This window comes from Dermacentor albipictus, chromosome 7, assembly GCF_038994185.2.
Source record: "Dermacentor albipictus isolate Rhodes 1998 colony chromosome 7, USDA_Dalb.pri_finalv2, whole genome shotgun sequence".
In the NCBI taxonomy this organism is placed as follows: Eukaryota; Metazoa; Arthropoda; class Arachnida; order Ixodida; family Ixodidae; genus Dermacentor; species Dermacentor albipictus.
This window is the reverse complement of record NC_091827.1, coordinates 93,401,598-93,545,776: the sequence shown is the minus strand read 5'-3', so window position 1 is coordinate 93,545,776 and position 144,179 is coordinate 93,401,598. Positions and strand designations below refer to the sequence as shown.

Here is a 144,179-nt window from a genome sequence, read left to right as displayed (position 1 = left end):
GTCCCTTGGCAATAAAATGCAGACACTAACACCGCTTCTCTGTCATCTGTCTGGAGACGAAGCCAGCTTTGTCGTCTGGATTCCCAGCCGGCAAGCAGTGCGCACATCCGAGAAAAGTCGGTGCTGACAAAATTTCAAAAAAGAATTTCTCGCATTTAAAAATAATGCCTTTTTTAACTTCACACATGCATAGCAGACATGTAGAGCTATCCAATCATGTATCACATACTTTCTGGCCAACCATGAAAGCTGTTTTTTCCTTCAACATGAAGCTTCTTGCAAAAGATTAAAATTTGTTTTTTTTTTACAGGCGATTAGCTGAACCTTCAAAGCTTCACATTTTTTTTGCTATACTATGTCACCTGGGCTACCATTCTGTATTTAATTTCTGTCCTGTGAATTTTCGTTACGAAAAAAAAACTAACGGATTGCAATTTGACTCATTTTTGCCGGTGCCGAAAGCAATTGAAGTATTCAAATATTTAAAAAATTGGCTATTTTGGCAGTTGCATCACTTCACCGTATTTCCACGCACACCATTTGAAGGCCTCGATCAATACAATGTGCATTTGAAGAAGAATGTTGATTGATGTCCTCTAGCTCAGCTGAGCAGGAAAACTAAACTGTCACCAAAGTGCTACAAAATATCTGGCAAAAATAAATAAAAGTGGGTAACGAGTTTTGAACTCTAGTAAACATATAGTAATGTTTCAGCTATATGTGTGCTGTCAAAAAAACACTGGTCGATTCGGCATGGAATCGCACACCTGCAAGTGCATCTGTGCCATTGTCAGAGTTCAATAAAAACTGCATTTGACATAACTTTGTAAAAATAACTTATTGCTTTCTAAAAGACATGAGTAAAATTAATAGGTATAAGTCGGCTTAAATTTAAAATGCAACGAAAGATCTCGAAATGGCATGATGTGCCTTTCATGTTTGCATGAAACCATATCTTTTTCTGAATTCTTTCGTTATTTTTTGTGGCAGTGAATAAAATTGTAATGGAACTCTCACAAGGAGTAACTTTGATTCCAGCACATCACTAATAGCTGTTTTTTTTTCCATATAAAAATCTGAAGTAGTTAATATGAATAAGTCGCTTGATATGGAATTACCTGTGCAGGAACGTTATCATGGCGGAAAACACAACTGGATCATGCAACAGCAATGCAGCATAATAAATTGCTCCCATCAGCATCACTTATTGTGATTGCCATGTTTCAGAAGTATGTAACGTTTACCGAAATTGGCACATACCATTCAAGCAACAAATAAGGATTGCACAGTGATCCTTTTTCAGTTTTACAGATCTTTAAGTTGTCTGTGCCAGGTAGCATAATTTTTTTTCTTGAGCTGGATTATTCAGAGGTGGACATTACTAGCACAAGAAATGGAAACATTAAACTGAATCTCATAAATTTATTAATTCACTTATCACATCACGGCACATATTTCAGTTTGCAAATTGTAGCCAGTGATTTTGAAAGACATATTCACTTGAAATTAATTTCCAGGATGACACCAGTTGCGAAATTTTTCCATAAATGTGAGAAATACATGGGCATTCCGGTTACTTTTGTGCTTCAATGCATAACAGTGCGTTCTGTTAAAAAAAAGTAAGTGCTACAGCAGTGCATTTCTACAGCCAGTTTGATGGCATGTGTCTCGTTACTGGTGTCATTCTGGAAGTTCGTTCTAAGTGCATACACCTTGTAAAATTACCGTCTACAATTTGAAAAGCTTTATTAGGAACTGAGTTTTTCTTAATCAGCTGACTATGCTGTCTTGATTTCTCATGCAAATAATGTTTGGCACTCTGTATCTAGAATTATGTTAGCTGCAACAGTCCGTGTTTAATAAATTCCATGAAACTTAAAGATAACCACCCTGCATATCAGGTCTCAGTTGAGTGCTGTGGGCTCAAGCAAATCGGGCCATGGTAATAGTACCACTGGCTCCCAAATAGAGAAAGCAAGTGCCTTTTTTGAGTGCTCTTATTAACAGTCATGTCAGTCTGCTTCTACATTTAATTTATGTATTTATTTTTAAAAATTGATTTCTTTTGAGAAATGTGTTTTACTTGAGGGCCACACAGACTACATCTTCAGTATTCTGTTTTGTTATGGTGTCAAGCTGCAGGAAGTTTGTACTGTGCACTAGTTTTTAAGAAGTTTCTGATGTGCTCAAACTACAAATGGTTGTACATTTACACAGATGTTTGTTTACAAATAAACAGTTCACCTAGAAAAATGGTTTTTGTCTGCATCAGTTCAGCACTCTTAATATTGTGGAGGTCCATCCACTCTGACAATTGAAAAAAGTGGCATAACAGTACTGCTAGCAGTTTTACAATATGGTTTATTACAGGCGATCTGGGAGCATGCTTTTGAGCCCAGGGTGGCAGAGGCCTGCGATACAAAACCCCTGTATTTAAATTTTATCCCTGCCCTCTCACAGCAAACATACCAACGTGACATCAAAGGTAATTATATGCAACATAGCTCAGCAGTATTTTAAGGAAAGTGCAGGTTTAAACTGCTAAATACCCAGTGGGGCATAAAGGGCTTTCAACATAATTTGTGTTGATGTTCAACAGATCTGCAACAATTCTTCCATGGGCTTTCAATATTAATGAACAACACATTTCAACAACACATCAATGGGCTTTCAATTTTGAGACAACACATCTTCAACAATGCTTCAATGGGCTTTCAACATTGACAAACAACACATTTCAACAATACGTCAATGGGCTTTCAAGTTTGAGCTTCAACAATGCTTCAATGGGCTTTCAACATTGACAAACGACACATTTCAACAATACGTCAATTAGCTTTCAATATCGACAGGCAACACATCTTCAACAATGCTTCAATGGGCTTTCAACATTGAAATACACCATAGTTTCAACGATATGCCTACGATCTTTCAAATTGAGACGCCACAATGATGTTTCGACAGAATGTCGCGGGCCAATTATCAACACTTGTCAACAATTTCCTCAATGCTGTTTCAACAATTCCCCAATGATCTTTCAAGGTCTTTTGTTGACGTTGAACAATGATATCTCAATAACCTTTCAACAATTTTTTTTGTAAGGGATACGCATTGTACAGAGAAGTGAATAACGATCTTTAAGCATGGGGTTTTATGTTGAGTGAACGCCATTATCTATTTTGACACACTTGAAAATGAGTGGATATAACAGCGTTTTGTACCTTTTTTCTTGATGTGTTTCATCCATTCAAATAAATTTATTCAGTGCCCTTCGGGTTGGTGGGGTCGGCCTGGACCCCACCTACGTTTCGGCCAAGGGTTGTTGGCCCTTGGTCTAGGTCTCCACAGTACACTGGATGAGCTAATCGAGGCACAACGACTAGCACAATAGGAACGCCTGTCCAAAAATAAAACAGGTAGGCAAATATTGGATCGCCTATGTATAAGATATCATACCCAACATGGCGTCAAAGTAGATATATTCAGACACATCAGAGACGTGATAACCCTCCCTCCAGTACCCAAAAATATGCATCACAAGCATAAACACATCGCAACCACAAGCACGCATAATCATCAGTGATTCCCAGACGGCGATACGCCTTCGCCAATGGTCGAATCTCTTCAGAGGCACTACGACTCCTAACGTTGCCTAACAACCACAATGAAATTGTCGATCTCGTCAGACGACACCCGCTCACACTACGGCACGGTAGCAATGAGGCAGCGCATGGTATGGCTCGAGAGTTTACGGACCGACCCTCGGTTAGCCCCGCCTCACCGACTACCTATGAGTGGGAGTGGGAATATCGAATGACTAGATTTCACGAAATTACACAACACCATAGACTGCAGAGGCGTACATTCCCGACGCCGCACCCAAAATAAGCAAAAATCAGTCTGTCAAATGGCGGCATTTACAGACGAGATCCCGTCCGAGTCCAGCTATTATGCACCTAATACATCCAGATTTATGCACGACTGTCAAAATCCCAATAAAGAAAGGCGTCAGGCAGGGCGATTCGATCTCTCCAATGCTATTCACAGCGTTTTTACAGGAGGTATTCAGAGACCTGGATTGGGAAGAATTGGGGATAAGAGTTAATGTAGAATGCCTTAGTAACTTGCGATTTGCTGATGATATTGCCTTGCTTAGTAACTCAGGGGACCAGTTGCAATGCATACTCACTGACCTGGAGAGGCAAAGCGGAAGGATGGATATAAAAATTAATCTGCAGAAAACTAAAGTAATGTTTAATAGTCTTGGAACAAAACAGCAGTTTACTATAGGTAGTGAGGCACAGGAAGTGGTAAGGGAATACATCTACTTAGGACAGGTAGTGACCGCGGATCCGGATCATAAGACTGAAATAATAAGAAAAATAAGAATGGGCTGGGGTGCGTTTGGCAGGCATTCTCTGATTATGAACAGCAGGTGGCCGTTATCCCTCAAGAGAAAAGTGTATAACAGCTGTGTCTTACCAGTACTCACGTACGGGGCAGAAACCTGGAGGCTTACGCTAAAGGATTCTACTTAAGTTGAGGACGACGCAACGAGCTATGGAAACAAGAATGATGAGCGTAACATTGAGGGATAAGAAAAGAGCAGATTGGGTGAGGGAACAAACGCGAGTTAATGATATCTTAGTGGAAATCAAGAAAAAGAAGTGGGCATGGGCCGGACATGTAATGAGGAGTAAGGATAACCGATGGTCATTAAGAGTTACGGAATTGATTCCAAAGGAAGGGAAGCGTAGCAGGGGGCGGCAGAAAGTTAGGTGGGCGGATGAGATTAAGTTTGCAGGGACTACATGGCCACTATTAGTAGATGACCGTGGTAGTTGAAGTATGGGAAAGGCCTTTGCCCTGCAGTAGGCGTAACCAGGCTAATGATGATGATGATGATGACAAGTGCAGACATTGCGTCCCTGGAGACACCCTGGAGCATATCTTATGAGAATGTGCGGCTATAATACAGGATAACGGTGATGCAGCCTTCTTGACGCCTTTGACAGCCGGCAATACTGTATGCACCTCAGCCGTGAACATACTGATTTCTGGATGCCAAATGTGTGATTTGGAGAAGGATGGGCCAACTGCTACGTAAGACGCGCGGGAATGACACCTAAATGCGTCAGAGCAGAATTCTTGACACGAATATTTTCACAGAAGTTCAAGGAAACTTATTGCTTAGTAGCAATTTATTGCTACTCAGCAATAAATTTCCTTGAAATTCTGCATATATATCATCCAGATATCTCAAACTGAGTAGCAATTTATTGCTACTCCGTTTGAGATATTTTCATTGTTCTGTTTATACGTGATGTTTTCTACAGTTTATTATTTATTTTTCTGTTGCCTTTGTTTGTATGTTTTTGAGCTGATGCATGGCACTTTCACATCGCTGTTCCCCCCCCGCCCCTCTTATGTAATGTTCCCGAAGGAACCCTTAAGGGAATAATAAATGATGATGATGATGATGAAATGCATTCAAATGTTTCCCTCCCCCGCAGGGGCGTCTGCGTAAGCAGGCGTTTGGTGTGTTGCGACACCACGTACTCGAGCACACGAGGGTTGGACCGCCCCGCGTCTAACCGTGCGCGGCTTAGCCGTGTCCGGGGAAAGGGGGATCCTGGAAGTTGAGCCGATGCTGCGTGTTCGGACCTTTAAGGTCCCCCGGTGGAGGCAACACACCTCTTTGGCCTCTGCTTCACGTAGACGGCACCCCCGGACTGACCCACCCGGGGGAAATCGGTAGTTGCCTTTTCCTGTTTCTCTCTCCCTACTACCTTCGTCTTTCCCTTATTTTCCACCTTTCCTGTCTTCTTCTGGCTTCCCCTTCCAATTTTTCCAGGTAGCAAGGGTAACCCTTGTGTGAATAGCCTACCTAGGTTATTCATGTTTGGTTATAGTGGTAATGTACAGCTGGCGTTTGCAGGCCGTGTTTCACAGGTCCTGCAGCGTCCCCTTGTAGGACTCCACGGTGGGTGGCTGGCGTTACTGCCGACATATCACATATCTTTATGGATAGCTCCTTTCCTCAACTCCCTGATCGCCCTCAGAAAAGAGGCCGCACCGATGAAGTTTTTCCGTTTTTCGGACGGCAAGTCCACAACTTTCCACGTTTCCATGTAGTTCACTCGGAAAAACCCGGTAAACCAGTGCGCACAATTTCACTTTTCCTTGTATCGAATACTTTGACTGATGTTTTTGGAGCCGGTTATAAGGTGAGGAGAATGGCAAGCGGTGATCTCCCCCTGGAGCTCCGCGATAAGAAGCAATTCGAGAAACTGCCGAAACTAGTGTCGTTTCGGGAGACTCAACTAACAGTAACCCCGCACTGTACTATGAACACCACCCGCGGCATTGTGTCGGACGATGACTTGCTGGAGCTCACTGAGGCTGAACTCTTGGAGGGCTTGAGCGAGCAAAATGCTATCAATGTCAGAAAAATAAATATGAGGCGAGATGGTAAAGAAATCCAGACCAAGCTCCTAATAATCACCTTCGGTTCAAGTGCCCTGCCCGAGTCAATCGAGGCCGGGTAAATCAAGCTCCGCGTGAGGCCATACGTGTCCAATCCAATCCGATGTTTCGAATGCCAGCGCTTCGGCCACAGTTCGCAGAGCTGCCGAGGCCGCGAAACATGTGCGAAATGCAGTGCCCACGAACACACATCTGAAGCTTGCAAGAATGCTCTCCACTGTGTAAACTGTGATGGGGAGCACGCCGCGTACACGCCGTCGTGCCCACCGTGGAAAAAAGAAAAAGAAATTGTAACAGTTAGTTAGTTAGTTAAATGGGGTTTCATGGCGCAAAAGCAGCTAAGGCTATGCAGCGCCAAACACGAGGTGTTTTGATGTAGCAGTTAAAGTAAAGGAAAATACAGGTTTCAAAGAGGCATGCAGGCGGGTGTCTTAACTGCCCAATAAAACTTTTGCCGACCTGGCGTGTCAGGGAGCAGCGTCACAACGGCCTCCGGCGTCTGTCCGACCCATAAGCAGTGAGTCGGCAGTTACGCCATCTGCCCCCGCGGCGGTTGCGGCTAGCGCTGCTCCGTCAACAGAGGAGAAGGGACCATCGACCCCGAATGTGGGCGCAGCCGAGGTTGCCTCAACCTTCCAGGTCCCTTCCAGTGCTGGCAACGGCCGGCGCAGCCAAATCCCCCAGGGAGCCCCATCGACCTCCGGGCTGGTGGGCGCAAGGGTCTTGCCCTCCGAGGCAGCATCCTCCCTGGTAACTTCTCGCTCGCAAGAGCACGTGTCCGGCGCCTCATCAGATGCAATGGACACTACACTTATCCCCACGGCGCGCCAAGCGCTTAAGGAGCGGCGAGGCTCCCTCGAACGCTCGAGAAGGGGCAAAACTCCGATTACAGAGCCTCGAAAGAGCTCTGGAATCTAACTAATCTCTGAAACCTCTAATTAACACTTCTGTTTCTGTACACACAGCACCTATTGACTTACAATATGGACACACAAATAATTCGATGGAACGTCAGAGGTCTTCTTAGAAACCTTGAAGGTGTGCAGGAACTCATCCCAAAAACACAATACAAAAGTACTGTGTTTACAAGAAATACACTTAAAATCCAAACACACAAACTTTCTCCGACAGTATATAACTTTTCGCAAAGGTCGCGATGATGCTGTCGCATCATCGGGCGGTGTCGCCATTGCTATCCATAAGGGCATCGCGTGTCAATCTTTACAGCTACAAACGCCTCTTGAAGCAGTGGTGGTTCGAGCTGTTCTCCTAAACAAACTCAACACCATTAGCTCTCTTTACATACCCCCACATTACAAATTACCTAAACAGGAATTGCAATCCTTTATAGATAAATTGCCAGAACCTTATGTTCTTGGCGATTTCAATGCGCACAGCTCCCTGTGGGGCGACTCTCGTATAGATGCGCGAGGCCGTCTTGTTGAACAGCTCCTTTTTTCTTCTGGTGCGTGCCTTCTGAATAAGAAGAAACCCACATATTGCTGTCTTGCAAACAATACCTTTTCTTCAATTGATCTGAGAATAGTTTCCCCGTCCATACTGCCTGAACTCTAATGGGAAGTTACGAACAATCCTTACGGAAGCGACCACTTCCCCATACTATTTAGAACACCTAAAGAAAACGAATATACACCACAGGCTCCTAGGTGGATGCTTGACACAGCAGACTGGGAGAAATTCCGAACCTTAAGTAGTATATCATGGGATGACATGTCCTCGTTAGAAATTGATGCCGCTATTGAGTATTTTACAGCCTTCATAATAGATGCCGCATCTAAATGCATACGTGAAGTAAGTGGCGTAGCATGCAAACGGCATGTCCCGTGGTGGAACGATGAATGTAGAATTGCACGTAGGAATCAGAACAAAACGTGGGGCTTGCTACGCGCTTCGCCCACTGCAGAGTATCTTGTCAATATTAAAAAAGTAAAGTCCCAAGGTAGGAGAACCCGCCGACAGGCCAGAAGAGAAAGTTGGTATAAGTTATTATCGAGTATTAACTTGTTTACAGATGAGGCCAAAGTCTAGAACAGGGTAAATAGAATTAGAGGGCGACAAACATAATCACTCCCTCTAGTAAACACACAGGGCGATACACTGCAACATCAGGCAGACTCACTTGGATTAGATTAGAATATGGGGTTTTACGTGCCGAAACCACTTCCTGAGTATGAGGCACGCCGTAGTGGGGGACTCCGGAAATTTGGACCACCTGGGGTTCTTTAACGTGCACCTAAATCTAAATACACGGGCGTTTCCGCATTTCGCCCCCATCGATATGCTGCCGCCGTGGCCGGGATTCGATCCCGCGACCTCTTGCTCAGCAGCCCAACACCATAGCCACTGAGCAACTTCGTCGGGTAAACTCACTTGGGGAGCACTTTGAGAGCGTATCAAGTTCAAACCATTATTCGCAATCGTTCCTGAAATATAAAGAAATAGAAGACTGCAAGCCACTCATAAGGAAATGTCGACAGAATGAACCGTACAACTGTTCTTGTAGTGCTGCCGAGTTGAGAGCTGCCTGGAGCGCATGCAAGAGCTCTGCACCGGGATCTCATAGAATCATGTATGAAATGCTCAAACATTTGCACAATGACACGCAAGTTACACTACTTACACTTTTCAACACCATCTGGGATGCAGGGTACCTTCCAACGGCATGGAATGAAGCAATTGTGGTCCTTGTTTTGAAACAAGGCAAAGACCCTTCCTCAATGGCAAGTTACCGCCCGATTGCCGTACAACTGTTCTTGTAGTGCTGCCGAGTTGAGAGCTGCCTGGAGCGCATGCAAGAGCTCTGCACCGGGATCTCATAGAATCATGTATGAAATGCTCAAACATTTGCACAATGACACGCAAGTTACACTACTTACACTTTTCAACACCATCTGGGATGCAGGGTACCTTCCAGCCGCATGGAATGAAGCAATTGTGGTCCTTGTTTTGAAACAAGGCAAAGACCCTTCCTCAATGGCAAGTTACCGCCCGATTGCCCTTACAAATTGCATTTGTAAGGTTTTTGAAAAAATGATAAAACGGCGACTCATTCATTTCCTTGAACAGAGCGAAATACTTGATCCTTATCAGTGCGGCTTCCGAGAAGGGCGCTCCACAACCGATCATCTCGTACGTGTTGAAGGAAGCATCCGGGACGCATTTTTACATAAACAGTTCTTCCTATCGAAATTTCTCGATATGGAAAAGGCCTATGACACAACGTAGCGTTACGGAATCTTAAGAGACTTGTTAGAAATGGGCATTCATGGTAATATCCTTAACCTAATAGAAAGCTATTTGTCCAATCGTACTTTCTGGGTAAAAGGCGGCAATATACTTTCACGTCCTTTTACGCATGTAACCGGTGTACCCCAAGGAGGCGTGCTCATCTGCACGCTCTTTATTGTGAAGGGGAACACGCTTCGTGCTTCATTACCGCCAGCAATCTTTTATTCTGTCTACGTGGACGACAGAAAATAGCTTCAAATCCTGTAACCTCGCAGTGTGCGAGAGACAGGTACAGCATGGCCTGAACAAAGTGCCGGTGTGGGCAGACAAGAATGGATTTAAGATCAATCCTAACAAAAGCTGTTGTGTTCTCTTTACAAGAAAGAGAGGACTTATCCCAGATCCTTGCATAGAACTGCGTGGACAACAGATACCTGTAAAGAAAGAACAAAAATTTCTAGGTGCTATACTTGACTGCAGACTCACTTTCGTCCCCCACATTAGACATATTAAAGAAAATGTCTAAAAACAATGAACATAATGAAACTTCTATCCCAGACTACATGGGGTAGTGACAGGAAGTGTTTAATGAATCTCTATAAAAGCCTCATTCGATCACGACTAGACTATGGTGCCGTGATTTATCACTCTGCCACCCCAAGCGCACTAAAGATGCTAGACCCAGACCACTAACTAGGAATCCGACTGGCCATTGGCGCTTTCAGAATGAGTCCCATACAAAGTTTATATGAGGAATCTAATGAGTGGTGACTTCATCTGCATAGAACATACATCAGCCAAACATATTTTCTGAAAGTCCACTCTAATCCTCAAAACAGGTGTTTTAATACCGTTAACGAGATGACATATGCTACACTTTTGCGTAATCGTCCCTCAGTAAGACAGCCTTTCACGCTGCGTTTGAGGGAGCTGAGTCATGAAATACATCTCCCACTCTACCAGTTTCGCCTAATACATCCAGTAGAGCTGCTCACTCCTTGGGAGTGGCAGCTGATACAATGCGATATATCTTTCATGCAAGTTACAAAACACGCTCGAGAGATTTAAATCCAAATGCGTTTCCGGGAACTGCAGCACAAACACTCCTGACAGGAGTTCTACACAAACGCATCGAATTCACACGACGGGGTGTCCTATGCAGCCGTAGGTCCATCCTTCTCGGAAACCGATGTACTGCATCCGGAAAATATTATCTTTACAGCTGAGGCCTACGCACTATTGTCGGCTGTGAAGCATATCAGGAAATCAAAACTCCAGAAATCAGTCATATATACGGACTTCCTTAGTCTTGTGAAGGCCTTGATGTCATTCTCTAACCACAAAAAATCCGGTAATTAATGAACTCAATTCCGTTCTGTCTAAAGCGTATATAGGTAACCAGCATGTCATCATATGCTGAGTGCCTGGACATAGGGGCATTGAGGGAAACGTTCTAGCGGACCAGATGCCCACATCAATTTCATTGCATGCAGTTAATCCTACTGCTTCCGTCCCTGTCACAGACCTGAAGCCTTTCCTAATAAGGAAACTGCGAAACCACTGGCAACGTATGTGGGTCGCAGGAGTAGATAACAAACTGCACGTGATAAAGCCACAGTTAGGTTCTTGGCCCTCCGTAACAAAATCACGGCGAACAGATGTCCTACTCTGTCGCCTAAGAATAGGAGACACATTTGGCATGCATAACTTTTTACTCACTGAAAATGATCCTCCAACCTGCGGTAGATGCGGGGAGAGGCTGACCGTCCCCGACGTCCTCCTGGAGTGTCGGGCAGTGGAATCTGAGAGAAGGAAACAATTTTACCTAGCATACCGGCAGAACATCCCCCTACATCCCGTAATGCTACTTGGCCCAGAACCTTTATTTGACACCAACGCAGTCCTAAATTTTCTGAAAGATGTTGTCTCGCATGTTGTTAGCCCCACATGTTCGTAGCGGGTCCTCTCTTCAGAGGATGTTGCTGTGATAACTCTTTCGTATGGCACATGCCTCTAGGCCCTTGTGTTTCAAGGGCTCTGGCGAGGCAGCAGTGCTCCAAGTAATTTTACCATCTTATGTATTTTATATTTTGCATCATTCTTCTACGATGGATTTTAATGTTCATAGTATTCGTCATTAGTTATCGCCATAATTTTAAGGCACGTAGATTTTACGCACTTTACAGCGACTATTTTTAGGCCCCTTCACAGCCAAGCCACATCTTCACAGAACTCATCATTCCACTGCGAAACCACTAACACTGTGTTGGCGCTCTTTGGCCATATCTGGCCCTTGCGCCACTAAACCACACACATTTATTCACTCTAATAATCAACATCCGTGTTTTAACGCTGTTAACGATATGACCTGTACTAGACTTTTACATAATTGTCCCTCCGTAAGAAAGCCTTTCTCGCTTCTTGTGAGGGAGCTTAGTGATGAAATATATGTCCCCCTCCTCGAGCTTCGCCTAATGCAACCAACTAAGTTGTTACCGCCTTGGGAGTGGCAGGTCATAGAATGTGACTTATCCTTTTTAGAAGTAACAAAATGCGCACCAGTGATCGATATACGAACTCATTTCCTAGAACTCCAGCACTAGCACTCCTGCGCAGAGTTCTACACAGACGCTTCGAAGTCTAATGCCCGGGTGTCCTATGCTGCCGTCAGCCCATCCTTCACAGATTCCGATGTACTACATCCGGAAAGAAGTATATTTACGGCCGAGGCCTACGCATTACTGTCTGCTGTGAAGCATATAAGAAAATCAAAACTTCAAAAGTCAGCGATATATACAGACTCCCTAAGTGTCGTGAAGGCCCTGATGTCACTCTATACACACAAACATCCAGTACTCAATGAACTGCATTCCGTCTTGTGTAAAGCATACATATCTAACCAGCATATCATTATATGCTGGGTGCCTGGCCATAGGAGCATCGAGTGTAACGTTCTGGGGGACAAGATGGCTACGTCAATCGCATATCAAACTGTTAACCCTACCGCTGAGGTGCCTGTCACAGATCTGAGGCCTCTCTTGCGAAGGAGGCTGCGAGACCACTGGCAACGCATGTGGGATGCGGAAATGGATAATAAGCTCCACCTGATAAAACCACAGCTAGGATTCTGGCTCTCTGTAACAATATCACGCCATACAGATGTCCTATTTTGTCGTCTCAGAATAGAACACACATTTGGCACCCATAATTTTCTACTCACCGGAAGTGAGCCTCCAACCTGTGGTAAATGCGGGGAGAGGCTGACCGTGCTCCACGTCTTCCTGGAGTGTCGGAAAGCCGAATCTGAGCGAATGAGAAATTTTTCCTTAGCAGACCGGCAACACATTCCTCTTCATCCTGTGATTTTTCTCGGTGCAGAACCGCTTTTTAATACAAACACAGTCCTAGGTTTCCTCAGAGATGTTGTCCTACACGTTATTAGTCCCATACATTCGTAACGCTTCTTCTCTTGAGAGGATGCCGCTGTGTTAGTCATACTGTATAGCACATGCCTCCAGGCCCTTGTGTTTCAAGGTCCTTCAGGTAATTTTACCATCTCACATATCGTTTATAATGTATCATTCTCTCACGATGGATTTTATTGTTCATAGAACATGTTAGACCACCCTGTACACGCAATGCCTCTTAACGTCGAGCGTACCGGAATCTTGGAAAAGCGCTAACATAATCCTAATCCATAAGAAAGGGGACGCCAAAGACTTGAAAAATTATAGACCGATCAGCTTACTGTCCGTTGCCTACAAACTATTTACTAAGGTAATCGCAAATAGAATCAGGAACACCTTAGACTTCTGTCAAGCAAAGGACCAGGCAGGATTCCGTAAATGCTACTCAACAATAGATCATATTCACACTATCAATCAGGTCATAGAGAAATGTGGGGAATATAACCAACCCTTATATATAGCTTTCATTGATTACGAGAAAGCATTTGATTCTGTCGAAACCTCAGCAGTCATGGAGGCATTACGGAATGAGGGTGTAGACGAGCCTTATGTAAAAATACTGAAAAATATCTATAGAGGCTCCACAGCCACTGTAGTCCTCCATAAAGAAAGCAACAAAATCCCAATAAAGAAAGGCGTCAGGCAGGGAGATATGATCTCTCCAATGCTATTCACAGCGTGTTTACAGGTGGTATTCAGAGCCCGGGATTGGGAAGAAATGGGGATAAAAGTTAATGGAGAATACCTTAGTAACTTGCGATTCGCTGATCATATTGCGTTGCTTAGTAACTCAGGGGACCAACTGCAATGCATGCTCACTGACCTGGAGAGGCAAAGCAGAAGAGTGGGTCTAAAAATTAATCTGCAGAATTAACAGTCTCGGAAGAGAACAGCAGTTTACAATAGGCAGCGAGGCACTGGAAGTCGTTAGGGAATACATCTACTTAGGGCAGGTAGTGTCTGCGGATTCGGATCATGAGACAGAAATAATCAGAAGAATAAGAATGGGCTGGGGTGCGTTTGGCAGGGATTCTCAGATCATGAACAGCAGGTTGCCATTATCCCTCAAGAGAAAAGTGTATAATAGCTGTGTCTTACCAGTACTCACCTACGGGGCAGAAATCTGGAGGCTTACGAAAAGGGTTCTACTCAAATTGAGGACGACGCAACGAGCTATGGAAAGAAGAATGATAGGTGTAACGTTAAGGGATAAGAAAAGAGCAGATTGGGTGAGGGAACAAACGCGAGTTAATGACATCTTAGTTGAAATCAAGAAAAAGAAATGGGCATGGACAGGACATGTAATGAGGAGGGAAGATAACCGATGGTCATTAAGGGTTACGGACTGGATTCCAAGAGAAGGGAAGCGTAGCAGGGGACGGCAGAAAGTTAGGTGGGCAGATGAGATTAAGAAATTTGCAGGGACGGCATGGCCACAATTAGTACATGACCGGGGTTGTTGGAGAAATATGGGAGAGGCCTTTGCCCTGCAGTGGGCGTAACCAGGCTGATGATGATGATGAGAACATGGTATTATCATCGACATAATTATATAACAGATATATTTTATGCACTCTCGAGCGACTATTTTTAAGGCTCCTTTACAGCCACGTCACATCAACCTCATTGAACTCATAACTACCCTGCGAATTCATCAACCCTGGCTTGGCGCTCTTTGGCCATACCTGGCACTTGCGCAAATAAAAACCACACATTCATTCATTCAAATGTTTGCTTCTGGGGCGCATTTTGTAAAGTCTTCAAATGATGTGCCACAATCTATGTCTTGCCAGTGCCACGATGGCAATGATGGCGCTGGGGCAATCAGGCTATTGTGAAAGAGTTCGACATTAATTTGCTCGCTGAAGATCCTCACACGCAATGAGAAAGGCGGTCTCATTGCAAGTCGCTTATAAAAGACTGTGGCACTGCTCATACTGTTTACGCTAGAATAAGAGGGATGTTCAAAGTTGGCATTTACTTTCAAAAAGTACACACACGAAGCTCGAATACGACAGTTGCAGGCGAACTGACCACTCGTTAGCCTCTAGGTAGAGGCGTGGCGCAGTGGTTGTCTTGAAGGTGCCTGTGGCCAGTCGGAAATCTAGAGGGTGGGTGACATCCCGTACCTTTAGGGCACTAGGCACAGCAGTCTGGTACACTATGGCGGCGTAATGCAATCATTTTCGTATGAGGCTCTCCTGCAAGTTCTTGAGGCACTTCCTATCACTATCCCACCTGAGACAGTATTTTATTGTGCGACAGTATTTTATTAATGTTCATTGTGTTTAGGCGCTTGTTTTTATAACACTTCTGTGCGGGATGAAAGTTAGCTTTAAGTCCAGTATGATGCCCAGATATTTGTGTTCTATGGTCACCGGCGCGTGCTTTTTGTGTAGTTCTACATTGCAAATAAGCCTCTTTCGTGTGAAAAGGACACAGGCTCTGCAAATAAGCCTCTTTCGTGTGAAAAGGACACAGGAACTTTCAAGAGCATTTAGCTTAAAGACATTTTCTTCTGCCCATTTGTAAACCCATAGGTGTATCTGCCGTGAAGAGGGGGGGGGGGCAACGCGGACACTAGCCTCCCACTGTAAAACGTTGGATGGGCCAAGTATGTCATTTGCCCCTCCCCCCTCACTTTTGAAAGCGGCCACTTTAGAGGGACCATGTAATATAGAGGAACCATATAAGTAGTGCTTTTCTTGACTACAAATCCACTGCTTGGACAGCGAGGATTGCCTCTTGTGCCTTCTCTGGATGCGCAACAGCGGACGACGCGCGGGATTTGCCATGCAGGTTAGCGTTGAGCAGAACGCCTAGCGCCGGGCAGTTGCCGCCCTAACAAACTGTCAGCTTGCGCAACCAGGATCATGGTCAGTTTTTGGGATCACTCTATCCGTATTCGAAAACACAGTCAGGTCGGTACATTTAAGCTACAGGTGAGGGTGAAGTCCGGATGAACGATCATAATCAGCTGCGCCCAACGAATGGTGTGCCGTACGGCATGAAATAGTTCGTTTATGAAAGAGTGAAACTATTTAATGTCTGTCCAGGGATACTGTGCATAGCGTTGCAGTCTAAAAACCTTATCACCATCAAAAATCGAATAATAAATAAATACAAATAAATAAATACATAAATAAATAAATAAGCAAATTAAAATCTAAGCAGTCCTTTTACAGGTATTACTGTCGAATTGCTTTGTGTAATGAGGACTTATCGTACATACGCCCGTAAAAATGACCTTGGTCAAACGTGCAGAGCCATTTTCATGCCAATAGAACACTGACTTGATTTTTTCTCTGAACGAATGTGCCCCTTCTCACTTTGACAATACCATTTTCAGGCTGTTCGTAAACAAGAGCTACACTATTGCTCATTTCCCGGCAGGAGTAAGAACAGCAGGTATTTCGTATTTTTGAAAAATAAGGGCTATATTTTTGGCGACGTGTACTGATAATTGTCACTGTGTAAGTTGCCTATGTTATCTGAAAACAATTACTTAATAGCCGCTTTCTCCCATTTTTTATGCATAATAGACAGGATTTAGTTCTTTTCCCCCGGTATCCTCGGTAAAATATGCGAGGCATGGTGCTTACATCTATTCGAAGTACTAAAGAATATTCCGAGTGATGAGCTATATCATTCTGTGTACGTTCATTACAGTCTTTCTAGAATGTTACTCATCGAAGCGTAATAGGGCGTCATACTGTCGCAAACTTCAATGCTTCCCAGACCCCTAAAGCAATAGCACGGGATACCTGTGTGAAATTTCTTGAAAATAGGAAAATTTTTAAGCACAATACGTTGTGAAACTTTTACTCACGTACTTTAAAGGCAAGCGTCGCAGATAATTACGAAGCCCTAGGTTTTTTTTTTCATCATGTATATTACGAGATTCGTAGTTAGTTTCTCCGGGGTCTCCGGTGAGCTAAAGAAGGCATGTTGTTTCCATCTGCGGAAAATGAGGGGCATGGTATGGCCAATCTGTAGACAATGTTCCAAATGGTTGGGTTAAATGCGCATTTTCTACCAGAATATGCATGTAAGCGGTCCATAGCGGTATTAGTCTCTTTTACGAAAGGTGTGAAACATAGTGACACGTGTACTTATCTTTATCGGGTGAGCACGTTTGGCCGCCTAACAAATATTATCGTGCAGCGCAGGACACGCCTGCATGTAAAAGAAGTTTCTGGAATGTTATCGATGGTGACGTCTACTGTCTTTCACCGCAACTTGTGTAATCTGTTTGCATGTATGCGCGACGCGAATAGTGTAGAACTTTGTGGAAGACACGCGAGTCCCATCGGTTAATCTTCCATGGAACATTCGACGACTGATCTATAAAAGCCGACGCGCTTGACCCGCTGATCAGATTTTCAACGGTCGCCGACCGTGTTCGCCGCTATCGTTGTGCTATAAGTGTAGCCTGTTTTTGCGGGCACAGGTTCGCCCAATAAAGTTAGTTTTGTCTTTCACAGTATTGCTACTGGGTTCTTCAACGTCGCCACCACGTGACAATAGACTGCTGCGCTGTCATGAGAACTACTACAACAGAGGTCAAATTTTGCGAACATGAGGGAAACAATACGTCAAGTTTATGTGCGGTGGTAAGTGCGTGTTGATCAAATACAGCGTTAAAATATTGCAAAGGAATGTTCGAAAGTACGATGCTGTGGCTATTAGCTAGGTTTCCAATGTCCCAAGAGAACTAGCCATTTCAGATATTTTATACTTTGAAGGAATAGGCGGCATAGCAAGTGCAATGTGTACCGTAGTTTTAACGTTTCTGGGTTATTACAAAGCATTACCGAATAATCATTGAACCCTAATCTATTTCTTTACTTTTCAAGCATGATATATTTGTTGCGCCTGGTATCCTCACTGAAGTAAAGGAGGCAGCTTCCTTATATTTGTTTACTGTAAGGACCCTTTAATGGGAAGTTCAATATAGATGGGTGAATAGGGTTTTCGGAATAGATTATGTATGCAAGCAGTCTAGAGTGTTTAAGCGTGTCTAACGAACGGGGAGGACTTGATCCCGCTGCCCTGGCTAAAGAAGCCGCCACGACCAAATTTAGCGACAATTGGTGGGATACTATGGAGATTCTATGCGAAGCTAACTGTGACTGGATCAAACACAGCTATCAAGTTCTAAATTGTGTGAAATGGCCGCTATCATCTATGCTTCTCAGTGTCTCGACATAACTGTATACAATTTAGAACAGGTTTATATTTTGTGTGTTAAGCTGATGGGCTAGTTGGTTTGACATGATTTTTGCAAAGAGGAGCGCAGAAGCGTTGCGGGAAAAAGGAGACGTGGACAGGAAAGACTTCCGCGCTCCCGTTTGAAAAAAATCAAATTTTATTTTGCGGAAATGGGAGGGGGACATGGTAACGGCAATGCGGGACAAGATTTTTGCCTTCCTGGTCCGGTTATAAGTGTTTCTAATAATTACTTAGCCGCCTTATTTATTTCCCTGTTTTCAGGTGTCATTACACGTTTCAACTTGGTTTCGGCGATGTCCTCGGTGAACTAAACAAGAAATTTTTGTTTATGCTTAGCCAAAATAAAGAGCGCGTTATGGCCAATATGTAGCTGAACTCCAAAAACAGGGGAGTAATTGTGATATTTGCTGAAATTATACATGCAAGCGATACGGAGCTTTACGAATGTATTTTGCGAGCAAAGAATTTATCGCGTCGCCCTCAAAAAACTGTGAACTCAACAGTTATCAAATCTAGCGGCAAATGAGTGGGGGGGGGGGGGGGGCAGGGAGCGAGGATGCCGTCGTTAACGTTATGGTGAAGTAACATGTGTGTTAATAAATTACTGCTTTTTTAATTTGCATCAAGAAGCGCTTCAAATCATTACAGGCGAGCAAGTTTTCAAATGGAACAGTAATTTATATATACAGGCAACTTTGAATGTATGTGACATACTTAAGATAAACTGAAATGGATTGCAACTGTTTCAAAGAAACAGCTTCGCTGAAAATCGGTTTGTAATTCTGTAAGGTCGCACACATCTGCGGTCTCTCTTCCAGTGAAGCTGTTAGCCTCTGGTTGGTCCGTATTTTTCCTGTCGTCAGCCATGAGCAAAATTGTGGGCCGATCCCGGAGGTGGCGCAATACCGGGCCGACCCACGGCGGGAGTGAAGCAGGCTGTAAGCACTCGGCAAAGTGAAGCGAAAAGCGTATACATTCTTTGGGATCACGCATACAACATACAGAGCGGCATTCCTTTCAAATAAAGAAGAAGCACAAAACAAGCATCCGAACCACATAACTGATGCTAAGGCGCTCCTGATAACAATGCGAAGTACGTAGCGCTCCCCACATACATTTCACAGCAAAGATTACTGTTGTGCAAGCGGCCGCGGCGACGTGCAGAAACGTCGGGCAGTGACGGGCAGTGACGTCACTAGCGTTTTCTATATAAAACAGCCAGCCTAGCAACTGGTTTCATTTTTGTTGCAGCACTGTTACGGGTAGGCAAGGCATAGTTAGAACTCCCGAGGAGCCGCGTCAATACGAGGAGCGGCAGAGTAAAAAACGGCAATATGACGTATGGTGGGGTCCTGTCAAAATTACCATTACTACCATTACACTAATTTACCATCATTCTAAATTACCATGACTACCATTAATATAGAGAGATTCTATAGAGATCTACAGACATACAGATATTCCACAGCCACTTTAATTCTACACAAGCAAAGTAGGAAGATACCTACAAAGAAAGGGATCAGACAAGGAGACACACTCTCTCCTATACTACTCACTGAGTGCTTGGAAGAAGTATTCAAGCTATTAAACTGGGAATATTTAGGAGTAAGGATCGACGGCAAATACTTTAGCAACATTCGGGTTGCCGATGACACTGTTCTATTCAGCAACACTGCTGACGAGTTCCCACAAACGATTGAGGACCTTAAGAGGATGAGTGTAAGAGTGGGGTTGACGATTAATATGCAGAAGACAAAATTATGTTGAACAGCCGGGCAAGGGAACAAGAATTCAGGATCGCAAGTCAGCCTCTAGAGTCTGTGAAGGAGTACGTTTACCTAGGTCAACTAATCACAGGGAACCCTGACCATGAGAAGAAAAATCACAGAAGAATAAAAATGTGTTGGGTCGCATACGGCAGACATCGTGAGCTCATGTCTGGAAGCATACCGCTATTATTGAAAAGGAAGGTGTGCAATTAGTAGGAAGGTATCAGGTATTCCAACTAATCTTCACAACGGAATCCATATATGTGAAAGCAACGCTAAAGCTGACTGTTTTAACAACTACTTTAAATCAGTATTTCTAAAAGTGAAACATAGAAATACTTTACCCAACACTACACACAGTGCGCCAAATGTAATGACTCCAATTACTCTCACATAGGAGGGTGCAGGAACTGCCTCAAAATCCATTAATGAAGCCAAAGCAATTGGACCAGACGGAATCACTCTGAGGATACTCAAAGCCTGTTCTTTCATTATATCTCAATACTTAAAAATAATATTCTGCAAAGCTCTCGAAAGAGACGTGTTCCCTAAAGATTGGAAAAAAGCCCATATAGTTCCAGTGTTTAAAAACGGTTCCAAGTCCTCCGTATCTAACCATAGGCCAATTTCACTTTGTTTCATATGTTGTAAAATCTTTGGGCACATTCTTTATAGCAATATAACAAGGCACTTAGAAGGAAACAATTTTTTCTTTCCAAATCAGCCAGGTTTTCGCAAAGGCGTGAGCTGTGGACGCGGCGGAGTATCGAGGGAGCAGCGATGCATACGCGGCGGTGGTTGTCGGCGCACCGTGGGTGCAACGAAGACCGCGGCGTGCGTCCGTGCTCGAGAAGGGCACCGGGCGGAGGAGGTGACCATCGCCTTGGCCGTCTCCGACCCCTGATGCACTACAGTGTTCTATGACTCTAGAACGGCAGTGAAGAACTACGCCAAGGGTAGGGTATGTAGTGAGGCCGCGCGCATACTGCGCAAGGCCGAAGACATCGGACGAAAAAGTGCTGTGCTGAACAAGTGTTTTCCAGCCCACATCGGCAGCGACGTGTCGCAACACGGGAACGTGAACCACAACGAGACGGCCAACTCGGCCGCGCGAGGACTAACCAACCGCGCAGCTGCAAGCACGGCCGACTGGGAGTGTTGGTCGCGGTGGATGGCCAAGGACAAGATGACCACCTTCAACGAAATAGTGAAGTGGTACAGAGTGAACAGACAGACTATGCCGCCACCTCACCCGGGGCTTACCCGGAACGAGGCAGTGTTATACAGACAGTTACAGACGGGGTTCCTGCTCACCCCTGTGCTAGCTAAGCACGTGTGTCCGAGTGTGTACGTGAGTGACGTTTGTAGACTGTGCGCGAAGGAGAGAGCCACCGCGGCTCACATCTTTTGGGACTGTAGCGTAAATCCGCGAGAAGCCAGCGAGAAGATGACGATCCCGCTGCTGCTAGAGGCTGCAACGAGGAGCTATGATCAAGAGAGACAACTCAAGGCCGTCCAGCAGGTCTCGGCAGCTCTAGAGAGGCAGTGACTGCGCGAAACCGAGGAAAAGGGGGGCAGCACCTCCAGGAAGGGGGGCGGTGGCCCTCTCGGACCCGCGGGAGTAGTGAAGGACCAAGATCTCGAGGAGCACAACGCACGAGACTGACGTAGTGGCCGCGTGGCGGTAAAAGCTTGTGCTCCCTGCGTGGAGGGAGCCTAACCGATTCTGCAGGCATTTTCAATAAAATTGTTCTCTCTCTCTCCCTCTCTCTGAGCTTTACCACTCACCTGATAGAACTATTCCATGAGCTTGCAGATACTGCTGAAAAAAGAATGCGTACAGATGCAGTCTTTCTCGATTATCGGAAAGCCTTTGACTCCGTATCACATCACCTGCTAATACATAAAATGAGCACTCTTAATTTGGATGCGAAAGTCATGAAGATTATTGAAGATTACCTGAACGAGAAAAGGCAATGCGTAGTTATAGGAGGCAAGAATTCTAGTTTTGTCCAAGTCACTTCTGGAGTGCCGCAAGGCTCGGTGCTGGGGCCGCTGCTGTTCTTAATTTACATCAATGTCATCACTTCAAACATTTCCTCACAAATTAGAGTTTTCGCAGATGACTGCGTTTACCGATGCATTCGCAATCAACGTGATAAAGACGTACTCCAGCAGGACCTCAACAGCATAGCCTCCTGGTGTCAAAACTGGGAACTTAGCCTGAATACTGATAAATGTTGCCAGGTGACATTCACTAAATCTAAAATCACTGATGAACCTATTTGCAAACTGGGAGATTCCATACTCAGGAAGGTTAACGAAATTAAATACTTAGGTGTTCGTTTAACTGCTGATCTGTCCTTTTCCAGCCATATTGATATGACCGTCAGGAAAGCCGGGAAAATGCTCAGCCTACTTATAAGAACCCGTGGAACTGCCCCTCAGATTCTTAAAACCACAGCATATAAGTCGCTGGTAAAGCCGCAATTAGGATATGCCATCGCATTGTGGGATCCCCACCAGCGGTACCTGATTGATAAGTTAGAAGGCATACAAAACCGCGCTGCCAGGTTTATATAAAGGCAGTACTCCAGACACGCAAGCATAAGAGCAAAAAAGAAACATATCGGACTAGTGCCGCTACAGGTAAGACGCCAGAAGCACTGACTTAAAATTCTGCACGCAATATACACTGACGCTAGAGGCATTGACAAGCTAAAATACCTTACAGCACCCCACTATATCTCAAAGAGAAGAGACCACAGTTTCAAAATACGTGAAACTTCCTGCAAAACGAACTACATGAAGTTTTCTTTTTTCCCCGCAGTATTTCTGAATGAAATAAGTTGCCAGTTGAAGTCGTGAGTGGTCCTCGAGATGCATTTTTAAGACTAATCAATGATTTGTAATTGCAAGCTTCTTCCAAACCAATGACTGCAGGCTGAATGAACTTTTTTTCTTGTACTGGTATTCTTGTACTGTTATTCATGTACTTTTTATGTACTTTTTCATGTACTTTTTTTTTATCTTGGTGCATTGCTCCTTTGCCATCTCTCCCCTTTGTGTGATTATATTCTCGTGCTAGTCACCTCATGTTGTACCCACTCCCCTGCTATACTGCTTCGGCGCTGCAGGGTGTACTGTAAATAAATAAATACATTTTAACTGTGCTGAAATATGGGGCAGATACCTGGAGACTGACAAAGAAGCCTGAGTACAAGTTAAGGATCGCGCAAAGAGCGATGGAACGAAGAATGCTCGGCATAACTTTAAGAGACAGAAAGAGAGTGGTTCGGATGAGAGAGCAAACGGGTATAGACTATATTCTAGTTGACATTAGCAGAAAGAAATGGCGTTGGGCAGTACGGATAATGCGCAGATTAGACAACCGTTGGGCCATTAGAGTGACAGAATGGGTACCAAGAGAAGGGAAGTGCAGTAGAGGGCGGCAGAAGACTAGGTGGTACGATTGAATTAATAAATTTGCGGGTGCGAGTTGGAATCGGTTGGCGCAGGACAAGGGTAATTGGAGATCGCAGGGAGAGGCCTTCGTCCTGTAGTGGACATAAAGATAGGCCGATGATGATGTTGATGATGAACAGAGCATCTACAAAGATTTTTGTAATTCATTCAATGCCTAAATAAAACCCCTTCTGACTGTGACTCTGACTCTGATTGCATTTCCCTCTCAGCAATTGTAGGGGTGGTTTCCAACAGCTTCACTGGACATCCACTCTGTTAGTGCCGGGATGGCGAGTCAATCATTGCCTTGTGAATTTGCATCCGTGGCGGACTAAACGTCGCCAAAACCGGACACGTGGCAATTGTGCAGGCCATTCAAGAAGCAGCCAGACTCGAACCGACTCAGTACGACGGGGACACGATTTGCCCAACCTCAAACAGAGCATCATGGTCGTGAGTTCCCCACTACCCGAGAACGTCAACGGATATTTGAAAACGCAGAGCGTCACCATCGCTGGGCATACGTACGAGGCCTTCTCCTACCAGACTGCATTGGACGACACGTGCAAGGGAGTTATTCGCATCATTCCGCTCCACCACACGCAAGAAACGATAACCAGGTGCGTCGTCAGCCAGACAATCCCCCTTGCACTGGCGGCGAAGCGCATTAAGGAAACCGGGACGGTGATCGTGGTCTTCGAAGGATACAAAGTTCCCAATCACGTGATGTACGGATGTGCATGGGTAGAGTGCTCGCTCTACAGGAAGCAGATCGCCATATATAAGGCTTGCGGCAAACTAGGACAACGAGCAGACGTATGCCCCACACCCGAGAAGCAGACTTGCAGGGACTGCGGTATTCAAGACCCCGGAGCAGATCACGCTTGTGAAGAGGTCTCTTGCGCGCTGTGCGGAGAGAAACACCCCACAGCCAGCAAGAACAGGTACCAGGTCCCGTACGTGGTACGCAAGCGAAGAATCGAGAACAAGCAGGCAGCCATTGCGTCTAAGAAACTTCGAGAAAAAGCGACGAGTTTCTTAAGACAGAACGGCGCAGGTGCAGCGCAGCAGCTAGACGGACAGCATGAGCCCAGAGGACGCTCCAGATCCAGAGGCAGCTCGGGATCCCGATCAGCCAGCAGAGGTCGCAGGAGCCGCTCCCGCACACCCGGGAGCCGGGGCCGCTACACCTCGGGGGTGCGGCCAGAACCAACAGCTGGGCCCAGCGAGACAAGGTGACAACGGGATGCCAGGCCTCCGCCACGGCAGGGACGCTGGTCACTAACTGCGGGGCACTGAGGTACCAATCTCAGGTAAGCTTGCAAGCGCGGCCAGAGAATAATGTACAGAAAGACATCTTAGAGAGAATCAAAGCGCTCGAGCACGAGAACGCTCAACTCAGGCGCACAATGACAGAACTGGCTAACGAAAATAGATTGCTTAAAACGCAAATCAGCACTCCAAATGCACAGACACAGGACACGCCCATGTACACTTTACCCGGTCCGAATCCCTCCAGGGTAGTGGAATCAGAAACCGCTAGTCAAACCCCACCCGCGGGCACACCAGCCACCAAGAAACGCAAGGCCAAGGCCACGAAATGCGACACGCCTGCCAAGAACATAGACGGCAAATTGGACAAGATCCTTAGTACCCTAGGTCAACTCCAATTCTATGTCGGGTCATTAAAAAAGAGGCACGACAGACTAGTAGAGGTGGTCGACGGCCTAACGAGCAGGGTAGAAGTGATGGAAAAGGGCTTCGGCGCCAGGAATGAGGGTATCGAGAGAACCGTCTTTACTCACTCCACGGCACCGGTCTACTCCCCCGCCGCCCCCATGTTCAGAATGAACACTGCAACAAGCCATATCATCACACTCAAAAGGGCAGTAAAGTCCGCAACCAAAGTAGAAAGGAAAAATGGAGAAGGCAAATAAGCGAGAACCAACCGAAAGGCACCAAGCGCAAACGAGCACTCAAGGCAAGCATATATAATCTGGCAATAGAATGGTCGCGGGTTCCGCAACAAGAAATCGGTCCTGCAACAACACATCAGACACACTGCAGACAAGCCGGACATCATACTCATTCAAGAGACCAACACCGACACTCCCCCACTTCCGGGATATGAAACAGTTGCCGTTCCACCCACAAACGCCTGCAGCGGCGTAGCGACGTTGATCGGTAACAGGCTCGCCTGCGCTGAAATTGACAGAAGTAATCCGGACAGCAAATGCGAGCACCTGTTCATTGAAGTCTTTCCCAAAAGCAAAAAGGCCAAGAGCATACTAGCACTCAACACGTACAGCAGCCCGAACAAGAGAACGCAAAGTTTAAGAAGTCTGGTGAAGAAGGCCAGGGGCAAAGCCGGGTACAACCTGCTGATAATTGCCGGAGATTTCAACGCCCCAAACGTAGAATGGGGCTACGGCGTCACCAGCGCCAAAGGCAGAAATCTTGCCACCGATGCGGAAGAGATGGGCCTGAACCTGATCACGTCCGCGCTCTACCCCACCATGATGGGCAACTTGGTCGCGAGTTGGGGGGTCACCTGGCATAAATCGGGCAACGACCTCGGCAGTCACCATTACATTGGGAAACGTCAATAGCAATCGCCTTGAAACCACTACGAAAATGGAGATACACGGGTTGGGATGTGTTTAGACAGGTAAGGAAGGAACGTACCGACAAGCCCGCTACACTAGAACAATGGACGCAAGAACTCAAGGAGGACACCCGCAACGCGACCAACGAAATAGAAGCAGATGTTCAGACAACCGGCATGGACGCTAAGCTCGCTCACATGCTGGAGGCGAAAACATCCATATTCCAGAGATGGCGTACCCAGAGATTCAACAGAAGACTTAGGAAAAAGATCGCACTACTGAAGAAGGACATTGAGCACCACTGTGTGGTACTCTCCAACCATCAATGGGACGAAGTATGCGCAAGGGCCGATGGCAACATGACATCGGGAAAAACCTGCAACCTGCTCAAACACCTTCTTAACAAAGGTCAAACCAGGAGCTCCCAGACCAAGGCGGCTGACAAAATAGCGAAACGCGAAGTGAAAAACTCCAACGAGCAAGAAATTATGGCAAGACTTGCCGAGAGATACATGCCACTCTCGAGCAGCCATGAAGACGAGGCCGAGGCACCCGGTTCCCCGTACACGGGCGCGGACAACCCCGACCTCGACCTTCAAAACCTGAATGGCAGATCGGCCCCAGGTCCGGAGGGTAATAGTAACAAGGCCCTTCGTTACTTGGACGAAGGCTCCGTCCGGTTCCTAGCGGAACGAATCAATCAAGTCTGGGCTTCCGGTAGGGTCCTGCCGGAATGAAAGAACGCCACCACGGTTCTCATCCCCAAGCCCAACCAGCCCTCGGGCGTCGAGAACCTCAGACCCATTCACTCACGTCGTGCGTGGGTAAGGCTGCGGAACACGCCGCTCTGAACAGTCTCCTGAATCCTTGAAAACAAGGGACTTTTACCACACACCCTCATCAGATTTAGACCCAGTCTATCAATTCAAGACACCATGATTTTAATCAAACACCAAATCATTGATGACCCCATTAGAAACGCCAAGGCCATTCTCGGGTTGGATCTCGAGTAAGCGTTCGATAACTTCGCTTGCCGATACATTGTGGACACCATTTTCCACCTCAAAATCGGAGTTAGATTCCACGCGTACGTCAAGTAATTCTTGAACAGGACGGCTACGCTCCGATTTGCCGACCTCTCTACGGAGACACTCTCGCTGGGGAGCAGGGGCACTCCCCAAGGCACGGTCATCTCCCCTATGCTTTTTAACTTTACCATGGTGAGACTTGCCGAGAAACACGGACAGATCCACGGGCTCGAGCACACCTTATACGCGGATGAGATCACCATGTGCGTCTCCAAAGGAACCCCGGGCATGGTGCAGGACACCTTGGAAGAAGCAGTGAATACCGTAGAAGAATTTCGTATTCTCACAGGACTCAGATGCTCGCCTTCCAAGTCGAACCTGCTCGTACGCAAACCCGCGTGGAACGGCCGCAGGTCATACTCGTAAGACTTCGATTATAATCAAGAACTTACCGTACGAACCAATTCGGCACACGCCATACCGTGAGTCGACAAAATCAGAGTCCTGGGTATGATCGTAGAGACTAAAGACGTCAAGGCCTCTATGGTTCAGAAGCTCATCACCAAGACCAACAACGCTATAGGGCTCATCACAAGAATTCCAGGTAGACACAGTGGCCCGAAGGAACATAATCTCATCAAACTCATACACGCATTCGTCACCTGTCACTTCGCATACGTTGGGGCGATGCACAATTGGTCACGATCCGAAAGAGACAGCCTTAATGCCCAAATCAGAAAGGTCACCAAGCAAGCCCTCGGCATTCCCACGAGCACAAGCAACGAGAAGCGGGGGCGCGTGGGCATGCACAACACCTTGGAAGGAATTGCCGAAGCTCAGCAGCGAGCCCAGCTTGCTAAGCTTTCGACGACGCCTCCGGGGCGCACGATCCTAGGGAAGCTAGGCTTTGCTCAAAGAAGCATAGAAAAAGACTTTGCGGACCTCCCACGGGACATCCATGCCAAGATCACGGTCCGACCTATACCCAGAAACGTACACCCCGAAAACAACAAGGGCAGACGACAAGCGAGAGGACAATTCCTCCTTAACCAAGCCTTGGTGAACCGCAAACACTCAGCTTTTGTGGACGCGGCTGTATACGCGGGAAACAAAGCTTTCGCAGTGGCGGTTGTGGACGGGCGCGGATCCACAAGACGTACAACCACGGTAATTGCAAGTAAGCCTGAACGGGCCGAACAGGTTGCGATTGCTATTGCGCTCACCAACGACAATCTTTCCCATATCTACAGCGACTCCATAGCCGCTATCAGAGCTTTCCGAAAGGGCACGGTCTGCGCACAGGTTCTCAGAATTTTTACAAAGAAAGAGATTACGAAACACGTCATATACTGGTTCCCGGCACACTTAGGACCAAAGATCGGCGACGTCGGCAATCTTAACGAGGAGGTGCACAAGGCTGCGCGCGCGCTTACAGACCGCGCGGCTTCACCCGACCACTTGGAGAACAAGGACGCCCCCACTACATACAATGAAATCACGAAACACTACTACCTACAACGTAGAGAGTATAGCACGCAACATCGCACGCTCACTCGAGCACAAGCGGTTATACTTAGAATGCTACAGACACATACCCCACGCAAAACAGACTGCACCATTACATGCCTGAGCTCTACGACAAGTCTTATTGCACCAATTGCAATACATCGCTTAACATCCATCCTTTACCCTGACCGCGCTCGCAAGCTCACATAAACTGCGAACAGGACAAGCGCAAGTTCGAGGAAGCAATCCGGAGCGAAGAACCAGTTCCCCAACTCTGGGCCGTCCAACAGGTCCACGCCGCCGCCAAGAAACTCAACTTCCCGGTTCCGTCATGGGAGACGCCCACTCCATGAGAGCCCAAAGCTCTCCTGACATGCAGGACCTCGAATAAAATAGATTTCCTTCCTTCCTACTTTCCCCGCAGGGGCGTCTGCGTCAGCAGGCGTTTGGTGCGTCGCGACACCACGGACCTGAGCACACGAGGGCTGGACCCTCCCGCGTGTAGCCGTGCGCGGCTTAGCCGTGTCTGGGGAAAAGGGTATCCTGGGGGTTGAGCCAATGCTGGGTGTCTGGACCTTTAGAGCCCCCCGGCGGATGCAACACACCTCTTTGGCGTGTACTTCACATAGACGGCACCTCCAGACTGACCCACCTGGAGGAAGTTGGCAGTCGCCTTTTCCTGTCTCTCCCTCCTCGAATCTCCATCTTTATCTCTCACTTTTTGACCTTTCCTGTCTCCTACTCTCTTCTTTTTACTTCCTTTCTCCTGGCGGCAAGGGTTAACCCTGTGTGGCTATCCAACCTTGGGTACACCATATTCGTTTATAGTGACGGCGTACGACTGGCGTCGTGCAGACTTGCATGCAAGCTCTGCCGCCTCCCCTCGTTGGGCTCCGTGGTGCGCGGTCGGCACTGTTGCCGAATATATATATATTTTCATGGAAACTTCTTTCCCCAAACTTTCTGATCGCCCTCAAAAACGAGGCCGCACCGAAGATGTCTTCATGTTTTTTGGACACCAAATCCAGAATTTCGCGCGCTTCCACGCTATTCATTCTGAAAAGCCAAACAAAGCAGTCCGAACCATTTCACCATTCCTTGTTTCCAAGTCAGTGACGGAAGTCTTTGGTCCTGGTTATAAGGCGTCGAGGATGGAAAGCGGTGATCTCCTCTTCGAGCTCCGCGTTCAAAAACAAAATGAAAAATTGTCAAAACTAGTGTCATTTGGAGAAACCCACATAATTATAACCCCGCACCGCACGATGAACACCACCCGCGGTGTTGTCTCTGACGATGACTTGATGGTGCTCGCTGAGGCTGAACTCATGGGGGGCTTCAGTGATCAGAATGTTACGAATGTTAAACGAATTAAGATAAGGCAAGATGGAAAGGAGATCAAGACGAAACACTTGATACTCACCCGCGGCTCAAGTGTCCTTCCCGAGTCAATCGAGGCCGGTTATATCAAACTTCGTGTTCGGCCATACGTTCGCAATCCTCTCAGATGGTTTAGGTGCCAACGTTTCGGCCACAGTTCACAGAACTGTCGAGGCCGGCTGACTTGTGCCAAGTGAAGTGACAACGAACATTCCTCCGAAACATGCCAGAACACTCCACATTGTGTTAAGTGTGATGGCGAGCATGCCGCATACTCGCGGTCGTGCCCGTCTTGAAAAAAAGATAATGAAATTGTAACAGTTAAAGTAAAGGAAAATATAAGTTTCAAGGAGGCATGGAGGCGGGTATCCTACCTGCCAAAGAAAACCTTTGCCGATGTGGCGCGTCAGGGGGCAGCGTCACAACGGCCTCCGGCGGCTGTCCGACCCACAAACAGTGAGTCGGCAGTTGCGCCATCTGCCCCCGCGGCGGTTTCAGCTAGCGCTGCTCCGTCAACCGAGGAGAAGGGACCATCGACCCCGAAGTTGGGCGTAGCCGAGGCTGCCTCAACTGCCAAGGTCCCTTCCAGTGCTGGCAACGGCCGGCGCAGCCAAATCCCCCAGGGAGCCCCATCGACCTCCGGGCTGGTGGGCGCAAGGGTCTTGCCCTCGAAGGCGGGACCCTCCCTACTAACTTCCCGCTCGCAAGAGCACGTGTCCGGCGCCTCACAAGAGGCAATGGACAGTACACCCATTCTCAAGGTGCACCAAGCGGCTAAGGAGCGGCGAGGCTGTCTCGAACGCTCCAGAAAGGGCAAGACCCCGATTACAGGGCTTCGAAAGGGCTCTGTAGTCTAAGGCACAACTTCCGTTTCTGTACACGCAGCACTAATTTACTTTAAATATGGATACACAAATTATTCAATGTAACATCAGATGTCTCCTTAGAAACCTTGATTTGCAAGAACTCATCAACCAAGACAATCCAAAAGTACTGTGTTTACAGGAAACACACTTAAAACCAAAACACACAAATTTTCTTCGACAGCACGTTACTTTTCGCAAAGATCGCGATGATGCTATCCCATCATCGGGGGATGTTGCCATTGTAATTCAGAAAAGCATAGGATGTCAACGTTTACAGCTACGAACGGCCCTTGAAGCAGTGGCGGTTCGAGTTGTCCTGCTAAAAAAGCTCATCACTATTTGTTCGCTTTACATACCTCCACATTACAAGTTAAACAAACCTCAATTTCAGTCCTTCATAGATGAATTGCCAGAACCTTATGTTGTTCTTGGCGATTTCAATGCACACAGCACCTTGTGGGGAGACTCTCGCATCGATGCGCGAAGTCGTCTCGCTGAACAGTTCCTTTTTTCTTCTGGAGCGTGCCTTCTAATAAGAATGAACCCACATATTACTCTCTTGCAAACAGATGCTTTTCGTCAATAGATCTTAGAATAGTTTCCGCGTCTATACTGCCCGAACTCAAATGGGAAGTTACGAGCAATCCTTACGGGAGCGATCACTTCCCCGTACTGCTAAGAACATCTAAAGAAAATGAATTTCTCCCACAAGCTCCTAGGTGGAAGATAAGAGACAGCTGACTGGGAGAAATTTTGACCTCTATCTAGCATCTCATGGGCTGATATGTCTTCTCTAGAAATTGATGCCGCTGTGGAGTATTTTACAGCGTTCATAATAGATGCCGCATCTAACTGCATATCTGAAGGAAGTGGCTTGGCATGCAGATGGCGTGTCCCGTGCTGGAATGACGAATGTAGGATTGCTCGTAAGAAACAGAACAAAGCGTGGGGGTTGCTACGCGCTTCCCCCACTGCAGAGTATCTTATCAACTTTAAGAAAGTAAAATCTCAAGGCAGGAGAACCCGCAGGCAGGCCAGAAGAGAATGTTGGCAGAAGTTTTTATCGAGTATTAACTCGTTTACAGATGAGGCCAAAGTATGGAACAGGGTAAACAGAATTAGAGGTCGACCAACGTACTCACTCCCTCTGGTAAATACACAGGGCGATACACTTCAAGATCAGGCAGACTCACTTGGGGAGCACTTTGAGAGCGTGTCAAATCCAACAAATTATTCAGAATCCTTTTTCAAATACAAACAAATAGAAGAATGTAAGCCACTCATAAGAAAATGTCGAAAGAATGAACCATACAACTGTCCTTTTAGTATTGCCGAGTTCAGAGCTGCCTTGAGATCATGCAAGAGCTCCCCACCGAGTTGTGACAGAATCATGTATTAAATGATCAAAAACCTACACAATGGCACCCAAGTTACACAATTTGCAAGACTATTTGGGCAGCAGGATACTTTCCAACTGCATAGAAAGAAGCAATTGTGGTCCCTGTTTTGAAGCAGGGGAACGACCCATCCATGGCGGCAAGCTATCACCCGATAGCTCTTACAAGCTGCCTGTGTAAGGTTTTTGAAAAAATGATTAATCGCAGACTCATACATTTCCTTGAACTCAACAATATACTTGACCCCTATCAGTGTGGCTTCAGAGAAGGCCGGTCGACAACAGATCACCTTGTACGCATTGAAGGATATATTCGGTACGCATTTGTACATAAGCAGTTTTTCATGTCAATATTCCTTGACATGGAGAAGGCATGAGACACCACATGGCGCTACGGCATCTTGCGAGACTTGTCGGAAATGGGCATCTGCGGCAATATGCTGAAAATAATTGAAAGCTATTTGTTGAATCGCGTCTTCCAAGTGAAAATCGGCAACGTATTGTCGCGACCTTTCACAAAAGAAACAGGTGTACCACAGGGAGGCGTGCTCAGTTGTACGCTCTTCATCGTGAAGATAAACACGCTTCGTGCTTCGCTATCACCTGCCATTCTTTATTCTGTCGACGTTGACGACATTCAAATAGGCTTCAAATCCTGTAGCCTCTCAGTATGCGAGAGACAGGTGCAGCAGGGCTTGAACAAGATTTCCAAGTGGGCAGACAAAAACGGATTTAAAATCAACCTCCACAAAAGTTCTTGTGTTCTTTTTACAAAAAAGAGAGGCCTGTTTCCGGATCCTTCCTTAGAACTGTGTGGACACCAAATACCTGTCAACAAAGAGCACAAATTTCTGGGTATTATACTTGACTACAGATTCACTTTCATTGTTGTGTCGGCGATAGCGCGCCTGATAAGCAGACTGCTGTTGGTGCGCATGTGCGCACAAGTACTTTTAATGTCTTGCTATGTGCGTGAACCGTTGATTCTAGATGTAACCAGGAGCCCGTAAGCTTCGGGCAATAAACACCGTTTTCCTGTTGATCCCTTGCCTGGTCACCCACTGACAGGAGACACAACACTGGCGACGAGGATGGGATCCGAAGGCCGCTGTCAGTTTGGTGAAGAAGGCAAGTCTTTTCAAAGTCAGCCTCTGTTCCAAGTTGGACTTTGAAGAATGCTGATTCTGCGGCTGTGTGCATGGATAACAAAGAAGCGACAATGCAGTCGACTGGACAGCTTGGCCAGATGGAGTCATTTGATGTTACCGCAAGTGACTGGACGGCATACAAGGAGAGGTTGACATCTTTTCTGATTGTCAACAAGGTTCCTGACAGCGACAAGGTGCACGCATTCCTCAGCATCATCGGCCCGCGAATGTATGGGCTGCTAAAGTCATTGACGGCGCCTGACCTGCCGTCGGCTAAAAGTTTCGAACAGCTGAAGAGCATCTTGGACGCCCACCTGGCCCCAGTGCCGTCCATAATCGGCGAACGAGCCAAGTTTTACCGCAGAACACAGCATGAAGGTGAGCCCCTGCCGGAATATGTTGCCGAACCTTTCCAAGTTGTCTCAGACCTGCCAGTTTGGAGCCAGTTTAGACGAAGCGCTGCGGGATCGTTTCGTGTGCTGACTGCTCCGTGAGGACGTGCAGCGAGTACTTTTTACCGAGGCCGACACATTGACGTTCTCGAGAGCAGTGGACCGCGCTCTGGCCATGGAAGCAGCCCGGAAGAATGTCGCCGAGACTCGAGTCGTGGAATCATTGGCCACACAGCTGCACAAAGTTGAAGACGATAGTAGAGAGGCACATGCTGATCTGTACGAGGTGCAAGCGAGAGCTGGTAAGCCGCTACTAGTTTGTTACCGCTGCGGTTCCCCGAGCCACACTCATGCAGTATGCCCTCACATTAACGATGCCTGTTTTAAGTGTTCGAAGAAAGGACACATTCAAAGAGCCTGTCGGAGCAGCAACAGGCAATCTCATGACGGGTATAAGAAAAAACGGAGCCTGAAAACGCTAAAAGTTGTGACACAGGAGCCGACTATCAGCATTTCCAAACAAGGGGCTGCCAGCCGCGCTCCCATTTTCGTTACACTAAATATAAATGATGCACCGGTAGAAATGGAACTCGACACGAGAGCTGCAGTGTCAATCATGCCTTTCAAGCAGTTCAAGAAGCGGCTTCCTTCTACCAGCTGCCGATCAACTGACGTCACCCTACGTACCTATACCGGAGCACTCGTCCGACCTTGTGGCGTCGCGGTTGTCAATGTGCAGCATAGTGGACGGATGGCGCACCAGACCAAGCACCAGACCTCGTCGACCAAGCAGGACCACCACTGCTACGACGAGAATGGCTACACACACTACGTCTGGACTGGGACAGTATTTGGGGTCTGAACTACATCTCAAGGTCAGTGTTTGACTCGTCTTCTCGAACGAAGGAAAGGCTCGATTCCTTGCTAGCCAAGTACGAAACTCTGTTCAAGGATGAGTTAGGTGCTATCACAGACGAACTGGCCGAGCTGTTTTTCAAACCAGACCACCGCCCGAAGTTCCTAAAAGCAAGGAACGTGCCGTTCGCATTGCAGTCAGCTGTAGAAGCCGAGATAGCAAAATTGGTTGAACTAGGAATTCTCACGCCAGTGAATACAGCAGAGTATGCCACGCCCGCAGTGCCCGTGATAAAGAAAGATGGCAGCATACGCCTATGTGGGGATTATAAGACGACGATAAACCCCTCACTTGACATCACACACTACCCGCTGCCTAAGATAGATGATCTACTGGCAGCGCTGGCCGGGGGGCTACATTTTACGAAGATCGATCTGAACAGGGCATACCAGCAGGTATTCATGGCGGAAGAGTCAAAGAAGTACTTGACATTAAACACGCAGAAAGGTCTGTTTACAGTTAACAGGCTACCTTTCGGAATTGCGTCAGCGCCAGGCATTTTCCGAAAATAATGGACACGATGCTGAAGGGCCTGAGCGGAGTGTGTTGTTATCTCGATGACATTCTAGTCACGGGAAAAACCGCTGAAGAACATTTGATAAACCTAGAAGCTCTCCTAAAACGTCTGTCAGAGCGAGGTGTCAGGGTGAAGAAAGAGAAATGCGCGTTTTTTCAAAACGAGGTCTGCTACCTGGGGCACAAAATAAGTGCGGAAGGAATCGCTGCATCACCGGACAAATTTGAGGCAGTTATTAAGGCTGCTGCACCGACAACAAAGCAGCAACTGCAGTCCTTCCTAGGTGTCTTCAACTATTACGGGAAGTTCGTACCTAATTTGTCAACTGTTGCTAACCCCTTGTACCGGCTTTTGCAGAAGGACACTTCGTGGTACTGGGACGACCGCTGCCGCACAGCGTTCGAGCAAATCAAAACAATGTTATCATCAGCACAGGTGCTGGCCCATTACGACCCGGATAGACCGTTGAAGCTGGCCTGTGACGCATCGCAGTACGGAGTAGGTGCCGTACTTTCCAACGTTTTCGAGGACGGTAGGTCTCGACCGGTTGGTTTCGCATCGCGCACGTTGTCCGAGTCGGAGAAGAAATACAGCCAGCTTGAAAAAGAGGCATTGGCCATAATTTTTGGCATAAAGAAGTTTCACTACTACATTTATGGTCGATCATTCACTCTAATCACGGACCATAAGCCGTTACAGCAAATTTTGGGACCAACAACTGGGATCCCGCCTATTGCAGCTGCGCGATTACAGCGTTGGGCAGTGACGTTATCGGCGTACAGCTACAACCTTCTCTTTAAGAAGTCAGTCGATAACGCCGAAGCTGATTTTTGCTCCCGGTTGCCGCTGCCCTATGTCAAGGACGAGACGCAAGAAAGCGAAGAAACTTTTTATACATTGCGACTGGCCTCCCTGCCAGTGTCGAGTAAAGAAATCGCGCGTGCCACGCAACGCGACAACGAGCTGGTACAAGTAAAAGAATTCATAAGTACAGGTTGGCCAAGATCCGTCGGTGAAGACAGGCTGAAACATTACGTCACCAGGCGCAATGAATTAACCTTGCATCAAGGATGCATATTGCTCGGAACACGAGTAGTCATCCCCGCAAAACTACAGAGTGCAGTTTTGGAAGAGTTACACGAGGGTCACCCAGGTATAGTTCGCAGCAAGGCGCTCGCGCGAAGTTATGTCTGGTGGCCGTGTATCGAAGCGGATCTTGAGCGTATGGTTCAAAGCACCACTGCACCCGTGGTCCTGGCCCACAGCGCCGTGGCAACGCATACACATTGATTTTGCAGGACCATTTCAACAATCTATGTTTCTCTTAGTGTTCGATGCCCACTCCAAGTGGCCGGAAGTTTTTGTGATGCCGTCGACTACTACAGAGGCCACAATTCAGTGTTTAAGAGATGTTTTTGCACGTTTCGGTTTCCCGGAGACAATTGTGTCGGATAACGGGCCACAATTCACGTCACAGGACTTCAAACAGTTCGTCCGAGAGATGGGCTGCCGACACGTGCAAACAGCATCCTACAATCCTAGCGCAAATGGGCTCGCGGAACGTTTCGTGCAAACTCTGAAGAATGCGCTGCGAAAGGATGACACGCGCCAACCACTGAAGGTAAAGTTAAACAAGTTTCTGCTCGCCTATCGGAACACTCCTCACGCTACAACGCACGAGGCGCCGGCCAACTTGTTGTTGGGTCGACGTTTGCGTACGCGCCTTGACGTGCTCAAACCTGTGGTGGGGGAGAGGGTGGCTTACGAACAGTTCAAACAGACGGTGAACCGACCATGTCGAGTGCGCGAAGTCACTCTTGGCGATCATGTTCTCGCACGCAATTACAGGGGACAGCCAAAATGGATGCCAGCAGTAGTGATGGCCCAGACTGGACCAGTGTCTTTCAAGGTTCGTGTATCAACCCCTTCAGGATGCTTGGGTGGCGGCGTCACAAGAACCAGTTGCTTCAAAGCACGACTGTGCCTGTGGAAAACGTCGTTCAACACGACGAGTTCTCCGTGGGGCAACACAGCGACCTCGGATCGGGATCAGCGGCGGAAAACTCCGTTGAAGGCAATGGGTTCGCCGTGGGGCCACAATGCGACCCCGGATCGGGACAAGCCTTTTCAGTACCACCAGATAATGTTTCTCTCTCACCACCGACGTCGCAGGCTGACACTGCAGGGGGTGACGATGATCGACGCTACCCAATTCCAAATCGTCAACCACCTGATAGGTTCCAAGCAGGAACGTGAACTTTGATAGTTTCATAATAAAAGCGGAGGAAGTGGTGTGTCGGCGATAGCGCGCCTGATAAGCAGACTGCTGTTGGTGCGCATGTGCGCACAAGTACTTGTAATGTCTTGCTATGTGCGTGAACTGTTGATTCTAGATGTAACCAGGAGCCCGTAAGCTTCGGGCAATAAACACCGTTTTCCTGTTGATCCCTTGCCTGGTCACCCACTGACAGGAGATACAACATTCATTCCACGCATTAAATATTTGAAACAAGAATGTCTAAAAACGATGAACTTAATGAAACTTCTATCCCAGACTACATGGGGTAGTGACAGGAAGTGTGTAATGAACCTATACAAGAGCCTAATTCGGTCTCCATTGGATTATGGTACTGTAGTATATAACTCTGCCGCCCCGAGCGCGCTAAAGATGCTAGATCCTGTTCACCATCTAGGTATCCAGTTAGCCATTGGCGCTTTCAGAACGAGCCCGATTGAAAGCTTATACGCGGAATCAAATGTATGGTCCCTCCATCTACAGAGAACTTACATCAGCTTTACATATTTCTTAAAGATACAATCCAATCATCGACATCCATGGTTTAACACTGTTAACGATATGACCTGCACTACACTTTTCCATAATCGCCCCTCTGTAAGGAAGCCTTTCTCGCTTCGAGTGAGGGAGCTTAGTGATGAAATGCGTGTCCCACTCCTTGAGCTTCGCCTAATGCATCCAACTAAGTTGTTACCGTCTTGGGAGTGGCAGGTCATAGAATGTGACATATACTTTTTAAAAGTAACAAAACACGCGCCAGGGATCGAAATACGAACTCATTTCCTAGAACTCCACCACAAGCACTCCTGCGCAGAGTTCTACACAGACGCTTCGAAGTCTAATGCCGGGGTGTCGTATGCAGCCGTCGGCCCATCCTTCTGAGAATCCGATGTACTACATCCGGAAACAAGTATATTTACTGCCGAGGCCTACGCATTACTGTCTGCTGTGAAGCGTATAAGGAAATCAAAACTCCAAAAGTCAGCGATATCACAGAACTCATCATAACACCGCGAAATCACTAACACTGTCTTGGCGCTCTTTGGCCATGTCTGGCCCTTGCGCCACTAAACCACACACATTCATTCATTCATTCCTTCCTTCTTCGTTGAGTATAACCTCAGCGACGTTATTACCTTACCTAGTGATACATTTACGCTGTAGGCTAAACCACTAAGTACAAATATTTGTTTAATTACTAAAATTAGTTACAGTAAATGTGCATTATATGCGCACTGTACTGCTGCTACGTCGCGGGATACCAGAACGCTTTAGGGCGCTCAGTGCCAGTTTGTCCCTGTATCATCTTGAGATTTCATATAGTTGCAAGAAATAAAAGCACATTCAAATAATGTTTCTGGAGCCTTGGTCCACCACATGTGATCGATTTATAGGCCTATGTTTCTGATATATATATATATATATATATATATATATATATATATATATATATATATATCGACAGAGAGAATATATCGACAGAGAGAGAGAGAGAGAGAGCAGATCGTTTGCGGTTTGCCCCACCATTTGGGAAAATTTGGAGGACGTTTCGCCTTTAGAGTGGATCCTGATAGCATTCGATCCCTGCGCGCTTCTCACGCTTCCCGGCAACTGGAGCGTATGCAATAGTAATTTTTACCGGGAAATACTAGCCGCGAGCGCTATTCACGCAGGCGGGATTTCTTGTAGAAACAGTGCCTCTTGCGTGGGCCACGATGCGACGGAGCGCGAGCGCCAGCTGGAGGTACTGCAAGGAACCTGGTGGCGCCGCGCTTCGTGCGCGCCACAAACATCCGGGTTCCGGAGCGCGCTAATGGCGGATGCCGCGGCTGGTTTGTGAATGGTAGAGATGCTGTAAGAGGGCTTTGTTTGAATTTTCGCGTAACAGAATTATCTTTTCTCATATAGTCAAATTACAATCCGAGAGCTATTATGTCTCTAGGTTGTGTGTAAGTCGTAGTTTACGATTTTTCCATGCAATTTAGCTTGAGAATATAATTTAGTTCGGTGAATTCTTTGGGTCACAGAACGGTCAGGGTATATGTGGTCCAGAAATATTTTCGCCGAAACGCCAAAACTGGTCGCCGGTCGCTGGGCGCCGGCTCGGGACGCCAACGCTGCCGCGGACGCCGGATTTCCTGCGACATGGGCTCATTACCGCTGTCGCGTTAACCGTCGGTGCGCCACTGTACACTTTGTTCAAGCCATGCTGAACATGTCGTTCACAGATTACGAGGTTACACGACTTGAATCCTAAATGCATATCATCCACGTACACGGAATAAAACATACTCTGCGGTATAGATCACCGTAAGGACATCGTTTTACGATAAATGGGGTACAGCTTAGTACTTTACCATGCGACACCCCAGTTACTTGAATAAATGTCCTGGATATAGCATTTACAGCTCTGACACGAAATGCACGGTGTGATAAGTAACTTTGAATTACCTTTAGTATTTTTCTGCCAATATCAGTTTCTGAGAGGTCTCGTAAAATCCCATTTCGCCAAGTTGTGTCGTATGCCTTTTTCATGTGTAGGAACACGGAAAGAACTGCTTATGGACGATGGCATCGTGAATGTTTGCCTCAATCCGTACGAGATGGCTAGTAGTCAACCGATACTCTTCAAAACCACACAGGTAAGGGTTAAGCATTCTGTTCAATTCAAGAAAATGTAAAAGACGACAATTTACAATTTCCTGGGGAGTGTTTGTTTGCATATACAGCTAGTGAGTGCTATTCCATGGCAACATTGACGCGTCGGATGGGTCTGTACCCTGGGGTCCTATAACGTAAAACTATTCCAATGTGTATTTATTCCAATTTCGTGATGTCAAATTAATGTAACCTCCGACGCAAGCATCGGGCGGTGTCTCACAGCTTTGCCTGAACAGCCCAATGCAGTGCTCTCCTCGTTTGTGGGAGGCCACTTCTGTTTGCTTTCAAAACGAATAAGATTGCCTGCGTTGAGCGGTTTTTCTTATCTAATTGGCTGGCAGGAGGCCAGAAACACGCTCAAGTGGAGAGGGTTCCCATGAGGCCGAGCCAGCGCACTGAAAATAGATAACTGAATGAAGAGGGAGGTGCCGGCTTCTGCAATTTGTCCGCTCTCCCATTCTTAGTTGCGATGGCTTGTTTAAATCGCGGTGGCGTGCAACGGAAGGTTAAGAATGCTGCTAAAATTGATCCTGAGGAAAGAATAGTTGGCAAAACGATGTCGTTTACGTGTGGAGAGGGCTCCATAACGTTATACTGCTGCACCTAAAGGTTTAACATACGAAAATAAAGCCGTGCTCTCCGGCAGCTGCGAGTAGGCAGTGCGAGAGCGATCGGCGGCAGCAATATTCTATTCCTTTCGGAGAGAGGCAGTCTCCGGCTATTCAGGAAAAACAGACAGACAGACAATGAACTTTTATTGAGGTCCTGAGGGACTAGCCGGCGGAGACCCGTTGGGGCCCCCGGCTCGCCGCTGGCTGCTCCCATGTCAGAATGGGGAGGCCAAGCCTCTCCGCTCTTTCACGGGCCCTCTGGACGGCCATGGACTGGAGCTTGAGTTGCGTACTAGATATGGCCTCGTCCCTGTCCCGTTCGCTGGTGAGGGACGTATCCCGTAACGCAGGACACTGCCAGAGCATATGAGGTAGAGTGCTAACCTCCCCACAATCCGGGCACTGTGGGTCAATTTCTGGATAAATCCTGCTTAAGAAACCTCACGAGGGATATGACCTCGTCTGAAGCATCCTAAGCGTGATCGATTGAGATCTGCATAGATTTGGATGTGGAGGCGGGAAGCGGCTGCGATCCTCTTTATAATCGGAGACGATCTCATGAAAGGTGAATAAGGGGTCGCTGTGGCCGAGCTCCTCCGGATGCAATGTAGCCCCATCGCCGTCGCGGCGCGTTAATTCTCGCGCACGTCAGTGAGCAATTTCTTTGGGGTTCGGGCGGTCCGGCAGCACGTTGTGGCCCATGTGAGCTGGGAACCATATAATATAATGCACGGGGTCACAATTAGTTCTGGACTTGTTTTTCAGAATCGCCTCCACCTGTCTCGCAACCATTCCCGAAGCGAAAGCGCTGACGGCCACGCGTGAATCAGTGTAGATATACTGCCTTTTTGAATCCTGCATCGCCAGCGCCACCGCCACCTGTTCTGCCACGTCGGCCGTCACAGCGCCTACCGAGGCCGCAGATAGAAGCTCGCCCTTTTCGCTGACCGCCGTGACCGTGAATTTACCGGAGCACCCATACTGAGCTGCGTCCACGAAGGCTCCCATGCCGACCGTTTTCTTCCATATCGCCCTGGCACGAGCTGCTCGCCTGCCCGCATTATGTTGCGGGTGAACGTTTCTAGGGAAGGGACTGACCGCTTAGGTCCCTCTGGAGTTCTCGTCCAGCTGAACCGCCTCGCTGTGACTGTAACGCGGCTGCGAGCCCGCAGCCTCCAAGAGGCGCCTACCGGCGCTGGAGCCCGAAAGCCTCGTGATCTGCGCCGCGCGTTGCGCCTCTATGAGTTCGAGGGTCGTGTTATGAACGCCGAGCTGCATTAGCCTGTCCGTGCTCGCCGTGATCGGAATACCCAGTACCTTCTTGACGCTTTTCCGCATCAACGTGTCAAGCTTGTTCCTTTTAGTCTTTGTCCACTGCAGGGCCGAGACCACATAGTTGATGTGGCTCATAAGAAAAGTGTGATGCACCCTAAGTAGGTTGTCCTCACCTAGGCCCCCCTTCTTATGGGAGACTCTCATGAATAATTTGAGAATATTCTCGGTTTTGGCGGTCAGATGCGCAATGGTTTTGGCATTACAGCCCCTGGCATCGAGCAACAATCCTAGAACTCTAATCGAATTCACCCTGGGGATCGTCTGGCCGTCCCGCGTGTATACATCTATGGGGATCTGCTTGAGCGGCACGAGCCCCCGAACCCCCTGCCTTGCCGGTCTATATAACATGAGCTCTGACTTGGTCGGGGAGAGTTGGAGACCTGTGCCCTCCAGGTAGGACTGGGTCACGTCCAAGGCCTCCTGGAGCGCCTGTTCCACGGCCGCCTCCGAGCCTCCTGGACACTAGATCGTAATGTCGTCGGCGTACAGCGCGTGTTCCACGTTCGGCACGGCGGCCAGCCGCTTCGAGAGTCCGTGCATTGCAATGCTAAATAGGAGGGGGGAGATCACTGCCCCTTTTGGCGTGCCTCGATTTCCTAGCGGGAATGGTTCTGATTTCGTCTGCCCCACCTTGACGACCGCCGTCCTGCCCCTCCGGAAGGACTTCACAAACGCGAAAAATTTACCTCCCAATTTCAAGGCCGAAATCTCATTTAAGATGAAGTCGTGCGACGCGATGTCGAAGGCTTCGGACAAGTCTAGTGTAAGAATGCCCCTGACGTCTCTAGTCGTGTTGTCAATAACCTGTCTTTTTGGCAGTAGCATGACGTCCTGCGTGGAAAGAGATGGTCTAAACCATACCATATTGTACGAGAACAACCCCTCGCTCTCTGTGTGTTTTGAGATCCTGTTATGTATAACGTGCTCGGCAACCTTACCTAAACATGACGTTAGCGAAATGGGCCGGAGGTTGTCCAGGCTTGGGAGCTTTCCAGGCTTAGGAATCTACCACCGTCGCCTGCTTCCACGAGTCCGGAACACTACCTTCCTCCCATACCTTGTTGATTTCCTTTGCAATGGTGCTAATGGACCGGTCGTCCAGGTTCCTCAAAACCCAGTTGGTTATGCAATCCGGCCTAGGGGCCGACCTACCATTGAGATTGTAGAGCACCTCCCTGATATCTTCCTCAGAAAACGGATCATTGAGCTTTGGGGCGTCGTCCCCCACGTATTGAGGGCATTCCCGTAGTTCATCCTTTCCTACCGGAAGTTACTTCCTTGCCAGGTCTCGCAGAAGGGACTTAATGGAATGACCTTCCTGTTTTTGCTTATGCACAAGTCTATCTACGGAGAGTCTCTGATTACGCTTGGTCTGTTTATCATCGAGCAGGTGCTTAAGAAGGTTCAATTTTCCCCCCGTGCGCAATCGCCCGTCTGCTGCCGAGCAGGCTTCGTTCCATTGTTGTCTGTTGAGCTCCAGACAGTGTGCCTCTATGCTGCGATTAAGCTCCGCGATCTTCTTTCTCAGCCTGCGGTTTAGCCTTTGCGTTTTCCACCTCTCCAGCACAGATCTCTTGGCCTCCAGGAGATGCGCCAGGCGCGCGTCCATCTTGGTGGTCTTAAGGTCCGTGGATATTTCCTTGATGGCCGTTCATCTACAGTTTTTTTCTGCATATAATTGTATCTTTACCGAGCACGGGGCATGCCATGATACCCCCGCAGGGACGTCTGCGTCAGCAGGCGTTTGGTGTGTTGCGACACCACGTACCCGAGCATTCGAGGGTTCGACCCTCCCGCGTATAGCCGTGCGCGGCTTAGCCGTGTCTGGGGAAAAGGGGATCCTGGGGGTTGAGTCGATGCTGGGTGTTTGGACCTTTAAGGCCCCCCGGCGGAGGCAACACACCTCTTCGGCCTCTGCTTCACATAGACGGCACCTCCAGACTGACCCACCTGGAGGAAATCGGCAGTCGCCTTTTCCTGTCCCCCTCTTCAATCTTTTGCTTTCTCTCTTGCTGTTTCTTCTTTCCTGTCTACTTATCACTTCTTCTCACTTCCGTATTCTCGGCGGCAAGGGTTACCCTGGTGTAATTATCCAAACTTGGGTATTTTATATTAGGTTATAGCGGCGATGCATGGCTGGCGTCTGCAGGTACTTTCCCGACCTTGTAGCGTCCCCTTGTTGGGCTCGGTGGTGGGTGGCCACCATCGCCGCCGAATTTCCAAATTTTGTATGGCAAACGCTTTTCCCCCACTGCCTGATCGCTCCCTGAAGAGGGGGGCGCACCGATGAACCTTTCAGCTTCTTTATGCAACCAAAACAGTCATTTCCGAAATACCATGTTGTTCACAGCCAACACGAAACTAAGACAGTCCGAATGATATCACCTTTCCTTGTAGCCAAATCCCTCACAGAAGCAATAGGCCCAGGTTATAAAGTAACAAAGATGGGAAGCGGTGATCTTCTTGTCGAAGTTCGCGACAAGCCACAGTACGACAGACTCTCGAAACTTGTAGCGTTCGGGGACATTCCCGTCTCAGTAGGCCCACACAGGACGATGAATACAGTGCGCGGGGTCATCTCGGAAGATGACCTTCTCGAACTTAGTGAAAGTGAATTACTAGAAGGATGGCAGGAACAGAACGTTGTCAAGGTGCAAAGGAGTAAAATAAGACGAGATGACAAAGTAATACCAACTAGGCACATTATCATAACTTTTGGAACCAGCATTCTTCCTGAATCAGTCGAGACCAGTTACTGCAAGCTACGTGTCAGATCATACATACCAAACCCGCCCCCGCAGGGGTGTCTGCGCAAGCAGGCGTTTGGTGTGTTGCGACACCACGTACCCGAGCACACGAGGGTTGGACCCTCCCGCGCGTAGCCGTGCGCGGCTTAGCCGTGTCCGGGGAAAGGGGGATCCTGGAGGTTGAGCCGATGCCGGGTGTTCGGACCTTTATGGCCCCCCGTCGGAGGCAACACACCTCTTTGGCCTCTGCTTCACGTAGACGGCACCCCCGGACTGACCCACCCGGGGGAAATCGGTAGTTGCCTTTTCCTGTCTCTCTCTCCCTATTAGCTTCGTCTTTCTCTTACTTTCCACCTTTCCTGTCTCCTGCTCTCTTCTTTTTACTTCTTTTTTCCTGGCGGCAAGGGTTAACCCTGTGTGGATAGCCAACCTTGGTTATTTCATATTTGGTTATAGTAGTAATGTACAGCTGGCGTTTGCAGGCCGTGTTTCACAGGTCCTGCAGCGTCCCCTTGTAGGACTCCACGGTGGGTGGCTGGCGTTACTGCCGAAATCTCACATATGTTTATGGCTACCTCCTTCCCTCCACTCCCTGATCGCCCTCAGAAAAGAGGGCGCACCGATGAAGTATTCAAATTTTTTGGTCGGCAAAAAGAATCTTTCCCTCGTTTCCACGTTATCCATTCTGAAACACCAGCTAAACCAGTGCGAACAATTTCTCCATTTCTTGTATCGAAGTCCCTTACCGAAGTTTTTGGTCCAGGATATAAGGCGTCGAGGATGGCTAGCGGTGACCTCCTCCTGGAGCTCCGCGATCACAAACAATTTGAGAAACTGCCTAAACTTGTATCATTTGGGGAGACCCAAATAGTAGTAACCCCGCCCCGCACGATGAATACCTCCCGCGGCGTTGTCTCAGACGATGATTTGCTGCAGCTCTCTGAGGCTGAACTCTTGGAGGGCTTCAGTGAACAAAATGTTATAAATGTCAAAAGAATCAAGATGAGGCGAGATGGTAAGGAACTTGCGACCAAACACCTAATACTCACCTTTAACTCAAGTGTCCTGCCCGAGTCCATCGAGGCCGGGTATATCAAGCTCCGTGTTCGTCCATACATCCCTAATCACCTGCGTTGCTTCAAATGCCAGCGTTTCGGTCACAGCTCGCAGAGCTGCCGAGGCCGCCAAACCTGCGCTAAATGCAGTGCTAATGAGCACACTTCTGAATCGTGTGAAAACTCTCTCCACTGCGTAAACTGTGAAGGCGAGCACGCTGCATACTCGCGGTCGTGCCCGTCTTGGAAGAAAGAAAAGGAAATAGTTACGATTAAAGTAAAAGAAAACATAAGTTTCAAAGAAGCACGCAGGCGAGTATCTTTCCTGCCAAAGCACACCTTTGCCGAAGTGGCGCGTCAGGGGGCAGCGCCACAACGGCCTCTGGCGGCTGTCCGTCCCACACCCAGTGAGGCGGCAGTGACGCCATCCGCCCCCTCGGCGACTGCAGCTAACGCTGCTACGCCACCACAGCAGGCGGGGCCAACGACCACGAAGGTGGGCGCAGCCGAGGCTACCCCAACCTCCCCGGCCCCTTCCAGCGCTGGCAACAACCGGCGCAGCCAGATCCCTCAGGGAGCCCCACCTACCTCCGGGCTGGTGGGCGCAGGGGTCTTGCCTTCCGAGGCAGGACCCTCACAGAAAACTTCTCGCTCGCAAGAGCATGTGTCCGGCGCCTCGCAAGAGGCAATGGACACCTCACATGTCCTCACGGCGCGCCACGCGCCTAAGGAGCGGCGAGGCTCCCTCGAACGCTCCAGAAAGGGCAAAACCCCAATTACAGGGCCTCGAAAGAGCTCTGTAATTTAAGGCATAATTTTCATTTCCGTACACACAGCACCTATTCACCTCCAATATGGATACACAAATAATTCAATGGAACATTAGAGGTCTTCTTAGAAACCTAGATGATGTACAAGAACTCATCCACAAACACAATCCAAAAGTGCTGTGTTTACAGGAAACACATTTAAAATCTATACACACACACTTTCTTCAAAAGTATGTTACATTTCGCAATGACCGCGAGGATGCTGTCGCATCATCTGGCGGTGTAGCCATTATTGCTGACAGAAGTGTAGCGTGTCAGCTTTTAAAGCTCCAAACGGCCCTTGAGGCCGTGGCCGTTCGAACCATACTTTTAAATAAACTCGTTACCATCTGCTCTTTGTACATACCACCACATTATCAGCTTCACAGACGCGATTTAGAATCATTAATAGATGAGCTCCCAGAACCCTATATGATTCTCGGTGATTTTAATGCACACAGTAGTTTGTGGGGCGATCCACGCTGTGATGCGCGAGGTCGCGTCATTGAACAGATGCTTTTCTCCTCTGGAGCATGCCTCTTGAATACAAAGGAGCCTACGTATTTTAACCTGGCTAACAAGTCATTTTCTGCCATCGATCTTAGCATTTTATCGCCGACACTTTTACGCTATTTTAAATGGCATGTGCTTAACAACCCGTATGGGAGTGACCACTTCCCAATAATCCTAACTACGCCGAAACAAGCCCAACTTCTTCCGCACGTACCGCGGTGGAAGGTTGACTCAGCCGATTGGGAGCAGTACCGCACTCTTACACATATGACCTGGTCTGAGATGTCCGGTATAACCTTAGATGACGCTGTTGCATATTTTACAGCTTTTATACTTGATGCCGCATGTAAATGTATTACTCAAGCGAGCGGCATGGGTTCCAAACGGCGTGTTCCCTGGTGGAACGATGCATGTAGGCAAGCACGGAGGGACCAGAACAAAGCGTGGGCGATGCTTCGCGATTCTCCAACAGCAGAAAACCTGGAAAACTTTAAACATATCAAATCCCAGGCAAGGAGAACGCGCCGACAAGCAAGACGAGAGAGTTGGGCGAAGTATATAGCAAGCATCAACTCGTACACAGATGAGAGCAAAGTATGGAATAGAGTGAAAAAAGTCAATGGGCAACAAACATATTCCCTGCCTTTAGTAAATAGCCACGGAGAAAGCCTGGAAGATCAAGCCAACTTTCTTGGTGCACATTTTGAATACATATCAAGCTCCTCGCACTACTCCGAAACCTTCCTAAAGTACAAAACGCGAATAGAACAGCAAAAGTTACAAAGAAAATGTGATAAAAGTGTGGCGTATAACGAACCATTCTCCACAGCAGAACTGCAGGCAGCACTGAATGATTGTAATACATCCGCCCCAGGCTCAGACCGCGTAATATATGAGATGTTGAAACAACTACCCTCCGAAACACAAAAAACCCTCCTTTACCTTTACAATGTTATATGGTTTTCGGGCGAGATCCCCTCTGTTTGGAAGGAGGCTACTGTAATTCCAATTCTAAAACACGGAAAGGATCCTTCCTCTGTATCAAGTTACAGACCAATAGCATTAACAAGTTGCCTCTGCAAAGTTTTCGAAAAAATGATTAACTGTCGCCTACTACACTTCCTCGAATCAAACAAATTACTCGACCCATACCAGTGTGGGTTTCGGGAGGGTCGATCCACGAATGACCATCTCATACGTATCGAGGCACGTATCCGTGAAGCTTTTGTTCATAAGCAGTTTTTCGTATCAGTATTCCTAGATATGGAGAAAGCATATGACACTACGTGGCGCTTTGGGATACTGAGAGACCTCTCACAGTTAGGTATACACGGTAATATGTTCAATATTATAGAAAGTTATCTGTCTAATCGCACATTCCGTGTTCGAGTGGGCAACGTTCTGTCACGGAAATTTGTACAGGAAACTGGAGTGCCGCAGGGCGGGGTGCTCAGCTGCACGCTCTTTATAGTAAAAATGAATTCTCTTTGTCTACACATACCACGTAACATCTTCTATTCAACATATGTTGATGATGTGCAGATAGGTTTTCAATCAAGTTCTCTCGCAATCTGTGAGCGACAGGTCCAGCTTTGTCTTAACAATGTCTCCAAATGGGCTGATGAGAACGGGTTCAGACTGAACCCACAAAAAAGCACATGTGTCGTTTTTTCTAGAAAAAGAGGCCTGCACCCTGATCCTGAAATTGTGTTGCATGGTGAGCGTCTGCCCGTAAACAGGGAACATAAATTCTTAGGCATAATCTTAGACGCGAAATTAACCTTTATACAGCACATAAAGTATCTTAAAAACAAATGTATGAAAACAATGAATATCTTAAAGGTGCTGTCACGCACAACCTGGGGCAGTGATAGAAAATGTCTCATGAACCTATATAAAAGCCTCATACGCACACGACTAGACTATGGAGCCATAGTTTACCAGTCGGCTACTCCAACTGCTCTGAAGATGCTAGACCCTGTACACCACTTAGGAATTCGCTTATCAACAGGGGCCTTTAGAACAAGAGCAGTGGAAAGCCTTTACGTTGAATCGGATGAGTGGTCACTTCATCTGCAGAGAACATATTCGTCGTTCATGTATTTTCTGAGAGTGAACGCAAACAGTGACCACCCCGCGTATTCCACTATAAATGATTTGTTCAGTTCTCAACTTTTCCGCAACCGGCCCACAGTGGCAAAGCCTTTCTCACTGCGTGTTAGAGACATAGCTGAAGAAACAAGGGTTCCACTGCTTGAATACCACCTTATACCCCCTGTTATACGGCCGCCGCCCTGGCAGTGGCAACCTATACACTGTGATACATCTTTCGTAGCTGTTACAAAGCGCGCGCCTGTCGCGCATATCCGTATGCACTTCCTAGAATTACAGCACAAATATTCCTCTCCTGAATTTTTTACTGACGCATCGAAGTGTTATTCTAGCGTGTCCTACGCAGCCGTAGGCCCATCCTTTTCGGTTTACGGTGTTCTGCATCCTAGCACAAGTATTTTCACTGCAGAGGCCTATGCGATATTGGCCGCCGTCGAACACATTAAAGAAAATAATATCCCAAAGGCAGTTATATACACAGATTCATTGAGCGTCGTAAACTCTTTGAAAACTGTCAAAAAATATCAAAACCCTATCATTGTATCTCTGTACTCAGCATTAGTAACCACCTATGCATCCAAGCAGCAAATCGTGGTTTGCTTGGTTCCGTGGCACCGAGAGATAGAGGGAAACGTGTTGGCTGATCAGCTAGCCAAATCCGTCCACGCGAACGCTTCCAACACTTCCACGACTCCCCGCAGGGGCGTCTGCGCAAGCAGGCGTTTGGTGTGTTGCGACACCACGGACCCGAGCACACGAGGGTTGGACCCTCCCGCGTGTAGCCGTGCGCGGCTTAGCCGTGTCCGGGGAAAAGGGGATCCTGGGGGTTGAGCCAATGCCGGGTGTTTGGACCTTTACGGCCCCTCGGCGGCGGCAACACACCCCTTTGGCCTCGGCTTCACGTAGACGGCACCCCCGGACTGACCCACCCGGGGGAAATCGGCAGTCGCCTTTTCCTGTCCTCCTCTCCAATCTTCGTCTTTCTCTCTCGTCTTTTTCGTCTTTCCTGTCTTCTCATTACTTCTCCTCACTTCCTAGTTTCCCGGCGGCAAGGGTTAACCTTGTGTAGCTAGCCAGCCTTGGTTATGCTGTATTTGGTTATAGCAGCGATGTACGGCTGGCGTTGGCAGGGTTTCTCTAGCAGGAACTCCTGTCACGTCCCCCTGTTGGGCTCCATGGTGGGTGGTCGGCATCGCGGCCGAAAACCCTACTGTACTCATGGAAAACGCTTTTCCTAAACTCCCTGATCGCCCTCACAAACGAGGGCGCACCGAAGATCTCTTTCAGTTTTTCGGACGACAAGTCCAGAACTTTCCTAGATATCATGTGATCCACTCAGAAAACCCAGACAAACTAGTGCGTAACATCTCACCGTTCCTTGTTTCGAAGTCTTTAACTGAAGTTTTTGGAACAGGATATAAGGCGTCGAGAATGACAAGTGGTGATCTTCTCTTGGAGCTCCACGATAAGAAGCAGTACGAGAAACTGCCGAAACTCGTCTCATTTGGCGAAACCCAAATAACAGTAACTCCGCACCGTACCATGAACACCACCCGCGGCGTTGTCTCAGACGATGACATGCTAGAGCTCACGGAAGCTGAACTCTTGGAGGGCTTCAGTGAACAGAATGTAATAAATGTTAAGCGAATTAAGATCAGGCGAGACGGCAAAGAGATCAACCCGAAACACCTGATACTCACGTTCGGTTCAAGTGTCCTCCCCGAGTCCATCGAGGCCGGTTATATCAAACTTCGTGTTAGGCCATACGTGCCAAATCCTCTCAGATGCTTTAAGTGCCAAAGGTTCGGCCACAGTTCACAGAACTGTCGGGGCCGGCTGACATGTGCCAAGTGTAGTGACACTGAACATTCCACCGAAACATGCCAGAAGACTCCACATTGTGTCAACTGTGATGGCGAGCACGCCGCATACTCGCGCGCCTGCCCGTCCTGGAAAAGAGAAAAAGAGATTGTGACAATCAAAGTCAAAGAAAATATATCTTTCAAGGAGGCACGTAGGCGGGTGTCATACCTGTCTAAGAGCAGCTTTGCCGATGTGGCGCGTAAGGGGGCAGCGTCGCAACGGCCTCCGGCGGCTGTCAGACCCACAGGCAGTGAGTCGGCAGTTACGCCATCTGCCCCCGCGGCGGTTGCAGCTAGCGCTGGTCCGTCAACCGAGGAGAAGGGACCATCCACCCCAAAGGTGGGTGCAGCCGAGGCTGCCCCAACCTCCGAGGCCCCTTCCAGCGCTGGCAACGTCCAGCGCAGCCAAGTCCCTCAGGGAACCCCATCGACCTCCGGGCTGGTGGGTGCAGGGGTCTTGCCCTCCAAGGCGGGACTCCCTCTGAAAACCTCTCGCTCGCAAGAGCGCTTGTCCGGCGCCTCACACGAGGCAATGGACACTACACCTGACCCCAAGGCGCACCAAACGCCTAAGGAGCGTCGAGAATCACTCGAACGCTTCAGAAAGAACAAAACACCTATTACAGGGCCTCGAAAGGGCTCTGTAATATAAGGCATCCACTCCGTCTCCGTAAACACAGCACCAATTCACCTTAAACATGGATACACAAATCATCCAATGGAACATCAGAGGTCTCCTTAGAAACCTTGATGATTTGCAAGAACTCATCCACAAACATAATCCAAAAGTGCTGTGTTTACAGGAAACTCACTTAAAATCTAAACACACAAACTTTCTCCGTACGTATCTTACGTTTCGCAAAGATCGCGATGATGCCGTCGCATCATCGGGTGGTGTTGCGATTCTTACTCATAGAAGTATTGGATGTCAACCTTTACAGCTACAAACGCCCCTTGAAGCAGTGGCGGTTCGAGTTGTCCTACTAAACAAACTCATCACCATTTGCTCCCTTTACATACCCCCGCATTACCAACTGAACAAACATGAATTTCACTCCTTGATCGATCAATTGCCAGAACCTTATGCTGTTCTTGGCGATTTCAATGCGCACAGCTCCCTGTGGGGCGACTCTCATTTAGATGCGCGAGGTCGCCTTGTTGAACAGTTCCTTTTCTCTTCTGGAGCGTGCCTTCTCAATAAAAAAGAGCCCACATATTACTCTCTTCCAAACCGATCCTTTTCGTCAATAGATCTCAGTATAGTCTCCCCGTCTGTACTGCCTGAACTTGAATGGGAAGTTACCGACAACCCTTACGGTAGCGACCATTTCCCTATACTGCTAAGATCATATAAAGAAAACGAATATCCACCATACGCTCCTAGGTGGAAGATTGAGACAGCTGATTGGGAGAAATTTCGATCTTTAACTAGTATCTCATGGGCTGACCTGTCTTCATTAGAAATTGACGCTGCAGTCGAGTTTTTTACAGCATTCATAATAGATGTCGCATATAAATGCATATCAGAAGTAAAAGGCTTGGCCTGCAAACGTCGTGTCCCATGGTGGAACGACGATTGTAGGATCGCTCGTAAAAAACAGAACAGGGCGTGGGGGTTGCTACGCGCTTCTCCCACTGCAGAAAATCTAGTCAACTTTAAAAAAGTAAAATCCGAAGGCAGGCGAACCCGCCGACAAGCCAGACGAGAAAGTTGGCAGAAGTTTCTATCAAGTATTAACTCGTTCAGAGATGAGGCGAAAGCCTGGAACAGGGTCAATAGGATAAGAGGGCGACAAGCACATGCACTCCCTTTGGTAAACACAGAAGGCGATACCCTACAAGATCAGGCGGACTCACTTGGGGAATATTTTGAGAGCGTGTCAAGTCAAACAAATTACTCGCAATCCTTTCTGAAATATAAACAAATAGAAGAATGTAAGCCACTCATGAGAAAATGTCAACAGAATGAACCATACAATTGTCCTTTTAGCATTGCCGAGTTGAGAGCTGCCTTGAGCGCATGCAAGAGCTCTGCCCCGGGATCTGACAGAATCATGTATGAAATGGTCAAAAACTTACATAAAGACACCCAACTTACACTACTCACACTTTTCAACACCATCTGGGATGCAGGGTACCTTCCAACCGCGTGGAAGGAAGCCATTGTAGTCCCTGTTTTGAAACAAGGCAAAGACCCTTCCTCAGTGGCAAGTTACCGCCCGATAGCCCTCACAAGTTGCCTTTGTAAGGTGTTCGAAAAAATGATAAATCGGCGACTCATCTTTTTCCTTGAACAGAGCAAAATTCTTGATCCTTATCAGTGCGGCTTCCGAGAAGGACGCTCTACAACTGACCACCTTGTACGTGTAGAAGCAAATATCCGGGACGCATTTGTACACAAACAATTCTTCTTATCCATATTCCTCGATATGGAGAAGGCGTACGATACGACGTGGCGTTACGGAATCTTCAGAGACTTGTCAGAAATGAGCATCCACGGTAATATGTTTAATATAATAAAAAGCTATCTGTCAAATCGTACCTTCCGGGTAAAAGTCGGCAATGCACTTTCACGTCCTTTTACGCAAGAAACGGGTGTACCCCAAGGAGGCGTGCTCAGCTGCACGCTATTTATCGTGAAGATGAATACGCTTCGTGCTTCACTACCACCCGCCATCTTTTACTCTGTCTACGTGGACGACATTCAAATAGCTTTTCAATCTTGTAACCTCGCAGTCTGCGAGAGACAGGTACAGCATGGCCTGAACAAAGTGTCAATGTGGGCAGACAAGAATGGGTTTAAGGTAAATCCTAACAAAAGCTCTTGTGTTCTTTTTACAAGAAAGAGAGGACTTATCCCAGATCCTTGCATAGAACTGCGTGGACAACAGATACCTGTAAACAAAGAACACAAATTTCTAGGTGTCATACTTGACTACAGACTCACCTTCGTCCCCCACATTAAACATCTCAAAGAAAAGTGTCTAAAAACAATGAACATAATCAAACTTCTATCCCAGACTACGTGGGGTAGTGACAGGAAGTGCTTAATGAATCTCTATAAAAGCCTCATTCGATCACGACTAGACTATGGCGCCGTGATTTACCACTCTGCCACCCCTAGCGCACTAAGGATGCTAGACCCAGTCCACCATCTAGGAATCCGACTGGCCACTGGCGCTTTCAGAACGAGTCCCATACAAAGTTTATACGTAGAATCAAATGAGTGGTCACTTCATCTGCAGAGAACATACATCAGCCATGCATATTTTCTGAAAGTCCACTCAAACCCCCAACATTCCTGTTATAATACCATTAATGACATGACATGTGCTACACTCTTTCGCAATCGTCCGTCCGTAAGACAGCCTTTCTCGCTGCGTGTGAGGGAGCTTAGCGAAGAAATGCACGTTCCACTCCTCGAGCTTCGCCTAATGCATCCAGCCAAGCTGCTACCTCCTTGGGAGTGGCAGCTCATACAATGTGATATATCGTTCGTGGAAGTCACAAAGCATGCTCCAGAGATTGAAATCAAGATGCATTTCCGGGAACTCCAGCACAAATACTCCTGCACGGAGTTCTAGACAGACGCATCAAAGTCACGCGACGGGGTATCCTATGCAGCCGTCGGTCCATGCTTCTCGGAATCCGACGTACTGCACCCGGAAACTAGTATCTTTACGGCTGAGGCCTACGGACTGCTGTCGGCCGTAAAGCATATAAATAAATCACAACTCCAGAAATCAATTATATATACGGACTCCCTCAGTGTTGTGAAGGCCTTGATGTCTTTCTGTAATCACAAAAATCCAGTATTTAATGAGCTCTACTCCGCACTGTGCAAAGCATATGTATCTAACCAACATGTGATCATATGCTGGGTGCCTGGACATAGGGGCATCGAGGGAAACGTTCTAGCCGACCAGATGGCCACATCAATCTCATTGCATGCAGTTAATCCTACTGCTTCGGTCCCTGTCACAGACCTGAAGCCTTTCTTAAGAAGGAAACTACGAAGCCACTGGCAACGCATGTGGGACGAAAAAATCAATAATAAACTGCATGTAATAAAGCCACAATTAGGTTTCTGGCCTCTTGTAACAAAATGCCGCCGGACAGATGTGCTATTCTGCCGCCTAAGAATAGGACACACTTTTGGCACACATAACTTTTTACTCACGGGAAACGAGCCTCCAACCTGTGGTAGATGCGGGGAGAGGCTGACCGTCCTCCACGTCCTACTGGAGTGTCAGGAAGCCGAACCCGAAAGAAAAAAACATTTTCTCTTAGCATACAGGCACCACATCCCCCTTCATCCTGTTATGTTACTTGGTCCAGAACCACTCTTTGACACCAACGCCGTCTTAGGTTTTTTGAAAGATGTTGTGTTGCATGTTATTAGCCCCACACGTTCGTAGCGCTTCCTCTCTTCTGAGGATGTCGCTGCGATAATTATTTTGAACAAGCACATGCCTCTAGGCCCTTGTGGTTCAAGGGCTCTGGCGAGGCTGTAGTGCTGTAAGCAATTTAACGTCTCGCATATTTTAAACAATGCACCATTCTTTTACGATGGATTTTAATCTTCACAGTCTTCGTCATTAATCATCGCCATAATTTTATAGCACGTACATTTTACGCACTTTACAGCGACTATTTTTTAGGCCACTTTACAGCCAAGTCACATCTTCCATAATACCTCGTTAACACTACCATTTGTCATGGCGCTCTTTGGCAAAACCTGGCCCTTGCGCCATAAAACACTACACATCATCATCATCAACACTTCCACGACTGTCCCTGTAATGGACCTCAAGCCCTCAATAAGAAAAAAGTTAAGGGCCTTCTGGCAGCGCTGGTGGGACACACAAACAGAAAATAAGCTACATGTTATCAAGCCGTATCTTGGGAACTGGCCGCCGGTATCAAAGAATCGCCATACAGAAGTGACACTTTGCAGCCTCAGGATAGGACACACATACAGCACACACACATACCTCTTGTCCGGTGCCGATCCACCCATGTGTGATAAATGTGGTGAGCCACTTACCGTGCTTCACATCCTGCTGCAATGTACTGAATTAGACGCAAATAGAAAAAAGCATTTTCCATTACCACACCGGCAACAAATTCCACTTCATCCTCTTATGATTATAGGCATAGAACCGCTCTTTAAATATCAATCCTTGTTAGAATTTTTAAAAGATGTGCAAAATTTTCATGTTATATCACCAGGAAGTCCGTAGCACGGCCTCTTACGTGAGGTCTCGGCTGCGGTAACTGCATTAAGAGAAAGCACCTGCCTCCCAGCTTTTGGGCTCAAAGGCCTCCCGGAGGCACAGGTGCTATTTCCATGTTCTTGCATTTTAGCACCATGTTCATTTATCATGCATACTATCTCCATAGACAACTACATGTATCACTATAATAATTTTATTCCATATATCATTTTACGCTTCTATGATACGGATTGATTTTAGGCCACTTTACAGCCATGCTACATCCCACCATCGCCATTCACAAATCAGCGCTTAACCCAACATTATAAGTCATGGCGCTCTTTGGCCACACCTGGCCCTTGCGCCACTAAACAACACACATTCATTCATACCAAACCCGCGTCGATGTTTCAAGTGTCAGCGTATTGGGCACGGGTCACAAACCTGCAGAGGGCGTGCGACTTGTGCCAAGTGTAGCTCCATCGAACACTCTTCTGACGTTTGCAGTTCAGGAACCCACTGTGCCAACTGTGAAGGAGACCACCCTGCTTACTCAAGATCCTGCCCTTTGTGGAAAAAGGAAAAACAAATAATAGAACTCAAAGTAAAACTAAATCTGACTTTCCCAAAGGTACGCAAGCGTTTCTTTTCCAAAAATCAGAACAGTCCTTCTTACGCCGATGTGGCGCGCCGGGGGGCAGTGCCACATAATTCGGCGCCCGCCCAAGTCACTCGGAGAGTGACTGCGGTCACGCCATCCGCCCCCCTGACGGGGACAGCCAGCGCTGTTCCGTCGCCCGCAAATGAGGGCCAGCAGACCTCCGGGCCTGTTGTACCCAGGGCCAATGCTCGTGCAGATCGGCCCACCACTCCCGCGAAAGTGCCCGGTCCGCGGGCAGTATCCGCCGCCTCAGACGAGGTGATGGATAGAAGCACAAATCCGGCGTCTCAGACGCCCAAGGAACGGCGCAGCTCCCTCGAGCGCGCCGGGAAGAAAGAGAGAGATCGTAACAAGGGGCCTGAAAAGGTCTCGTGAGCTTATATAATCTATATTTCTTAGACACACAGCACAATACACATACATTATGGATACGCAGATAATACGATGGAACGTCAGGGGTTTACTCCACAACCTAGACGACATCAAGGAACTCTTAAATAAGTACAATCCAAGGGTGCTATGTGTCCAAGAAACGAATCTTAATGCTTCACACATGAACTTTCTCCGACAGTATGCCATTTACTGCAAAGACCGCAACGACGCCCTTACCTCGTCTGGCGGTGTGGCAATAATTGTAGATAAGGGTGTTGCCTGCCGGCAATTACCGCTTAAAACACACCTAGAGGCAGTTGCAATCCGTGCGATACTGTTTGATAAACTGGTAACAATTTCCTCACTATACATCCCCCCGAACTACCGTCTTTTAAAAACAGAATTCCAAAGCCTTATCAATGAACTACACGAACCTTATATTCTCGTCGGAGATTTTAATGCACACAATACTCTTTGGGAATGTTGTCGTTGTGATGCTAGGGGACGCTTAGTAGAAAGCTTCTTCTTCACTACAGGTGCATGCTTACTAAATAATAAAGAGCCTACCTTCTATAGCGTGGCAAACAAGACATTTTCATCGATCGATTTAAGTATTGCATCTGGTACACTCGTATCGTATCTAGAGTGGAACGTGCTTAAAAATCCATGTGGCAGCGACCATTTTCCAATTGTCATAAAATCAACAAAACATTATGAATGCTCTCCATACGTCCCCCACTGGAAAACCGAGTCAGCCGACTGGAAACGTTATAAAGAACTTACCCGCATGACTTGGGAAGACATCTCTGCACTTTCTATTGATGACGCCGTGGCATATCTGACAGCATTTATTGTTGATGCGGCGTCACTATGTATCCCTGAATTAAATAGATCGCCCTTCAAACGACGTGTTCCCTGGTGGAATGCGGAGTGCAAGGAAGCTCGTAAGAATCAAAATAAGGCGTGGAGTCTCCTTCACGAATCTCCAACTGCCGAGAATCTCATAAATTTCAAGAAAATAATGTCACTAGGCAGAAGAACACGCCGCCGGGCCAAACGGGAAAGTTGGCAAAAGTACATTAGTAGCATCAACTCATATACAGACGAGCGGAAAGCCTGGAATAGGGTCAAAAGAATAAAAGGCCGCGAAACTCATCCTCTACCTTTGGTAAACACTCAAGGAGACACTATTGAGGACCAGGCTGATTCGCTAGGAGCACATGTTCAGTACATCTCGAGTTAATCTCATTACTCAGATACATTTCTAAGATGTCAGCGACAAGCGGAACGGCAGCCTCTGAATCAGAGAGGAAATAAAAACGAACCTTGCAACCGGCCATTTAACATGGTGGAATTTCAGGCTGCACTGAACTGCTGCAATAAATCAGCTCCTGGGGGCGATCGAATAGTTTATGAGATGATCAAATACCTACACGCCGAAACACACAAAACCCTACTATCACTTTTTAATTCCATATTCTCCGCCAGTTATATTCCACCTGCCTGGAAGCAAGCAGTCGTAATTCCTATTCTCAAAGAGGGCAAGGATCCAACTTCGGTCAGCACCTACAGGCCTATAGCCCTGACAAGCTGCCTATGCAAACTCTTTGAGAAAATGGTAAATAGACGCTTAATTCATTATCTTGAAAGCAACAGAATACTATACCCCTTGCAGTGTGCTTTTAGGGAGGGTAGATCTCTGATAGATCACCTTGTCCGCATGGAGGCGAATATCCGAGATGCGTTCGTGCAGAAGCAGTTTTTATTAGCGGTATTTTTAGACATGGAAAAGGCATACGACACAGCCTGGCGTTTGGGAATTCTTCGTGATCTGGCTAGCATGGGTGTCAGAGGCAATCTGTTGAGCCTGATCCAAAGCTATCTCTCTTATCGTACGTTCCGTGTGAGGATTGGTCAAGTGCTGTCTCGTCAATTTACGAAGGAAACAGGTGTGCCACAAGGTGGTGTACTGAGCTGCACGCTCTTCATCGTAAAAATGAATTCCCTCTATAGCGTCATACCACGAACAATGTTTTATTCAGTGTATGTGGATGACGTACAGATACGATTTAAATCATGCAACATTTCTATCTGTGAGCGACATATACAGCTTGGCCTAAACAAAATATCTAAGTGGGCTGACGAGAACGGATTTTGTACATCCTATACTTATAGCATACCCTACTTCAGCCATTCTCATACTTTTATTCCTTGACTATTTTATGCAACTTATAGCTCTTAGTTTTAGGCCTCTCTACAGCCACATCACATCAGTCATTAGTTCATTCAGTACTCGTCACCACTGCCTTGGCGCTCTTTGGCCACACTTGGCCCTTGCGCCAATAAACACTACATATCATCATCACGAGAACGGATTCTAGTTAAACCCCCCAAAAAGCACATGCCTTCTATTTTCGAAAAAGAGAGGTATATTACCTGACCCTGCTATCTATCTTAATGGACAACGGCTATCTGTCAGCCACGAACATAAATTTTTAGGAATCATCTTAGACTCTAAACTAACATTTGTCCCTCACCTTAAATATCTGAGAGCGAGATGTCTGAAGACAATGAATTTGCTAAAGCTCTTGTCCCGCACATCTTGGGGAAGTGACAGGAGATGCCTTTTGAGCCTCTACAAAAGCCTTATACGGTCCCGTCTCGACTATGGAGCAATTGTATATAGCTTTGCTGCACCTAGTGCTTTAAAGATGCTAGATCCCATTCACCACTTGGGTATACGCCTGGCTACAGGCGCTTTTAGGACAAGTCCGAATGGTTCGAAGTCGCTCAAGCTCCATGTCAAAATCCGTACGTTTTTTAGCGGATGTAAATGTGTACTTAGACGATTCCAGTACACTTGTAATAAGATTCTCAATGGTGCCGGTAAATCCTTCTTTGCATGCCTCTTCCACCTTTGTCTTATACGTTGACCACCTTATATATACTTGTCGGGAAGTACAAGAGGAGAAGCTTCCGAATCCAGTGATACTTAAGTAGGTGGGAATATGGTCACTACCATGAGTCTCGATGTCAGAGAACCATCGAACAGTTTGATCAAGTTGCCGTGACACCAAGGTCAAGTCTAAGCAACTGCTGTAGTTCGAACCACGCAAGTACGTCGGACTGCCATCGTTCATAATGCTAAGTTCATGGTCGGAAGCAAATTCCACAAGTTTCCGGCCCCTCGAATCTATTCTGGAGCTTCCCCAAGCCAAGTGATGAGCATTAAAGTCTCCCGTGATAATCCAGGGTCCAGTAGTCGCCGTCAGGATGTCTCGCAATCGGTCGCCGTCGAACCGACTATATGGGGATATGTAGGCGCCGATAAGGGTGAAGGCCACTTTATTCTTTGTAATGCGGAGACACACGTATTGGTTGCCATCATGAGGCTGCACGGAGTGGGGAATGTAAGTCAGTTCTGTACGGATGTAAACAATTACTTTGCTGGATTGCCCGCACGTCGACGCCATAAAGGCTTCGTATCCAGAGAGTCTTAGCGCTTTGGACACGTTCGGTTCACATATTACCACTACAGGAAATTGGTGCGTGAAAACGTATTGGCGGAAACATGAAATCCGTGATTTAAGTCCTCTGGCATTCCACTGGAAAATCGTCGCGCTACGCACTTCATCACGGAATGAAGGCAGTGGAAGAGCCATTGTGCTTATGCAAGATTTGCAAGCACTGGGCTCAGGGCATCCAACACTTGCACTGCGCTTCGAGCTGTTGGCGTATTCGAGTTGCCCACAAGCGTGCGAATCGCATCTATCAAAGACTTGAGCATTGTAACAATTCGGCGGTCATGCTCTGTCAGCTCATCTGGGTGAGGCGTGGAGCATTGTGGTGCCTTTCCTTGTTGGGGTTTTTCCACAGGGCTTATCCTTGGCAGTGGTGGCCATTCCTCGTCCACGGCATTCTTTTGAGATGATCCGTTATCTATACATGGTTTGGAAACATTCTGCACTGAGGTTGGAGCAGATTTAACAGCAAGAGGCTGTGCGGCACGCGTATTCTGTGTGCGGAGAGCAGAATTCCTTGATGAGCGTCTGCGACGAGAACGACGTCGCCTGACGTCAGCAGCTGCTTCACGATGAGTCGACCGGTCCCTCACCATTTTCTTCAAGATGGAGAGTTCTCGCTTAACTCTAGGACATTCCTTTGATGAGGCATCGTGGGGCCCTTGACAGTTCGGACACTTAAAAGTTTTTGCCTGGCAGTTGCCTGCAGAGTGTTGCGCTGCACAGCGGGAACATACAGCAGACTTTCCACATACGGCGCTCACGTGACCGAATTTCTGACAGTTTCTACACTGAAGCGGCTTCGGAACAAAGGGCCGGACAGCATGTCGAAAATGACCTACCTTCACATGCGATGGAAGGCAGTCACCTTTAAAGACAATTTTCACGCATCTGGAAGTTCCGAGACGGGCCACCTGTAGTATCTGGATCCCATGATTGGCAGGCTTTATCAAAAGGGGTAAATCCTCGCCTGAGATGGCCCCATCAATGTCATATATGACGCCTGTAGTACTCTCTTTTCCCATCGGGATGATGGTACGGACGTTCATGCCACCGAGAACAGTGACGGCTCGCAGAGAATCTAACGCCGACGCTTGGGCGACGTCTACCGCGACAATATTCTTCCGAGGGTTGACTCGTACGTCCTCAATGCTATTCGGCAACAGTCTCTCGAGTTCAACCGATGCAACTTGCCTGTTGAGGAACCTCATGTTGTCGGAGGGTAGCACAGGTAAGAAAAGGATGGTGTACTTCGGCGAACTCTGCGGAGTCCTCATAGTAGATGTGTCCACAGAGGCCCTAAGCATCCGCCGCTTTGCTTTCTGGCTCAGGACAGTCACGTAGTCGTCGTCGGAGCTGTCGTCGCTCTCGGTCGAGTCTATCAGGGTAGCCTCGCTGTCGCTCGAGAGGCTGTTCCGCTTCCTTGAGGCTGCCGACGCGGGCGCCGCTACATCAGGTGGGAGTGCGGGTGGCTCCACTTCCATTCCCGTCGGGCAGGGAACAGTGATGCCCGGAAGAAAGCGAGAATTACCACAAAGTACTGGTGACGGAGAACAAGCACTCAGCAATAGAATATTCGCAGAACCATTCGCAGAAGAGCCGAGAGGCGATACAGGCGCACGAAGTCAATTCATGACCTTAGAGTCGCTCGACGTATACAGAAGAAAATCCAACGTCGTATGGACAGGCTGGTGGAACAACGGTGGAAGACGTTCTGCGAATCACTTGACCCCCGCAAGCCACTGTCTATCATATGGAGGACGGTGCGCGGCCTTGGCTCATCTCCACAGCAACGACACCCATTCTCATCCCTAGCCCTCTATCAAGGCCGCTCACAGGTCGATATAGCCGAAGACTTCTGTGTGAAGACTGCGGGCAGTGTGGTCACCATCAGTGGCGAAATTCTGGGTGAGGTTCCTGCGACACGCTTCCCGGAATTGAATGTGTCCTTCTCACTTGAGGAATTGGACGCTGCTCTGGCCTCATGCAGGCGCTCATCGTCGCCAGGACCAGACGGCATCACCTACGCTGCTTTATGCCACCTAGGTGAAGATGGCCGAAGCAGACTTCTGGAATGTTATAACCAGTCATGGACTGATGGCGTCGTTCCTGAGCGGTGGAAGTCCAGCCGCTTGATACCACTCCTGAAGCCTGGAAAGTCGCCACTTGACCTAGCGTCCTACCGACCCATTGCGCTGTCCAGCTGTGTTGGGAAGGTCATGGAAAGAATGATTCTCACCCGCCTAGAATGGTATCTTGAGCGCCACAACGTATACCCCGATGCCATGGCTGGTTTTAGAAGAGGCCGTTCGTCTATTGACAACGTCATCGATCTAGTCACGTCTGTACAACAAGAAAAACACCACAAGCGTATACCGGTTGCACTATTCCTCGACGTGAAAAGCGCCTACGACAATGTAACGCATGAAGCCATCCTTGATGCCCTGGAAAATAATGGAATTGGTGGACGCATGTTTCGGTGGATTCGGAGCTATCTATTCAAAAGATCCTTCTTTGTGCACAGTGCAGATGGCCGAACTACTGACCATTACACTTATCGTGGCGTCCCTCAGGGTGGGGTTCTTAGCCCCACTTTGTTCAACCTTGCAATCCTTGGCCTTGCCGACGTTCTACCGCATACAGTGAACCTCTCAATATATGCTGACGACGTATGCATATGGGCCTCGGCAGTTACACGTCTCCAGGTGCGTGCACGGCTCCAAAAAGCAGTGACTCTAACATCATCGTACCTGCGTGCGCAAGGCCTAAGCATTTCGACCGAGAAGTGCGCCTTAGTCGCATTTACCCACAAGCCCATGACCTGGTACCCCATTTCTATTGACCACCAACCAATTTCGTACGCAAAAACTCACCGATTCCTAGGCGTTATTATAGACAGAGACCTTTCATGGAGCCTCCACATCTCATACTTGAAGAAGAGGCTTACTTCTATCTCCCATATACTAAGGTTTCTTGCCGGTAAAACGTGGGGCACATCCGTGGCATCTATGCTTCAACTATACAGGACGCTCTTCCTAGGATACTTGCGATACAGCACACCAGTGCTGTCCAATGCTAACAAAACTAGCATCCATGTGCTACAGAGCATTCAAGGCCAAGCCCTTCGAACATGTCTGGGGCTACCTCGAAATGCTTCAACCGTGGCAACAATTGCCCTCGCGAGAGACAACCTAATAAGGACCTATATAGATATCGACACACTCCGGGCGCATGTTCGCCATGTATCAAGAGTCCCTGACCACCATCTCGCTCACTTGCCTGAGAAAAGACCCAAGGCAGCGTTCTCCAGATCGATTGCGGCTAACCGGCACTCTTTGTCTTTGAAGCACTCACCCGCAACAACAACGCCATCCCCTATGTGGTGCTTGAAGAAGCCTCCTGTGTACCTTACTGTTCCAGGAATAGTGAAGAAAGCTAGCCTGCCCACCGCGGCTCTCAAGCAGACCACAATGGAACTTCTACATTTTTCATATGCTAACCGAATTCATGTTTACACGGATGGTTCCGTGTCCGAAAATTCTACGGGTGCCGTTGTTCTACCATCTCAATCGGTCGTCATCAAGTTCAAAACTTCTCACGTAACGACATCTACCGGTTCTGAACTGGCCGCTCTTCGCGCTGCTGTCGAATACATTGAAAAAGAACCGCCCAACAAATGGGCAATATTTTGTGACTCGAAAGCAGCCCTCCAGAGCTTGCGAAGCTTACGACGTGACAATTATGAACAGCTGGTGTCACAAATCAACGAAACCTGCCATTGCGCATCTGAACGAGGACATGACATCATATTTCAGTGGCTGCCGGGACACTGTGGCATCGTTGGTAATCACCTCGCCGATGACGCTGCCCGACGTGCCCAGGCTGGCTCACCGACAGTCCTTATACCTTTATCCAGAGTCGACGCTGCAAGAGAGCTTCGCAGTCTTGCTCGTGCAATCACGTTAGGTTGCTGGCATACACCACAGAACTCTAAGTGTCGTTTACACAGTCTCGACCCATCACTAAAACTTACATTACCAGCGAACCTTCCACGACGTGACGCAACACTGCTGTGTCGGCTGTGGGTAGGAGTAGCATTCACCAACTCCTACAGCTACCGCATTGGAATGGCGGATTCACCAATGTGCGCTAAGTGCAAGTGTGAAGAGACCATTAGTCACCTTCTGTGCCACTGTTCTCGCTTCGATAATCAACGTGAGACTCTCCAGTGTGCATTAAATAGACTGGATGACAGGCCATTCACGGAAGCGAAGATCTTGGGAGCCTGGCCTCACAGCTCATTGGCCCAAAAAGCAGTTAGAGCGCTTTTTCGCTACCTGAAGGCAACGGACTTGAGTGCCCGCCTATAGACAACCTACACTTAAGCTCTCTCTCTTTCTCTTTCATTCCCCATTCCCCTCCCCACGCGTAGGGTAGCAAACTGGACTCAGTCTAGTTAACCTCCCTGCCTTTCCGTCTTCCCTTCTCTCTCTCTCTCTCTAGGACAAGTCCCGTAGAAAGCCTGTATGTGGAGTGTAATGAATGGTCATTACATCTCCAAAGGACATATTTAACTTTTTCCTATGCTCTCAAGGTCAAATCAGATGTTCAGCATCCATGTCACTCACTTATTCATGAAGAGTCTACAGCCAGATTATTTCGTAACCGCCCAGCTATTAGACCTCCGTTGAGCCTTCGTTTGACAACACTGGCAGAAAAAACAGGTGTCTTAGCCCCAGAGAATGCCCAAATGGCACCCACTCGCCTGCTCCCACGATGAGAATGGCAGACCATTGAATGCGACGTCTCTTTCGTAGAAATATCTAAGAGGGCACTAGAAGCACATATACAATTCCATTTTCGTGAACTTCAGGAGAAGTACTCCTGTACAGAATATTATACAGACGCTTCCAAGTCCTCTAAAGGAGTTTCCTACGCAGCTCTGGGACCTTCATTTTCAGTATTTGGAGCGCTAAATCTACACACAAGTATATTTACAGCTGAAGCCTACGCTATACTATCGGCTGTTCATAACATAAAGCTCACAAAACGTGCTAGGGCTATTGTATTTACAGATTCATTAGGTGTAGTCAGAGCCCTACTTAGACCAAGAAAATATAAAAACTCAGTTTTTAGTGAGCTGTACAGTCTGTTGTGCTCCCTATATATGTGCAATCAGGTGATTCTCATATGCTGGGTACCTGGTCACAAAGGTATAAAAGGCAACGAAGCTGCTGACGAAAGCGCTGGGTCAGTAACTTTTAGCGATGCAGATTCAAATATCCCCATCCCTGCCGCAGACCTAAAGCCTTTTCTACGCAGTAAATTGCGGAATCATTGGCAAGGCGAATGGGATAAACAAGCAATGAATAAGCTTCACATAATAAAACCAAAACTGGGGAACTGGATAAATGGGAAAATAGCAAGGTACAAAGAAGTACTCTTTTGCCGATTAAGGATAGGCCACACATACGGCACCCACTCTCATCTCTTGACTGGGGCCGATCCTCCAACCTGTGTTAAGTGCGGCAATAATCTCACTGTCCTCCATGCTCTTATTCAGTGCCCTGCAATAGAAACAGAGAGGAAAAGTATTTCCCTGCTGCATATCGCGAGAAATTACCCTTCCACCCTGCACATTTTCTTAGCGATGAACCGCATTTTAATCTGCAAACAGTCTTAGAGTTTTTAGCCGAAACAGACACCCTGAAAATCATCTGGCCAGGCAACTTTTAAGCACATGAATAACAGCCCTGCCTTCAAGGGCTCTCTTGAAACTCTGGTGTCAGTGTTATGGTTTTATTGCATCATCTTTTAACGAAAGCCCATTGCCATAGCCCACATCACATCCTAGTCACCGTCATTATTTTAGCACCTCTATATTCCACTCCACTTACAGCGTAAGTTTTTTAGGCCCTTTTACAGCCATATCACATCTACCACAATGAGTTCATTGTGTGTGTCATTCACAATACATCGTCAACATTACCACCTGTCATGGCGCTCTTTGGTCAAACCTGGCCCTTGCGCCATTAAACACCACACATCATCATCATCATGCCATGACGCAATGAGTTTTCGTGGTTTTGTGACGTCTAGTAAGAGACAGGTGAAGTGGGTGCAGCCTGAACTTTTGACCGATAGCAGAGGGTTAATGGTGAAACGGGGCTAAATATCAATATTTTTTTCTTTTGTTCGGTCGAATAATACATAATCAGTGTGTCATGTGATGTCAGATTAGGAGCTAGCGCGGTTTTCGTGCCGTTGCATGACAGACAGACCGACGGAGGGGGAGTGGTCCAAAAAGGTTTTTGACCAATCACGTAGGGCTGATTGCAGAACTGGAATAAAAAATGTTTGGAATAGCGTTTCGAAATTGGAATAACAATAGCTTCCTTCCATGAGGATGGAAGATATCCAGGAGCCCAAGCAGAGTTGAAAAATACTAGCAGGGTAATCTGTGTGTCTGTGTGCAGGTCTTTAACCATTTCATACATGATTCTGTCAGCTCCCGGAGCAAAGCTTTACACATACTCAAGGCAGTTTTCAGATCGGCGTTTATGCTCAGTTGTATGGTTCAGCTCGGTTGTACGGTTCACTCGGTCGGCATTTACACTCCAGTGACTTATGTTCTATGGCTTGCTTTTATTTCAGAAATGGTTCCGAGTGATGTGTGGAGCTTGATACATGCTCGAAATGTATGCCAAAGGCGTCGGCCTGGTCTTTCAAAGTATCTATTGCTTTGGTTATCGACCAAGGGCAACGGATGGATCAGTTGCCCCTTTAGCCTACCGAGACCATTCCAAGCTTTCGCCTCTTGCCCCTAACGATTTATGTTTGACAGTAACCTCTCCCCAACTTGTTCTCCTAGCCTCTGTCCGCGTCCTCCTGCCCTGTGACTCGCCGTGTTTAATTTCAACGAGATTTTCTGCAGTCGGTGATCGCCGCCGTCTGCCCCATGCTTTACTTTGTTTATTTCACGCCTAATTGCAGTCGTCATTCCACCAAGGCATTCACTATTTGCATGAGCTACCACTCGTTCGTGGAATGCATTTGTCTGGTACGTCAATGATAAAATCGGTAAAATACGCTACCACGTCGTGTATAGCAAATTTGCTGATAAAATATCATTATAAAACAGTCGATTCTCTAAAATTTTCCCAAATGGCGGATGCTAGTTTCGACTTAGGGGCACACGGAGGAGAGCCATGCTGTCTAAGTTTGCAGTTGCTGGAAATTGGTCACTTCTAAATGGTTTTCTTGTGTTTTGCACATCATAGCCTTCACGCTGTTGCGCCACTAAACCGCATTTAACTGACTTCTAGCTATATTTCAAAGTTCATTCTATTTTAGGTCAGAGAAGAGGAAAACAGAGCTAATCGACAGATTTATTGATGAATATGACATCATAAAGACTGAAATAAGTTGGCTCCTTCTTATTGAAGAGGCATGCACCGATGTTTACTCGGAAGTTGTCTATTCACTGGCTCTCGTCTCGTGCAGGAAGTCTCCTGGCACAGTATACTAGTATACTGCCTGGATTGCTTGAAGGTACATTTGTTCTATTACGAGATTGGCCTCCCAGATGACAGAACAACTCTGGATGTGCATCTTCAACTCTCTGCTCAGTCAAACAAGAAAAAACAAGACGAAAGTTGGGAGTGGTTTAGTGATTGTGGAGGAGATCCATCTGCCAGACAAGATGACGTGTGTTTTTCAGAAAGGACCCAAGTTTGGTTTACAACCAAACGTGCCCCCGCATGAATTGATCACAGCCAATCGTTGAATTTCTAGGAAGGCTATTGTAGAAGAGCAAAAAATGTGCCTACTTGATTTGAGCCTTCTCAAATCTGGTTACCCGAAGCCTATATGGCGTATGAAAATTTTCACCGGAGGCATTGTCTCATTCTTTATAAATAATTGCCTAATGCATCTTCAAGCCGAAAGGGAGGGCGGACTTGTTGTTATAAAGCATGATAATTATCAGAAAGTGCAGCTCAGGTGATTGAAAATAATTTTTCACCATCCGAGTAAAGTCCACAACAGTAAAAAAAGAATAGAGCTTCAGTGCTATGTGAGTGTCTTGGTTTGACTAACCTTCCTAAAGGGTTAACAAAAGCAAAAATAAGGCACTGAAGTGTTCTTTTCGGTGAAAACGCTGAACAAATGCTGGCTTTCAGAACGATAGTTACTGCAAAAGGGTAATGAAAGAAGCAGCGTAGCCTTTACTTGTTGAAACACATGAGTAAACTTGATGTGGAAGATGCGTTTTTTAATGGAAACATCCGACGAAGTGTGAGAATTTTCGCAAAGTGACGGTGACTATGGTCGTGCCTTTTCTATGAATGTTGTTGATTTATTTTATTCCCTTCCCCATGAGCCCTCATTTACTGCATTCAGGGAGTGTATGGAAGGAAGTGACACTGTTTGTTATCAGAACTCCACCAGTATTTTATTTGATGACTTTTTAGCCCTTCTAAATTTATTGGACCCGTGTTTTTTTTATGCAGAAAGCTGGCATACGCATTACTGCATACTGCATACTGCACACCAGTGTGATGTAATATATTTCTTTCACAAATAGACCGAGGTTTGCACCAAGTTTACCAGCTAATAGGCTTTTTTTATTTCCGTATATATGTGAGCGATTTTTTGACCATTTTAACCAAGGACAGAAGCTTGAACTTCACAGAAACATTGGGCAATGTTTTATCCACTTTATAGACAATATAAAGAAGGCTTGTATTGGAGGAGTGCACTACCTGAGCGTAATTTTTTACTTTTTTTATTGACTCTCATCCAACTGGTGATCGTCACCTCTGGTGCTAGTCCGGAAAAAGGACGGTTCTATACGATTTTGCGGCGGTGACAGACCTCTCAGTAAGATCACGCGCAGTGAATTGTACCGGATGCCACGAATAGACGATGCCCTTCACTACCTCCAGGCTGCTGAATATTTCTCGTCTCGATCTCCGATCGGACCATTGGCAAATACCTATGCACAAAGCTGACAAAGACAAAACAGCCTTTGCAGCGCCAGACGGGCTGTACAAGTTCAACGCAATGCCTTTAGGATTGTGTAACGCTCTTGCGACCTTTGAACGTATCATAGACAGAGGTATATGTGGCCTGAAGAGGAAAACCTGTTTGTCCTATCTTGACGATATCGTAATTTCTTCAACTCTTCGCCGACAGCTTCAGCGTTTGGATGAGGCTCTTATTTTCATTTTTAACTCTGGCTTTCAGCTTAACACTTAAAAGTGCCGATGTGCCGGCAAGAAAACCAAACTGCTGAGCTACCTTGTCAGGAAGGACGGTGTCCGACCAGACCCTCACAAGATTGCTGCTGCGCTTGGGTTTCCTCGCCCAGAACATCAGAAACACTTACGGGGTTTCTTTGAATTAACGCAGCAAAATGGGCGAGTTGGTAACTCAACCTAACCTGAGGGCTCGGCAACGCAACCTTATTTTAATAACTACTTTAAAAAAATAAACCAATTGTCAGTCGGCTCTTGCATCGTCCCCTTCCTTTTGTCCTTCGTCCGAGTGGCGCTGCTCACCCCTTAGGAGTTTCCTTCGCCTCCCGTTCCATTTCCTGCGCTTTATCCACCATAGTGTGAGCATAGTGTCGCCACTGCACAAGCTGTTGGCCTCGGGCACTTCTTCCACTTGGAATGACGACTGTGAGTCTGCTTTCCAAGCCCTGAAGCGTGCCTTACGATCCTACTCCGTTCTGGGCCATTTCAATGAAAGTGCGCTTACCCCTTTTGAACAGCGATGGCAGTGGTCACGGGATTGGTGCCATCCTCCTCCACCGTGACAACACTTCACGAAGAGAGTTGTTGCAAATGCCAGTGGCACACTAACCACTGCGGAACATACTTACTCGATAACAGAGCAGGAATGTGTCGCTATAGTTTGGGCGTGAAAAAATTCTGGCCATGTATTTATGGACGCCACTTTACTGACCATCACGCTATACTGGTTGCCATCGTTGAAAAACTACCCTGGTAACCTTAGCGCTTGATTCTGTGGTTGCAGGGATTTGATCGTTGAGAGTTGACCGCTCGACGGTTTCCTTGTGGCTACATTACACATCAAGCTTATGCAACGGAGCCGACTGCGTTAATGACATGGAGAACAGGACAATAGCTTCCTGTGGGAGCATCAGCCCAGGAATACTGCGCACATTTATCGAGTCAACGCGAGAGCAGTTTACTTCGTGTTGCTGTGGAAGGGATGCAGTTCGAACATTTTTGAAGAATTGACATCTTGATGGGTGTCGTGTTTCCATGAGAAGTGAGATTTGTGCATAAACGCACTGAATTCAAAATAGCACAAAAAAATATTTGTTACCACGGCTAAAGCCTTTTTTGTTGTTTCTGCTGATTTCAATAAAAACTACAATATCTAAACATTAGCAGTCACTCTATTTGCGTCAACCAGGGAAGGAAAATGCCCGCTCGTGTAGTCGCCGCTGCGCAAAGGCCTTACCCTCCAACTTCTCGATGGCTCCCTTATCTCGGCATGGCAGCTGCCGCCATTGTTACAGGCCGAGCGGTTGCGTGTTTCGACAGCGGTTCGTGGTGCTCCGATTTTCGATTTCACCAGCCGACAGTGAAAGGGGAACTGTTATCATCTTTGCGTAAGCCTTCGTCCAGTTTTCAGGCTAAGTAGAGCACGCAACAGGCGCGTCACATCATGGAGAAGCTTTGCGCCGGTCCTCACTGTCTTGCATACGTAATCAAGCGAACGGAAATAAAAATTTGCAGCCAGATGTCACGGAACACGGGCGTGCTAGAAGAATTCTGGAAGTTGAAATGTGAAGAATCGCGACTGTCTCCAACTTTTCAGTACAAACGTGCCCGCTCACTGCAGAAACTGGAGACGCTCAAAAGTAAAATATTCAGTTTTACTTAATTGTCCGGCGAACAGCGACGAGTATCATCTCACTCTGTGTCCCTCTGGCCATATTACTTATTTGCATTTGTGAACTTCACCTATCTCCCAGCGCCTAACCTTAAGAAATCAGTAAAATTTGGATCACCCTCTAGATCAGGCTCAAAGAAAATGGCGTTATAATACTATGGGCACCAAAATTGAAAACTCATTTATGTTCCGGCAAGCAGAATTCACATTTAGCTGGACCCGTCATAAGCGCCAGAGAAACGCTCCCGACTTGCTCGCGGATAATGACGAGCAGTTTGGTAAACACTGTTCTAGCAGTAGCTTCGCTTGAGCCATACTTGAGAAAGTTATTGGCGCATAAACAGACAGGGTCGAGAACGTTAGCAATCTCATTTGCAGATTGGAGCTCGTTCATTCTTAAGTGTCCACGTCCGCGTCATTGTGACGCCGTTATTTTTCTTAGGTATGATTTCCACTTTTATTTTCAACCCCGCAGTATTCGTAAACACAATTTCATTCGCACATCGCGCGAGCTCTACTGTTCTGCAGGTACTTCCGTGATCGTGGTCGGCACTGTGACAGTCTCAATTTTAGCTTTGCGAAACTGATTCATGTTGCTACAAATTGGAGGTGTTCCTGACATAGAAACTAAGGAAATGAACGAGATGGCATGACAGGCGCTTCCGCGATAGAACAATACACAGCAGAGACAACGCACCGGTGAGCTGCACGGAAGCAGATTCGATGTGTCCGCATATGTCGGTATGAATTATGGTTTAAAAATGCGCAGTCAAGTTGTTTTTATTCTTTAGGACGTTCAAAAGAGATTGGCAGAAGATAGATTACATGAGAGCGGCAGAAGCTTGAGTGTAGTGATCTATGAAGGAATTATTAGGTAGCATGAGGCCGCGGATTACTCAATCCGGAGGATGGACAAGTGAACGACGTTTCTGGGTGGTCGTTCCCTAAATTGAAACGCCTGGCTGACTACACTTCTGCGCAGCCTAATATGCTGCAGCTGGAGCTTACTCAGTAGGACTTCTCTATTGCTACTGTATCTCTCGTGACCCAGCTATGACATCCGGACACTAGAACGCGCGAGTAATTTACAACAGCTTAATTAAAATAGTCCGGTTAATAGAAAAACAATTTCGGGTCCATGTGTGCAGTATAGGACACGCACTCGGAAAGAAATGGGCCGATATCGCCACAGTATAAGAAGAGTTTAGGAGCTTCTCGTTACCGCATCTTCTGGGACTTCTGAAGGAAGGCGAGTACCCAGGTAGGGAGGACTGTTTCTTGGCCACCGTGAACGCCTTCTCACAATTAGTCCAATTTCTCACCGCTTATCCGAGAACAAGCTTAACGTGACTTTCCCACGAGCCAATCATAACCAGGTCGTAGTTCATTGACCTCGTTCCCTCTAAAATCACCCCTTCTAAAAGAAAATGGCGCGAAAAATGAAAAATGACATTTATAAAGAGTAGGTGCAACACTGTATCTTGAAACTTAAAAAAACAGGTGAGAATTAGTGCGGCAATCTTAGAGGAATATGTCTCCGAAGGAATTTCATGAAGACCTAACAAAACATAGGTATCCAGAATCCAATTTTTACCTGCTAAATGCGTAATCACCTCTATGTCTACCAAATGAGCATGACAGTCCGCCTGTCCGCCACGTTAGACGATCACTTTCAACACAGTGCCTGCGCGGCGCGGCGGCGCCGTACGCAGTCGCCGCCGAAGTATGGTTCATACGGGTTGATAATGCTTGTACTATGAATAAGGCACTAAAGAGCGATAACGGCTTATAATGATCGGAACGTCATCAGTGCGCCTGCCGCCGCAACCGGCAGTAGTATTCCTGCATGATGATTTACCTTGCGTCGCCATCCGCAGCACATCGTGTCGCCGCAGCGCTGCGGTTGGCGCTGGTCGGGTGAAACTTCCATAACATTGAAACGCCGGGCTGCATGGAGACATAACACCGGATTGCGTGCAGATGAGCAAGTGGCACAATGCTTACGCATACTGCTAGATGAGTTACTGCGCGAATATTTTTTTAGTCGTCGTTATCTGAGGGGGGTGGCGCCGAACGCATGCGATGTACTATTTACGGCTGCTTTCCTCTATTGTGATTAGCATTCATCGGGAATGTCACCGACTTTGCGGTGTTCATTTTTGTCGGTATCCAACCTTGTTGACGCCATCATAGGTCACCAAGTAAGTGTCACTAGGTTGCGCAGCTTTTCATTAAAAAAAACGAGATTGCGGAAAATTTCTGCGGTACTAGGCACGAATCAAATCCGCGTCACGTGCATTCGTCAAGATACATAGCGCAACCCGTCTCACACGACTCACACGTGACTCATTTTGGCGCGGTGCAATACGGCATGTGGCTACATTACTGCTAATCGCATTACCGTCAACAGTCATCGTCAGACGGGTTCTCCGGATTTTTTTTTAAGTCTCCGTGGATCCCTTTTGCTAGCTCTTCATGATACCCTCTGATGAAGGTGCCTGAAAGTTTACAAGCGGTTGACAGGAACGATAGGAGGCCCTAGCAGCAGCAGCTTCCGAGTTTTTATTGGCACGGCTCGCCGAATAGCTTACTGTCACTTACCACCGCGCCCACTGTAACACCATGTAAGCATTTCTATGCACCAATGCATTTAAAACTTAGCTATGCAGTTTTCAGACTATGGAGCCATCGTACTTGCCCAGTGTATGTAAATAATACTTTATAGTTCTAAAAAGCGTTCAGTACCCAGAACTCTGCGTCAACGCACCGATCGTACAAATATTGTCGGTTTATGCTGAATGTTTTTCTTGGTTGTCTGTGGAACGGGATATATATATCACTGTACTGTAGTGATGTCAAAATATATCCAACCTATATATTTTGTTTACTATTTATGTACTTCAATATGTATGTCGGTCTATTTTGTGCAACGCTGTGCTATAAGCAAAACAAGTGGAAGAAAAATATCACGAAAAGCGCACTTCACTTGCATAAGTTGCACATGCCTTCTGTATATAGTCCTTTAAATTTACACGAGTGCGTATTTTTGTAACAACAAGAGTGGGATTTTCACAGGCGATTCACCTTGACACTCCACAATTACAGAAAACCACAGTGTAAAACCATTCTGATACATTGTGTTTATGAAACCGAATAGCCTAGTGTAGCTGTGACTAGAGCTTGGAAAGTTAGAAAGGACGCGACCTACAATTGTCGGCACCGATCCTAGTTTCGTGAAATTTTCTAAGCGCAATGTACCTTCTGCGTGGTCTAAAAGCGTATATTGCCTCGTAAGTAAGCAAAGTTTGAAAATCGAGAGCACTGAGGAAATTTTTACTGCTATAAAAAAAGTAATGAGTAAAGATAACGCGTAATAGCTGACATCGGACCAATGTCGTCGTCATTATGGTTTAAAAGCTACATCAAAGGAGAACGGAAAGTTCCACTTTCCTATTCCTAAGCTGGTTACCAAGGTTTTGTTCACCAAAGTAATACCAAAATTGATTTAAGGCTAAGCGACAAATTGAAGCCAACCTACAATTTGTCTCCGGGCGTAAGTATTAGTGGTTGCAAGAATGAGGACTATGAAACAGACATCGACAAGACAGGTGCCAACTACCAAATAATTTCTGTCCGCCTCGGCTATGGGAGCAAGTGTTTGAAAACCGCAATCTCGCTGGCTCCCCATCGGCGGCCCATATGAGCACAAGGGTACTCTGGCCCGATGCTCGGCTTCCTATAGAGACGTACGGTTCGCGAAAGAAGCACACGCCATGCAAATCAGGTCGCTCAATATCCTTCACACACACACACGCACTCATGCACGCACGCACGCACACTACACACACACGCACAAAAAAAAACATTTCAAAATGTAAAAAGCCCCATGACGGCAGTTTCCCATGTGGCATCCCAAGCGCTGTAATGACCGGCCCGTAATGGCCGAGCGCTTGGCCGAGTGCGCACTTGTAGTAATCTCACCGGTAGGTGGCAGCTCTAGTGTGCCTCCCACAGCCATGGGGAATGTTCTACAACGGCGATTTTTAAGATGTGCGCTTTCTTAACGTTAATTCAAAGAATAATATATGAACGTTTTTGCATACCGGTGGCATTATGTTCGCTGGGAATTGATCCCGCGGTTCAAACAAGAACATCTACCAAATATAAAAGTAAGCACAATAAGCATAAACCGACTCGAGCATATTCCTTTCTCGGAATGCTTTAGTAGTGCTGCGTGCCAGGTTTCATTCACGAAAATCTCAGTACATGTTCTATGTTCACGTTCTACCCGCTGCGATGGCTTAGTGGCTATGGTGGGGCGCTGCTAAGCACGACGTCGCGAGATCAAATCCGGGCTGCGGCGGCCGCATTTAGACGGGGGCGAAATTCAAAAACGTCCTTGTCCAGTGCATTTGGGGCACGTTCAAGATCCCTTGGTGGTCGAAATTAGTCCCGAGTACACCACTAGGGCGTGCCTCATAACCAAATAGTGGGTTCGGCCCGCAAAGCCCCAGTATACAATTCACTCCGAAGTCTCCCACTACGGCGTGCTTCATAATCAAATGGTTGTTTTGGCACGTGAAACTCCAGAATTCATGCCCTTCTTGAAGAGCCGGCATGCAGTGCGCCCTTTCCTATGGCCAGCCTACTCCGTTCTTTGTTTTTTTTCTCCACTTTATTTCTCAACTCCAGGCGGATTTAATTGAATAGCAATTATATGGGTACTCCAGGCGCATTTCTGCCCTCGCCGTCGCTGTGAGGCTACGTATAAAGTCCAAGGGCGATAAAATCGTTACCGCGCGCAGTATGTTGTACGTGGGAGTGAAGAGGTTTATTCACTGGAAAAGGGAGCGAGGTCGGCTAGAAAGTGAAGTATCTTACCTGGCCTGCTACTCTGCCCAAGGAAGGGGAAGAGAAGAACAAATAGCGTAGCGGGGGATGATGATGGGAGAAACTAAATGAAAGAACACATCGCAAGAGTGCTAAAAGCGTGCGAGGGTTAGCCGGCGATGGCGGCTCTATCTCGCGCACGCAAGCGAGGAAAGCGGGAAGGAATCGTGCCCTCTTCCGTCAGCGCAAGGCACCATAGGGGGAGGGTAGAGAGGAGGAGCGCCTTCTAGCCCGGGCGTCCGCGCGCCTCCGACTGGGTCGCTGTATCTTAAACGCCATCTGCGACGAGGACAGACTTCACCCGTGCGCTGTGTTTTCACGGCTTAGTTCGTAGTGATGCGAGGCTCAGCACGTACGGGAATTCACTCGCTGCTGCTGCCGCGCTTCCTCATTCCAGCGTTTTGGCAGCGAATTTCCGCAGTGCTCAAGTGCGATGTGTTCATGTTTGCCTGCGGCCGCGTGCCACCATGCTTGTTAATGTAATCAGCAAGTGGACGTTTAAAGTTTATACGGCCGATAAAACTATTATCGTTACTTCGTATGGCTATCTACTCATTTGCTATCGCAGCCGATGCTTCGGCTTTCGGGCGAAACTGCGACTTTTTCGCCGACGCCATCGGCGCCACCGTGATGTTCCGTATCAAGTCCAAGGGTGATAACACCGTCGCAGAGCGCCCTATGCTGCATGTGCAAATGAAAGCAGGCGAGGGGAGCCGCCGATTGGCGACTCAATCTGGCGCATGCGAGAGAGGAAAGCGCAGAGGAAACACGCCGTTCCCGTCGCACGAAAGGACGTGGGGGATGGGAAGGAGGGAGGGGAGCGGCGTTGTGCTCCGGCAGCAACTGCGTATATCACGACTGGACACAACGGGAACTGATGCTCCCGGCTCCATCTCGAGCGCGAAAGGGAGGAAAGCGGTGAGGCAGCGCGCGAGATAGGGATGGGGGCGGCTTTTACTCCGCCAGCAACTTCGTACTTTACGCAAAGTACCTAGAAAGCGATCTGAAGACGGGGCATACCTTTGTGCGTGCTGCGGTCTTGCTCCTCAGTTTGCGTTGAAGCGATGGACAGCACGAAGGCCAATTCTCTAGCTGCTGCTACCGCGCTTGCTCGCGCCAGCATTTTGCAGCAAGTGTCTGCAGTCATCGAGTTCTGTGTTCATGTTTGCCTGTGTGCGCTGACACCATATTTGTTAATTTAATGAGTAAGAGAAAGTTTGCAAGATTATACGGCCGATAAATCAAGTATCCTTACTGCGTATACCTGCCTAGTTATGTGCTATCGCTATCGATTCTGCGCCTTTCGGGCGACACTGCGACTTTTTTCACTGGATATTGCTGTGTTTCAATTTAAAATACCAATTTAAGAAGTGGGTTAGTTTTTACTGGACGTTTCCTTCGAGTGAGTGCCTGCCGTACGTACTAATGTTCAGACTCAGATTTCGTACTTTCCAGAGATCTTCGTCACGATTACCAGGCGAATAATTTGTCAAGGTGTAATGTCATGTCTCCTGCGTAGTGCGTGTAGGAGGAAACTTACCCCGTATGATATTTTGAATAATTACAGTTCTGACTTTTACAGGGTTCAAGGAATACGTATTATCGGAAATGGGCAGGAAAATAATTATTACCTTAACTACGCCCAGTGTAATCGTTGGAATAGAAGCGTTGCTTTTTATCTGTTGGCTATGAAAGGTTAGTTCTGAAGTTCTCTAGAAATAACGATCTGTCAACACTTCCTGCATGCAATAGCACTGACGCAGATTCGCAATGGACCAGAATCATCTGCCTTTGGTGATAGCATTGGCAATCTGGGTGACCTGCACAATGATTGCATCGCAAGGACAAGCGCCCAAATCGGCATGGGTGGCGCTGGAAACCGGTTCTCAGAAGCTGCAAATACAAGACGGTCAACCGCAGGATGCAGACTTCTCTTCTGACTCATCTCAACTGCCCGTCGCGTGGGGCACCTTCAAGAACGACATAAACGAGAGCGGGTATGAACAAGTAGTCATTGTTAGCTGCACAGGTGGTCTCACGTAAAGGGTGGCCTGCCGCAGTGGCGTGTTTTAGCAAGCGCCAGGGAGCTGTTTCCTGGTAGGCCTTTCAGATAGGCATGCTGGAAGCTGCACACATCTATGTTCTACAACGACATGTCATTGTACTAGTTGGCGATTTTGAAAAATAGACATGTTCGATGCAAAATGCACACCACAGAGATAAGACAAACACAACACGCGTTATGTCGCCTTCGTTTTTTGTGTGTGGTGTACATTTTGCGAGCGACATGCTTATTGCTGAGCTATGGGTAAAGTGGGCCGGGGTCATGTTCCTGCGTTTTAATCATCTGGAAGGGTGAATACGTCAGAGATGTAGTGTTGTTCAAAAGACCGATGTTTGTTCTATAATAATAGAACTGGTAACGGCAAGACTCTTGAGACATGTAGAGGTCCAATGCCGCACTAGGGAGGCATATTGTTAATCTGGGGAGGGAGTGTGTTGTTGATGTCCAGTGCGTCTTCCTGGGTGTTGTCGCTTGTAAACTAGAATAGTCTCTCAGGCTCCCGGCAATATTTTTTATCTCTGAGGCGCCATTTTTAACTGGGGAAGGGGCCTGGATGAGGATTCGAAATTGCGAGCGTTGACCACAGAAACCCGATGACTTAGAGGTGATGTTAGGATACAGCGAGATAGCAACTTGGATTAGGGAGTAAACGGAGTATGCGATATTCTTCTTGATATAAAGAGTTCTTTAGGACCCTTTTCTCCTGGTAAAAAAGGGTATATTATACAAGGTTTTGCTGCCAAGGATCCCAGTGCTCATTGTTAGTTGTACAATGCGCGATCTCCAAAGCCGCAACATAAAAAAAAGACTACGAGAATGCTTCGTGTGGCGCGTGATTTGAAGAATTAGAGGGTCCAATGTGGATATCTAATAACAGGCATATAATAAAGCTGCCTTGTTTCAACCTTCAAACCTGTTTTGAAAGGGACTCGGGTGCCACCAGGTACATTTAATCGGAAGTGTTCAGTGTGTTTTGTACAATACTTGAACACACAAATAAACGGCACATGTCACTCACTGACAGTGCGTGGTAAAAAATAGACCACCGTTCAATGCTTAAATACTGAAAAAGTAACACTAAAAAGCCATAAAAGAAGTTACAGTTTCTCGCGAAAAGCGAACTATCAATTGCGATAGCGAATTAATAGACAGCTATACGATGTAAGGAAATTAATTTTTATGGGTCGTATAAACTTGGAAACATTCCTTTACTAATTGAACTAACAAGCATGGTGCGAGCGCGCACAAGCAAACACGAACACATCACACTCGATAAGCGCGGGAACTGGCTGCAAAACGCTGGACGCTGGTGTCGGCAAGCGCGGCAGCAGCGTCGAGCGAAGTGCCCTTAGTGCGGTTTATCGCTTCAACGCAAGAGGCGCGTAAACACAGCGCATACAAAGGCACGAGCCGTCGGCAGACCCCTTTCAAGATGCGGCGCGCGTGACCGCGTGCGACCGTGCAAAGTACGCACTTATTGGTCGAGTCGAAACTGTCCGCTCCTTCCTCCCGTGCTGCCTCCATGCATGTGTGGCTTTCCTCCATACATGGCGCGCGATGTTGAACCACGATCGTCAGTTCCGCTTGCGCCTGGTCGCGAAATTAGCGGATGCTTCCGGAGCACGACACGCTCCCTCCGACCTTTCCCATACCCCCATGGCCTTTCGTGCGACGGCAAAAGGCGCGTTAGCTCTCTGCTTTCTCCTTCACGCGTGCATATTGAGCCGCGATTGTCCGCTTCCCTCGCGTGCTTTCACTCGCATACACAGCATACGATGCGCGGCGATGGTGCAATCGCCCTTGGACTTTATATGGAGCATCACGGCGACAGCAAAAATTTTCTTGGAGTATCAATATAATGGCTATCACAGGGAAAGTGAGAAAATTACGAAACTTCGCTATTGTTTGCGCAAGACGCAAATTAGAAACAATTCTGAAATTTTGTAAGTAAATTTCCTAACTTCTGAAAATAAAATCTGTTGACTTAAAGTTAGATCAGCAGCTTTCATAGCACTGATTTGCGACAAGAATTAAATGAATTACAACCACTTCATTGCTTAGCAGATCGAGTCAGTGAAAATATCGGAGGCGCCAACTTCGTCGATGGCACCGCGGGATGGACACCTCATGCGGTTTGTCATTCAGTCGTCTGTAGAACAGTAACACTTATCCACTTATGAATTAGTGGTCTGCATACTGCACTCATTTTGCCATGCCGAGTATCTGAATTCTCACAGCTATCGTAATCATCAGTCAACGTATTAATGCTCTTCCTTTTTTGGTTCCTTGTTTCTGCTAACAAGGTCATACCAGTTGATGACAAATTCAAGATAAGCGCTTGAGCTCAACTCCTTACGAAATGGCGGTTCAGTATTGCAGATACCTCTACATGTAAACATCGGTCGCTATAATTATACCTACAAATGCGACCTACGTGCGAGGGTATCCACATTTAAACACTAATGCATGCGAAAGTTGATACTAATTGCAGCACGACACTTTGTACACTCGTACTTGTACTTGTACACTTGTACACTCGTCACTGTACGTTCTCCCCGCTTCAGGGAAATCAAGTTACCTCACTAAATTCACCAAATTTGTTCGCCTTCAGTGATTTAGTGGATGCCGTTTACAAAACCGCGATATCTGTTCTCGATGGAGAGCTATTATTTTTGTAAACTTCATGCTTATATTTTTTTTTCAAAATTTCGAATTTTTGAAGATGTCTTTACCGAAATTCAGGCTCTAAACCCAAATTCTGCTTCCAACAGTCATTGGAATTCAACTTTATCTTTCAGGCTAATTTCATTAAAATCAGTCCAGTGGTTACCTCAGAAAAAAACGTTTTGCATTTTACATGGATTTGAATGGGCCACGTGGAAGTTGGGCCGGAGCTGAAGCTTCCTCTTTACGACATTCTCGTTTGCATGTCCTACAGATGAGGAGCACAAAGAGCACCTCAGGCTTCTATTTCAGCGACTGGGTGTATACGGCCTTGTCTTAAAGCCACAGAAATTCATTTTCGGAGTCGAAGCCCCAAATTTTCTTGGCCATCGCATTTCACCCCAAGGCATCAAACCACTGGAACCACTGGAATCACAGGCAATCGAGGACTTCCCCTCTCCAAATTCCTTCCGAAACTTGCGCGGGTTTCTGGGTCTCATAAATTTTCACAAGCGCTTCATACCGTCCTGTGCGCATGTTCTTCAGGCGCTTACCGACCTGTGACTCGAAAATGGCCAACCTTACACTGATCCTCCGAGCAGGAACACTCCTTCCATGAAGCCAAAACGCGGTGGACGACTTCTGTGTTGCTGATTCATCCGTTGCCCAACGCCCCAACTCGCCTTACGGTGACGCGTCGACCACGGCAGTGGTTGACACGTCACCATAAATGTCAGCCTCGGTCAGTAGTTATTCGCAAAGGGCAACCCTTACCGCGATACCCACGTAGCAGCGAACGCTTCCGCCACTGTTTCCGCCGTGATGTCTTGTAGCGGTGTCGCCTCAGGCCACCTTGAGTACCGTTGGACACAAGTGAGGAGGTACCTGAAACCTTGGCAAAGCAGAAGAGGCCCAATCAAGTCTAAATGCACGTGGTCGAAACGGCAGCACCACATGACTCGTGTCGCGGACCCCTTTCTCGACTTGACAGGCTCGGCAGCTTCTTGTCCTTTGAACATCTTTGTTGATCCGTGGCCAGACGAAGTGGTCTGTGATAAGCCACTGTGTCGGTGTGAGGCCGGGATGGCTTAGCCCGTGAAGTTAATTGAACATTGGTTACCGAAACTGATGGCGCACGAACGGCCGGGGAGATGCTTGCGATGTGTCGCACGTCACCAGTGTTGTTTAGTGTAGCAGCACCTCCGCAAACTGGAGTGACGAGGCTTCGTTCCTTCGGCCATTCACACCTGAGCCTCGGGCACTCTTTGGGGTGAGAGGGGCGCCCTTTTAGAACCCGTCCGTCGCTATACGTTGTCCCTTTTTTTCTAGGAAATCCAGTTAGCTCACTTTGCTTACATGTGGCGAGTCATTTCGTGCGGATGATGATGAAAAACTTTATTTATCCCTCTTTAAAGGGAAGGGGGCAATGGAATCGAGGGTGGGGGGAGGAACTACTTGAAGTAGGCCTCCTTTATCCTCTCAGCCCACTCCAGGATGGCCTCCTGAAGAGCGGACCTGGAGCTGCGCAAGGCAGCCTCCCACTGCTCCTCACTAGATATTAATTGCTTGAGGAAAGGGGGAAGGGGGTCCTTAGGGCACCCCCAGATGATGTGGTTTAAGTCTGCTCTGGGAGAGACACAGAATTTACAAGAGGGAGAAAGGTAAATGGCGGGATGAATGCGGTGGAGGAGGTAGGAAGGGTGCGAGACTGCAGCTGTCGCCACAGAACTTCACACCTACGCGGGGATTTGCCCATCAGTGGCGGAAAGGTTAAGCGGTCTAATCGGTAGTGTGTGTAGATGTCGTGGTAAGTAATAAGTCGATCCCACGCTGTAAACGGCGCCTCCTTCGTGGCGAGGTCCGACGCATCTGATGCCTGAGCCCGGACTGTAAATCCTCGGGCACTGGCATGAGCCGCCTCGTTTCCGGCAAGGCCTGCATGCGCGGGAATTCAGATTAATGCCACAGTTTGATGGAAAGGATGGGCCAAGAGGAGAGACAAAGCTGGCTTAGAGACCCTACCCGTTCCGAATTTATGTATGGCTGCTTTGGAGTCGCTAACGGTAACTGATGAATTTGGAATTGTGAGGGCCAGGGCTATGGCCGCTTCCTCCGCCTCCTCCGAGGAAGAGCCAGGTATGGAGGCGGCCGCAGCGACCTGGCCGTGAGAGTTAATGACTGATATTGCGTAATGATTTCTGTTCCCATATTCGGCGGCATCAACATAAAGCACGTCTTTAGAGGTGGAGAATTGCTTTTCGAGAGCCTTTGCTCGCTGCCTCCTGCGCTGTTTGTGATGCACAGGGTGCATGTTTTTAGGAAGTGGGGGGATTCAGAGGTTTTCGTGCATGTGATGTGGAATGGTGTATTTAGTCTTGATGATGGGTGCCGGAGTGATAGAAAGAGTTTGTAGAATGTGTCGACCTGTTGCGGTGTTAGAAAGTCTGCTATATTGGGATGTGAGGTGGGCTTCTGTGAGTTCAGTAAGTGTGTTGAAAGTTCCAGTAAGCATTAGGTTTTCAGTGGAGGTACGTATGGGGACCCCGACAGCGAATTTATATATTTTGCGTAAAAGAGTGTCGATCTTATCTGGTTCTGATTTAAGGAAATGTAGATATGGTGTTGCGAATGTAATCTTAATGGTAACGAAGGCCTGTATCAATCGGAGAAGTTCGGCCTCCTTTAGTCCGCCATGTTTATTGGAAACTCGCCCTAGAAGACGCAGGGAGTGATCGACTGTGGTGTGGAGTGTATGTAGGGTATATGTGTTGAGCCGGTTGCTTTGAATGTGTAAACCGAGCACCCGGAGCCTGCCCACTCTAGTAACGGGGATGTGGTTTAGGATTACCTCTATACTAGACATGTGTTTTCCGGCACCCCGGTGGGATGGCAGAAGAAGTAGCTCGGCTTTTTGAGGGGAGCATGTGAGATTCATAGCCCCGGCATGAGCCACAACGGCGTCTGCTATGGCCTGTAGAGTGTTTTGAATCTCTCCGTCAGAGCCGCCAGTCGTCCAAAGAGTGATGTCATCGGCGTAGAGTGAAAACTTGAGATCGGGAATAGACCGCAATGCTTGCGCCATCGGCATCATAGAAAGATTAAAAAGATAAGGGGACAACACTGAGCCTTGGTGCGTGCCGTAGATACCTAAAGCGTATGAAAGGGATTGCTCTGTGCCTATGTGTATCGTTGCGGTACGGTTGGATAAGAAGGTGCATATGTAGTCATATGTCTTTCCGCCAACCCCAATGAGATTAAGCTCTCGGAGGATGGCGGAATGTGAAACGTTATTGAAGGCTCCGTGGGGGTCCAGACTGAGAATTGCTTGCTTATCCAGACTGGTATTGGGTGTAATGCTGTCATGCTTCATTCGAAGCATGATATCTTGGCATGAGAGAGATTTTCGAAAACCTACCATTTCTGATGGATAAAGATTGTTGTCCTCCATGTATTTACTGAGTCGGTTGAGGATGACGTGTTCGAGTGTTTTACCTAGACAAGAGGTTAGTGATACAGGCCTGAGATTAGAAGTATTGAGTCGTTTGTTTGGCTTTGGGATAAAAATTACCCTGGCATCTTTCCACGAACTAGGTAGAGTACCAGTGTCAAAGCAGTGATTGAAGTACGCCGTGATGGCTGTGACAGAGTTGTCGTCTAGATTGCAGAGTATTTTATTGTTAATAAGTTCGGGGCCTGGTGATGACATTGTGCGCAGGGTGGCGAGGGCATGGCGAACCTCTGCTTCCGTGATAGCGGCGCTAAGTAGGTCGTTGGGTTCGCCAGTATATTTTGGCATGTCATACTTCTGAGCGGCAGGCAGATGTTTATGGCGGAGGTCGTCGAAGAATCCGTTGAAGTTTTCTTTGTGTGCATGTAGCAGTTTGTTTATGCTATGGTTGAGCTGTGTGCGGGATGTGGTAGGGTCTAATAAGTGTTGCAAGAGTTTCCATGTGCGCTTGTTATCGAGGTTGTCATGCATGCTTTCACATATCTGGCCCCACTGCTGGCAGGCCAGTTGTGTGGCGTACTCCTGGATCTGAAAGTCTAATTTGGCAATTCTGAGCCTTAGTTTTCGGATGAACCGTTGCCTCTTCCACCGTTTGAGAACAGACTGTTTGGCTTCCCACATGTGTAGAAGCTTGGAATCAACCGTAGTGAGAGCGGTTTCGGGGGGCAGAGTGGTAGTGTGCGTCTGGGCGTCTGCTGTAGTTGCTGAACCCATTCTGAAATGTCTTGAATGTTTGTGGGAGCTGATATCTGGCGGGCCTCTCGAAAATTGTCCCAATTGGTAAGGCTGAGGCGTTTGGGTGCAAAGGGTTTGTGTTTCAGTTGTAGTGTGATGGTAATGATGTAATGGTCGCTGCCGAGGTTAACTTGTGAGTTGTGCCATGTGACGTGTTGTATTCTGTGTGTAAGCGTAACATCGGGAGAGGTGCCCTTAGCTACGCTATTGCCTAGCCTGGTTGGTGCATCGATGTCGTTATGTAATGTGAGTCTGTGGTCTTGTATGTGGATCCATAGGGCTCTGCCCTTAGGAGTAGAAACGGAGTGACCCCACAAATGGTTGGGTGCGTTGAAATCTCCCCGGATTAGGAGGCGGTGGTGGGTGGCAGCGGCAATGGGTTGAGCGAAAAGGGAGTCAAAGCGGTGATGTTTGTCTTGTGGACGACTATAGATATTGAGAATGTAAAGGCCAGGTCAATTTTTTTGCGAGGACTAATTTCTAGACAATGGTGCTCTATATCGACGCTGTCAAATTGGGAGTGATTGGCAGTGACGTGCTTTTGCATAAGAATTGCCGTATCGGGCCGGGAGACCTTATTGTTCTGATAGACATTATAACCTGGGAAGCTGATTAGTCCGTGAGTTTCCTGAAGCGCAATGACAGCTGGGAGATTAGAAGAGGAGGCTAGAAACTGCTGGAGGTGTGCTTTCTTTTTTTGAAACCCCCTACAGTTCCACTGCCACACTTCAAACTCGGAGCGGGTCGGTTTATTGGCCATTGTTAAGCGGAGCTGGCGGGGAGGCGGATCGAGCAGGTGCAACTATGTTAGGATTATTCGCGGTGACTCCAGCTATCCAACTTGTGGTTTGTTGGATGTGTGCTAGTACGAACTCAATAAATTTGTCCAGCTTTTCATTCCTGGCTGTGTGCGGAACTTCCTAAAATCATGAATCAGCAACTGGTCTACACCCACACTCTGCTATGTCATGTCCCCCTTCTGTTTATTGAAAGTGAGGTAGTGTAGGAAGTGTAGTGGCGGCTGACCTGCGCGCCACTACATCCACTCGGCAAACCTGCTTGTAAAAGCCTGTAAAAACGTGTATTACTTGCCTTCGCTAAACCGAGCTCCCAGCAAGTGTACGGACAGATGCTTGAAATAAGTTTTTACCTATTTGCACAGTGGAGCTTTGAGGAAGCAAGATATATTGCCCTGATGAATCCCAAACCGCTTTTTATTGTTCTATTAAGGAAGTACGGAGATAGTTGTTTCTAAAACTCCCTAACGTTAAAGAGTGTGTCTCATGCAGTATTTTTTTTCTTAGAACTGTGCGATGCAATAATTTATTAGAAGCCTCACGTAGCTGCTATCACTTCGATCACCAAATTCAGATGGGCGTTCCTTCAAATCGAGACCAATGAACGTGCGAAGGATGAAGTCCAAGCTTATGCAGCAGGAGCCCTGGAGGCGTACCTCACGCGGCAACTGATCGAGAACCACTGGACAAACATGTTCGGAGGGTACTGCGACAGGCAACCCGAGTACTGCCATGATTTGGAGAAATTTTTCGCCGAGAACAACAAATACTCACAACAGCAGCAGCACCTCCGAAGACATAACGAGTCGTTCTGGAACATGGTAAAGTACCCTGCTCTACTCGGTAAAATATTATACCTGCTCAAAATCCACTGAGGCTGAAAAAGTGAAAGATTGACTTGTTTTAACTGTCCCTTCATTTGGCTTAGCCCTGCTGTAAACTGTGTATATTTGTAGGTCGGTCCAAATTAAGATACGTTGCCGTATTTGCTAGGGATGCAATAGTATGTACTGACATGTGTACTTGTTTATCTTTTTCGGCTGGCCGCTTTTCAGCGTCTAAGAAATGTTATCCTTGAGCGCGGGACACGCCCGCACGTATGAGAAGTCTGTCTAATGTTATCGATATTTCTACCCGGTGTATTTGTCCAAGCTTGTGCAATCTCATTGCTTGTGCTATGCGAATTGTGTAGAATTTTCTGCAAGATACGCGGGAACCAGTGATTATAAAGACTCATGTCCCATGACTGATGTAAAGACTCATGTATAAAAGCCGACGCGCTTCACCGGCAGATCAAATTTTCGACGATCGCTGACTGTGTTCGCTGCTACCGTTGTCCTTTGAGCGTAGCCTGCTTTTGAGGGCACAGCTTCGCCCAATAAAACGCTAGTTTAGTCGATCACAGTTCTGCTACCTTCTTCATCGTCACTTCCACGTGACATTACCTTAATTGTCCTCTCTTCGCAGAGAAGCCTCAACCGTTGTCTAAGGTAGTAAATAGATGTTTATGCTTTTCAGCAGACTACTAAAGAGGATGGTCGAAAGGAAAAAGTCAATCTTGTGTACTGAAAAATGCAAATGTAACGTACGCTCTTGAATAATGTAATTATGAGGTTTTACGTGCCAAAACCACTTTCTGATTGTGAGGCACGCCGTAGTGAATGACTCCGGAAATTTCGACCAGCTGGGGTTCTTTAACGTGCACCTAAATCTAGGTACACGGGTGTTTTCGCATTTCGCCCCCATCGAAATGCGGCCGCCGTGGCCGGGATTCGATCCCGCGACCTCGTGCTCAGCAGCCCAACACTATAGCCACTGAGCAACCACAGCGGGTTGTACGCTCTTCAAACCCTATACGAATAGATCACGTCCTTGACAATGTCGGGATGATCAAACGAAGTAGAAACTTAGTTTTCTTAATACCATTCAGCGCTCCTTTCCTTAGGCATTTTGTTCCAAAACGCCTTGTAGTTTGAAGATTGCTTCCCTTAATACGGTCTGCGTGGTTTTTGCGTTTCTATAGGAAAGGCCAATCTCGTGGTTAGAAATCTTTCAATCGCTTATAGAATGAATATACCGTGTAATATTCAGTGCAAATATTACGAAATAGCTGTCATGTCAACGGTCTTCAAATATGGCTAGATATTTTGTGCTGACAGTATTTGTGCAGAGCGCTGCGAACTGAGTAGTCCTTGCTCACGCTGTGTCACTTTACTAACTGATCTTGCGCATCATTCAGAATCTTCAACGCTGGTCGCATCTGAGTTGCTACTGTGTTGTTAGACTCTTCTGATTGCCAGTGGTGGTCTCTGCGCAACATAGTAAGATCTACGTGTGCTCATGCTTTAGGATAACTACCAAGAAATAGGACGAAAAGAAAAATAATTTTGTAGTCTTCAAAAATTTTTGTATTCCATAAGTTGAACGATGGAGACATATTTCAGCATTTCCTCATAGCAGGCCTTGGAGCTAAGGTGGCGAATTCAAATATTAAAAGTTGCGACTCCGCATATAGCATTACCATAGTTGTCAAGCCTAAATCAGATAGTGGTGTGTGAAATGGCTCAGTACATACATTTTTTTTTTCATCAAGTCGTGCCCTGCTCATCTCAGCAGAATGCCGTTTCGAAAACACAATTCGCGAGAACGCTTGACATTACGGAGGCTACCTGGTGCACCCAAACAGTTCTTCTCTTCTTTCCACGGCAAAGCATAGAAACTTAGGCAATGGAAACTAACGCCATACGGATTCACGAACCGGAAATTGGCGTCGTATCCTCATATACTTAAGGAATGCTTATTCGGGTGAGCTACAAGCGGGGATGTATTGATACACTTATTTATTACATGTCTAAGCCCTCACATATAGCGGTACTTTGTTCATGTCGTCCGATGTGTTCGCCACATGCTCGCGCCGCGCCGTGGTGGCTTCGGTGTTGCGTCGCTGTGCCCACGGGTAGCGCATCAAAGGGCGCAAGCGGCGGCTGCACTTTGCTGAGGGTGAAAGGCGAGAACGTTGTTGTAGTTTGTATTGCGCGCACGTAAAAAAACCCAGGGTATTAAAAATAATATGGTTGCGCTCAATACAGCACGCCTCATATCACGGTTTTAACGTGGAAATCTCAAGAATTTAATTTTTTACATACTTTCAACCTTTGTTAGCTACAGTGTATGTTGTAATTTTGTGCACAAGCTAAAGCGCTCTGGAAAAAAAATGTTGCATTTTTCAATGCCTACAAACAAAATGAGTTTGTGGATTTCAACATATGCCTTTGCAATTTAAAATTATCTGAAATTTTGATAATGAAGTTATATTATCAGCTGTGCGAAAGTTGAATAAAGATGGCGTGGCGTTGTTGTGTCATGCTTCGTTATGAGTACTAGCGCGGTGTTCGGAAATTTCGGGGTTCTTTTTTGTTGGAGTCCAAACCAGTTCGACTAGAAAAATACGGGGTACTTTATCGCTGTTATTACGATTGCTTTTTTGTCAAACACTGGTTCCAATGCCCAGTGATAATGGCAGTACCGACTGGGGGACCGCATTTTCTAATTGTAGAGAAGAGTGGGCTACATCGCTAGGCTACCGCCAGGTCGCACCGAGTACTTTTTTGCAGACCACACTTCGTTGCACACTGACTCAACCTACGGCTATGCTAGCGACTTCTCATACAGCTACGAAGAGCATCCACACAGTGGCTGCGGACTGCAGATGATAGTTGCCGGGAAAATATTACTTGCTACTCTGCACTTTCCGCGAAGGCTTGATACTGATAACTGAGCTCGGAGAATACCTATAAAAATTTCAATAGATGAAGCGCCAATAGTGACAGCACACAGGAAGGAATACAGACAGGACAAGCGTCTTGTCCTGTCTGTATTCCTTCCTGTGTTCCGTAACTATTGGCTCTTCATCTATTTAAAGCTATGCACGTACTAGCCCCACAACGTGTTTTACTGATATATATATAATAAAGCGGGCACACAGGAAGCTAACAAATTGGCGTCCACATTGATCCAGCTGGCTCTTAAGTACAGGTGGGGTGGTGCCTGGTAAATAAAATTTAGATTTGTTGCCTGGTGTAGATCAATTAATAAAAGCCATAAGCGCTTTTGAGGTGCGACCCTTCGCATGGCCAAATATCGTTATTGGATGCATTTTTATCTCCTTCGTGTCTCCGCGCGTTTGTATTTATGGCAATTTATTCGTTATTTCCTTTCCCGTGCATTGCCACTATTCCCGAATGCCACCAAATAGAATACTACAAAATTCTTGCGCTCTTACTCTTTTAGAACCATTAGTTGCTTCCATCAAGAATGACAGGGAACTTCTGGAGACATACGCTGCGTTTGCGTTTTCTTATCCCCTTTTCTTGACAGCTTTATTTATTCCAGTTGATGGTCTGTCTTCAGGGGCATGCAAGCGTCGGCCTGAGAAGTTGCAGTGATGCCAGGAGCTTTTATTCGCCTTTTGTGTGAATTCATTTATCAGTCCGTAAAGTTCCAGTGAAAGTTCAGTGATATTGCCGGGAATTTCCAGTCAATATATCGATACCATTCTTTGCAAGTTCCCTCGAGCGCCCCAACTCGTTCCCGTCATCATCGTAGCAAACGTAACTTGAACAAGCAAAATTACTGGAATTCATGAGCGTCTGTTTCCTTGCAGGTTACAAGGGACCACCCTCCACGCTACAGCACTAAACATGGCTCTCATTCTCCAAATGTTTCAGAAGTTACTAATGGCGGTCGTTTAAGCCACATTTTCAGTAAAATGTTCAATAGCAGTACAATCTGGTACTGTATAGAAGTTTGCATTTCTCTAACAATTAGAAAATGATATTAGTATTAAGTACTGCGGAAGACGTACCCGTCGACATATCCGGGTACGCTATAGAGAGCAACAATTATTTTTTATGGGAGAATGCCAGCCACTTCCGCTATCACGTGCTCCCGAAAGCCTACATACGCGTATAGTTTGCTTTCAATTAGTGGCTCTGTTAAGCCGTGAAAGAGAAAGGCACATGCGCTGAACATTGACCGCTAAGCGGAAACGTTACTTCGGACAGAGTACTTCAATGTTCTGTGAATTATTTGTGTCACACGTTCCCGCTGCAGGTCTATCTTCAAATGAAGCAACTGGCGGGTCTCAGCGATGAGTTGGAAAACAAGACTCTAGACTTTTCAAATGAGGTGACTGATGCCCCGAGAGCTCAGTAAGTATCGAGTTTCATGACCGGTAGCGTTTGCTTGTTTCGCGGCTGGTGGTATTTTCTGTTCATAAGAACGTTGTAATGTGGAGCTTGGCGGGCATGGGTGTTTTGCATATAGGCATAACAGTTTCATGTTGGGCTTTCCGTACGTCGATTTCTAATTATTTACGCAGATTTTTTATTATAAGTATGTATATGGTCTCTCACAAAGGCATTACTGCACACAAGTGAGGGAGATTTGTCTGCGTGTGTTAACGACACGCGCATCACAATAAATAGACGAGTGGTCCTAAGTGCTAAGGCATGTTGAAATGAGATCGCAGTGGTTGGTGCCATCGGGCCTCTGATATTATTCTGAGAAGTAGAACTTCCAAATTAAAAAAAGTATGCGATGTGCAGAAAGCAGAAATTCTCGCAACGTATTGCAAGAAACAAGCACGTTGAAAGTCGGCTATTTTGGGCTACGTCGCAGGAATGTCAAAATATTGGTCATATTAGAATAAAAAATAACCTACATTACCCTGTTTTTCGAATATTGGTTCTGTGCACTGAGGCATTGAAACACATTAATAAATCAGCAAGTGCCGCAGCTGTTTGTAAATCCACGATTCAATATTACTTCGAAATGGTAAACATGATTTTATAAAAAGGTAACTATAATGACGCAAATACAATCTAAATTTAGGCAGAATTTCTGTTAATTACTAATTAGCGGCGCAATGCCGACAGAAATGTAACGCAGTCGCGAAAATGTACCACAGTGTCACAAACGTTTCGATGTAGAAGCGGCATGCATATGAACACGTCATTAATGCACATTAAATTTATTAGCACATGCGCATGTTCCGACGGCGCTTTGCTGCGTAACGCATACCTTCCTGTTGCGCTCGACGCTTTTTCCAAGCTTTCGTCTCCTCCACACCAGATGCACGCTTTGTGCTCATTAATTTCATTGTCCTTCTTCCCTCACACTCTTCCATTCTTCAGAAAAGCCGCCGAGCGACTTCTCTGTCCCTCAACGTTCCTCACTCAATGCACGCACTGCTGTCATTCTGTTCACGTTGCTTCTGTCACCATGCTCGGCTGCTTCGGTTCACTGGTTCTTCACCACACACAAATGGTGTGTTCAACTTTCTGTTTTCCTATTTACTTATTGCGCATTGTTTTGCTCGTGAAATTCGGGCACATGGCCATTGGCACATACCCTATGATGCAAGCTGTCCACTCGGTAAAGAAATAAGGAGCAAGTACACTCAAAATAGGGGAGTAGGCAAAGAAAGCCGCGCTTGAAAACGCCCCCTGTTTTTCAATCTGTCGACGCAAGCGCAGTGTTCAAATGCGGGACGCATGAATAGGATGCCGTCGTCGAAAATATTTTGGAGCCACAGCCCCAGTAATATTATCCGGCAGCTGCCGCTGTGGCAGTAAACCCGTCCAGGAATCTCTTGGGGTTCTAATGCCTGCGTGTGAAACAAGCACATTCGTTCTCATTCGCGTGAGTTCATCGACGCGGGTTATGGCGGGTCACGTTCTTGCGCCTTATGATACCTCTCACGTTCACGGTGGCTTCAAGTTTTCTGCGAAGGCTCTACATGTAGACAGTGAAGTATAGCACTGCATGGGGGCTTTATATTGCAACCCGGACCCTGCTCGGAGCCGCCGTATGAAGGCTGAGCCCAGCCTAGGACCGTGGCTTCAAGCCGAATCCGGCCCGGGCGTGCCAATATTGATGTAGAGGCAGCGTTTTAGATGATGCATCAAAAGCTGTTACAACAAAACTGCAGTGACCATACAACAATGCGAAAAAACAAAGATAATTTTTCAGTTGACCTAGAGTACTCCACCAAGCTGTACAACAAGCTGTCCTCGTCGCGACAATGTGTAAAAATGTCTTCACAGACCAATCGGTTTCGGCAATTTCTCCGCAGTTCTTCTTTCTTTTTTTGGCGAAAACAGTGTTAGATTTTAAAGCTAATTCCGTTTCGCGTAGTTTTGATTGCAACGTTATATATATTTTAAACGTTAGTTTCGTCACAGTTTATTCAAACGGTAACATTTATCATAAAATTTTATACCGACTGCAATACTGGAAAAAGTAGTATTTTTATTGAGTAGTAAAAAAATCCTTCAATCACGAAAAAGAAACATTAAGCCTGTAAGGAAGTACGAAAGTAGCGTGAAGTGGATGACTGGCTTTAGAACTTTGGAGTAGATATTATTGTTCATTAGCAATGATACTCTAAGTAGGCATCGTCAAGATGGGAGCATGATTTGAAAATTCGTGAGATTCGTTTTGATGAGGACGTCTTGATATAAACTTTTTTTTTGTAGTCAGCAAGAGACATAAACGGTCTATCATACGGTATGATTTTACTACTTTTATAAGTGACTTTGTCAGGCTTTAGGAAAGTGATCCTTGTTTCATCAATTGTACCTCCTCCCCTCCAGCTGCAATGCCTGCAATGACGAAGTAGATACGAATGCAAAATAAGTAAATAAATATCATAATCATCAGCCTGGTTATGCCCACTGCAGGGCAAAGGCCTCTCCTATACTTCTCCAACAACCCCGGTCATGTATTAATTGTGGCCATGCCGTCCCTGCAAACTACTTAATCTCATCCGCCCACCTGACTTTCTGCCGCCCCCTGCTACGCTTCCCTTCCCTTGGAATCCCGTCCGTAACTCTTAATCACCATCGGTTATCTTCCCTCCTCATTAAATGTCCTGCCCATGCCCATTTCTTTTTCTTGATTTCAACTAAGATGTCATTAACTCGCGTTTGTTCCCTCACCCAATGTGCTCTGTCCTTATCCCTTAACGTTACACCTATCATTCTTCTTTCCATAGCTCGTTGCGTCGTCCTCAATTTGAGTAGAACCCTTTTCGTAAGCCTCCAGGTTTCTGCCCCGTAGGTGAGTACTGGTAAGACACAGCGATTAAACACTTTTCTTTTGAGGGATAATGGCAACCTGCTCTTCATGATCTGAGAATGCCTGCCAAACGCACCCCAGCCCATTCTTATTCTTCTGATTACTTCAGTGTCATGATCCGGATCCGCAGTCACTACCTGCCCTAATTAGACGTATTCCCTTACCACTTTCAGTGCCTCGCTACCTATCGTAAACTGCTGTTCTCTTCCGAGACTGTTAAAGATCACTTTAGTTTTCTGCAGATTAATTTTCAGACCCACCCTTCTGCTTTGCCTCTCCAGGTCAGTGAGCATGCATTGCAAATGGTCCCCTGAGTTACTAAGCAAGGCAATATCATCAGCGAATCGCAAGTTACTAAGGTATTCTCCATTAACTTTTATCCCCAATTCTTCCCAATCCAGGTCTCTGAATACCTCCTGTAAACACGCTGTGAATAGCATTGGAGAGATTGTATCTCCCCGCCTGACGCCTTTCTTTATTGGGATTTTGTTGCTTGCTTTATGAAGGACTACGGTGGCTGTGGAGCCGCTATAGATATCTTTCAGTATTTTTACATACGGCTCGTCTACACCCTGATTCCGTAATGCCTCCATGACTGCTGAGGTTTCGACAGAATCAAACGTGTTCTCGTAATCAATGAAAGCTATATATAAGGGTTGGTTATATTCCGCACATTTCTCTATCACCTGATTGATAGTGTGAATATGATCTATTGTTGAGTAGCCTTTACGGAATCCTGCCTGGTCCTTTGCTTGACAGAAGTCTAGGTTGTTCCTGATTCTATTTGTGATTACCTTAGTAAATAGTTTGTAGGCAAGGGACAGTAAGCTGATCGGTCTATAATTTTTCAAGTCTTTGGCGTCCCCTTTCTTATGGATTAGGATTATGTTAGCGCTCTTCCAAGATTCCGGTACGCTTGAGGTCATGAGGCATTGCGTATACCAGTCAGTTTCTCTAGAACAATTTGCCCACCATCCTTCAACGAATCTGCTGTTACCTGATCCTCCCCAGCTGCCTTCCCCCTTTGCATATCTCCCAAGGTTTTCTTTACTTCTTCCGGCGTTACCTTTGGTATTCGGAATTCCTCTAGACTATTTTCCCTTCCAATATCGTCGTGGGTGCCACTGGTACTGTATAAATCTCTATAGAACTCCTCAGCCACTTGAACTATTAATAAATAAATATACCAAACAATGAATTGCTCAGAAAGGCAAACCGTATCTGCAGCAACATAATTATGCTGAATCATAAGAGAAATGTGTCGCGCTTTTCATACCTATATTAGGGCCGTTTTTCGGCGATTCTTCCTAAAGCTAACATACAAAAACCATCGTAATTCGACGACAATGGCTCCTACAACCCCACCCATTTTACAATATCTTTTGTCACCAAGACCTTCAGTGGTGTAGAACTTTCACAATAAACATGGTTAGATCGCGCGTATATTTGCTTTTCGTCACAACTTAACACAACGTAACATGACGTCACAACGTAACAATACCTTAGTAACTTGCGAATACATTAGTAACTTGCGATTAGCTGATGATATTGCCTTGCTTAGTAACTCAGGGGACCAATTGCAATGCATGCTTACTGACCTGGAGAGGCAAAGCAGAAGGGTGGGTCTAAACATTAATCTGCAGAAAACTAAAGTGATCTTTAACAGTCTCGGAAGAGAACAGCAGTTTACGATAGGTAGCGAGGCACTGGAAGTGGTAAGGAAATACATCTACTTAGGGCAAGTAGTGATCGCGGATCCGGATCATGATACTGAAATAATCAGAAGAATAAGAATGGGCTAGGGTGCGTTTAGCCGGCATTCTCAGATCATGAAGATCAGGTTGCCATTATCCCTCAAGAGAAAAATGTATAATAGCTCTGTCTTACCAGTACTCACGTACGGGGCAGAAACCTGGAGGCTTACGAAACAGGTTCTACTTAAATTGAGGACGACTGAACGAGCTATGGAAAGATATATGGGTGTAACGTTAAGGGATAAGAAAAGAGCAGATTGGGTGAGGGAACAAACGCGAGTTAATGACATCTTATTTGAAATAACGAAAAGGAAATCGGCATGGGCAGGACATGTAACGCTGAGGGAAGATAACCGATGGTCATTAAGGGTTACCGACTAGATTCCAAGGGAAAGGAAGCGTAGCAGGGGACGGCAGAAATTAGGTGGTAGATGAGATTAAGAAACTCGCAGGGACAACATGGCCACAATTAGTATATGACCGGGGTAGTTGGAGAAGTATGGGAGATGCCTTTGCCCTGCAGTGAGCGTAACCAGGCTGGGGACGAGGATGATGATGATGATGATGACGACAACGAACTGCACGTGTAAATAGAGGCAATAATTCGACGCTTGAAGCCATCGCCTACCATGCAGGTTCCTCAACGCTCAGGGAGACATCCAGGATTTGGAACACGGCCTGGGACGGGACGAAGACTTCTATGCAATCGATCAGATAATGGCTTGCTCGGCCGTAGTCAAGGTCGTAGGCGACTCAGAGGGCCTGTATTTTGGTCACGATGCCTGGTTCGTTTATCGAGCGATGCTGCGCTTCCAGAAACATTACATTTTCCCATGGCACCTCACGGCTCTTCAGACGGAACCAGGTAGGAAAAACTCCTTTATCCGTTGCCGACGCTGGAGGAAAGCACGAAGGAAAGCGCGGTTTGATGCCGGACAGTGACGTATATAACTGTTTTCAAACTTTGTCCACAAATTACCTGATACATTTTGAGGGAAATTACTCTTTCTCTGCTGAAACGCTGAAAAGAACACAGCTCCACGCAATGGAACGTTGACGTCCATCCTAAAGTAGCACCAAGCTACAATGTAAAATTGCAAATGCATGTGTGTTTTATCTGATAGCAGGCTTTCAATTTAACATGCAACTGTGGTCTATACATTCAATTCGGCGCGACTGCGTTTTAAGGCACTCGCTCTGCCGACATTTGCATTCTGTGTATCTGAGACAGAGGAAAGCGCGCATTTATGCCATGATCCAATACTGCCGTGTTTCAACACTGATACTCCTGTCGGACTAATGACATGGGCTTCGAGCAAGCTTGCAGGTTGATCCTGCTCGTGTACAGCAATATGGATATCGAGCAAATATAAAAACTTCTGTCGAGCAATATATGACATTGCATTCATTGTATATTGGTCGACAAGTATCAAGAAACTTCCACGTTATATAACATTTAATTTTTGAGCACATTGTTCTACCAGCAAAAGACAGAATCCTTACACCAGTGTTGTGTTTTCGCTGAGCTCGTACTGTTCATCGAAGGCAAATGGATCGTGCGGCGCTGTCGTGGTTATGCATTAATACAAATGATTAACACAGCCACAACAAATGTGCGTCTATGTGTCGTCAAAGGTGTAGTGGTTAAAGCCAAACAGGATGTACAATGACTTGGAGTGCCAGTGACGTTGCCGTTAAATAAAGGAACAGCTTGTCATGACGATTAGGAACTCACTTGATAATAATACATGGGTCACGTAGGTTCTAGCCTAAATTTCAGACTTGAGCCTCAGGTGACGAAAGGACGGAATGGAGGGTGAACCACATCAGCCACATCCCTCGTCCCCTATCCCCTTCGAATATTTCTCTGAGCCAGGGTAACTGGCATACAAATGCGTGCGATAACACCTGCCTTTAGCACGAATTTGCCGCTTCGTATTATGTGCTTAAGAATTTTCAGGTCCTCCAGAAAAACCCAAATAAATGGGCTACTGCGCCAAAGTAACCAGGGACCATCGATTGAATCTAGAGAGCGGGGAAGTTCTTTAACGCTTACACTACCGCACGTAATTCGTGGTCTCTCTCCGAAGCCCATGGAGCAGGAGAACAAGCGGTACAAATGAGAACAAGAGCTGTAACAATATTGTTAATTAAAGAAACTGCATTAAAAATTAACAATGGCGTGCAACTGACAAAATTTCGTTGTTCCTTAAAGCGAAACTATATACCTCTTCTCCACCATGCATTTCTCATATTTCTAGGCAATAACTTAACCGATCACAGCGGGAGGCACGCGCCAGGTGCGCCGCTGGGTTCCCTGCAGAACCACCAGATGGCGCTCGCCACCACGCATTCCTAAATAATCTGAAACTTCGTAAAGTAGCGAAACTCTCCTTCCCCACCTTCGCTGCTCCTCGTTTCTCTTCTCGTTCAGGCTTCTCGACCGTGGCGTCGCGTAGCAGATGACCTTTCGCAAAGTGAATGCACACATAAGGCGTTGTGCTTTAGGCACTCGCGTTGGCTATCTAGCTTTGAGTAACTTCGCGTACAGCATAGTTTCTATAGAGAGGATTATACAAATTCAGCAACTGGAGCTCTTTTTCATGTTTTGATAGGTATTTGTTAAAATGTTTCTAAAATGACCGCTAAAGCCGTCTCATGACAACCGCTATTATATACCGTACGCAACATTTTCGAAGCACGTGTCGCAAGATCTTGTTGCGAATGGATGTAAATAACACGCTTACGATCAAACGCTAACATCTCGGCCTCCAGAAAGACACCAGTGAGTTAGACGATCTGCGCTGTCCTCACCAGGTGAATACGCGGCGCGTATCAACTATGACGCACAAAGTACAGGCAGAGGCACGAACGGTAACTACTCTGAATGTTCGATACAGTAGGAGAAATTGCAGTGCCACCTACGTGCTAGCCTTCGTTACAGTTGCATGAGTTGCAGTTGCTGGAAAGCGGCAACTCTTGCATGCGAAGCAGGGAGGGACGTAACTACGCTTTCATGTGTAAAACAAGAACCCACGTGGCAACTAATTTCTTTTGTTTCCTGACGGATATATGGAGAGTCGACGCATATTTGGGACTCTCGAATATGCACAGCGGCGTGATGCTTAAACTCGAAAGGTATAAGTTCAAGGCTACGTCCATCGGATCAGTTTTTATCACAGCTTCGCTGGACAGCCACCTTCACAGCGACGATTGGAGTCCGTATAATAAAAATAATTTTTCGACCCAGTGCCTCAAACTTATACAGAAGTTTCATGAAGAGGCAATTCTTTAATCAACATTGGTCGCCGTCTGAAGCGTAATTAACTTATCCTAGGTTTTGGAACGCAAATCTCATTTCTGTTGTGGATCGCTAGTCTGCTTTAATAGGGTGCATTCCAAACGGCCCAGCTGTCTACCAACGTCACGTTTTTTTCGAGGCGCCTCATTATGGGCTAGTTTGACGCTGTTGTTTTGCTGTGCCGCTTCACAAGTGGACGTACAAGTTGAATGTGCTTCGTTTAGTGGCTCTTCAATGTAGTGGCCAAGCGCCAACCACAAGTCTCCAGGGCGTGTCAGCTGTTCCGCCAGATGCCGGCCGCATTATTACCGGCGAGCACAACAATGCCGTCTAGCTTATTGATGCGAAAGTGACAAACGGCTCATTGAGCGCAAATGTCAGCGTCTGTAGCAGCAAAATATCGCCTAAATTCTGCTGACGCCACCTCACGAGCGCGCAACGACAGTGACCCCTTTGACTGTAAAGGCCAGAATACATGGAGCGAATATGCGACGAATAGTCGGCGTTCGACGCCCGGCGGCGTACGCGCGACGCGCGGCGGCGGAGAAAACGTCGTTCGCCGCCGATCTAGCTTGCGCAGAAAAGTTCGTCGGGCGTCGGCGATACCGGAAGCGCCAAACGAGCGGCGCCCCGAAGCGAGCCAATCAGGTCCCACTATCCGCCTCTACTTCCGACTCGGCTTCCCCGCTTGTCCGTGTATCCCGATCCCGCTCTATCGTTCACGCCGGTCACCCGCTTTTCGTAGTCATGCATCCAAAGCGGCGCGGCTGGAATTTAACAACAATTTTGGCTGTTCAGAAGCGTGCCGCGCGCGCAGAGCCACAGAACAGAGCCGCGGAGTTGGAGGAGCCGAAAGTTGTTTACTCGCCCAGTGTTGCCACAACGCATAGCACCGCCGCTTTCTTTAAACTACGATGGCACTTGAATGTCTCAAGCACATAAAAACACTAGAAATCATTTCTAAAGAACATTTTACGCGTTTTTAGAGTATTCTACCATTCAAAAGCGATAATGGTTGTCGTTTAAGTTTTTTTTTGTGTCATGTGTTTCACTACAGCGCATTTGCCTCGTCTAGCCACACCGATAACAACGCAACGACTCGCCGGCGGCGGCCGCCGTGTCTTCGCTCCATGTAGCGCAGCCCGACGAAGATACGGCGCTGCGCCGCGGCAGATTTTCTGCCGCCCGAACTTCGTCGTGAAAGTTCGCTCCATGTATTCTATGCATAACGCGTGTCGACGCAGAACAGCCGGCGAAAGCGTATACTTGTTGCCGCAGTAGCCCGCCAGGTGTTCGTTGAGGGGAGAGGGCATCGCAGCGACTGCAGGTCACCTGCGCTCTCGGAAGCCTCTGTTGCCCGCGGATTCCTTTCACGCGCAAACTCTCGCCTGCATTCCAAGTTCGCCTCGGTAAGGCCAAACGAAACGCGCCAAACAGCTCAGCGCGCTCGCTTTCTCGTGAGGAGTTCATAACTCCGGGGACCGCCCAGCCGCGTAAAAGGGGACATTAATGTTTGCGCCTTCACAACCGATAAGAAGTGCTTAGGTGTAATTTCATGCTTGACGAATTGATGAGACCGAAGCGCATGATTGACGGCGGGTAACTCACACTAAAGACCCGGTTCTTTTATTTTTATCTTTTCAGAGGACGTTGTTCCAGGCCACACGTGGACCATATCGTCTTACCCTGGAATGCTGATGTCGTGGGACAGCTTTTACCTCACTTCTGGCGGGCTCGTAAGCTCTACATTATTTTCAAAATATTAATGTAAGGCCAGAATTTTTCAGTATGTTAAGAATTACCGAAATGCGCCTCATGCTGTTTTGATAGTCGGAACTTTCGAAGAGAGGTGTCAGGTAATGTGCTCTTTTTCATAAAATTTCTGGGATTCTTACGAAAGAGCGAGAGTCGACCTTGGTTTCATGCAAATGCATTTTAATCTTGCCTTTATTGGTTATTATTTTTTTTTATTTGAAAAGCGTGACATTCAAGATTATATGGAACCTCCTAATGCAGTTTTCTTCACCGATGCCAACCATAAATTTCGTGCACGTGCACAGCGAGGTCCCTCTGGTTTCTTCAAGTATTGCAGACCTCGTTAGAAAGAATGGAACGTTTATACCGCTTGCGAAACAAACGACCATGTAAGTCTACTTCATTGGAATGAAGGTCAGTATATTACAATCGAATATTCGCGCTTTTAAACGACCGATTTCGACGCAAGAACTCTGAATACACAAGTCGAAGCAGAGGTTAAGTGATCAGGTATAGGCATGTGTTGCATGAACTATGATCTGATAATATATATATATATATATATATATATATATATATATATTTGTGTGTGTGTAAACATTATTATACTGTAAAAGATTTTAGGCAGGGGCCTAAAACCTTCGCAGCCTGCCTGACCTGGCTACCTAAGGACTTTTGTCTTGCCATGTGGAGCGGGTGAACTGTGCCTCCCATTGCTCCATTGTGTTGCTGTTGTTTGACCTATTAGGGCGCTTATACAGTAGTACTCCCAGGTTCCACGTACTGTGGTGGGTATGCCACCACACCAAGGGCAGTTGGCCCTATAGCGAGTGGGATGCATGGCATTTAGCACTTTTAGATTTAGCAATACCTTTGTCTGTATTTGGTCCAATTGGTAGTCACTTCCCCGCTAAGTTGCGGATAAGGTACTGGGCATTTTCTGTGGACTCCGCGCTGATTACCAAGCACTTTTACTTGGCTCGGAGGATCTACTCCCTCCCACATTACAAACTCAATAGACCTCAGGCTTTGACGCTAAGGCTTCTATAGACGGGGGCATACACAAACCCCCTACTTCTTCATAAGGTGTACCCCGAAATTCAGACAACAAATGCATATGCACTATGCACTGACTTAGCGAATTTACCTCACATGCTGTGGCGATGTCCCGCGTTACGCGGCGATGAAAGCAACGCTTCTTCACGTTGGGATGCGGTCCTAGACAGTCCCAACCTCGAAGAACAGTTATGGGCTGTCCAACGGGCCCGCGACGCGGCGGAGAGGCTCGGCCTCTCTCTCCCGACGTGGGAACGGCCCGCTGCGCGCTAGTGCGCCCCCTAAAGGACCCTAATAAAGTCTTTCATCCACCCACCCGCGCTGATGAGCAAGGATATCCTTCAGGTATAAATTGATGGGATTTTGTGGGAGATTGTGCGAGTGTCTGAGATCAGAAGAGAACCTCGTCTCTGACATACTAGACCCCCGAGCTAACGCGCTAGCCTGTTCGTTCCATGTACACCCACGTGACCCAGGCAGCACAGTAGGCGATGAGGGAGGTTGAGGGATTTGGGGATTATATGTGTTACTCAAGAGACATGTGACTGCGGCTAGCTTCATATAGTACAAGTTTTTTTCCTTATAGGCAAGTCACGTACTGCAACGGTATTTTAGGGGTTATGGCGTTGTTCTGCAGAGCCTAAGGTCGCGCGATTGAGCAAGGCCGCGGCTGCCGCTTTTTATGTGGAGAAATGCAAGAACTCTAGTGTAGTTGTACAGTGAAACCTCGTTATAACGAACAGTTAAAAAATCTGAAATTAGTTCGCTATATCCATAATTCGTAATATAAAATTTCGTAAAATATACATGCAAGAGGAGCAAAATTCAATCAGAGAAGGCACAGCAACTCGAACGATGCTTACTTGGGTCACGTTCATTTATTTACGCACAAAGAACTGCGTTATCGCGGCCTGCTTCTTGGTGTTGATCGCACTCCGTACCACGCCCTGTTCCACAGTTTGCAAACAATCAACATGGGCAAACCCACTGCCCTCAATAGCACTGCAGTGGCGGCGCAGTAAATCCAACGCATCACGTGCTTCTTGTGAAGTCGGAATGTTCTCATCGTCTACAGGGTCTACAATCTCGAGCTTGGTCTTTAACGTCAGTGCCACTCTTTTTTTCACATTTATCGCCATTACAGCACTACGCACACCCGCGCACCGCACTCGACACGACCACCGAAAGAGCCTCCACACAACGCTACGACGGCCACGCCACTGCTAACACTAAAACGCAAAAGCAACATTCGATCACGCCGCTGCCGCTGCTGCTGAAGCGGCGCTGTCAGCGGTTGTGAGATGCGGACGAATTCTTTGGCTGTCAGCTCTCGATGACGACGTGGCATCTGTGGTGCTGTCAGCGCCTGCGAGGTAGTCCTGAACGTTTCCTGCGCCGCACAACACACTTGTAGTGCAACGAAACCTGCCGCCTGCTATTAAAGTGAGGTAGGGCTTGGCGTCGCGAAGTTCGTTATATCCGTTTTATGCCAAGCCGCGTTCGCTATAGGAAGTTAAAAATACATGTGTTTGACAAAAATATTTCGGAAGAGTTCGATATATTCAATAATTCGTTATATGCGTGTACGTTATATCGAGGTTTGACTGTACTTGCGCACACGTTAAGGAACCCCACGTGGTCAAAATTAGTCCAGTGTCCCTAACTATGGCGTGCCTCGTCGCGATATCGCGGTTGCGACTCGTATATATCTATAATATAATTTAGGCAAGGTATGATAGCACAGATGCACTGACAGGGACATTAAGATAACTTCAGAGATCGCGATTTATCATTTGGGCCACGTACCAATACAGAAAATAGACAACCTCGCACGGCCAAATAAAGATAAATAAACGCTGGACCCTACAAGTTTTGACCCCTCTAAGTGATTAGAATATTAGCTTAACAGTGGAAATCGATGTCGTAGTGCAAAATGAGCAAGAAATACTGAATTCGAACGATATAGGAATGATGGATGGTAAGAAATGATGAAATTCTGAAAATAGCGGGGCGTACACTTGTCATTAGCTGGTAAGAAAGGCTCGGCCTGGCTGGCCGAGTCACTCAACGAGCCTTGGCCTGACCGACGCGCAATTAGAATGCAGGCAAGAACTTGAACGGGCAAGAAATCCGCGGACAACACAGGCTTCTTATAGTGAGGGTGACGTGGCACCCTCGCCCCACTGGACCCTTGCACCCCCCCCCCCCCTCGTTGCTACTCACATGCCGCTCACGTCCGCTCATCCGCGGTAGCGGCGGCACCAGCCACTCTCGGGGGGGGGGGGGGCAAAGAGGATCAGAAAGCTCGCCTTCGCACATAGCGTTCGCCGCAAGCGCTTCCCGGTGAACATTGCGGTTACATAAGTTGTAGAGAGAAATAGAAAGAGAAAAGAGATCAGAAAGGCAGGGCGGTTAACCGGCAGATATTCTGTTTGCTACCCTGCACTGCGGAAGGGGTTAGGGGAAGCAGTTAGGGGAAGTGCACATGCATAGAAAGAGTGGGAATGGGGAAAAAACAAAAACACACGCACGCACCAAGGAACGCAGGAGTGTCACAATCGTTCAAACAGGTCTCTTGACTGGAGGCACCGCAGTATCGCCTTCATCGCTTTCTGGTTGTAAAGGTCGCATTAGCTGGCACACGAAGATCGTCTATTCAGAAAGTGGCGGGTCATCGAGGCATGCCAAACCGTCACGAGTGACTGTCTCTGGGACCTGAGCAAGGACAGTAACAGAGGATAAGTTCGATTGTTTCATCACTGCCGCAACTATCCCAGGGTCCCACTGCAGGGTTCCGCTGCAGTCGCTTCACTTTGGGACCCTCGCCTGTATACAATTAACCAACACTGTTAGGCATTCTGATGCGGCAAGAATATGCATTTGTGAAAGACACTCCATACCACAGTCGGCAGAGAACAGTTGTTTCGATTCGGGAACATCCAGATGGAATGCGTAGTTCGAGGGGTGGGTCGAGGCGGGGCAGTCGAGTATGCCGGAAACCTGGCGTATTCCATATGGGCAAGGGGCATACCGCGCTAATATGCGAAGCTTTGCTGCCGCAATAGTTCTTGATAGCGGGATGGGTTCTTTCACGGCATCCTCGTGAGCCCTCCTAGCAGCTTCATCGCGTTTTTGTTGCCCATGGCGCCCCAGTGGCCTAGAAGCTAATGAAAAGGGATGTCATGCCCTTTCTCTGCTAGGTGGTGATATAGCTGCCTTAGTTCCAGCAATAGTTGTTCTTGAGCTCCACGACGTGGTGCTGATAGCAAACAATGCAGGGCTGCTTTAGAATCACTGAATGTGCTCCATTTTCGTGGTAGCTCTTTATGGGTTATGCGAAGAGCGCTGCGAAGTACAGCAAGCTCCGCAACTGTCGTCGTCGTCCGTTGAGGAGTGTTAAGTTGAGTGTTCACGACTTTTTCGGGAAAGATTACAGCTCCTGCACATCCGTCCGCAGCTGTCGCGCCATCGTTGTAGTATATCTGAAGATGGTCCTTCTATGTCTCGTACAACATGAGTAGAGATAGCTGCTCGAGAGCTGCCGAAGAAAGTCCTGCTTTCGTTGAAATTTCCAGTACTTAGAGTCGAACTTGTGGGCAAGCCAAACGCCGAGGAGGTGCCAGGAGCCGCTCAGGCGTATAATCTCTAGGGAGGCAGTCACAGTGCCGGCGTTTCGCCAGTGCGGCGAGGTGGTGGAAAGAGGCAAGGACAACGTGCCTGATGTGTGCTCTGAGCACTTCCAATGTCATATGAGTTGCAACTGGGTAATCGCGAGCTACCGCAATTGTCTTCGCTATGGTGCGTGTAGTGTTGAGACGTCGGACCGCATCCCTCTAAACAAAAAATAAGACCTCACGTTTAAGTCCACCGCTGTGCTCGGCCACCGAGGCCAACCGATTCAAGATCATCAAGTATAGCGCCATGAGCAACATTGTCAGAAGCTCCGTTTCGTCCAGATACATAGCGACAGATAACCGTTCACATCTCTTGATGGTTGACGTAAGAGACCATATGGATTGCCTTTATTTACGGAGCAGCGGAGACGTCGAAAACCGGCCATAGCATTTGGATAAACTATGTAGTTTTCCACGTACCTACTCCAATCTGGCAAGGATCATGCGTTCCATCACCTTCCCTATGCAACCACCCTGTGTGATCGCGCGGTATGACGTGAGCTCTGGCGCTGACTTGCAAAGATTAAGTAATGATACCAGACGGATTGCCTTCCATTCTTGAGGAACGTTTCCATGCCGCGATGGTTCATTGAATGTTTCCAGTACAGCATATTGTGCTTGCTCACCCAGGTGGCCTAAGATGCCGTACGATACGCCACCTAGTCCAGGCGACGATGACTGATTACACAAAGCAAGAGAACCGCCATGGTTGCTCAATGGCTATGGTGTCAGGCTGCTGAGCGCGAGTTCGCGGGATCGAATCCCGGCCACGGCGGCCGCATTTCGATGGCGGCGAAATGCGAAAACACCCATGTACTTAGATTTAGGTGCACGTTAAAGAACTCCAGGTGGTCAAAACTTCCGGAGTCCTTCACTACGGCGTGCCACATAATCAGAAAGTGGTTTTGGCACGTAAAACCTCATAATTTAATTTAACACAGCAAGAGCCTCATCGAGCTCCAAGGCGGTGAATGGCAGGTCCATGCGTGAATCTCGTTTTTTTGTAATCTGTGCTAGAAGAGGAATAAACTTGAACTTGAATGTGGCTTGATGCTATCTGTAATATCAAGGGAATCTGTGTACGTTGATTGACCTGCAATCATCTTTCAAAAATGTTCCGTTACCTTGATGTCAATCGGACATTCGAAAAGCTCCAGGGATCTTATTGGGATGTGTTTTTTGGGAGGTGCACGTAGGCCTCGAATGCTTATCTGTATGCGAGAGAGACTTTTTCGAGCGTCTAGGGATTCATAAAGTTTTACTCACCGTTCAGACTCCAGTTCGTCCATACCGCGCTGAATTTTCTTAAGCGTCCGTCTCGGTGTTCTTAGATCATGATAGGAATTTGTGCGTCGGTATCTTCGCTCTGCACGCCGACGAATCCCACGGAGTCGCTGTAAATCCACGTCGACATCTGCAACATTGGAGAAAATGCGAGCGTGCACATCGCATTCATCGTTGCTTCCTTGATCGCTTGTTGAAGACCAGAGGGAGGCTTTTGTGACAAGCTTTTTCACTGCTGGTTTCGCATGTTGACCAACCAATTTGCCTGATTATGTTTGGCGAATGATAGCTGGCCAACCGTTTGATCTTAAGGTAACTGCTGATATGAACACTCCCATGCGTCTCAGCGAATCAACGTGACACAAACGCCAAGATTAAGCAGCTGCTCTACGATGACCCTCGTAGAAAGGCATGTCTGCTGTTTGATCCGCACCGTTGACACCGGCTGTTGGAATCTCAGCGCTTCCACCAGCTGTCGGAACCTCAGTGCTGACACCTGTTGTTGCAACCGGACCGTTGGCGCCCGTTGTTGCAAATGGGTCGCAAGCCCCAAGGGTAGCGTTGGCCTGGCGGCCTGGGGCACACTGGAAGCATCCGAAGGTCCCAGCAAAGCATGAGGCGACCGCTAACAGAACAACTTGTTTATTCTAGCATCGCAAAGAGCGGGCGGTCAGGTCGACCGAAGTAGAGAGACGGGAGAGCACGTTACTCAACAGAAGAAATCGGAGCCTCTCTCCTGGCGTCCGGGGGCAGCTGCTCTTATACTCTTGGCGTCGCGGGCAAGAAGGAAGGTCACGGGACGACACCACGTGACAGCGGCGACGGACGGACTGAGAGACACGTTGGGACAAGGAGGTGACGCATCAGCCGGGCCGGCGCCGGTCAGACCTCCTCGCTTCACACTGGGGGAGCTCCTCTCCCCGGCTGCCGCGCTTTGACAAGCGTGGGCACACACACACACACGCACACACAAAGACACGTGGCACTAAACATGCCGGGACGCGCTCGGCGGGGATGCGTCGTGGCCGCTCCGAACGGGCCAAAATGTCCGCCGCTTCGAACGAAGCCCCGGCGTTCGTTGAATCCGCGCCGGATACACCGCGCGTCATGGGCGAAGCGTAACAGACCGCCCCGCCGGGGGAAGGAGATCCCGATTGTCAGGGGACTGCATCCGCTGTCCGGAGGGATGTCGCTCGATGATGCTCATAACCGAAGTCGGTCGTCCCTCGGCGTTTCTTGAGCGCAGCGCACCGAGAAGGCCTCGTTCTCACGTTCAGGTTCACACAGGACACTGCAAAGTGACTTCGGGAGAGTTCTCATTTTTCTCTCGTTCCCAGCAAGCGTTAGAACTACGCCGAAACTCAGCCGCTCAGTCAGAAAGCACGGCACAACCCTCACTAAGCCATGCCAGGCTCTTTCCCCTTTTATACTACTGCCTAGTTCCTTACAGTAGTCTAGCAGCACTCAGAATGCGTCCACAAATCGGAAAATTGCACTAGAAAGCACATCATCACTTTGAAACACTACACAAAAGCAATATGGTAAAAATCCTGCCTCAGGAAGAAAAACATCAATAACAAACAATTTTGAGGCTGATTCCCACGTTAGGGGCTTCGACTTAAGCCATCGGCGTTACCGTTGAGACTCCCCTTTTTGTAACGCACCTCAAAGGAATATTGTTGCAAAGCGAGGCTCCAGCGCAGGAGGCGGCCATTTTTGGGAGAGATGGTCTGCAGCCATTGGAGAGGGCAGTGATCCGTCTCAATGATAAACCTCGAGCCGGCTAGGTAGCATGACAATTCCTGAACGGCCCACACGAGACACGCACACTCTTTCTCGGTGGCGCTGTACGCCTGCTCACGACTGGTCAGCTTACGACTAGCATACAGGACGGGGTGTTCTACTTCTCCATTTTCCCGTTGGCACAGTACAACGCCCATGCCTCGCTCACTAGCATCGCACTGAACAACGAACCCTTTTGTGTAGTCGGGCGATCGTAGCACGGGCTGGCTTGTTAGGGCGCTCTTTAGGGCGCTAAAAAGCTCTTTCCTTTGTCTCGTCCCAGACGACTGTTGGCGGCTCTGTCTTTCTTAGAGCATCCGTCAGGGGAGCCGCGATATCAGAGTACCTGGGGATGTACCTCTGATAGTAGCCGGCGACACCTAAGAACGACCGAATATCGGTCTTCGTGCGCGGTTGCGGAAAGTCTCGCACAGCGGCCACCTTTATTTCAGAGGGGCGGCGACGACCCCGACCAATCACGTGACCGAGGTAGGCAACCTCGGCCTGTGCTAACTGGCACTTGGGAGCCTTGACTGTCAAGCCCGCTTCGCGTAGGCGGGTTAGCACTGCCCGCAAGTGTGCCATATGCTCAGACCAGGATGCGGAGAATATCGCTACGTCGTCTAAATACGGTAAAGCAAATTCTTGCTGTCCCCGCAACACTTTATCTATGAGGCTTGAAAAACAGTATGGCGCGTTCTTCAAACCAAAACTCAACACTTTAGGACGGAATGTTCCTATTGGTGAAATGAACGCCGCATACCTACTAGCCTCTTCTGTAAGTGGAACCTGCCAATAACCCCTGACAAGATCTAGGGTGGAAATAAACTGAGCGCTACTAACTTTCTCAAGGCGCTCCTCGATGTTAGGGATCGGATAAATTTGATCCTTAGTTATGGAATTTAGCTTGCGGTAGTCGACGCAAGGACGAGGTTCCTTGCCCGGTACCTGAACTAAAATCAAAGGGGAGGTATAATCACTCTCACCCGCCTCAATAACACCGAGCTGTAGCATCTTCCTTACCTCAGCCTCCATAATATCGTGCTGGCGGGGTGACACCCGGTACGCCTTGGATCGTACTGGCTCTGGGGAGGTAAGTTCTATATCATGGGTAAGGACAGAAGTCCTACCAGGCCTCTCAGAGAACTGACCTTGAAACTCTTGTAAGAGCTGGCGCAGTTCGGTTTTCTGCTCAGGCGACAGCGGTGCTTTACTGATTAAGTCACTAATGACTTGATCGGTGTCTTCCCTGTTCGTCACTGAGCCTAGTCCCGGAAGCTCGACCGGAAGCTCTTCGGGAGCGTTTACCATCATACACACTACTGCTTCCCGTTGCTTATAGGGTTTGAGCAGATTACAGTGGTAAACTTGCTGTGCTTTCCGTTTTCCTGGCAGACTGACCACGTAGTTGACGTCCGACAGTTTTTGAACAATCCGTGCTGGGCCCTCCCACTGCACGTCGAGTTTGTTTTTTAGCGATGTGCGCAATATCATGACCTCATCGCCCACCTCAAAACGACGGGCCCTGGCTGTCCGATCATAATAAACCTTGGCCCTCTGCTGGGCGTTTGCCATTGCTTCTCCTGACAACTCCTGTGCCCTTCTTAAGCGTTCGAGGAGCTTAAGCACGTACTCCACCACGACTGGGTCGTCGCCCCTGCCTTCCCATGATTCTCGAAGCATGCGAAGCGGAGACCGAAGCGAGCGACCGTACACCAGCTCAGCTGGCGAAAACCCCGTAGCCGCATGCGGCGCGGTCCGTAATGCAAACATCGCCCCAGGCAGACACAGCTCCCAGTCAGTTTGATGTTCAAAACACAATGCTCTCAACACGCGCTTCATGACGGAGTGGAGCTTCTCAACGGAATTCGACTGGGGGTGGTGCACTGAGCTGTGTAGCAGCTTTACCCCGCACCTTTCGAGAAAGGCTGTCGTCAAAGCGCTAGTAAACACTGTGCCCTGATCTGATTGGATTTCCGCAGGAAAACCAACTCGCGCAAATATGGACAGTAGTGCATTGACTATCTCAACTGAGCTGAGTTCTTTAAGCGGCACTGCTTCAGGGAACTTTGTCGCTGGGCAGATCACAGTCAAAATGTGTCTGTACCCCGTGGCTGTTACCGGCAGAGGTCCCACTGTGTCAATAACGAGCCGTCTAAAAGGCTCCGTAATGATAGGTACCAACTTCAACGGCGCCCTCGATTTGTCCCCTGGTTTGCCCACCCGCTGACAGGTGTCGCATGTCTTCACAAAGTGGTCTGCGTCCCGAAAACACCCTGGCCAATAGTACTCTTGCAAGAGACGGTCCTTAGTTTTCTTAACTCCTAGGTGTCCGGACCACGAACCCCCATGCGACAAGCGCAACAGATCCTGACGATAGCATTGAGGCACGATCAGCTGATCGAACTCCACTCCCCTGCGGTCTAGATACTTCCGGTACAGGACCCCACCTCTTTCCACAAAGCGAGCATTTTTCTTGGCGATACCTTCCTTGACAATGCAGCGTATGTTTTCTAGGCTGCCATCCTTCTTTTGCTCGGCTATCAAAGCCGATCGGCTGACTTTTAGCAACCTATTAAGTCCGTCTGACGTAGGCGCGATGAGCAAATCTGCAGATATCTCTTCTAACTTTCCCGCATCGGGCATTTCCGCTCCAGTATCTGGTGCCTTTAACGCTACAGACTCAGTTTTATTCAGTTCGGGCGTGCTCTGAATATCAGCTTGCTGCGCCTCTGACCCTTTCTCATCGTTCGACAACGTCGGCCCCGCAACTACCGCCTTTGCAGCGAGCTCCCGAACCTTCGATCTGGTTAAGGCCTGAACGCTAGCCTCACCAAACAAAAGCCCCTTCTCGCGCAGGAGGTGATCGGACCTGTTCGAAAATAGGTACGGGTATTGTGGGGGCAGCATAGATGACACCGCCGCCTCCGTCTCAAGTGCTCCGAAAGGTCCTTCAATAAGCACTTTTGCTACGGGCAGACACACGCTATGAGCTTCCACGGCTTGCTTGATCCATGCTCACTCGCCCGTGAACATATCGGGTTCTACGTAAGAGAGGTGAACTACATCCATCGTAGCTGCGGAATCGCGAAGCACTCGGCACTCTTTCCCGTTCACGAGGAGGTCTCGCATGTAAGGCTCGAGAAGCTTCATGTTCTCGTCAGTGCTGCATAACGACAAAAACACGACTTTTGTTTTTGTTTCCGGACACTGCGCCGAAAAGTGACCCGGCTTCTGGCACGTATAACACACGCGCGCTTGCCTAGTCTCGAACCGCTTTCTGCGTTCGGCTTCGGTTGCCGCCGTCTCCTTACGTTCGGTCGGACTGCTTTCACTCGCATCCGCACTACGTGTGTCCCCCTTTGCTCTCATGGGCGTGAACTTCGGCCTCTCAAACTTGGAGCCAAATTCACCCTTTTGACCGTCCTTAGCTCCGCGAGCCCGACGCGTCACAAACTCTTCGGCTAGCTCAGCGGCTCTAGCCACCGTACTAACGTCTGGCCTATCCAAGACCCAGTACCGCCCGTTCTCAGGTAACCGACTATAAAACTGTTCTAGCCCGAAACACTGCAGAACTTTCTCGTGGTCACCAAACGCTTTCTCTTCTTTGAGCCACTCCTGCATGTTTGACATAAGCCTGTAGGCAAACTCTGTATACGACTCACTTTTGCCTTTCTCATTTTCCCGAAACTTCCGATGGAACGCCTCCGGGGACAGCCTGTACTTTTTTAGCAGACTCGATTTCACTTTGTCGAAATCCTCTGCCTCCTCTCTCTCCAAGCGAGCGACTACGTCGGCCGCCTCGCCGGGTAACAAAGTGAGCAAGCGCTGTGGCCACGTTTCCCGAGAGAACCCCTGCTTCTCGCACGTTCGCTCAAAGTTAACCAGGAACAAACCAATGTCCTCTCCAAGCTTAAACGGCCGCATCAGGTCAGTCATTTTAAACAATACTCGTTCTCCTGCACCGTGTGCCTGACTTCCATTACGAGCGCGTTCCATCTCCACCTCGAGACGCTTCATTTCCAAAGCGTGTTGACGGTCGCGCTCTTCTTTTTCTTTTCGTTCGTTTCGTTCAAGCTCATCTTTCTCTCTCTGTTGCTGTTCTTTATGTTCGCGTTCCTGTCTTTTTGCCGTCTCCCTCTCCTCAATGGTCTCAAGGCATTCCGACAGCTCGTCATCCTCAGCTCCTAACTCAAGAATAGCCCTTAGCAGTTCTGGTTTTCTGAGTTTGTCTGAGACATCCAGACCCAACTCTCTTGCAAGCTCCAACAATTTCGGTTTGCGCAACGACTTCAAATCCATGGCTGCTCTGAATGCTGCTTTCTCTACTGCCTACTATTGTCTTGCCGCAAACTAACCCGGCAGCAACGACAACCACAATTACCAGCTCTGTTTCTGACACTAACAAAAGCCTGGCAAAACTCAGAAGAAGAAAGTCCCGCACTCACCAAACCTCGCAGCCAAGAATTCAGCGCAGTCGTTCCGCTGCAGGCAACCAGTCATCACACAGGGCTCGTTGCACTGCTCCCGAATGGTCGTTGTGCTGCTCAGCATACAGTCAACCGCATATCTTCGCTGCTGGCCTCCGTTGTCGCGATCTCACCGCTGGCAACCAGATGGTTGATCCGCACCGTTGGCACCGGCTGTTGGAATCTCAGCGCTTCCACCAGCTGTCGGAACCTCAGTGCTGACACCTGTTGTTGCAACCGGACCGTTGGCGCCCGTTGTTGCAAATGGGTCGCAAGCCCCAAGGGTAGCGTTGGCCTGGCGGCCTGGGGCACACTGGAAGCATCCGAAGGTCCCAGCAAAGCATGAGGCGACTGCTAGCAGAACAACTTGTTTATTCTAGCATCGCAAAGAGCGGGCGGTCAGGTCGACCGAAGTAGAGACGGGAGAGCACGTTACTCAACAGCAGAAATCGGAGCCTCTCTCCTGGCGTCCGGGGGCAGCTGCTCTTATACTCTTGGCGTCGCGGGCAAGAAGGAAGGTCACGGGACGACACCACGTGACAGCGGCGACGGACGGACTGAGAGACACGTTGGGACAAGGAGGTGACGCATCAGCCGGGCCGGCGCCGGTCAGACCTCCTCGCTTCACACTGGGGGAGCTCCTCTCCCCGGCTGCCGCGCTTTGACAAGCGTGGGCACACACACACACACGCACACACAAAGACACGTGGCACTGAACATGCCGGGACGCGCTCGGCGGGGATGCGTCGTGGCCGCTCCGAACGGGCCAAAATGTCCGCCGCTTTGAACGAAGCCCCGGCGTTCGTTGAATCCGCGCCGGATACACCGCGCGTCATAGGCGAAACGTAACACTGCCTTCATTAAACAGGGACAGTCCATGATCAGATTCAAATGAAGATAGTTGCGGGCTTATTGCTTTAATTTTGGAGCTTCCCCAAATATGATGGTGGGCGTTAAAGCCTCTTGCGATAATCCATAGACTAGGGTTTGCTGTCAGGGTGTCTAGTCTCTTGCTATTCAAGCTGGTTCACGGGAATAAGCAGGTACCCGCTAGACTGAAGAATAGATTTTTCTTGTTAACAGTCAGGCAGACGCACTGGTTTTGATCGTGAGGCGGCAAATGCTGAACGACGTAAGTTCCCGACGAATAAACACAACTAGCTTGCTGCTTTCGTTGTAGATTTAGGGCATGTTTTATTAGAGTACACTACCTCTGAGTACACGACCGTGGACATGACCTCTTTGCGGAATGATTGGTGATTGTTACCCGTGGTTCTACTAGAGGGCTACGAAGACTGGGCTCAGCCCGTCCAACACTTGCAGGCCACTTCGAGCAGTTAGAGTAGTAATACTTGTCAGTATTTCTTTGATGACGTTCAGTAGCATCGACGATTTCGCCGGCATCGTATAGCTTTAGCAGCTTCTTTGTGGCATGAACTGTTTATAACCATTTATTTGAGAATGGCAATTTCTCTTAATTTGCGTGCAGCGATTGATTGGGGCATCATTTAAGCCATCACAGTTACGCACTGTAGATTTGTGGCGCGGCGAGCGTCCGCACCGTGCGACTCAGAGCAGCGAGGACAAAACGTAAAGTTCGCACAGAAGCCTTTGACATGGCCATTCTCATGCAGTTAGGGCACTGAAGCGGTCTTGCGACGAATGGCCTAACGGCATGACGGAAGTGTCCAACGGATATGCGAAGGCATGGAATCACCTTTGAATATCAGCTTTACGCAGTGGTTGTTACCAAGGTGAAGCACATATGCGTGATGACACCTCCTTTGATCACGGGTTTGATGAGAATTAGGAAGTCCGAGTTCGTCATGGTCAAATCATTCTAGAAGATGACGCCCACCATGCCGGCTGCGTGCAATGGTACAATCGCTCAGACTTTGATGCCGCCAAAATTAGTTAATTTTGGAAGCCTGTCCAAGGCGCTACATTAGTCGCGTCCACAGCGAGAATATTCCTTCGTGTGTTTTATCAGACTTCCCTCATTTAAATCGGGGTGATCCCCTCGAGAAGCAGGGAGAGAGCTTGCCTGTTAAGTGCTCGAAGGCTAATGGAGGAGTCTTTGGGCAGGAATAGGGTGCTGTGTAGCCAGCTTTACCTTTTTTGACCTTCATAGTTAGTGTCTTCGTTGGTGAAGACACCTTGTGGATCCTTATTTTGGCCTTCGTGCTCATCACCGCCTCAAAGTTGTTATCTGACGAGTCGTCGCTTGTGACCGAGTACAGTTCAGTGTCCTCGCTGGTGCTCAACCAGGTACCTCGTTTCCTCAATGATGTCACCGTAGACAACATCTGGACGGGTGGCACCGCATTTGACTCCGCGTTTATCGCCACAAGGCAGTCAGCCTCCCTGGTGACCTCGCTGGTGCTGGATCTGGTGCGCTAATTACCCGGAGAGCTTGCCATGGCAGACCTCGGACTTGGTGGGCCTGTGGGAGGCTCCGGGTCCTTTGCCGCTGTGGAAGAAGCAGCGTCCCCGTGAAACGTGGAAATTTTGATGAAAATGCAAGGAGCAGGGCCAGAAGCATTCTACCAAACAGGCACTTTGACGTTTTCCTACCTTGCATAGTTCATAAGCTGCTGTTTGCGGGAAGCGGCGACTATGTGGCCGGTCTGTATTAGCGCCGCGCGTCTCGACTCTGCTAGTCAGTGCGATGATCGATGCGTTGCCTCAATATAGAGCGAAAAAAAAAACACATATAGAGCTGCGCTCAACTTTCGCATTACGGGATATCGTAGTCAACAGTGAATTTTTTAAATCTGTCTTTACAATTGAGCGCAAGCCGTGAGCTTAATTTGCGATATCTCTATCTTCTCGACGAAGCTATCGCTGTCTCCATTATGCGAAGAGTAGTTAGGACGATTAAGCATTCGGATGACGAAGAGACTGTGCAAACAAACGACTAATCTAGGGGAGAAGTACAGAATAGTGTCAAGCTGTAATGATGGCGAATAGCCACAGTGACGCAAGTCAAATCACAAAAGCCTTTATTGGGTGTACTTACCAAGACAAGTAACATTCAGGATAATGATGGCAAGCTTATCTTGTAACTTTTTGTTAATACCGGCATTTCGTAAGTCATTGATTTTTTAACCACTGTAGTTGTTTTTCTTTAGCCTTACTTTGCTAGCTGTATTTGTTCATTGTTACATTTCTTCGTCCTCCTTCAAACACAAACTTAGCTAATGATGCAATTTATGCAACTCACTATTGCGGCCTGAGCAAAAAAGCACCACAATTTTCATGTGAAAAAGTTTCAGCGTTTCTAGATTGTGGTTCCACTTAAAGTGTTAATGCAACACAGCCTATGCGACCGTATTTCATGAACGCCACACAGGCTATCACGGAGACACAATTGTTGAACGACAATCAGGAGCTGCATAAGCTGGTCACTCCCAGCGGCGGAATCCTTGCATGGGTAAGGGCAGCAGTCTCATCTCGCCTCGCCAAGTCCGGTGAAGAGTGGGTGCGCACAATGGCAACGGAAAACAGCGGAACGTGAGTATTTCATGAGCAGAACTTACAGTTGGCTGAGGGGTTCATTTTTTTCGGCACACAAAGTGACACGAGTATCTTCGTTTCTTGGAGCTAAATATGATGAAAAACAAACAATTGATTCTCCATCCCAGCCCTGCTAAAGTGAATGCCCATCGAAGCTGTTGAAAACCACCGCTACAAGTGCTGAGGGGGGTATGCAGTGCTCAATTGCTTTAGAGTAATGGTGGTACTGATAATGTAAAGTAATGGTAGTAATGAGAGTAACGGTAATTTTAACAGAACGTCGCCGCTGGTCGTATTGCCGTTTCCTTTTCCCTTTGTCGCTGCTCGTCTTGAAATTGCTCCTCGGGAGTCCTAACTATACCTTGACTGTCCGAAGCGGTGCTGCAACAACAAAGAAATTAGTTGCTAGGCTGGTTCTCTTATATACGAAAGCCTAGTGACGTCACTGTCAACGCCGCAAACCACTGTCGCCGCGGCAGCTTGCGCAACAGTAATCTTTACAGGGAAACGCATGCGGGGAGGGATATATGCTTCGGATTGTGATCAGGAGCGCCTTATCATCAAGTATGTCGTTCGGATGCTTGTTAGGTGCTTTTTCTTTATTGAAACGAATGCTCTTCTGTATGTTGTGTGTGCGTAATTACAATGCGTGTATGCACTTTTCGCTTCCCTTTGCTGACTGCTTGAGGCCTGCTTCATCTCCGCCGCGGATTGACCTAGTATTACAACACCTCCGGGATCGGCCCACATTTTTGTCAATGGACATGGACATGAAAAATGTCCGCCAACGAGAGGCTAACAGTTTCGCTGTAAAATTAATATTGCAGTATTACTGTGGGGTCACAGTCTTCATCTGCAGCTAACGTGAGCAGTAGGGCCATGGCACAGACCGCAGCTACCCGCGGGAATTCCTACGTCGTGCTTGCCATGGGTACACTTTCATTTGGTTAGTATTCTTACAGAGCACAAGTTGGCAAAAGCTAGAGACTACCACGCTGGCAGTTCCGAGCACGATGTGTTTCAATTGACCAGCCCCAACAATCGCGTGCCCGAGGAAGATAATGAATATTCTACACTTTCAGGCACAATTGTTGTCATTGTGCCCACTTTTGAACCAATGATTCTCTCGATGATGGCCAATTGTTATAAATGCCCGCTTTCGATGGAAAATTCCGAATTTTTATAAGAATGCTTTTACACACGGTAAACCCATCGCACGTGTTGTATCTCATACTGACAGCGGACAGCAGAAATTATCGAGTATGACAGCGTACCAGCACTGCTAATGTAAAATTACGTTGTAAAAGCTCATCAGTCCATGGAACAAAGAAGCCATGGTCGCTTCATTATTTTCTGTTAAGGGCGTGCCTTTGAGTATAAGCACTGGTCTTGTATACGTGACGTCACTTCACGTGATGCGCAGATTTTTCCGCAGTCTACGTAGTATTTCGCATATCGAAAGAAAGGCTGTCACCGTCCATTTTCGTTAGTTGGCTTCTCTTGCGGAGCTGTGCTCCTTGCTCTACTTTTTGTCGTTGGATCCTTTGGACCACTGAGACCTGCACGTTCAACGAGAGGCAAAGTCATAGCAGACGCGTTCAGAGACGTAACGTTTGCGCCTATATGTACGGGTGCGCCTGGTATGCGTTCGAGTAATCATCCCCGTTCATGTAAATGTTGCAACCTCACTTTCTGTGTCCTGCAACGCAGCCGTTGCGAAGGTTGATCTGTCGCGAGCGTCTTCACTCGCTGCCACTTGCGACGCGGAAAACATTTATGTCAGTTATTGGAAATCTAGTGTTTACTTTCATATCAGCGCCTCGTGTACTGCGGCTGACTTTGAGGACAACCTGCAGCAGAGCATGAGCCATTTGCATGCAGAATAGAAAACTGAAACTTGTCAATCATGCAAGAACTCCTTTTGCTTTTTTCTCGCGCTTACGGATGCTGTTTGGTGTTTATAATCTCTACTACCGCGTCTAACAACGCGCAGTAGTTATCCCGCACTGCTTTGACGGCTTCTGCACGGCAAGCCCATTTCCAGTTTTCGAGTGGACAAAGATTTCAGCTTCCTTAGCCCTGTGCCTAACGCCGAAGACATGGGTTCAAGAAATTGCGTGATGCACTGGGCTAGATTACATAAAGTTGTATTCAAGCTGTAGCGTGCCGAAGTAGTCAAAAGGAATTTTGTTCTCGGCTCTTGACAAAGAAGCGTCTACGGGAGCCAGATTCTGACCGTGCGCATAACAATAGACAGCGCGATTTGCTCCTGTTGCTTTGCTCCATGCAATTTAGCTTGCACCCCTGCGCAGTGCCATAAAAACGAGCACAGCTCTCTGACGCACACGGGATTTTGAGAAAACCGAGAACACGCTCCAGAGCCATGAATATTGAGATGCTGGCAACACTAAAATTGGCTGAACTGCGGTGAAAAATGCTGCGGGTTGGTTCTTTTCCTCACTAAAGTAACTAATGACAACGGACAGATGTTCTTGGTGTCCATAGTCTCTAGTCTCATAGCTATGCATTGAGTGAATGAATGCATCTTCGCAGCATGCAGTGACTCGATGAGGTCGCCCTGCGCTATATTGCTGGTGTATAAAGCGTTTTTACAGCGAAGCTGCATACATTTACCCCCCAAAGAAATTTTCGTATCGTAAGCAAGAACTCCCCATACGTGGACCGATCCCGAAGATAGTGAAATGACGGACCGACCCGCGGCGGAGGTGAAGCAGTCGTTAAGCACTCCTCGTACGTGGGCAGATCCCGAAGATAGTGCAATACCAACCCGATGCGCGGCGGAGGTGAAGCAGGCGTTGAGCGCACCCCATACGCGAGGTGATCCCGAAGATAGTGCAAAGCCGGGCCGACCCATGGCGAAGGTGAAGCAGGCATTAAGCACTCCCCATACGTGGGACGATCCCGAAGACAGTACAATGCCGGGCCGACCCGTAGCGGAGGTGCAGTACGTCATTAAGGGGCCCACATACACAGCTTCGCTTGTCATCCTTCGTCATGGAGTAGAAGGGCACTGAGTTTTTTGGTCCATAATTTAGGTGAGTTTGAAGGACATGATCGTATTCCTATCAAGAGATTAACGATCTTTAAGAAGATACTTTTTGCGGTGCTTTCCTCGCGTTAGTTATTGCCTCTAAGGAGCCCACCACTCTTCGTGCGTAGAATGACAACGTCTGCAATACGTTGTAGAATTTCCCGTTTGTTTTGCTTTTTCTCTTCTGTGAAAGCGACCCGCTGCTCATGATTCTCATCAAGGAATTCAGCTAAAGATTAGCATTTTCTGTACGAGTACCAGCACATGAGGCTATTTAAACGACTTTGTAACTTTTCCTGTAGCCTGAACTTTTCCATTTGCTGAAGCCCACGGAGACGAATAAAGAAACTGAATGACCCTTCCACGCTGCGCTCCACTGCGGAAAAGCGCGACAGTAGAAGCTAAACGCAGTGTCTCTTTCGATGCTAGATTCAGACCAGTTAAACTCGTCTAACCACCGTGCGCAAAACCTTCGCATTTTGCTTGCCGTCTCTTTCTGCGGGTAGTAATTGAAACGAGGTTGTATGGGACGATGAATAAGCCTGCTGCATCTGTTGCTGTGACACACGTCGGAATGCAACAGCCGCGAAGGGTCATCAGTCAGTGCACAGCTGAAACTCTTCGTTAGAGAACGCTGGTCTTCTTCGTATCTGAGTTCAGCCCGGCAGTTCCCGTCTCAATGGCAGGAAGGTGCTCCTAGAGTGAGTTGCTCTCAAGGCGCTGATTTGCTGCCACCCGGTGAGCTAGTTCACTGCCGGTCTCACATACATGACGCGATAAAAGAACTGTGGTGCTTAGCTCACGCTACTAGCGTTACTAATTTCGACGTTAAAGAGTCCATTCTGTAAATTCAAATGCAAGTATGAAAGTAGAACAGCTTGCCTGAAGTATGGCGCCTTGCACTCTTTCTTGGGCCAACGTTTTTCTACGGGAGTGCCGAAACGGGTCTCCGGAAGGCTTCCCTCACTCCATGGTATCGCAGCACTCGGATTGGGGACGGCGAGTGGGCAGAAAGCACGCGACAGGAACACCGTTTCGTGATGCGCTTGTAGGTGTGGTTTCGCGCATGCTGCGGCCGCGTGGTTGCAGCTTGCCGCCCGGCGTGCGGTCCGAGATTGCTTACGCTGCAGTGGCTACGAGAATGCACTTCTCGAAAAACTTATATGGGTGTCGTGCTAATTGTGAAGCAAGGTGAAGTCGGCCACGATGGTTAGCGCTACATGCAAAGCGCTGAAATGCAACAGCAAGGCGCATCTTGCGCGCAGTGCTTGTTATCGGCGATCTCCCGCTCCGCCCTGGCATGCCTGCCATTTGCTACTCGTGCTATACCGGCTTAATGGCTCCCAAAACAAGCACGATCTACCTATAGTTAGACGGGGGCACATTGAAGCACAGCATGCGTCTATGCTCGATATGCCGGCTTGTCTAACAAAGCCAAATCAACCGCTCTTTGCCTAGGCGACCGGCCTTTGGATAGGTGAGGTGGAAAACCATTAGCAAGTTTGAATTTAAAAAAAAAACATGGTTTGAGATCTTGGGTACAGCAGTATAACGTACACGGTAACACCAGCCCAAGTTCCAGTGTAAGTACTTACCTCTAAGGGCACGCCGTACACCGGGCAGTAAACAACACGTTATCAGCGGCGGCAGCGAATATGAAATGCTCGACCTAAAAATAGGACCGCAGCGGGTCAGCTTCAAAGTAGTTATCGTAGCAAGCTCGCGTTAATTATTGGTTTACTTTCTAAGATAAATTTAAAGTTTTCTTTATTGTCAGGACTTTCCTACGAGGCTTTTTATGCTGTGCGCAAGAAACGTGACTTGTGCGGGACGGTTTTCTTGAACAGGGTTCTCTTGATGAGGATTACTAACTGCAGATCCCTTAATAAATGATATTCGTCGGCTCTTTGGATGCACCCGATCCTGAAGCATAGCCATTTTGACGTTCCCCATCTTCAGCAGATACACTGTTTAACAATGGCCTTCGTTAGAAGCATTGGTCAAGTCCTAAAAAAAAGAAGCTGCGCCATCGATTCGAAAATCAATATGAAGCCACTGAGCACGTGCTGGTGGGCGAGTTGGTTATGCATGATTACAAAGACGGCGCCGAATAAAATAACACACGAAGCGCCTACGTGGTTGTCTCGTATCTCCTTCCTTCGTCTGTTGTTTTATTTGGCGCTGTCTTTGTAATCAAAATGAAGCGATGCCGTGCTTCTCACAACGGCCTGCCTTTGGTCCCCAGCTTTCCGAGGATAAAGAAGGGAAGGAAAGTGTTCTTGGAATGCAACATCAGGTGTTCTCGGCCGCCATTGTCGCCAAAAGCCTGCATTGGCGTAATCTTGAAGATCGAGGGGACACGGCCTACCGAGTAAAAGTATGGGGCACACTTAGCGCCCCTCTTAGACAATCAGAAGCAGCGGCTGCCCTCCTCCCCGCCCCACCCGTGTGCACGCCTATGCGTGGCACGTGTTGTTTGCATCATATTTTGACTTTTACGTGTTATGAAATTCACGTAGCAACATGACAGCGTCATTGCAGTTGTCATTTCTTTCCCCTAGCGTTTCCTCTAGAGCCAGTATAGTAACCATGAGCTTCTCTAACTGCAGTCTGCGTGCTTAATTTGCGTTCGTCGGCTGGTCCGCGTCGCCCTTGCCTGCTTCGGCGCGGCGCAAGCTTGCGCTCTGAAAGTTGGGACAGAAAAGATGCGCTCTGCCATCCTGTGCGAAGAGCTGTGCATCGCGCAAACATCGCTCGCGTTCGAATACGTGTTCGAACACGTGACGGCCAGGCAACGCACCGGCGTCCTTTCAAAATGTCGTACCACGTGCGGAACAACCAGGAACACGCCAAGAGCGACACCGATAAACCAGCAAATGTTGAATGAGAGATGTGCCTGGTTCCCTATGGGAAGCCCGGTGCGGTTCTCGGACCTTTGCCATATTGCACCAATACCGCTCGCCGCGAGGTGCTCGCGTCATCTGCTTACGAGCTGTTTAAAGGTTTCTAATGAGAAATTAAGGCAAGTTCTAGCCCTACGGCATTGCCAAGGTTACTTTGATAGTCTACGCTATGAAATTTATAGTTCATTTAGCGCAAGAGAAATTTCGTTGCACTTGTCTGTTAAGCGCACGATATCACGGTAAAGATGCTAGAATGGCTACTGAAGTTAGGGGCTTTCATAAAAACAGTAGTATTACATAAGCATCTGAATATAGGTTTACTATCTCCCTGTTCATGCTAATCACTTCTCATCCCTTTTTTTTTGCACCTGTTACATTGTGGATTGCAAAGTAGGAGCTTACGGCAGAATAGCTTGTGCCCAGGTACACAGTTTTTCGCTTTTTTCTTGCATTAACTTATCGACGTAGGAGTGTGCGCAGTGCTATCAGTCCGAAATGGCCTTGCGCTTTTATTCCCTGCAGAGGAAACAGTCAAAATTTAGTTCTAGACTACAAGCTCTTCAGTCCTGGAAAGCCTATCAGCGACGGGACACTTTTGCTCCTGGAACGAATGCCGTGAGTACTGAATTGTTTAGCTTTTTTCTCCGAGTCATCCACTAAATGCTTTTATATTAGGAATGCTAGAGAAAACTTGACACTAGTGTCGTATTGCAGTAAGCGCCTAGCTATTCCTTTCTGCTAAGAATTATGGGCAGTGCGCGAAATAGTCGTAACTTCATCTCATACCTAATAGCCATAACAATGTATTCTGCCGAAGGAAGTAGAGCTCCTAACAGCATAAATTAGCATATAGCAGGGGCAGCATAAATTACAGCAAATATTCGCTTGCTGACTAAAGAAACGTGGTCTTATACAACGAATCACTCTGCATTAGTCGTTCTCAGGAAGTGGACTTCCTGAGAACACATCAACACGTCAATAAATTATCACAAACACATCACCCACGTGATTCTGGCAATATGATCTGAAGGACTCAGTTCCTGCAAAAAGCATTGTAAAACTCGCTATATTTATGCGAACTAGCAGAGCGTACGTGTTGAGTGGGAAAGCCCGATTACGAGGGAGGTGGCCTGCGCGAAACAGAAGAGATGTTTGAAAGGCGAATCTAGCCTGGTATTCTATCGGAACAATAGTGACTCGAGCAGTGACGTGATGTATGTATAGCCGCTGTGATGTGGAATTGGTCGTGCTTATGGCCATGCTCATTCTGTGCTTCGTGACCGGGTCCGCCGTGTTGCTACAATGGCTGCTGAACTGAGGGGCTTTCATAAAAACCATAGTATTGTGTAGGTATCTCGATATATGTATACCATATCCCACAGTAAGGATGGGACCAAACGTTGGGCAGTTGGGGAGCGGGCCGCTTAAGAGATAATGGTCTACTGAATGGGACTAAAGGTTGCATATCCTACGAGGTATACCTTGAGTCCGCCTGGTCTTTCTTTAAGTGCTTGTACCATTTACAGGACGAGAACGTTCATCACATTTTAAATTGCATATTTATCATGTTTGCTCATACTTCTGTTGGTCCGTTTGAGGTTTGTTATTTCATTTCACTTTTATGTTATGCATACAGCGAACATCTCCTATGGTCCAAGTAGGCGGTTCCTTTAATTGTAGGAAAGAGAACAAGAAAAAAACAAAAATCAAATATTCAAAATAAATGCAGAAAGTCGAATAACATGTGCAGGACACTTCATTTAGCAATCATTGAAGTGGCACTCCAGTTTGTGGACAAAAATGGATTAGCATCAAAGATACTTCCAGTAGAGTTTTTGCGTTGATGACACTGCGGTGATGTTATGTACTTTCAGGGGCATTGCCAAATTTGAAGACATAAGTCATGTGCTTGGAGACAGCAAATATTTTGCTGGCTATAACGTGGCGTGAGTATTCATTTATCTCAGAGCGGTTCCTGTCTCTACGAGTGAATTCAAAAAGAGCACAGAAAAAAAATGCTGACTTGTTCGTGTATTGTGGAATACTTATGCTGTGTGTAAAAGTGACGTCTTTTGAAATTATTTTTCTTTCCCGTGGAATCAGAACTATAGTGAGAGCGCGAAACGAACACGGATTACTTATCACCATATGTGTACCATATGTCAGTAAATTAGTCGCTTTGGTCTAAAGCTTCGTTTTTGTTTGCGGTAGTGATAACTGACAAATTTAAATTGATGTAAGCCCTAAAGGCAAGTTCATCTGGAAGAAGTTAGCAGGTATTTCTTCAAGAACTTTATTTCTTTTTCAGACACGTCAAGTATTATTAGGTTGAGACGGCAGTCAGTATGAAACACAGCTTTAGACCTAATGCATCTGCGTTGCCTGTAGTCACTTGTTTCCGTGGCATGGAATTAAGGGAATTCCATTTTTCTCATTTTCAGATATTTTCCTGAAGTATTTGAAATGACATCGCAACCAGAAAGTGTGGAGAAATATGGCGACTACTACTCCTACGAGAACAGCCCCCGTGCCAAGATGTTCCAGAGAGACCATGGCAATCTTACAGACATGGACTCCGTTGTGGCATACCTGAGGTAAGTGCAAGGCTGTGCCGGGAAACGCACCTGGCGAAGCTGGTTGGCCGTTAACTAAGAACACGAGCGCAGCAGCGAAATTTGGCTTTCTTTTTGGGTATTTGTATGTTCCAAAATACCTTTCAGATTGTTGTGACTACCTTCTGCGTATAAAGCAACCGTCAATTTTATAACAAAACGTGTCTCTTGCCCACAATAGATAGCGACAGCAATCGTATTCCTTCCTTCGCAAGTAATAGCTTCCTCAAATAAGCGCTGCTTAGTTTACACTACCGTCGCGGGAGCACATTAGTGTCTTTTCGAGAAAGGAATACCGGCGTGTTTTTCACCGTTCTTCCAACGCCAACAGCTACGTCTTTCAATGATGTCTTGAATTTTATTTTTGATATACTTTTGCTTCAGATCATAACGACTTTGCGGTATAGCCTGTAGTTGAAGTCATGATTGTAAATGTAAAGTACTCCTCCCCATACAGCTATGCCCAACCTCCTCATATGATTTATTCACCCGTTTATTTACCAGGTTAAATTTGGTATCAATTTCACGTGCCATTTGCCCAGGTACAATGACTACAAGAACGATCCACTGTCGCAATGCAACTGCACCCCACAGTACAATCCAGTCTACGCCATCGCCGCGCGCACTGACCTGCTTGACGCCAACGGACAGTACGATGTCCCAGGGATGCACCGGCGGGCCGTCGGTGGCATTGACACCAAGGTGACAGTTTTTAATACAAAATGAGGTCTTTATTTTCTACATGGACTGACACAGTGCAAACTTGCTTTTCATTTCACGAAGGTCGGATTTCAATTCTGCATGATTACAAAGGAAAGCATTCATGTTAAACGTTGGCCTCTATTTCAGCATTGACTACTGCCAGTGGTACCAGGGTCGCAAACTTTTGCAAGCAAAAGTGCTCGCGTTCATAGTAGAGGTAAAGCTGATTGCTTGCCTTGCGCTTTGGGTATTACGTCATAGAAGCCTAGAGAAGCACAGAGCACTTTATTATTGGATCATCCTAGTTGCCTCAGTCGCAGTGCTGGTCTGGTCGAGAGGGACCTTTGCGACAGACGGTATAATTCTCGATTTCCTGGTCAGCCATTCTGAAAAGGGCCCGGAGACGCTAGCATGTCATTCTCACCTTGTCATCGCGCCTTACCTTTGGATTCATTCTTGAGGGGCATAGGAAACCGAGCAACCTCATGCTATTGAAATACCTTGTTCTTGTTTGGTAGGCTAGCTTGATCTCTATCCTCTTTTAATGCACTTTCTGCATATATTTGTTGTACATGGCTGTAACTCATCACTCAAGCATGAAATAATTTAATCTTTGAGACAATAAAGCTGGCCGATTGATACAAAACGACACTTTTCTGTGTGGCCAAGGCATCCACAACGCGCTCGTAGAGGAATATTGCATCATAAATCATGTGTCGTTGTGTACCCTGAGGCACAGAACTAGTACTTCGCGTGAAGTACGGCAGTTGACAAAACAAGTTCCGTGCTGGAGAACGCATACGTAAATTGACGTAGCCTGTTAACGTTCTATGGAGTTAACGACCTATAGAAAGAAGGAATGATAAGTGTAACGTTAAGGGATAAGAAAAGGGCAGATTGGGTGAGGGAACAAACGCGAGTCAATGAAATCTTAGTTGAAATCAAGAAAAAGAAATGGGCATATGGGCAGGACAAGTAAATAGGAGGGAAGATAACCGATGGTCATTCGGAGTTACGGAATGGATTCCAACGTAAGGGAAGCGTAGCAGAGGGCGGCAGAAAGTTAGGTGGGTGGATGAGATCAAGAAGTTTGCAGGGACAACATGGCCACAATTGGTACATGACCGGGGTGGTTGGAGAAGTATGGAAGAGGCCTTTTCCCTGCAGTGGGCGTAACCAGGCTGATGAGCATGATGTTACCGCTCTCCAAAGAAGAAGTGTGGCTGCCCCTTTCATCGTCCTATCTCAGACGCGTTTCTCTACGTATGCAGGTGACAAGTCATGAACTGTTTCCTTCGCTGGAGTTTGTCGGTGAGAGTGGGCCCACGTGGAGGACCCAGCCGCCGTTCCAGTGGAGCACAAGCGGACTGGGAGGCAGCCACGTCGGGCAACCGGACAAATGGCAGTTCAAGCCTGTTCAACACAAATGGGAACCGGCGAGGCGCACCAGCGCGAGCAGCTGAAGGCCGGCAGGAGCGGTCGCGTTTCGGTGGCTGGGCGGTGACTTTACACAAATAAAGACATACTCTCGCGCTTTATATGATGTTCCTTAATAAAGGGCCGTTCAAGTCGTCTGCTCGACGAAAAAATAAATAAATAATGATGTCTCGACACTCGTGGAAACGGCAAGAACATTGGTATATAGTCTGTGAGCTTAAAGGTCGTTTGTTTTCTCGATATTCGATGCAAAGTGAATATACAGTTCAAAGTAGAGTACCCATATGAACTACGTAGTCGGTGTCTTAATCTCGTGAAGAAACAGCGCGAAGAGGGGCCGACGCCTGAAACGCGCATGACGGCACGCTGACTACCAAGTAATTTGTAGCGACAACTACACCAAATACCAATCAACGAGCTAGAAAAGTAGGAACAGAGTGGGAAAGCAAAAGTGCACGCAGCATGCGCATAAATAATGAAAACTCCTTTTCCATCCGAACAATTGACAATCACACTCGCGGCGCTGTACAGTTGCTTTATTACTCAGTTTTTCCACGCCTATATACTCGTTAATCCTTCCGCACATACAGCTGTCGTTCTAAGGAAGGTTATAGGTGCCATTTCTGTTCCTGAGAGAGGGAATGGGAAATTTTTTTCATAAAAATGCAGCCGCCCAGAAGTTCAAGCAATGCAATTAGGCTAACGTCATTGCCCCATAACCTGATTAAACGGTCCCTGGAAACAGATAAATAATGTACAGTGCACAGCGATTGTAACGCGATACTAAGGCTGAATGGCGGCCGGCACTTTCTTGCGCAGGTATTGAGAGCTAAGGCAATTGAGCTGATGCATGTTTGTGTCACATGAAAACGAGAGTAATTTTGATGCATCGTTACGCAACTGGGCCCCCTCAGCAATAACTGAGCCCTCACCGGTGACGCAAGAATGACCGGCCGCAATACTGCCCGAGTATCACGTTTCAATCGCTCAGCACTGTACATGTTTACTTTGAATAGTGAGACATAAAGTCGGTCTGATCTCTTTCAGTATGTCATTAGCAGGTCAGGACGATTTATTCTACAACGAAAAAAAGTGCAGTGATCTCATGGCTTAAATGTCGCTGAGTGTGGCTTGTGTAAGCCTCTAATGTGCCAGAAATTGTATGTGACTGCTGCGGTAATTTGCGAAAGCTGTCCTTGCTCTAAAACGCGGCTCGCGACGACAATAATTTCACCGGCGACCCCTGAAAGACGCGCGGCAAAAGAAAATGGGTTTGCAAGGCGTGCAAGAGCATGACATTTGCAAACATTTTTCACGATTTCAGAGAACAATGTGAATGTGGAGCAATACAATTCACTATGGTGTATGTACGTTTGCACCGCCAAGACATGTGCACAGTTATTCGGGTGCTTATTGTGGTACCTACGAGGCACTCGGGCACCTCATACTGCAACGTCCAGCTTTCCTTGTGCAACGCAAGTCGCTACTGAGGGACTAGCGTCGTCTTGGCCCTGCGGTGTGCTGCGATCAACGAGTGCCTGTGCAACATTGATTCTGCGTCTTGCGCGATTAGGTTCAAAGCGCCCTCCTTAGCTTTCAAGTAGAAACTGACTAATCTCTTCTTTGGTAGCGTATGTTATCCCTCTTGCAAATGACGACTCGTCATTTCTCTTATTTATTCAGTCTGTCGCTGATAGCGCGACCTGCGGTAATCGTTTATTCTTTTCCTGCTGCCCCACCCAATTCATTGACGCGATTTTATCTTTGTCTTTACAATAGGTCGTCTTGTTTTTCCTTTCCTCTTTCCATCCCCCTTTCATACCTTGGATATCTATGCTTCTATATCATTCCTGTCGCAAAAGTTGTCAGTCTGCTCCACACCTCGTTTTCATCTGCGTCAACTGTATACACATACGTTTGCAAGCAATAATAACAATCATATCAATAACGAGCTTGAATGGAGAGCACGAATTCATTGTTGGTACTACAATGTGAAAGCTACTGAAATGTGATTGGTCCTTCTACATGTTCATATTAGAGCGATAACCTGAGAACCTTTGATTAGGAGTGCTGCGCGAACGTATGCTAGTGTTAAAAACTACCAAAAGCAGCGATACAAAGCTGTTTTGAAAGTGGCGAAAGAATTTCTGCAGCGGTCACCTAAAGGGCCTCTCATCGACGGATAGTTCAAATAACAGTGACGAGATCATCTACAGGATGTTGCAGTCCTTTTATCACACTTCATGAGGAAGGCCACGAACGTGATGCCACGGGAGCCAAAGCTAACAATCGGTCTAGATACGAGACATCAGTTCCTATCCATCTGCAAGCACCAATCTTGATCCGTGGCTAAGGTGGCGGTCTCATTCCGGTGTCAGGTGCTCCGCATTTGATTAATTGTTTCCGGACGCATTAGGCTTTCCGCGCTGATTTCACCGATGTGTGCTATATCTAATTAGAAAGGTTACTTTCTGCGCTTTTGAATGACAGCTAGTATTACCGCCTATTCTGAAGCGTTACCTGACGGCAATCAAAGCGGTGTGAGCAAAAAACGGCGTTCTTGCTGTCCCAGCCACCGTTGTGCCGTTTTTCCGGCCAAACTGTTCAACATAACAAAATGAACTTTGCTGTGCCTTTAAATGAAATGTTATGAAAGGTTTCTATATAGAGATATAGCGTGTAAAGCATTTAGAAATTTCTATAGACTCCAATAAACATATGAAAAAGCTATAAACGTTGCTGAATGAATATCTCGCTTCTTGTTGAACTCAGGACAATAAGATTTAGTGGTTTTCTAGGCTACAATGCACTTATCATCTACGGAAAGTTCTTTTGTGTTCTGATGAACAGTATTATTATTACTTCTTATTGGCAATTTATGGCTATACTTGGTAACGCATTACGGAGGAAGGAGCAAAACCACTCAAGCTCAAACTCTGAAATTTTCAATTATCAAGTAGCAAGCCCTTCTTTCCATTCTATGGAGACAAAGCTGTCATATGTTTATTGAGAAATCTACAATTGAGCAGTGCATTTAGCTAATCTTTCTGCTGGCCAGGTCCATGCAAATTGACATTCTTCATCAAGTGCACGCGAATTCACGAGTGTTGCACACTAGCATAGCCATACAGGGTTTTGTAATTAATAGCACTCCCGAGATTTTCTAAGCAGTGCTCGAAAAAAAAGGAGACTTCCAATAAATAATAAATCTCACAGGCATTTCCTTGTAGGGGCGCCATCTGCGGGAAAAAATATCAAGCTGTTTTACGTTGGTTCCAACGTTTAGAAAGTGAGCCGCTGCAAAGCACTACAAAGTGAGGAAAACGCGGATGGATTCTTTCTCCAGATTGGAGTGTTTGACTCAGTGTTGTCGCCGCACCTACTCCACATTCCTTCAAGCACTGCTGTCTACAACTACGCCTTCAACGTAGTCCTACGGGAGCTAACTCAATTAAAGAAGGAAAGAAAACAGCGCAGTGCACGGTACACCATTCGTGCACGGTTGCTAACCAGCAGGTTAGGCTATTGTGCCACTATTCCCCTTTCCTTTACGCCCAGTGTAGGGTAGCAAATCGGGCGCTCTTCTCGTTGACCTCCCTGCCTTTCGTCTGCTTGCTCTCTCGGTCTCTCTCTCTTTCTGCGCCCAGGAGAAATGGAGATAAAGTATTATTCCAGAAATTTCCTGGGTGCTCTCTTTTCTTCACAGGTAACTGTGGAAGCGTTCTTCAAGTGCACACAGAGCATGCCATTGCCACCTCCTAGTTCCCAGGCTAGAATAAAGACATCTTGAAACTTGCTTTCTCAACGCAGTGAGGTGTGATGTATTTGTCAGAGTACCGTGTTTGCCCTATTTCGCGCGATGCCGGCTGAACAATAGAATTAGCAGCAAACAATGAGCGAGCCTTACATACCCCGACTGCAGCAAAAAGTGCGGACGGCGGCGTGACCTGCAGCATTCCAAGCCGCGCGCATCAAGCCGAATGTCACGTGTTCCGATGCTCAATGATGTTTTGAAACATGTGATTTCCTATAGCTAGGTGGTCTTCTAGTACAAAAATACGTAGTATTTCTCCGAGTAATCATCGCACTCGCCCAATGCTCGGACCCCTACATTGCACACTTTCTTTTTCAAGTAATGGTCGTACTCTGGAAAATTACTTCAGTTATTGCCGCCTGCTTGTAGCGGTACGTTGCAGCCGATTGAGCAGTGCTTCCACCCGTTTTTTTTAGAAGCGTTTCCGCCCTTGCATACGCAATAGCACGCGTGTGCTCGAAAGCCTTCAAATTCAGCAGAAAAAAAAATAGAAAAAGAAAACCGGGCATGGCGAAAAGTGCAGAGAACACGTGCAAAATTTGCGCTACGTAGACTCATGACTATTAGAACAAAAGTACTATTAGCAAATAATCTGTTTATTCAGTTCCTGTTTGGGTAGAGCCTGTAATCTTATTTCAAAGGCCAGTGCGAGCACTTGGCACTGGACGCCTGTGTCATGGCGAGGTATAGAAGCTGTCCTTCGCGCAAGCAAGGAAAACGGCTGTCGGCGAAACTCGGGACACATCTGAGGGCCGTACACGAGGCTATGCCCGAGTGCTAGCGATGGCCATTGCGATGATAACGCTTGCGTGATGAGTGCTAGCATCGGTGAGCGCATGTACATTGCTTAAAGGGAAGCTGAAGAGTCTGTCGAATTCAATAAGACGCTCATATACGGATGCGAGAACCTTATAAACCATGTAGGTAAAATTTGGTTTTATTTCAATTAGGAGCGACGTAATCGTCGGTTGAAATTGCGCTGTAGCTCCGCCCCCCTTTGAGTGAGCGAGCGGAGCGGAGCGGAGACCGGAAACCGCGGTGTTGTGACGTCAACTCCGCTTCGTTCCTTCGCAGCGTCCGCGACCGTGCCTGACCGCGCTTGTTTCTGCGTGCGTGCCATCGTAATCTGCTTCGGTCGACCCTGCATTCCTTTGTTGGTGCGTCTGCGTGTATGTAGAGTGGTAGTCAACGTGAGTGGTAGACAACCAGAGTGGTAGTCAACAGATGAAGGTCGCTACACGTACTGCATGAACCGGGAAGCTTTTCACGCGTTTAAACTGTCTTTGTAGATTGCTGACAGCTTTGGACAGCGCACAAATGCCGACGATCGCATCCCCGCTTACGTTCCACGAGAAGGCATGCAGGAACACAACACTACAGTTGTTTGACCGGAAACTAGCTCACTAGATCGGCGAAAGATCGGCGAGATCACTAGATCGCTTTGCAAAAAACATACTCACCAAAGAACATTTCCAACACGAGGAGATTCCAAGACTTTGCTTTCGTTCGCGTCGAAAGCACTGCTCTCACCAGCATCATTTGCTTCTTCGAGAGGCCGGCTCTTCGCAATCGGCTCGTACATGTAGGGAGTAACGCCGAACTCCTCAGAAAAACGCAGTCTCTCTAAATTTTCCATTACCCTCTCAGAAAACAGCACCAAACTACATGGCACCGCGCTTCATGTGTAGCGGCAGCGGTCGGCAGCGGCAGAGTTGACGTCATGAGGCGCACCGACCAATCACAGGCAGAAACGAGACGCGCGAGCTGGGCGTGTCCGCTGCTGCAATTTTCGTCGAAATAAAATATATTTGCGCTTTCTTTCGCTCAATTTCGATACGATATTCGAATTCGGAGCGTTGAAAACCATTATGTAAAGATGTTCACTCATTTTTTCTGGAAAACGTTTCAGCTTCCCTTTAAAAACCTTCTGTGGCACCGGTTCTTCTACGAGTTCACTGTGCCGCGGCTCTGAAACTCGGATGACGCGATAGCCGGCGCGGAACCGGTGACAAACTTTCCCAGGGAATTCACTCCACCAATAAACAGTCTCGTTTTTTTTTCTTTTACTTAGTCGTTATCTTGTAAAAAGTTCGTTTCTATTCCGTTCTGTCTATCAATATTTAGTCCTATTTTTTTATCGCCATCCCTCCTCCACTGCTGGCCGCTGCTCGGGTGTCCGCAGACGGCCCTAGATGTCATACTGCGGTCAGTAGCAATTTCCTTCCCTTTGCTTTATTTATCTCTCTGTTTATAGGCAGAAAGCTATATTTACCATTTCAACCTTGGAACCTTCATTTAGCGGGCCCGTAATTTGCGGAATGCTAAAAAAAAGTAAGTAGACACTAGGAAGAAAGAGAAACAAAACTAGTTCACGATCAGCGGCAGTCAAGGTTTCCTCCATTTCTGCCTCAATCTATCTTTATTATTACAGTTGTTCTGTTCCGCCGAGCACTGCAGTCTGCCCGCCGTCTACCGAGATGGTTTTCGAAGCAGCGGCCCGCACTCACATGACAGCCACATCAAAAGTGGAAGTGAAGAACCACTTACCACGGCATCAGCAGCACTGAGCATTTTACACAGAGAAAGGTTCGACCGAGCCATTGCTGAAAGTATGACAGGGAAGACGATCACCCCGCGCAACGCGCACCAACAAAACGACGATGGTGCCAGTCACAGCTTGCCCTCAATGGACGGAGGGAGGGGGGGGGATTCTCCTCAAGTACAAGGCAACAAGGCCAGACCGGAGCATGCTCCGACAGGGAAGAGATTCTTTTTTTTTCCTTTTCGATGGATGGGTGGATGGAAGGTAGGATCGTCCCCTTTGAAGCGGGGTGGCGGGGTGATGGCAGTTGCCGCCATGCTCAGGTTTTTATTTTAACGCGATTGCGTTAAGGAGCTCGTGTCGCAGAAAAGGCGGTGTCGTCGGCGTTGGTGTCGGCGTCCGCGGCGTTGATCGTGAGTGAGAAATCACGGCAGGCACTTCATAAATAAAAAACAACTTCCAAGATATGCTGGGTGGGAATCGAACCAGGGTCTCCGGAGTGTGAGACGGAGACGCTACCACTCAGCCACGAGTTCGACGCTTCCAAGCGGTACAAACGTGCCTCTAGTGAATGCGGTGTTGCCTTCGAAACGAGCCGTGGAAAGTTATACTGTGGTGTATATCGGTAATTATGAACATGTAACTTACAGAAGTCGCAATTACACGAGTAGCGAAGTGCGTTTCCACTGCATTTCTTCTGCGCTTTCTGCACACGCAGAGCCATCTTGCGGCAAACACAGAAGACCCCCTCCTCTCCATGTACGGCGCTGCCCCGACAGATGGCGCGCCACGCGCGCATTGGAGCTGCGAGGACCGGTGCGAGGCGGTTCGCGGCCCGGACTCTCTCTCCCCTGACAACGCTTCGCCTTGCTTCCTCTGCAGAATCAAGCGTCCTTCCTTTCTTTAGATCGCTATCTGTCTATCTCTCTGCCCGTGCCGATCACGACGTTTGGCTGGCGTGCATCATTTCCCCCTCCGAGATACCGAGTTCTTCGGTTCGTTCCGCTTGCTCAGGCGCACGTTTCGTTGCTGCGCCGAACGCCGCGTTGCTCGACCATATGGCTCGACGCTCACCGGGTCCGATGCGGGGCGCCTCGTAAGTGATGGCTGCCCTGTAGCCCATTGTCTTACACCCCTTGGCGGGTCGACGGGAACGCTGTCGCGTTCCACTCTTGAAGGCGAAGCTTAAGCGTCCTCCAATTTTTTGCTTAACTGTGTTGTATTTCAACGGCTGACTTTGGCACAGCTAGTACAGTTGGAGACGATTAATCGCGATGCTATGCGCACAATCACAGCACTGCCCCGCATCACTCCGATACCAACCTTACAGGAACATGCCCAGCACAACACAATTGCAGAGCTAATTTTGCAACGTGGAAAAGCGCGTGAAACAAAAAAAGAAACTTGTTCCGGCTGTCGTTGCGTTGCATGCTCATTTTCAACGACGCTCTCGGGTTGACAATCAGCCCTGTCCAATGCCTCCCTGGGAGTTCACCAGGATCATAACTAATAAGCCAACGAAGTTACGACGCAGCGATACAACAGGTATTATTGACGAACACAATATCGTCGATGCATCATGCGCTAACATCTGCAAAGTCTATAGGGATGCTGCCATTCTCCCAGACGGCGGAAGGACATCATTCCTGAGTGCTACGCATAATTTGATCAGCGACCACAAGCGCAATTTATATACGGAAGCGAGCTCTCTAGTAATTGCACTTCAAGCCATACACGACGCTGTGCAAGATGCGACATCTAAGCTGCCTACCATCAAGCAACTAGATATCTTCACTGATTCTTTAGCGGCTATTCAGGAACTCAAGTAGGTGGATAAGGCGATGGAAATCTGCGTGACAATACAGACTATGAATAGTAAAACAGCTACTTGCGTCAAGGTACACTGGATTCAAGGCGATTCAGTGAACCCTCACAACATTGCTGCTGACCAGCAGGCACACTGCCCTCCTAATCCTGATCCTCCACCTATTCACCTCCCACCCCAACCCCGTAACTCACTCCGAGCCCGTAAAAATGTTCTCCGGCAGGACACAGGCACTCTTATCCCACCGTGTGTCCGCTCCCTCCTCCTTCATCTTACTAGGGCGGAGGAAGTTGTGCTTAGGAGGCTTCGGGCCGGGGTGGCCCTTACACCGGCTGTTGTCTCAAGGCGGAACTGGTCGCATTTACCACTGGGTGCTACGTGTCCATACTGCTCCGTTCCTGTGGTGGAAGCAGATGCATACCACCTAATAAGGACATGTACGGGTTTACAATCGGAACGCTCGCGTCTCCTACTGCAAGCCGGCCTCCGCTACAGTGTGACAACCAGCTATGACCGCTGGATACACGACAACAGATTCCACAAAACACTGCTTCGATTCATACACAACACCGGCGTCACAGCACACATATAGTACACATATATGCTCCAAGAATTATGCCTTAAGGGCAACTCTTTATCGCAATAAAAAAAACTGTCTTGTAAGTTATTAAAATTCGTCATTTTCTCTAAATACGTGTTCCTACACTTTTAACCTTATGTCACCTGTCTGCTTTTGAGCCACCAATTTTCCAATCGATTTTTTGCTAATTTCCACGGCATATTTATTTACATGACTATTGTTATCTCTAAACCCTAGGGCCTCGGGAAGCATGACTATGACCGCAACGACATCGGGATGGATACCATAACATTTTAGTGTGAGGTACTCTATTGTTTCTACAGATTTGCCACACGCACTACATGCGTCTTCTTCTTCGTTAAATTTCTTTTTAAATCTGCTCGTTCGGAGACATCCTGACCAAGCTTCAAAGAGTAGGGCACTGCCTCTTGATTTATCATAACACGCTTCCTTCCTGATCTGCTGTTTCCAGTATGGACATAGTTCAACACTATGCTTTTTTTTACATTGAATTGATCCAATTTTTACGTTCCGCGATTTTAACTTGTCGTTTAATGCTCTGTCTTTCTCAGTCCTCGTGTCTGGCATACTTACTGGTTGGCTTCCTAGTTCTCTTCCGACATTGTGAGTCAATGTTCTTTCTGTATAGTTATTTCAATACCTTAGCTGCTCACCTGTTATCGTCCAATTTCCTCATGCGTTTTTCTATAGGATTTTACTCTGAGCTTCCGGTGCCTCGTTTGTGGTTTTCCCCTGCGCACCTAGTGCTAATCTTTCAACAGCTCTCTGATTTACTTCTAGTCTCGACTGAACTTCTGCCCTTAAGCACAGGACCACACTCCCGAAAGTAAGCCCCGGCACCATTATTCCTTTCCAAATACCTCTCAGTACTTCATACCTGTTGTACCCCCACAATACCCTATGTTTCATTATCCTGGCGTGTCTTCGCCCTTTCGCTATGAGAGACAGTTCGTGCTTTTCCGTGTACGTCTGCCCTTTGTTTATCCATACCCCGAGACATTTTTATTCACACACTCAGGGTATTTCATGGCATTGTATTGTAAGCACCGGATCAGTTGTATCGTTAAAAAACATCCCACCAGACTTAGATGCACTAAAACTGAAACCTACACTGTCTCTTTCGTCTCCACAATAATTAACCACAGTTTGCAAAGCCTCCTGGCTATCTGATAACAGCACAACATCGTCCGCATACATTAAACCCGGTAGTCGTTGCTCAACAACCTTTCCGCCTAATCAGTACGACAGATTATACCCTAGATTGCTTCCTTGTAGCCTTCTTTCCATACTTATCATATAAAGCATGAACAGCAGCGGTGATAGGGGACCACCTTACCTCAATCCTTTGCGTACCTCGACAGTTGTCGGTAGTCTTAATTCATTCCTATGTTATTTCAACATTTTCTCGATATATTTCCTGTAGAAAATCAATTACCTCATGACCGATACCTTCATCTTTTAATATTTTCCATAGGAGTTCCCTGTTCACGTTGTCGTATGCACCGCTTATGTCCAGGAAGGTTCAATACAGAGGTCTATTTTCCGCCCCAAAGGGACACTAAAGCAAAACAATAGAAGAGAAGCGAAGAGAAGCGCATGACTAAACATCTCGGTAAATCAAATCTGTTATCAGATGCTCCAAAAACATTAATTGAAAGAGTGCTTACTCTCGACCGGAATAAGCGTGTTTGCAGTACCAAAGGCGGCACCATCATACCTTTTTTCATGGCGGTTCCGTGTTCCCGGGAGCGCGCAGAGCAGCTTCAACCGACGGCCTGAGCCTGGAGCCTTATCACGGATGTATCTGGAGTGTACAACAATTCTAGTACACTCTAGATGGAAGCGACCCAACCCCAAGTGTACCAATGGGCTTTCCAAGAGCAGGAATCATGTTAATGGTTGGACTATATTATGAACAGTGTTAAGAGAAAGGATATCTCCTACGTATACTCATACTGAATCGGGGTGACTGGGAAGTAAATACCAATGTAATCTCCATCGCTGGTACGGCAATCTTCATCAATGTGCCAGCATGTCAAATGAAGTAGAAACATACAAGTCTCATCGAATGCTATTTCCTATTCAGATGGTATGCGATCCCTGAATTCAGTTTTAGATATGATGGAATAATGGTGTCTGTTCGAATGTAGTGCATAACAGCACTTTCGATTCTCGAGGGCGTGTCGAATGCAAGTGAGAACTGTTTCCAATGGTTCTGCTGCTGGCGAATTCCGGCTGTTGCGCAGAAACCGACGAGTTCCCGAGAAAAGTAACGCACGCGGTTTGATAACTTCTGTTTCAAACATCCGTAGATGTCAGTCAATATAAACGCTCCGTTTGGGCGTAGCCTGTATATCTGCTAACTCAATTCAGGCAAGGAAATTTTTTTTGACTGTCTACCATGTTTTTATACCACTAAAACTGAGCGGTGCATGTTCTAGAACATTTATCCCCTTCAACAAACAAAGCAAATCTGCATATATTTCTACCTGTATGTGAGGCGTGCAGTTCATTTAACTGCTTCATTATCGTCGTTATGAAAGTGAACCGGATACCTGAAAGCAGCCGTTTATATATAAAAGTGCTCAGTTGAGCTGATGTAAAGTTGGTAACGGCATGGCATGCAGCTATGAAATATAAGATAAGCATAAGCTGTTTTCCTGTCAAATCAGACTCGAAAATAATTTCAACTTTTCTTAAGCCCCCCAAAAAGAGACGAAGGACCAAGCTATGTTCTTTTTTATTAGTTAATCAAGTTCTTCGGCTTTACGTGGCAAAACAATGATGTACAACTATGAGGCATCCGTGGCGTTTGAGTTTTCATCACCTTGGGCTCTTTGACATGCACATAACTATATGTACACGAGTGTTTTTTTTTTTCGTTTCGTCCCCATCAAATTCCTCGGCCTGGATTGAACCCTTGAGCTGCAGTTCGGATCCCCAATGCCACAGCCACTATAACCACTAATTAGGCTACTTTTAGGCTTATAAGGCTATCTTCCTTTTGTATAAGCATCGACTGGCAAGAAACCTGAACGCGGCTTACGGCCCAAACTTAGTATATAGAATGGTAAAATAACACTGTTTTCGGCACCCGAGGTCCGGCCGAATAAAATACTACGTACCAACTACTCCACGTTCTGCTACGCGAGCAAGACGCAAACATGGACGGAATGTTGCGTTGTATCTTTGTTTTCTTTGCCAGTGTTCTTCACGTAAAGTTGAGAACAGTACAATGGGGCGCTCGATGAGGCAGCTATGTTTTATTTGTTAAAGCAGCAAACAGCAAGCTTACGGCCATCCTTTTCTTTTTTGTCCGCGTTTCGCAAAATAACTACTATAGAAAGTTATATGCGCAAGAATACACGTGAAAGGCACGCGTTGCTTGTAGAACGAGCTAGATGATTATCCTTCGAAGCAACCACAATAAGTTAGCAGACTAAAAGCAGAAAACTGCGGCCGCACTGCACGCGCACCACCACGCGGCATAAAACCACAGAAAGTAATTTATTTTTGAAGCATAAATACACATAATATGTAAGCAGGAGCACAATTAGAGCGGTCTGATCGCACACAGCTGCGCGAGAAGCAGTACGTATGACCCCGCCGGGCAAAATCCCCAGCTGTGTCCAACGGCGCGACCTTGATGCCGCCTAATCCACTCCGATCGCAGCGCCGCCACAGTATCTTTAGTCGTCGGCCGCCTCACCGCAAAGCATGCGCTGGTGCGGCCGCTCGTTTCCCTCAACCGCATTCTAGCAGTCTTACCTTCACCATATGCATGCCCGCTCGTACTCGTCGTCTCGCTTCACTGCCGTGCTCAATCAACTGATTCGACCTCGCGTAGTAGCGAGTTTTGCACACTATGGTGTGTAGCTGAAAAGGGCAGAGTTCTGAGAAGCGGACATTCATGATGTTTTCAAACAACAGCGCAAACGTAACACTGACGTAGTGTCAGTCAGCATTGATGCAGTGTCCACGTATTTTTTAGGGAAGTACGCGGCGGAGGTAGCGAAGGCAAGAGATAAACCGCTCGCGTGCCTTCGCGCTCAGAAATGTTTGGGGTGCCCTTAATTAAGGAAAAACAAGTGATGTGACGCACATTTTAACCACTCAGTGAACGCTTAGAACTAGTTCTTTAGGTCCTCTATCATGGCAGACAAGCCATACGAATGCTAACCCAAATGTCATATATTGATGCTTAATGAAATTCTGCAGAAGTCCATGAATGCCCAATGCTAAAACACCTAACAAAACCTACAGGTAGTCTTTGTGGTCGCAACCCAATCAAGTAACCTGGTTGTACGAGGTAAAGTTAGCGTGCTTTAGATACACTGGATCTTCTTTGTGATTATTCAAAGGAGAGGGAGGTAAGCGCTGCTTAATATATTTCAGCTACATGGCTCGCAATGCCGGAGTACGGTGTTTTTAGTTTAAATTTTCCGAGGCAAGAGTGATCCATTTCGGACAAAGTCACATTCAGAACTGTACTTGTGCTAACAAATGTTCGCTGTAATTTAGCTGCCACGCAGGGATGCCATTCCACCATCGCTTTGATTCTCTCAGAGTGAACAATTTACGGAGCACTGAGGTGCTGTCGCAACTGTCAGCTTTCCTTTTTTCTGGTGTGCGATAAATGTGCCTCCCTTTTACGACGGCGCGAAAGCTGTCCGAGTTTCGTTCGTTTGAGTTTCGCGCACCGTGGTGAAAAAATTTGGAGGAGAGTTAAGGCTTCGCCTTTAAGAGCGGAACGCGATAGCATTCAAAGATCCCTCACAGCGTGTGCACGCTTCCCGGCAACTGCAGCATATGTAACCCCAATATTTACCGGGAAACGTTCGCGCCGAAGTGTATGCAAGAAGGCGGGCTTTTTGGTAGGAACGCGGCCTCTTACAGTGGCCGCGTTTATCGAAAAGTGCCCCAATCGTCGAAAATTTTGTTTTTGTGGTCGCATCGCTGCTCCATTGTGTGATGTCTCTACAGCAGCGTGCACAATCGTCTTTCGCTGCTCGTGGCGCTCAGTCGCACTACGCGTTCTCTCTCTGCTGTTGCTCGTGGCGCTAGCGCTCCGTGTATTCGCTACGTACGAGCTGCTTAAAGCTGCTTTTCTGAGGGCGAATGAAGCCCTAAAATACACAAATACACGCAAAGGGCCTGGCGTCTATTTCGCGTCTATTTAAGCGCTTCTTTTACGCTTGGCAAAACACTTTTCTGTATCACGTATTGAGCAACAGAAAGCTGTAGCGGGAGTTTTTCATGTTTCTCTACAAATTTTCTCATTGAAACTTTTCATGTAGTTATAATATTTGAGAAGTTAATAAATTAAGTAGGACTAACTATGTAAATAGACGGAATGCAAAGAATAACCTGACCGTCTCTAAGCGGCGGCAAACATTACCTTGGTTCTCTTTGTCTAGAGCCTGCGGGTACGTACTCAGAGCAAATAGGGCTTAGCTATGGTGTGCTCTTTGAGATTCCGATTGATGAAGGAAGCGTCGTGCTGCTGGTCTTCGCCGCAGGGGCGTCTGCGTCAGCAGGCATTTGGTACGTTGCGAATCCACCTACCCGGGCACATGAGGGTTGGACCCTCCCGCGTGGAGCCTAAAGCAGACGAAATACTGACAATTTTCCACAATTTCATGTGATCCATTCAGAGGAAAAGGCAGCGAGAATGACCTCACCTTTTCGGGTGAGATCAACTTTCTCACCTTTTCTGGTGAGATCATTCAGGGGCGGGTTGATGTAGTGGAGGTAACATGGCCTCGGTGGTCGCATACCACTGCCGCTGCGCCCTTGTTGTTCGTCCCATACATGGCGGCGTCCGTAAAACGGGTTGTGGTATTGACCCTGAATGCTTTCTCTATCTACTGGGCTCTTGCTCTCCTCCTGCCGGAGTGTAGGTTAGGGTTCATGTTGCGTGGTATCTGGGCAAAGTGATACCTGTCCTGGACCTGTCCTGGCATCGTGCAAGTTTCTTGAGTTCGTTTTATTGTAGCTTGGAAACCGAAGGTTTGTAAGACCTACCGGCTCCTGCGAGTCCGTGCTAGTCTCTGTTGTTGCGAGACGTAAAGGGATTCTATAAGTTCGCTGAGGGTGTTCTTATTTACTCTAGCCTTCATCGCTTCGTATGAAAATGTTCCTGTCAGTTAACTGTGAAATATATCGCAGAAATTCTCCCCATCCAAGACTAACATGGTAACAAGCACATGCATATGACTTGCTGTGTCAAAAGCTACCTTAATGTGTAGAAAGTCCAAGATAGCCATATTTCCAGAGATACCTTCATGTTCCGCGCTTGCGACAAAGCGCAGTGAAACCGTCTTCACGCATACCTTGTGAGAACGTCGTCGTGATGCCGCTGCAGTCGTTCAATCATTGTCATTCTAAGTACGTCATCCGCCTAATGTCATGCTTCATCGTCACGCCTGGCGTGTCAGACCAGCATCGTCATATTATCTTTGTCGTTTTACTGACATCATTTCTTCGACAATCTCTCGCAATTGACATTATCGTGGATTATTCTGCTTTCGTCATCGGTTCATTTTCTAAACCGCCATGGATTCATTATCGTACAGTTGACCTTATGCCGTTGGCGTCATACCGTCGTTATCATGCCATCGTCACAATACACTCGTCGTAATATTATTGTCATTATGCTATCGTCGTCACGCTGTCGTTTTAAAATTGCCATATTTCGGTATCCTCATCTCACTGTCGTCATGCGGTCATCGTCATACCACTTTTGTCGTTCCATCGACACCATTCCTTATTCGTCACTACATCATCTTGACTGTGTCATCGTCGTATAGTCGGTGTCATACAATCATGCTCATGGGCGACCACGGTAAGCAGGTGCCCTAGCAATTTCGGCTGATACCAGAGTCCATGTAAATCATGTATAGCCCAAGCAACGTAAGTCTGAGGGTGACCGCTACGGAGTTTAATAAAACATCATTTCAGCACTGCCTATTGCCGCTACATTGGTTGAATGCCATTTGAATTCAATTTTGGTTCATCGTATTGACCCAGACAACAATGGAGTTGCTGAATAGAGCTCCTAACGTTGATATTGATCGCAGGTTGTCTTGACTTGCGTGCATAAAACCATTAATATGACTGTTCTCTCTGAAGTTCTTCCCCCGGAATGGGTCTTATCCTAAGTCAAGCGTTATGTGACGCCTA

At 47.4% G+C, this 144,179-nt stretch overlaps 1 protein-coding gene and 1 long non-coding RNA gene across 2 annotated transcripts in view; both read left to right on the top strand.

Annotated features, from left to right (window-relative positions):
- The window catches only part of LOC139048088 (uncharacterized), a 13,208-nt gene extending 10,264 nt beyond the window's left edge, over positions 1-2,944 (top strand). The window contains exon 4 of the long non-coding RNA XR_011507477.1: positions 1-2,944. This exon is cut by the window's left edge and continues 3,059 nt beyond it. This is a non-coding gene — a long non-coding RNA (uncharacterized lncRNA).
- Positions 2,945-87,471: 84,527 nt separating this feature from the next.
- On the top strand, positions 87,472-128,291 carry LOC139047869 (putative phospholipase B-like 2). The gene is made up of 10 exons (XM_070522019.1): positions 87,472-87,600; positions 91,892-91,989; positions 97,308-97,537; positions 101,618-101,709; positions 117,346-117,506; positions 123,987-124,079; positions 125,339-125,410; positions 125,906-126,058; positions 126,619-126,778; positions 128,050-128,291. Exons 1-10 carry the CDS (start codon positions 87,472-87,474, stop codon positions 128,239-128,241), a joined length of 1,380 nt encoding a protein of 459 aa, XP_070378120.1. The 3' UTR covers positions 128,242-128,291.
- Positions 128,292-144,179: the final 15,888 nt, after the last annotated feature.

Coding starts and splice junctions, on each gene's coding strand:
- LOC139047869 (XM_070522019.1), top strand. CDS start 87,472: ATGTTCGGAGGGTACTGCGACAGGCAACCCGAGTACTGCCATGATTTG. Junction 117,507..123,986: donor GCAACGGAAAACAGCGGAAC/GTGAGTATTTCA, acceptor TATTCCCTGCAG/AGGAAACAGTCAAAATTTAG. Junction 126,779..128,049: donor TCGGTGGCATTGACACCAAG/GTGACAGTTTTT, acceptor CTACGTATGCAG/GTGACAAGTCATGAACTGTT.